Raw genomic sequence first — 144,179 nt, 5'->3', positions numbered from 1 at the left:
GTTATTGATGGATATTAATGGATTTTCTTCCAACGACTCAGAAACAAAATAATAAAAATAATAATTGTTATGATCACCAGGTGGCAGCATGGCTCTTTTTAAAAAATGGAGCATTTTGCCATTGGTTCCAGGTTGTCCGTCCAGAAGTTCCAGCTTTCTTAGTCAACCAAGATCCATATCTGACTTATAGAAATTCCCTTTATAGCATCATGCACTATGGTAAACTCCAGCACATTAGAACACCTACTGAAGCTCCTCACTGAGATGTTAGGGAAGTCCATATTTTAAAGTTCTTCTTAAAATGAAAATATACCCCCAGTGACCCAAGTCAGCTCTAACCACATAGAGCATGACTGCTCTCCCCTCCAGAATTTGGAAACATTTAAAGATAGCTAGCGCTGTTTTCCAACATTTAATACTATCTTTTCCAGGTGGAAAAGTCCCCAGTTTTCTGCTTTTCTCTTTTTATTGCTTTAGTCTTCTTGTTGTATTCATCCTGCTGTCGTTTCCACTTTTTCCAGGCAATCATGTAGCCAGCTGGTGCTTAGAGTATGTGTTTTTGGAATCCCGGCACCAGTGCTTCTTACTTGTATGTGCTTGGGCACCTTACTTAAGCACTCTGTCTTTCGGATTTTTCAACCATGAATTAGGAAAATAATAGAACCTATGACCTCAAAGGTTAGTGGGGAGGATTAAGTAGGACAATTGTGAAAAGTAGATAGCACAAGATGAGGCACATATGAAATGCTCAATTTGTGTTAGCTCGAACTGAACTTCTGTTTTCTAAAAACAATACTCATGGAAATCTAATGAGAATGTCAGTAAATGGCCTAGCATAGCATATGGTGCTCAAGGGCTTCCCCGGTGGCGCTGGTGGTAAAGAGCCCATTAGGAGATGTAAGAGACTCGGGGGGTTCGATTCCTGAGTGGGGAAGACTCCCTGCAGAAGGGCGTGGCAACCCACTCCAGTATTCTCGTCCGAAGAATCCCATGGACAGAGGAGCTTGGCGGGCTACAGTCCATAGCATTGCAAAGAGTCAAACACGACTGAAGCGACTTTGCAAACCAAAAAACAAAAAGAAGCACAACATAGGAGAGCCAGCATGTAAGGGGTGCCTAAGGGCTCTGTGACTCACGACTAATGAAAACACAAATGATGGCAAGAGTGATGGCTTGGTGCTCTGTTTCTCTGTGTTATGAGACCTTGTTTTTGTTTTTTTAAAGATAGTTTTATGTTTAAAGCAAAATAAAGAGGAATGTAGAGAAATTTCTCATAGACTCCCCTACCCCTCTACATGCACAGCCTCTTCTATTATTAACATTTCCCGTCACATTTGTTGCAATTGAGGAAGTGACATTGAACATCATAGTCACCCCAGCTCCATAGTTTATATTATGGTTCACTCTTGGTGGTGTAGTTTCTGTCTACTATAATGTTCCTTCTCCCTAAAGAATGTCCTTAACATTTTTGTAGCATATTCTGCTGGTAATGAATTCTCTCAACTTCTATTTGTCTCATAGAGTCTTTAATTTACCTTGCAAGTAGTCCTGTTTCTGATTAAAAACCTATGTGTGATTTTTTTCCAGGTCTGGCCATAGACAATTACAAAGTCTTTGTTGACCTGAAACAAAAAGACTGACAAATATTTCTCCAGGAAATGTGGGTTTATTCAGGATCAGCAGAGAATTGCAACTCGGAATCTGCAGCAATGGGGATCCACATGTAAGTCCCCACACAGAAGAAGAACATGTTTATAGAGGAGGAAAGGAAATTAGGGGAGGGGGCTGTAGTTAATAAAGAATTCACGGCTTTTCACTGTCTAAGTTCTTGCCAGAAAAGAAGATGAGTCTTCTTCCTATTGGGCTATGCAGTGGTGCTGAGTGTGAGAGCTCCCCTTTCTGGTCTCCCAACTCTATTTAACTGAGGTTTCTGTTTATTAATTTTTTATAACTTTATCTGACTGCCCTCCCCACACCAGCCTAGACTTGGCACACAGCTTGTGCACTGCAGTCTCTGAAAGGAATTGCAGTCAATGACACAGTCCGCCCGGCCACCCGTGCTCTTTTGTATATCAGCGTTCCTGGTTCAGGTGTCTCTGGAGATCTCTTTATTGGGGTCTCGTGGCAGAAGCCTTCCTCGGACACTTCTGCTGAAACCCCTTTGTTGGTAACAGAGGAGGGAACCCATGCTCTCCACACAGTACCCAATACCTTCCCACTCTAGTCTTCCCTGCTCTCCCTGCCCCTGGCCTCCAGGTTCATGAAATTGCAGGAGCTTTCAGATCAGGGCCTCCTTCAACAGTGAGACAAGCCCCACACCTGTACTAACCCACTTAACCCTTACCAGGAGTTACCATTCCATGAGGGAAAATGGATGGAGGAGTCAATGCTTTCTCCTGTTTAGCCTCTTGCTTGTACTATGACAGTAAGTAATTAAAAACTTGTCTGTCATTTTAATTTTGCCTTGTTGCCATTGGCCCCTCCAATACCTGGCTCCTGACACCTTGACTTTGAAAGGTGTTTTTATTATGACTGGAATTCTGGGTGGACAGTATTGAGATTCAGAACTTTAGAGATGTCATACCATTGACTCTCTGCTAGGACATGTATTTCTTATCCTTATTCCTCTGATTTAATGTCTTCATCTTCTCAATGTCTTAAAATTTTTCTTTTTATCATTGATGGTCAGCAGTTCAAAAATAATGAGTTTAGATTTAAGGGTGGAGTTATTTGGTTGGTTATTTGGGAGTTTTGCTATTTATATTGCTCATCATTTATTCTATCTGAGGTTTTTCAAACATGAAACTTTGGTTTGATATCTTTCATTGTTTTTGAAAAATTCTTAGTCATTATGTCTTCAAATATTTCTTCTGCCTTGTTCTCTACTTTCTTCTCCATGTGGGACTCCAGTTAGGTTTACTTTTGTTTGTCATAATGAAAAATCATCTAGTGACTGTTGGATTTATTGTGCCAATAATTTAATTGTTATATATACATTCATGTGTGAAAAGACACTCTAGTTAGTGTGCCTTTCTTATCCTGTCTTCATACGACTTTGTTATCAAGTAAAACTAGCTTCACTGCATAAACTTGGGATGTAGTTCCCTTTTTCTCACATTCAGAGATCTTGGAAGGGATTAGAATTAACTCTTTTTGAAATTGTTGGAGAATTGCCTATATAACTTGCTGTACATGTGTTTCATATAGGAGAAGATAATAACTTTTTTTATTCATTGTTATAGGACTATAGGACTATAGGTTTTTTATTCTTGATAAATTTTAGTAAGTTATATTTTCTCAGAAATAGTCATGAAATTATCAATACAAATTACTTTCTGGTATTCTCTTACTATATTTTAATCTAGACTGAATTGATAGTTATGTGTCTTTTAAAATTCTCTTGTCCAAGGATGATCTTTTGATTTTCTTGATTCTCTCCATTTTACTTTTGTTTTCTAATCAATCATTTTTATTGGTTTCCTTTGTTTTCTTACTAAATCTGCTCTTAGTGCCTTCACATAACTTTATCAGGAATGACTTTATTGTATGTTTCTTATCTTCTTTATTTGGACTCACTTTTATTCTGCAGTCTCCATTTCTAAGATAATAACCCATGAGTATACAATAAAATATGCAAAACCGAAAAGCTTTCTTTTACAAAACCAAAAAGATTTTGATACATGATTTCATAGTCATTAATTTATTGATATTTTAATTTACATGGTTTCTTCTCTTAACTCTGGGTTATTTATACACATGCCTTTAATTTTCAAATATATTAAGCATTAAACTCACCCTTTTTTGTACTAACTTCCAATTGTGTTGTGGTCAATAAACATGCCTATTCTTTGAAATTTGTGAAGATGAGTTTCTTGTTCACTCAGTCATGTCCAACTCTTTGCCACCCCACGGACTGCAGCACACCAGACTTTGCTGTCCTTCACCATCTCCCGGAGTTTGCTCAAACTCATGTCCATTGAGTCAGTGATGCCATCCAACCATCTCATCCTCTTGTCACCCCCTTCTCCTCCTGCCCTCAATCTTTGCCAGCATCAGGGTCTTTTCCAGTGAGTCACCTCTTTGTATCAGGTGGCCAAAGTATTGGAGCTTCAGCTTCAGCATCAGTCCTTCCAGTGAATATTATGGGTTGACTTCCTTTAGGATTGATTGGTTTGATCTCCTTGCTGTCCAAGAACTCTTAAGAGTCATCTCCAGCACCACAGTTTGAAAGCATCAATTCTTTGGTGCTCAGCCTTTTTTACGGTCCAACTCTCACATCCATACATGACTACTGGAAAAAACATAGTATTGACTATATGAACCTTTGTCAGCAAAGTGATGTCTCTGCTTTTTAATACACTGTCTAGGTTTGTCATAGCTTTCCTTCCAAGGAGCAAGCATCTTTAAATTTCATGGCTGAAGTCACCATCTGCAGTGATTTTGGAGCCCAAGAAAATGAAGTCTGTTACTATTTCCATTGTTTCCCCATCTATTTGCCATGAAGTGATAGGACCAGGTGCCATGATCTTAGTTTTTTGAATGCTGAGTTTTAAGCCAGTTTTTTCACTCTCTTTCATTGTCATCAAGAGGCTGTCTAGTTCCTCTTTGCTTTCTGCCATTAGGGTGGTATCATCTGCACATCTGAGGTTATTGATATTTCTCAATAGCTTGTGACCTAGTTACTACAGAATCAATTTTTATAAATGTGTTTTATAGTTTTGGTAAGAATTGTGTTCTTTAATTGCTCATTACAGATGTCTATATATCTATATTTGATCAATATAAGATTACTTGTGTGGCTTTATTCTTCTTGAGTTGTCGATAATTGAAAGATATGTTTAGCCTGTTCTTACTGTATCTTAGTTTCTCTCTGATTCTATTATTTTGTGTGTTATCAACTTTAAAGCTGTTTTATTAGGTACATATATGTTTGTAGGTGATGTATCTTCTAAAAGAATTAGTTTTTTTTTTTTTACTATGTATTTGCTCCCCTATGCCTAAAGATGTGCTTCATCTTAAAACATTCTGATAATATAAGGCAGTCATATCAGTTATCTGGCTTAGGTTAGTTTTCTACTGATACATATTTTTCCATCCTTCCAGTTTTAAGCTTTCTGTGTTCATGTGTGTTTTGTTTGGCTACTGTAAATATCATGACGTTCAAGCTGTTAAAAATCTATTCTGACCATTCATGTCTTACTAAATGTAAGTTTAATACACTGGCCTTTAGTATATTTTTATATTTGATTTGTTTATCATTTAACCATTTTACATTTTAATTGCTATCAGTACCATTGAAAATATCTCCCTCACCTTAAAAATATTTATGTATTTATTTTTAGCTGTGCTGGGTCTTCATTGCTATACACAGGCTCTCTCTCACTGCGGGGAGTGGGGGCTACACTTCATTGCAGTGCTCAGGATTCTCTTTGCAGTGACTTCTGTTGTTGGGGAGTATGGGCTATAGGCAGATGGGCTCAGTAGTTGTGGCAGCACAAGCTTAGTTGCCCTGTGGCACATGGGATCTTCCTGGACCAACGATCAAACCTGTGTCCCCTGCATTGGCAGGCAGATTCTTAACAACTGGATCACCAGGGAAGTCTGTGGATATTCTTAAGTCAGCAAATTTTAAACAACGATTTGACATTCCTCTCTTCCCTTTCCATTCTGTAGATTGGTTTAGTCCCTTATATTAGATGTTACTACCACTGTTATATAAAGAGCTTTCTGTTAGTTATTTGTACATATTCATCAATTTATTGTTTTCATACATCTTACATCCTTGACTGTATAGAGATTCTCCATTTTTGGCTGCAAAGAATATAATCAGTCTGATTTCAGTGTTGACCATCTGGTGATGTCCGTGTGTAGAGTCTTCTCTTGTGTTGTTGGAAGAGGGTGCTTGCTATGACCAGTGCATTTTCTTGGCAAAACTCTATTAGTCTTTGCCCTGCTTTATTCCGCATTCCAAGGCCAAATTTACCTGTTACTCCAGGTGTTTCTTGACTTCCTACTTTTGCATTCCAGTCCCGTATAATGAACGTCGACATTCTAGGAATCAGCGAACTAAAATGGACTGGAATGGGTGCATTTAACTCAGATGACCATTATATCTACTACTGCGGGCAGGAATCCCTCAGAAGAAATTAAGTAGCCATCATGGTCAACAAAAGAGTCTGAAATGCAGTACTTGGATGCAATCTCAAAAACGACAGAATGATCTCTGTTCGTTTCTAAGGCAAACCATCCAATATCACGGTAATCCAAGTCTATGCCCCAACCAGTAACACTGAAGAAGCTGAAGTTGAACAGTTCTATGAAGACCTACAAGACCTTTTAGAACACCCAAAAGTCCTTTTACGTTCCTAATTATAATATTGTAAATATTCTTTCTAAGTTCATCAATTACTTTAGTAGTATGAAAATCAATGGACATTTTCTTTATATGTTGCTTCATCCTTTATTAGGTATTCGATGATTATACTTCCTAAAAGATAATCCATCATCATTGGATTTTGTATGTCATCTCTCACTTGATTTTCATCTGTCATTTTTAGTAACTCTTCAGTTTTATGTAATGCTTCTGATACTTCACATGCTTCCCCCAAATCAGGTTTCATATAACTCTATCCTAGCCTCTCTTTTTCTTCATGGAACCAATACTTAAGTATAATATGTAGCCCCTAATGAAATTTTTTAAATGAAATGCTTTAAATGACATGTTAATAAATCAGAAGCTATATTCTTAGCCTAGATCTCTTTGATAAGGTCCAAACACATCTTAAGAGCATCCTGGAGATCTCCTATCAGGTTAATGAAAGCCACCAGAGATTCAAATTTCCACAACTGAACTCATTTTCCACCAAACTCTGCTTTCATTCCTCAGCTCGGTGTACCCTACCTTTACCCATCTGGCTGAATAATCTGGAATCTTGAGAACTGTTTTACATTTTCTCTCAATTCCAGGGTGATAAATCACTAGATTATCTTCAGTCATCACGATAGAGTGTCTTAACCTTTCCGTTCCCACTGCCACGGACCTGCTTCTGAGATCATAGCATGTTCACCTCACTCACCAGCCTGCTGCCATGCTGGCCACTGAATGCATATGTGTTCTGCACTGCACCCCAGGTAATCTTCTCAAAACTCATGTTTTTCAATGGCTCCTACTACCTAATAGAGATGAAGTTTGGTTTGAATCTCTTGATAATTGACACATTAGTTACCAGCATTTTAAAATTATGTTTTATTTGCCTTCAGATTTGAGTGTCTCAAGACAACCTGGGTGGCCTGGCAACACTGGGCTTACAGTCCTGCATGGCAACATTTGGCTGGACTGACTAGCAGCTGCCCAGATTTCACTGAGTTTGGGTGTCACTTAACAACTGGTCTCTGACTTAAAGGTTAAAACCAAAACTCTTAGACCTAGAACATAAAGTGCTTTGTAATACTGATGCTTCATAACTTTCTATTATTGCTCACACCATTTCACATACTTTCTTTTATCCTCAGCCAAAAAGTCCCAATAATTTTTTGTACAAATATGCCATGGTATTGGATCCATAGATACCTTCAAGCTTGTTTCTTCTGTCTAGAATGCCCTTCCCTCTTGCTTCCATCTAGTGAATTCTCAATTTAAAAAGTTTAAGTCAAGTCATTTTTTTCTAGAGTACCTTCCCACATGTGGCCCATTGCACACACGGACTTTTCTCTGTTCCCCTGCAGTATCTTGTACATATCTATTTTGTGAAACTTAAGGCATAGCCCTGCATCATCGTTGTTAATTTGCACGTCTACCTTCTTTAGATTCTTTCCGTGAGTAGGGAGGGAAAGAAGAGCACAAATGTAGGTCTGTATTTGTCATTCTGTTCCAAGCAGTGTTCGCTCAGTTCTTAACGCTTGGTTAGTGCTCAGTGTTGTCAAATGAATGTGTTTTCATTTATTTGGGAATTATAGGAGTTTAATAGTGAAGATGGGGAGAATATAAAGTGGAAAATAGCGGGAGAAAGGAATAGAATCAAAGGAGAGGAAGTGGGAGGAAGATGGACAAAGCAAGGAGCAAAGCAGGTGATAACAATCGTGGGCCCACCACCTTGCATTCTGTTCACCCAAGTTTTTCTGTAGTGTTTTAAGATCAAAGTAAATTCTGAACCTTCCTTCTTTCTCCTACTTTTGATACAGCTACTACTGTTTCAACACCACAACCAAGATTGCTATCCTGGGGTACTTCCTTTGCATAAAGATGACTGACAAATGGATAGGCATTCTTTGCAGTTCCCAAACAAAATAATAATGCAATCAGAACTGTTTGAGTTTCTAGATAACAAGTAATGTAATAATAATCACAAACACTTATATAGAAACTACTATTATTCTTCTAAATCTCTTTATGTATATACCTGATTTGGTCTTCACATATACCATTTAGAGGTTCATACTATTAATATCATCATTTTAATCTTACAGATGATGAAACTGAGGCCCAGAGAGTTGCCCAGGGATCGCAGCTAATAGCTGCAGTAGCCTGTGGATGAAAGCAAGGCCATCTGGTTCAAGGTCAATGTTTTCAACTACTAAATCACACTGAACATGAGTTGAAAAACCATAACTTAGCAAATCCAAAAATTCAGGAGTTAAATGAAAAAATGAGAATTAGAGATATAATTAAAGAAAAACTGAAGTGTTGGAAGAAATGGAGATAATGACATAGGGGGCATTTACAGACATACTGACAAAGTGTGTGTGGAAGCAGAACTAAGGGGTGATCTGCAGCTACGAGGCAGTCCCCCCCTCCCTTTGCGCCCTTGCCACCACTGTGCCCGCCTCCTCCCCCTTGACTGCCTGCATTCAGAGGCTAGTCTCCTGCCTCCACCAGTTTTAATTACTGCACTCTTCCTGCTCAGAGCGAGATTCATCCCAACCTCTCTTTGAGCTAAACATTGTGCAGAGTCCTCTCAGCTTCTGTTTTCTGGGAGTCCAGTTGTAATTGAATTAACTCATGTTTTGAGAGCCCAGTGTGTGTCATCAATGACTGAGAACTCCTGTCCCCCACCTTCCCATCAGTAGCTGGACAGTCACCATCTGATCATATCTGATGAATATACTGCAATTGAGATCTCTTTGGGTTGTGTTATTATTCACAGTAATGAAACTTTAGTTCACAGGAATTCACAAAAAAGTAACTTTATGTGCTTGTAAGAAATGATAGGCCTGGCTGAAATAATTTCTTCAACTCCTTAATGGTCATCATTTCTTCTTGGTTCAGGGACTGGTCAAGGATCTTTAGTATAAGTGTGCCCTCCCCCCAGAAAAATTCAGTATCCCAAAGCTCCGCACATGAGAGGGATTTGTGAAAAAGGCTACTCTCAGAGGTCATCATATAGGAGTCAACGAACTTATTCTGTCTCCAGACAAAAACAGCAGCACCCCTCTGCTGGAAGCTGTCTCAGGGTCCTGAAGGTGAAGGATTGCAAGTTGCAGGGCTGAGCTTCAAGACTTCGGGAGATAACTCCACAGCCTGCCACTTTCCAGGCAGCCTCTCTAGACCTAAGTGGCTGGATACACCCAGCAAGAAATACAAAGAGAAAAGCAATTCCTCCCACCTCCACAGGAGGAAGAATGAGGAGTGGCTTGAACTTTGGTCCATAGAACAGAAAACCTCCAACACCTACTGCTGCCAAATACAGTGTACTTGGGCCTAGACTCTCAATGGCAGGGACAGCCCTGAAGCACCTTCCAGTGCTGGGCCCAGGAGCTCGCAGATGTCCTCCTGATAAAGCACTAAGCTGCAGTGAGAGAGCTCCGGGAAAAGACCAGGAGCAGCATGGAACGTTTGTACCTTCAGTTTGGAGTTTCAATTTGATACACAGAAGTCTAAGGACACTTAGAGTTATTAGGGTGGGGATAACATGTTTCGTCTGGATCTTCTCCAAGCACAATGAAGAAAACCAGTCCATTCAAACAGACATTCACTTATTGATAAACATTACAGGCCTGATATGGGTATTGCTTAAACAATTTCTATTCAGTGAAACTATTCTCAACCAACACGAAAGGGAAAAAAGCCACCAGCTGTAAGAATCCAGACTTCAGTTGCTGGAAGCAGAGGGCTTTGTTCATCCTACACGCCATGAGAGGAACCAGGGAGGAGAGCAGGGCTAAGTGTAACCCCAACCAAATACTAGCTGGGATTTCTCGTGTGTGGACTCCTAATTTTATATAAAAATGCAAAAAATGTAGAAAAGCCAAAACGGTTTTGAAAAAGAAGTTGGGAAGATTTACGCCACTTGGCTTCAAGGTATTAATATAATTTGAGATGGATCATAGACCTCAGTGGAAAACCATAACCATAAACCCTCTAAAAGGAAATACAGCAGAATAGCTTCATAGCCGTGGGATAGAGAAGGATTTCTTGGACAGAACACAAGAAGCATGAACCATAAAATAATTATTCGGTTAGGTTTTATCAGAATTAGCTGCTGCTGCTGCTAAGTTGCATCAGTCGTGTCTGACTCTGTGCAGCCACATAGATGGCAGCCCACCAGTCTCCTCTGTCCCTGGGATTCTTCAGGCAAGAATACTGGATTGGGTTGCCATTTCCATCTCCAATAGAAGTCTGCTAATCAAACCACCATTCAAAACTTAAAAGACAAGCCACGAGACAAGGCTGAGAGAAAATATTTGCAAAACCTGTAGCAACAAAGAACTTGCATGAGACTATATAAAGAATACCTAGAAATCCACAAAAAGCCCAATATTTAAAAATAACCAAAAAACTTGAACTATTGAACAGGTACTTCAGAAAAGAACAGTAGTTTAATAAACTTATAAAAAAGTGCTCAGTATTTTCAGTCAATGGAGAAATGCAAATTAAAACCACAGTGATATCTCATTTCACAGAAATGATAAAATCAATGGCTAAAAAAATGACTACACCAAATGCTGACAAGGATGTAACTCTGTTGGAACTCTCATACATTGCTGGTAGGAGTATGAAATGTACAGCCACCTTGAAGATATGTCTGGCAGTTGGTTATATAATTAAATTTACATCTTACCCTATGACCAAACAGTTCTACTCAGGCATTTATCCAAGAGAAATTAAAGCACGTTCATAAAAAGATTCAAACAAGAGTGTTAATAGTCCGGTTCGTAATAGCCCCAAATGGGAGCCAAACTAAATGTCCAAAACGGTAAAATGACTAATGTTTCTACAAAAGAAGCAGACTTTATATTTTTTAGACAATTTGTGAGGAATTGACAGGACAAACTTAGGCTTTGCTTGCTGTTGTTTAATTGATAAGTCATGTCCGACTCTTTGTGACCCCATGGACTATAGCCTGCCAGGCTTTTCTGTCCATGGGATCTCCCAGGCAAGAATACTGGAGTTGGTTGCTATCTCCTTTTCCAAGACTTTGTTTATTTAGTGCTTAATTAGTGAAGAATCTAAACAGATTTGGGGCTTGGCTTAGTGAGTTAAAGAGGTAAAAGGGTTTGTTCACACAGCCTTCTTGGCCTGAATTCCTCATCTCTGGTGAAAAGGGTGTCCTTCTACCTCCAGAAACAGGGAGAGCACCTTTCACATGGGAGGTTTATTTCCTGCTCTCAGGGAGACAGAGAGGAGGGTCAAAGTGTCCCTTTTGTGTCAGCTGCTTCTTAAATAACTGTAATTCAAAGTAGTATGCCATTGTGGCATATCTCGGGGCAGCCTGCCCTGGGCCCCAACAGTTTGTACTATCCCTGGAAAGCTGGCAAAGCTTCATTCACATTGATTACCACCCTTCTTTCTATTTCTCCCCTTTCCTCCTCCTTTCCCTTTTCTGTGTGTACCATGTTATACCTCCTTATCCAATAATGTTTACCCTTTAGCATTTTTAGTCCATCCATGGAATTGAAAAACTTTGTCATCCCACATCAGTTTACCAAGTGTGTTAGTTTTCTAGGGCTGCCTTAACGAATTTCCACAAATTTAGCAGCTTAAAACAAGGGAAGATTATTCTCTTACAGTGTAGGGTGCCAGAGGTCTGAAGTTGAGGTGTCAGCAGAGACACACTCCCTCCACAGGCTCTGGGGGACAATGCATTGCCTGGCTCTTCTATCCTTTGGTGGCTCCGAGCATCACTTGTCTTGTGGCCACATCTTCCCAATCTCTGCCTCCGTGGTCACATTGCTTCTCAAAATCCTTAATGACATCATCAAAGAACTTTTCACCAAATAAGTTCACATTCATGGGTTCAGAGTATTAGGCAGTGGACATCCTATTCGGGGAGAGGGGAGTGGACACCATTTAATCCATTACACTAAGAAAGAGTATTAGTCCCTTCTGAAAGCATCAGGCTTCTTGCAACAAAATGGAAAGCTGTACTTTATTTAGCTTAACTTCCCAAAATTCCAAAATAATTCAGTACTAAGTATGGACATAGAAAAAATAATTAAGAGCAATCTACTACCCTGATGTTCAGAGATTCCATAAATTATTCTTTGGCCATTTGCTGTTCAACTTCTAGATCACAAAATATCTTCATTTTTAGAGTAGATATCTACTCTTTGTTATACATGACCCAAGTAATCATTGTGTTCAACAACACAACAACATTCATACTGGATTTTTTTCTAACACAATTCTAAGTGTGTTTTCTGAGGTATAAATCTTAATTAAAAGTATAAGTATAAAAAACTCCAGTAGTGGAAATTCTAAAGCCACTAATAACGATTTAAAATTCCTTAAAATATATTCCTTATATTGTTGTGACATGACTGAGCACATATGCACATTCGGTGTGATAAAGTTAATTCATAAATTGGGACCCAGAAAATGGCCAGTGACCCCATGGTCCAGTCTACATCATCTATCGAAACCTCAGTCACTTACTGGAAATACCCACAAGGAATCCTGACATTCACCAACCACAACCCTCCAACTCAGCTTTAGCTAGCTTACCTGACCCTAATTTTTCAGACTGTTTAGTTGCAGTGATATTATAATTTATAAGAAATATATGTATTTGGTCTTCATCCACAGTTCTGACTCTCAACTCCCCAAGCCCTTGGAATTTCCTGAGCAGTAAGAGCAATACTTATTTGTTATAATATTTGATGTCTTGTTCTCAGTTCCCGAAAACCCTTCAGGGCTATAAAGGTGAAATAGGTGTCTTGTTATTCATAATGAGCCCCTTTTCACCACATCTGGGTTATGTTCATGTGATTTTTGGAAAGCAGCTAATGATGGGGGCTGGATGCCAGGGGAACCAAACCCAGGAATAGAGGGGTGGAGCTTGCAGTCCCACCTCCGTTTCTGGGTATAGGTGAGAGGCTGGAGGCTGAATCACTCACCAATGGTCAGTGAGTTCATTGACCACACCTAATAATGAAGCCTCCATAAAAACCCAAATGGAGGGGATTTGGAGAGCTTCCTGGTTAGGAAAGCCAGAATTTTTTAATGTTCCCGTATACCTATCCCCAGACTGCATGAGGACAGAAACCCTTTGTTTGGAAACTTGCCCTATACATCTCCTCATCTGGTTGTTGATTCAAGTCCTTTAATATCCTTCTTAATAAGTGAGTAATGTAGGGAGTAAATTTCCTGAGGTCTGTGAGCTGTTCTAGAAAATTAATCAAACACAAGGAGGTCAGGGAAACCTCTGATTTATAGCCAGTCAGAAGGACAGGTAACAACCTGGGCTTGCAGTTGGCATCTGAAGTAGAGGGTGGTCTTATGGGACTGAGTTCTTTACCTGTAGAATCTAAGGCTATTCCCAGGTAGATAGTGCCAGAATTGAGTTGAATTATTGGACATCTAGGTGTCTGACAGTTGCTTATTGGTGCAAGGAAACCCCTCTCTCCCCTGCCCCCCGCCTCCCGCATGTGCACACACATGCACCCACACACACACACACACACATACTTTGGGATTGGTTTTGGTGCAGAAGCTTAGTTGATCCATGGCATATGGGATCTTATTTCCATAACCAGGGATTGAACCCATGTCCCCTGCATTGCAAGGCGGATTCTTAACCACTGGACCACCAAGGAAATTCCTCTTTGTTTTTAGGTAACATAAGCATTGAGTATTTACACAGGTCAGGCTCTCTATAAATATTTTAAGTCCAGAGCGTGACATGATCCTTCCAGGGGCCCTGTAGAGATAAACATGATCTCCCCTTTTACTTATAAGGGCAGCGAAGTTCCAAGACAGCTACTTTCAAGAAACATACTGGTGGAGCCAGAGAGGAATTCAGTCTGCTTGACTTGGAAGATTTTGCATGTAAACAATTCACTCTGTAATGGTATCTGTCCAAATTTAAACACATATAATAATTTCTATGATTTTGATAAATCATGTTGGAGACCTGGTAACACAGAAACTTGTTTCTAGCATGTAAATCTTTATGGAAATTGAAGAGTCTTTCATATCCCTGAATTAAATTATTTGTGTAATTTATACAGTGTAAAAGTTGCTTCTTCAACTTTTGGGATTAAGGGTTTCAAAGGAAAATTTTTATTATTACCATCATCATCTCACAATCCATTTTCCATTCTCTCTCTTTAGCAAGAGTTACGTAAAGACCTAATTAAAGTTTAATCTTTCTTAAAGATTTTGAAGATTGTGCTCTTAAAAGTTTAGAAGGCCATTTCTGTGGAGAATTAAAACTTAGAAATTGAAAACTTGGTATTTTATTAATTGTGAATTAGTTAGGAAATAATTTCTGAAAGGAGGAGAGGTATAATTTTTATACTAGTTCTAAGGCCATTGGTGTATTTAGTGCCAATCCTCAGGGGGTCGGTAGGGAAATTTTCTGCTAATCTCATGGTTTTAACTAGTGATTTTTAAAATCCCACCCATTAGGATCACAGGCCTTTGGTGTTTTTACATTATTGGCTACCTGACAGTTACCATTATTGAAAGACTCCTTTGAGTCAGACACTGGCCAAATCCTTTACTTACATTATCTCGTTTGATCCTTCCCACACTCAGAAGGAGCTGTTGTGACCATCAGACAGGTGGAGAAACTGAGATTCATCATACAGATCACATTTATTGAGTACTTGCTGTGTTTTACCTGTCTACCTTGTATCTGTGACCTCACTTAATACTCATAACAATTCTGTGATGTAAATGTAATTTTACATCTATCTTACAGATGAGGAAATTGAGGCTCAAAGAGTTTACGTTACTCGCCCACAACAACAAAACTAGTGAATCACGAAGGCTGTATTCTTCAGGCCCTTGCTCATCTCCTGCTATACTGACTCCCAGAAAGGGAGGGAAAGAGGAAGACAGCCAACGCCTAATGCAAAATGTGAATTTTCCACTCAGAGATGATGGGATGAAATAAGTCATGAGAGCTATCTTCAAAATGTTCAGGCACTGTCGCAAGGAAAATAAATTTATCTCTTCAGGGTGGCCCCGAGGGTCAAGCCGGTGCCCCTGGGCCCCCTCCTCTCTCACTGAAAGGAAGAATTCTTTTTTTTTTGTTTGTTTTGAAAGGAAGAATTCTAACAGGAGTAGTTTCAGCAAGAAAATGATTCCTTTTCCCTGGCGCACGGTTCTCCAATTTTAACCTGCTCTCTGATCACCCACGGAGGTTGTTTTTACAAAGCAGACACTCAAGACCCTCTCCCAGGGACTCTCAGTGAGTGTGAAGCAGGGTCCTGGGGGCTGCGTGTGTAAGCAAATGCTCCTGGGTGACCCTGATGCACGTGGCCTAGGGCCGCACGTGTGTGTGTGTGTGTGGTCAGTCGCTCAGTCATGTCCAATTTTTGCAACCCCGGGACTGTAGCCTGCCAGGCTCCTCTGTCCATGGGGATCCTCCAGGCAACAATTCTGAAGAGGGTCGCTGTGCCCTCTTCCCAGGGATCTTCCCAACCTGGGGTTTGAACCCAGGTCTCCTACAATGCAGGTGGAATCTTTACCATCTTGAGTCACCAGGGAAGCCCAGGGCCACACAGAGAAACACCAAATAGGCAGCAGCTGGCAACTGTATTGTTAATAAGGGAATTCCTTCATTTCAGGGGAGGCTGGATTGGATGCTCCGTATGTTATTTACATCCAGAGTCTCTGAAAGCAGAAATGTAAAATAAACTCTTGAGCTGCTAGAAACATGATAGGATTGACTGGAAACTTCTGTGAGTTGACTGCTCCACGTGGAAAAAAGAGCTGTATTGCCATCTGGTGGACTGCCTAAAAGTCTTCACGTTCAGACAACCTAAAACTGTTGGAGGGTTTTCTCATTTAACTCTGATACCATCCACTTTTTTTTTGTTTGTTTCGATTAAATTTTATTGGAGTATAGTTGCTTTACAATGTTGTGTTAGTTTCTACTGAACAGCAAAGTGAATCAAATATACGTATATATTTGCCCCTGCTTTTTCAGATGTCCTTTCCATTTAGGTCACCACCGAGCATTGAGTAGAACTCCCTGTGCGATGCAGTAGGTTCTCATTAGTTATCTATTTTGTATGTGGTATCGGTAGTGTATATATGTCAATCCAATCTCCCAATTCATCCTACCCCTCTTTCCCCTTGGTGTCCATATATTTGATCTCTACATCTGTGTCTATTTCTCCTTTGCAAATAAGATCATCTATAACATTTTTCTAGATTCCACATATATGGATATATATGATATTTATTTTTCTCTTTCTGAATTATTTCGCTCAGATACCCTCCAGTATACAGACCAGGAATATGACTCAGGAAGGCTGGGCAGCACACACAGCTTCGGGCCCATACCCAGAAGTTTCCCAGTCCACTGCTTCTTATTGGATTCACGTCAGCACCACGAATGCCTCCAGTGGTTAAGACTCTGCACCGTTTCCATCCCTGGTTGGGGAACTAAGAACCTCATGCTGCATGGTCAAAAAATAAAAAAACCCATTAAAAAAAAAGAGCACTTGTGGGCATGTGGAAATGGCAACCCACTCCAGTATCCTTGCCTGGGAAATCCCATGGACAGAGCAGCCTGGTGGGCTACAGTCCCTGGCGTCACAAAGAGTTGGACACGACTGAGTGAACACACCACATGGCATGGGATACGCACACCCATTGGCCGCCTCTGTAGCTGAGGCTACAAAGTGCCAGCCTCAGTTGGGTGAACACAGCCTGATAGCCAACCTCCCTCCCTCATTTAGCTCCCCAATGGCTCAGCAAGTAAAGACTGCTTGCAGTGCAGGAGACACGGGTTCAATCCTGGGTCAGGAAGACCCCCTGGAGAAGGAAATGGCAACCCACTCCAGTATTGTTGCCTAGAAAATCTCACGGACAGAGAAGCCTGGTGGGCTACAGTCCACGGGACCACAAAAAGTCAGACGCAACTTAGCAACTAAACCACCATCACCAAATCACGTATGAATCTCTGGCTAAAGTTTAGTTAGGAAAATGGGAGTTTTCCACATTCAGTATAGTTTTTCACTTTTCAGCCTCTGCCACCCAGGAAGGCATGTTGGAATATAGGTACTGAGCAAACCAATCAGAATCTTATATGTCTATCCCTCCTTGACCATTTTCTCCTAAACCTTCCTTTGTTACTTCTACACTACATTCTATTCCTGGAAAGAATTGTCTGTTCCCACCATCTCCACTTCCTAACCTCCCATCCTTCCTTCACTTACAAAGTACGGTGGTGCATCCTTCTCATAGTCAGTTCATATCACATGACCTTTCAGTCTCCTTGCTTTGCCTCCCCCCTTCCCCTTCCTCTCTTAACCATCCTCCCGGTACTGCATTAGCGCCTCACTCCTCCCAGTCTGCACTCTGCCTGGGTGTTCCTGTCCCCCTGTGTAGCATACCTACCATACACAGATACTCCCCCCCAAACATAATCCCAGCCACAGAAGTTTTCCCAGGTTTCCAGTAGCATCCTGAAAGGGTCCACCTGCATATCACAAGCACCTGAAACTCAACATACTCAACCCAGTACTAAACTCATCATCTGACTTCCAAAATCTGTTCCTCTCCCTGCATTTCTTTGTGTAAACCGCACAACTACTCACCCATGAGCTAGACTCCTGGAAGTCGATTTGATTGTCCTCTTTCCCTTTCTGTTCCAACATTCAACCTGTCCCTAAGGCCATAAATTCTGTGGAATCCTCTTCCTGAGTTTAACAGGTGCTGTTTAAAAAGAAAGACTTCAGACATGCTTATTCTACATTCTACCACTTTATTGGAAATCGTGTACATCAATGAAATCAGATCAAAGTAAAAGCATCATTTTCACAAAATAATATCCTGATAACCTGTGCTATCTTCTTACATAATTTAACCAATCTCCAGATGCTCCTGGTTTTGGCCAAAAAGCTTGAGTAGTACAGAAATCTCTCTATACCTATAAATATAAGTCATAGCATTAAAAATAAACAGTGTTGTTTGAGTTAGTTTCAAATTCCTGGGAACATCTCTTGAAATATAAGTCTATACCTTGAATGGTTGTAGTGTTGGTGGGAGGGAATGAAGGAAGTATGTGTTATGCAGGAGCTGGGGCAGAGGGCCTCACAGGGGATGGGGGCTGAGATCCTGAAAGCTGGCCAGGGAACTCAGCCATTCTGCATTTGCCAACACTGCTTGAGTGTCAAAGCTTTGCAAATCTAATGCAAAATGAAGTTCATCACCCCAGATCCCTTGTCATTGCCAAAAAATGGTGGAGCCCCCTCCAGATTGCACGGGGGCAGAGCTTCTGGTGTCCTAGGAAGATCCACCCATCTCCCTCCCCCTGCCACACTTAATTCCCTCCCAAATTAGAAAACTCGAGGGAGTGGCACCTCAAAGAAAACATTGAGCTACATGCTGTTGGTCTCTTGGAACGAGGACAGGGTGCTTTTGCTTCATTTCACCTGAGGGTCACTGGCAAGGCTGCTCTGCCCCAGGGTCTCCCTCACCACCTTGAAGGCTCTCATCAGTAATAAGGGTCTATGGGTCCTCAAAGCTGATCAACGTCCAACAGTTAACACCTGTGAATCTGCTCACTAACAAGCTTTAACCTCCACCAGGTCATGGGTTCTCACAACCCCATGAGGTAGGACAGCAGGGAGCATGATCCCCGTTTGGAAGATAAGGAACCTGGAACTCATGGAATTAGGTCCCTGGACCGAACTCACACTGCTGGCCAGTGGCAGAATCAAAGCCAGAACTCAGGTCTCCTCACATGTTGAGCTCCAAAGTCCATGCTGCAAAGTTCCCCCTGCTGCTTTTCTGGGAAAGGGGAAGATGCTGGGGGCCAGGACGCTGTCCTCATCCCTCACCCACCCCTCCTGGGAGGTTCTCAGACAGGCCCATTCAGGATGGGATGGGATCGCATGCGATAGATGATGACTGCGGTGGCTGGACACAGCAACAAGGAGGTCATGATGACAATGGTGGCCAGGATGATGAGGACAATGACCCAGATGTCCAGGATGTGCTTGGGGAGCACAACTTCCATGGGGATCTGGCTGGTGGTTTCCATGCTGCTTCACTCTGCAACAAACAGGAAAGAGCAAATCACTGTTCTGTACCTTCTCGCTGCCTCCCTAGTTGGATAGAAACCTGCCCTAGGAGTCAGAAGGTAGGTCACCTACCAGCTGCTGTGTACTTATTGATGTTGCCTGATTAATAATAATAACAGCCTCATTTACTGTGGGCTTCCTATATGCCAGGCCCTAGGCTAAGCACTTTATGTGTATTAACTCACTCAGTCCTTACTTCAACCACCAACCCTCTGAGGTAGGGACTATTATCATCGTGCTTTTTTTATTTCTTGGCCTTTATCTTCAGCTATTTCCACTTTAGAGATGAAGACACTAAAGCCTTAAAAGGTGTAGACGTAGTTAATTTGCCCAAGGAAACAAAGCCAGATGGGTAGGACTCCAGAGCCTCCATGTTGAACTATTAAACTATCATACCACCAGACTGTTCCCTCATCTGTAAGGTGGAAAATTTGTTGTTTTTGGTCCTGCACCCCTTCTCCTCTTCTGGTAACAGAACCTCCTCTTTTCTGGAGAACCTACCTTTTCTGTGTGGTTTAGTTAAGGCACGCACCTGAGCACAGGGAAAGACTGTGACCTAAGCTTGGCCATTACAAATCTCCAAAGCCTCTATTCAGGGATAGGCAAATAACTCGGGCTAGGTCAACCAAAGTCCTCCTGAGACTTTTATGCACAAACTATTGAGAAAGATGATTCTTTCTAGTGGGACTGCTAAATTGAAAGGATGTGAGTCTGGAAAGGATGGGCATGGGGCTGTCTCACCCACATGTGAGAGCATGTCCTAGACATGGAAAGAGAAGTGGAGTCTTGACAGCCTCAGGTGAGCGCCCCAGCCCAGCCAATCTGACAGCATCTGCAAAGGACATCCCAGGTATATACGCGAATAATGCTCTGGTTTTGCTGAAGCCAGTGTCAGTTTCGTTTCCCTCACTTGCAGCTAAACGACGTAAATCAGTTGTCCCCAAACTTTTTGATTCACAGGCTAGAACAATCTATGGTCCCTTCTAGATCTAAAAGATCTATAATTCTGTGATTCAAGGTCCTGGGCAAAACTCCCAATTTCAGTCCTATTTCCTGCTTCTACTTGCATCAGTTACCTTTCCTTTTTAATGCTTTTTCGCTCCATGCCTACTGTGGTTGCGTCAAGTAAGTTTACTGATTACCATACCCAAGGTACAGCCTCCAAGACATGCACACCAGGAAGTTTGTTTCTGCACCTTTTGCTATAGAGACCAACACAACAGAAGTAGCCATATATAGTAGAGTATATCCATATAATGGACTACCGTGCAACAATTTTCATTCATTTATTTAACAAATATATAGTGCTTGCTACACACCATGCATTGTTCCAAGTCGCTAAATGCCATAAACCATGCTAAGTGAAAACCACCTTAGGACAGTTTAAAAAAATGTCGATTCAAGGTCCCATTACAGATGAATTAGACTCCAGAGGGGCCTTGTTCCCCATGTTTCCCAGGTGATTGGAATGTGCAGCTGGGTTTGGGAACCCCTAGACGAGATGATCTCTATGGCTTCTACAGCTCTTCCTAGCCCCATGTTGTGGGAACGGATTCCTCTGTACTCTGTAGTCAATCTGGACAGATGTGGGCAAGTTCTAGGATGGAGGAGAAGCCTCTGGCAAGGCTCTCCAGGCCACTGGATTATTAGGCAGGGGGATTATCAGGCCTTGGAGGAAGAGGCACAGGCTGGCCCTGCCTCAGCCTCAGAAACAAGGTCTAAGGTACTGAAGCATGAGTCACAGGAGAAGCACACTGTTGAAGAGAGACCGGGTGGGGGAAATCATCCATTGTGGTCTCCTGATTACATCAATAGCTAGCTTGCCTTGGGCCAAAAGAACCCCACAAAAGCCCTTTCCCGTAAACCCAGTAACATCAGTCTCTGGAACTCCAGATGCCAGGAACACATAATCTCCCTGGCTGATTTTCATAAGGAAAACCTGTCATTTACAGGAACTTGAGCTCCAAGGCTGATCCACAACCAAAACCCACTGAAGCTAGCATCAGCCTTGTTTCCTAGGTGGCAAAACGGAGGTCCTGAGGTTTTCCCTCAACTTCAAGCCCACCCCCTTCCAGAATAATCACTCAAAGACCTAAATCTGATCAGACCACTGATCCTAACTGAAACAAATCAGAACAAATGGATGAATAAAAGAAACTCTGTAATCTGTATTCTAGACTATACCACTATTATTTTCTCACACATGAAATTGTTTAAAACCCAAACACAAAAACAGATAAAATTGGAGCTGCTCTAGATTGCTGGGGCGGGCCCAGAGAGTGGGTTGGGGGTCCTATCCCATCAGCAGAGCTGAATAAATATCCTTAGAGCAGACATTAAACCCTAGACATTAGGGTGCCCACCCACCCCCTTCATATATACAATTCAAACTAAAAGCAATACTAAACTGTAACACCAAAATGTACATTTTATGATGAAATTGAAGTCATTTTTTTTCTTGTAACTGAAAAAATCTGTGAACATAATTTTTCCCAGCTAGCCTGCTCACTTGGTACAGCAGAACTGTTTAGCTGCTCCTTGGGCTTCTCAAAACACAGACTGAAAGCCACAGGCTGTAATGCTCTCTGAGGACCCTTCTGGAGCCGCTGTTCTGGGGCTCTAAGGCTGGACGTACACGTGGCCAAGTGTCAGAGGGCACCAGGAGCTCCATCTCCCTGTTTCAATTCTCTTAGTCCTCCCACGTGTTCTCTGATGACCTGTTCCCTCCCACGTAACAGAGATTCCAGTCACTTCCACCTCTCCCCACTGTGAAAGAAAAAAAATTTTTCCCCAAAATAGGAACTACACAAACAATATGTTCAGCACTATTAATGGCATGCTAGAAAACTTTACTTGAGAAAAAGCAGAACTCAGCTAAGCTGCTGCTAGCTGACTTCTGTTTGACCTCTGGCATCTGGGTGATTGGCGCCTTGTGAGGATGTAAAACTGTTTCTTGATACATCTAACGAGTAACTATAGATCAACAAGCTCATTGTTTGCTATGTAGATATATTACTTGTGATTTCCGATTAATAGGTCATGTCAGAGGAAATGGCACAAACCATGTCATAAATTTAACCTTATCATTGATTAATGATACAGTGTTTTTATGACCATGGGAGGCAGAACAGCAGGCAGGCCTAAATTCTTGTTAACTCAAACTGGCATACTTTATCTGCTATTTACCTCATTAAGGAAAGATGAACTTTAACATATATTCAACGTTTGTCTGAAAGACTATGTTAAAGTCACCCTGAACGGACAAAGAAGCTACTGCATTGTCAGTCATGGGTGTCTTCCAGGCCCTACACCACCTGCCCTGTGACCTGGAGACACCCTGGCTCCACTTTAGACCACAAACTTAAGCGGTCTAGACAATTCGGTGGAAAAGTTAAGAAACCGAAAAGGACTATTTTGTATCTACTAACAAGACTAAGTGAAAGAGTAAAAAATTGTAGTTCCTTCAAAGGAGGAAAGCATTGTACTTTCTCCAAAGGTAGAATATTCATCCCGTCTATCAAGTAGTAGTCTATTTGGTCCAAACTAGGAAGGAAAGTGCAGGTTCCCTGCTGCCTGATTCTGAAACATCAAGTTTTACTCCTGGGACTGTTTTTCTTAAGCAACTGAAAGTTTGTTTACAAGATAATAATAATCCTTCCAGTCAATTCTATCATCTGGCAAATCTTCTAGTGCCAACTATATATATATACTTATGCATATATATATATAAATTTCATAAATTAAAATTTTCTACAAGTCAGAAGTATTAGAATAACTGAATTCAAAGTGTCTCATCTGTGCTATCTACCTTTCAACTGTGAGACTCCCTTCCCCCACAAGTAACTTTCACCTCTCTGATAGAGCGATGTGGCTTTTGGTTGAGCACTATCAGGACTAGTAACTGTGTCTAGGGCCCCTGGGGCCCACCAGGCTCCTCTGTCCATGTGATTCTCCAGGCAAGACTACTGGAGTGGGGTGCCATTTCCTTCTCTAGGGGATCTTCCCAGGGATCAAACATGGGTCTCCTGCACTGCAGGCAGATTCTTTACTGTCTGAGCCACCAGGGAAGCCCCAAAATCACAGTAATTACACACACAAAAATAGCAGTGGCATAAGAATGAACACACAGATCACTGGAACAGAATAGAGAGCCCAGAAATAATCCCACACATATATAGTCAATTTACTACAAAGGGGGCAAGAATATACAATAAGGAAAGGATAGTCTCTTTTACAAATGGCATTGGGAAAATTAGACAGCCACATGCAAAATAATCAAGACTAGTATCTTACACCATATATAAAAATTAGTTCAAAGTAGATTAAAGAACCGAAACCATAAAACTAGAAGAAAGCATAGACAGTAAACGCCTTGACACTGGTCTTGGCAAGGATTCTTTGGATCTGACTTCAAAGGCAAGAACAACAAAAGTAAAGATAAATTAGTGGGACTACATTAAACTAAAAAGCTTCTGCACAGAAAAGGACACTATCAGCAAAATAAAAAGGCAGCCTATTAAATGGGAGAAGATATTTGCAAAGCATATATCTGACAAGGGGTCAATAATCAAAATATATAAAGAACTCATACAACTCAACAAAGAAAATTGATTAAAAAATAGGCAGCATGGTAACCATAGTCAAGAATATTGTTTTGCATATTTGAAAAGTGATGAGAATAAACCTTAAAAGTTCTCATCACAAAAAATATTTTGTAACTTTGTATGGTTACATATGGTAACTAGAGTTATTGTGGTGATTATTTTATGGCATATACATATTGTGAATCATTTGTGTTGTACACCTGAAATTGATATATCATTATATGCCAATTATACCTCAATTAAAGAAAAAGAAAAAGAGACAGAATCTGTAAAGATCAGGATTTTCACTTCTGGTAATGTCAAGGTAGATAATTTTGACCTGTTTTCTTCCTGAGGACAACTAGAAAAATTAGACCCAAAAAAATCTGCTCAAAGGCACTAAGAAATAGCAAAATAATGAAGAATTACCAGGCTAAGATCTGGGAGAAGACGAATCCAGGGAGGTAAGCCTGGTATATGCAGCAGCATCTCCTTTAGTGAAGGACAGAGACTAACAGTGTTTCTGACAGACTCAGGAGTATAAGACTGCCAAGACAGAGAGAGTAAAACCCTTGCGTTCTGGGTTTGGACTTCAGAGAGCACTCTTAGTACTAAGAGTGAACAAGAAGTATACTAAACCCCAAGACTGCAACCCAGCTTTGAATCATCACAGTCCTTGAAACTGAATTAAGCTTGTTCTAGATTGCTAGTACCTCCAGGTGTCTGGCAGAAGCAAACTCATATCCACTGTAGAGGAGATAACAGCACAATTCAAACTTTTATTCAAATATAATGTCCAGTCATAACTAAAAATAAGTAGCAGCGAAAAAAGACAAAACGACTAGAATGGAAACATCAGAAACAATAGACAATAGAAAAAGACTTACAGGGGCTCCAGATATTGGAGTTGTGAGACACACACATTTTAAGTAACTTTGATTAATATGTTTGAGGAGAAAATAAAACAAGATTGAGAATTTTGACAGAGAACTGAAAACTATAAGAAAAGAACACAACAGATTTTTTTAAAAGAGCCAAATAGAAATTCTAGAACTGAAGAACACAATAATTGAATATAAAAATTCAGTGAATGGGCTTAACAGCAGATGAAGCATAGCTGAAAAAAGAAGTGGTGAATTGGAGGATCAGAGGGAAAAAAATATAATGATGCAGGGAAATAAAAGGATGAAAAATAAACTGGGTGAGGGGTATAGAGGAAACAGTGACACAATACAACCTCCGTGTAATTGGAGTCCCAGAAAGAGAGAAGACAGAATGGGGAAGAAAAAAACATTACAGTAAGAAATGGCAGAATTTTCCAAAGCTGATGAAAGATATGAATTCACAAACTCAAGAAGCACTATAAAGTTCTAGTTAGATCAAGTGAAATCCATAGTTAGGTGCATCATAGTAAATCTGCTGAAAATCAAAGACAAAGAGAAGAAAAGATTATATTCAAGTGAGAACCAATTAGACTGATAGCTAACATCTCACCAGAAACAATGAAATCTAGAAAACAATGATTTCTTTAAAGTGAACAAAAATAACTGAGAATTAAGATGAAATAAAATTTCAGATAAAATAGAAATTTTAAATATTCAATAATAAAAAATAAGGAGAAGAAACAGAATCAAAGTGTTCTTATTTTCTGGGAAAGGGCAAAATAACCAATAACACTGAACTTTGTGAAATTAAGGATGTTTATTGTAATCTCTGCTGCTGCTGCTGCTGCTGCTAAGTCGCTTCAATCATGTCCGACTCTGTGCGACCCCATAGACAGCAGCCACCAGGCTCCCCCATCCCTGGGATTCTCCATGCAAGAACACTGGAGTGGGTTGCCACTTTCTTCTCCAATGCATGAAAGTGAAAAGTGAAAGTGAAGTTGTTCAGTCGTGTCCAACTCTTCGCAACCCCGACTCTTCGCGACCCCGACTCTTCGTGACCCCATGGACTGCAGCCTACCAGGCTCCTCCGTCCATAGGATTTCCAAGCAAGAGTACTGGAGTGGGGTGCCATTGCCTTCTCCATTTAATCTCTAGGGTAGCCATTTAAAAGTAGTAAATGGATACATAATTTCCAGAGAAAACAAGGGAAAGGGGGGGTGGGGGAGGGGAATAGAACATGTGAGACAAACAGAAAGTACATAATAGATTTAAACCAAAACTAACAAAAACTATCAGAGTATATAAAAATATAAATAGCTTTTACAAGAGACACAGGGGTTCAGAAATATTGAAAGTAATTGGAAACAAAAGAAATACCATCTATCATGAATAAGCTAGTAGAGCTGTTTTACCATTGAACAAAGTAAACATTTAAGTAAAAAGTATAACTAGAGATACCAAAAGATTCAATGATTTTTAATTTTTATATACCTAATTTCAGAATTATAAGAAATAGACAAATTTACAATTATGGTGGGGGAGTTCAATACATCTCTCTCACATATTGATGGAACAAAATAATTTTAAGAATCACCTAAGGACAAAGATGACTCCTTAACATTTTTTACATATTTTACTCCTTAACATATTTTTTTACAATATATGATTTCAAAGAGAAAAACTAACTTAAGTTAAATTTAAATTATCTCCTCAATAGCTCAGATGATAAAGAATCTGTCTACAATGCAGGAGACCTGGGTTTGAATCCTGGGTCAGGAAGACCCCCCCTGGAGAAAGGAATGGCAACCAACTCCAATATCCTTGCCTGGAGAATCCCATAGACAGAGGAGCCTGGCAGGCTACAGCCCACGGGGTTGCAAAGAGTTGGACATGACTGAGCGACTAACACAACAACAATGCATAGCTATATATTCATGAAGAGTATTGGAAGAAAATAACTTGGAGGATAATTATATAAGAATAAAGGGAAGCATAATATATTGTGTTCCAAAAGCAAATTCAAAGCAGGGTAGTTTTAGTGTAGGAACAAGTAAGTTTTAGAACTGATTTCATATGCTAAGTCATTTGACCTGACTCAGGAAAGAATATGCTCCAGTTACAACTCCAAACAGGCTATTTCTGTAAAACAATGACAGGAAGCAGAATCCTAAGATGGCTCCCACAATCTGTTCCCTGGAATTACACTGTGATTAGGTTAGGTCACATAACAAGGGTAAGGGATTTTGCAGATGTAGTTAAGGCTCCAGAACTGCTGGCTTTAAAGTAATCAGAAAGATTACCTTGGGTGGGTCTGACTTAATAAGGTGGAAGTCTAAAAGAAGGCTGAAAGCTTCCCTAGGTCAATGATACTTTTCTGCTGGCCCTGAGGTGCAAGAAACAAATCTACCGATAACCTGAAAGAGCTGGTGGGCAGATTCTTCTCTATTGGGTCCCCCAGATGACAGGGCAGCCTGGCTGACATCTTGACTGCATCTCTGTAAGGACCCAGCTAAACTGTATTTGGACTCCTGACTCAAGGAAACTAAGATTGTGTATGTATGTTTTAAGCCACTAAAGTGTGGTAATTTGTGATGGCAGCAATAGAACACGAATACAGCAATATTACATCGTACTGGGTTTGTTCTCTGGAGATGAAACTTCTACACACCAATGATATTCTAGAAATCTACACAGGATTTAGACACTATCTACTTTAGTCTACCTTCCATTTTACAGATGAAGGGCGTGACTTACCCAAGGTCATCAAAGCAATTTAATGGCAGGACTCAGGGGACAACTCAGGCCTCCAGATTTGCAGTGCTCTTTCTCATCTCCATCACTATCCTATTTCAGATGGGAGTCAGGAGAAGGCAGTGGGGCATCAGGTTGGAGTAAGCAGTGATAGAGAATAAACTAATATACAGAATGAGAGCCAGCCAGCCTTCCTTGTTTTTTATTGAAGTATAGTTGATTCACAATGTTGTGTTAATTCCTGCTGTATAGCAAAGTGATTCAAGTTATACCTATATATTCTTTCTCATATTCTTTTCTATTATGTTTTATCATAGGATAGTGAATATAGTTCTCTGTGCTACACAGTAGGACCTTGGTGTTTATCCATTCTATACACAATAGCTTACATCTGCTAACCCCAACCTCCCACTCCGTCCCTCCCCCAACTTCCTCCCCATTGGCAACCACAAGTCTGAGCTCTATGTTTGTGGTCTGTTTGTATTTCACAGGTAGGTTCATTTGCGTCATATTTTAAATTCCACATATAAGTGATATGATATGGTATTTGTCTTTCTCTTTCTGAATTACTTCACTTACTATGATAATCTCTAGTTGCATCTATGTTGCTGCAAATGGCATTATTTCATTCTTTTTTATGGCTGAGTAGTATTCCATTGCATGTATGTACTATGTCTTGGGGCTTCCCTTGTGGCTCAGCTGGTAAAGAATCTGCTTGCAATGAGGGAGACCTGGGTTCAATCCCTGGGTTGGGAAGATCCCCTGGAGAAGGGAAAGGCTATCCACTCCAGTATTCTGGCCTGGAGAATTCCATAGTCCATGGGGTCACAAAGAGTCAGACATGACTGAGCAACTTTCACACTTCACTCACCACATCTTTACCCACTCATCTGTCAATGGACACTGAGGTTGTTTCCATGTCTTAGCTATTGCGAATAGTGCTGCTATGAACACAGGGGTGCATGTATCATTTTGGATTAAAGTTTTGTCCAGATATATGCCCAGGAGTGGGACTGCTAAACATATAGTAATTCTATTTTTAGTTCTCTGAGAAACCTCCATACTGTTTTCCGTGGGCTTCTTGACTATACCTTTTTACTGTGTAAACACCTAGGGGAAACTTTGGGCTCAGAGTCCTCAGCAACTTCCTCAAAGGTGAGGCAGTGAGGTGGGTGGTTTTTCCAGGAACACACAGACACACCCCTAAAAAGCAAAGCAGGGTCCTGTCAGAATCACTCACGGATATAATTCCACCCTTTGTGTTTCATCTCTTTGACTTAAGGTCCAAATGCAAATCAACCCAGTGAAGAAGGTAACGCTAAACCTTGTAACTTATTTACTCCTCACCATGGGTAAGAACATCAGAGAAGACAGGGAGACACCAGAATCCTACTTGTAATAAGAGATTTCACCAAACTGGAGGGGAAAGCCAACATGCATAAAAGTTGAAAACTGGGAGAGGAGTGGACTTTGCCTGGATTCCAGTTCTTCCCCAGCATTGATTTTACCCAGCACAGTTCTCCTCACAGAATGCCTTTCCTCTCCACTCAGTGGTATAGGTACTGAATAAACATTTCTTAAATCAACAAATTCTCAAACTACTGTAATCTGGTAAGGTGACGGAAGTTCTTAGAAGTATAAAGAACACTTGGAAATAGCAGGGAAATATTTCTGAAACACTCAGACTACAGAGTACTGTTAAAAGGCCAGACTAGGAGGCCAGTTGGCTTGGATTTAAATGTGGCTGTTTTAAATCCAAGAGATTTACCACTTTCTAGCTGATCTGCCTTGAATAAGTTACTTAAACTTCTAATGATTCCATTTACTCAGCTGAAAACAAAAATGGGCAAATAGTCTGCCTTATAGGGTTAAGGAGAATTCCATGAGATAATTGCATATAGTACTTAGTAGTATTCTGACAAACAGTAAGCACTCTACAAAATGTTCATCCTTTGATTAATAATCCCTGACCATAGGGACTCTCTGGCCTAAGCAAATATTCACCCGCTTTGGCTAGAGTTTGGTAATATCCCTAACTTGGACTGTACTTCATTTTATCAACAAAGATGATAGATGCTTAAAAGTAAAAGTGTTAGTTGCTCAGTCATGTCTGACTCTTTGCAGTCCCATGGACTGTAGCCTGCCAAGTTCCTCTGTCCATGGAATTTTCCAGGCAAGAATACTGGAGTGGGTTGCCATTCCCTTTTCCAGGGGATCTTCCCGACCCAGTAATCAAACCCGAATCTCCTGCCTTGCAGGCAGATTATTTACCATCTGAGATGCTACAGAAGCTGATAGATGCTTAATCCATATTAAGATGTTTTTTTAATCAACCAGCAGCAGCATTGGTTAATCTGACCTATTTTTCCAGTCCAAGTATGAAACTAGTAGAGTAGCAATTCAGTCTAATTCAATAAACATTCATGGCACTCTGATTAACACTGGAGAGTGGGTATGGAGATAAATACAGCATTTTTCCTTAAGAAGCTCACACTCCTCTGGAGGAAAAGACATTAATTACAATCACAAATTGCAATAAAAGGCAGAGAAGTGGACTGAAGGTAAACACCATATGCCATCTCCAAACAGGAAAAAAAGCAGAAAGAGTATTTGATTTGAATTCTGTTTTTCACCCATAAAAATGTGACTTTGGGCTAGTTACTTAAAATCTCTAAACCTTGGTCTTCTCATCTTCCAAATAAGGACATTAGAAGCATTGCCCTGCAACATCCTATTGTGAGGATAATAGGAGATAATATGTATGGAGTCCTAGAAAATAACAGATGCTCAAAAAAATATTAATTCTCATGCCTTTGTTTTTGTCTATGTAAAATAGAAGACTTCACCCAAAAGGGGAGTTTTTGATATGGACTATGAAGATATGTAGGAGTTCAAAAGAAAGAAACGAGGAGAAAGGCAGGATTAGTAGAAAACCATCATCAACAAAGCCCAGAGCTGATGAGTTACTTGGTATATTGGGAGCATATGTAGTGCTACTGGCTTTGGCAGGAAACCTAACCTTTAAAAGCTCCAGTCTCGCTTGTAAAAACGGGAATAATATTAACTAATAATAGTAACTTCTTCATGGGGATGCCATGGAAGTTGAATGAGCTAATGCGTACAAAGCACTTGCTTGGACAGTGCCTGGTACACAGTAGTGTGTGTGTGCTTAGTCGCTCAGTTGTGTCCGGCTCTTTGCAACCCCGTGTACTGTAGCCCGCCAGGCTCCTCTGTCCATGGGGTTCTCCAGGCAAGAACACTGGAGTGGGTTGCCATGTCCTCCTCCAGGGGATCTTCCCGACCCAGGGATCGAACCCAGGTCTCCCCCATTGTAGGCAGATTCTTTACTGTCTGAGCCACCAGTATGGGCTTCATAAATGTTAAACTGAGCTAGTGACCACAGCTCGTAAAGTCACACAAAGTTCAGTGGCCCCTACCACTTAGTTTAGGCACCATGACTGCTCTGTGTCTGATCAAGAAACTGCAGTGATAGTTTCATAAACAAACAGCCTTTGATGTCTTCCCATCTTTAACTTTCCACCGGAACTGTACACTCTCCACATCTGAACTGCAGCTAACAGTGAACTTTTGAATGACTGCCAATGCCTATCCAACCGGTTTTACCACCAAGGAGTTTTCCAAGGAAGAACACAATAAAAGAAGTGACTTCCTGCTGCTTCAAGCTTAATTATGCCACAGTGGGAGAAAAGGCAGATAGAGGCAGGTGACTTCCTGAAGGTGTGGACTTATTCCACAGCTCTGACTGAGCACCAAGTGCTGGTGTTTCCTTTCCACTAGACACGGAGGCCACAGAGGAGGCCGCTAGAACCAGCTCTGAGTCACTGAAGCTGCAGGAATCTCTTGAAGCATCTTGCAGAATGTGAACAACAAGGTGATGGCTCACAGGCAGTGGACTAGGGGGTTTACCCGCATGGCCTGGTTCACAGCACCTCTTCCTGAGGCTCCACCCTCAGAAAGAGCTGGTGAGATTGTCAGAAAAGAGTGAAGCATTTAGGCCAGACAGAGAGGGCAACTCAAGTACCAAGAAGGGATCCCACTGGCCACCTAGTAGCTGGGCTACCCAGTGACTTATATCCCAAGGGCTGGTCCCATTTCAAGACCTTTTTGTTTGCTGTTCGCTCTTCCTAGAATGCACTGGATCATCTTAGATCTTCCCTTCAACATGCAGCGTCTCAATGACCATGACCTCAACTTTTAAACGTTACGTCTTTGAAAAAGCCTTTCCAGACCCTCTCTATTAAATTACCACCTGCATCCACCAGCCATTCTCTGTCTCATACCTTGTTTTATTTTCTGCACACACTTTTCACAGCCTCAGATTAGCCTGTTTGCTTGTTTGTTTTTATTGGCCATCTTTGCTGACTCAAATGCAAATACAAAGAGAGAAGAAGCAAATACAAAGAGAGAAGTCTCTCCTTCACTGCTGTTCCCTCAGCACCCATCACAGGCCCTAGCACACAGTAAGTGTCCAATGAATATAAGACTGACAAAGAAATGAATATGGACAGGCTGGGGAACATTAGATTTGACTTAACTCCTGGAACTTAGTCGGGGAGATCCAGAAAGGATGCTTACCCCTGTTCAACGACCTTAAAGTCAGAACATTATCTTTTAAATAAAATGACACCCTCTGATTTGATCTCTGTACATTCCCAAAGGATTATGGGGCCTCTTTCTTTCCCAGTTCACCCTCTATGTACTAGACGAACTAGCACTGGCCTTTCTGAGTAATATCCTCTAGACTTCCCTCTTCCCGACTTGCTTGGGCTGATGGTTCAAATTCAAGTTTCAATTCCTTGAGCTCAGGGGCTGGGCATTGCTGTAGGTGTAGGGGTTGGGGGCTTGCTGCCCAGAATATGGAGTTTTCTCTCACTGTTCTTTTAAGAGGACAGGGAGGCTGATAAAAGGGGAGGGGATTCCTCATGCCAAGTCCAGTATGAAATGGCCATCCCAGCCTCATATTTACTCTTGGAAACAGTGTTATAGTTAGCCTCAAGCATTTCCCAACTCAGCAAGGAGTCCGTTTCACCAGGGACCTTTGTTCTAAAGAAAGGGGCCAGAGGAAGGAATGGGCAGGACACACAAGTATCAAAAATGTGAAACAAATCAAACCAGAGGACTTTCTCCAATGACCCCAGGTCTCTGGGGAGAACTCTGTTCTCATTTTACCCCAATTGGCTTCTATTGCCTTCAAAATTCTTAACAGTATAAAGACTTATTCCCTGCCTGAGTTTCTGTCTGCTCTTCTGTGGCTGGAAAAATGGAAAAACACCAAGATATTTAAAAGACTTTAGAAATCAAGCCAGAGCTATTCACGACTGCATGTACCATCTGACCCAGCCAATCACAGAGTCTTAGAAATCAGCAGGGAGCCAGCAGAGGAGAAACCCAGGCCCAAATCCACAGTATCCTGTTTAAGCCTCCACCATCCATCACTGCTGTTTGCCACTAAGTGCCTGCTGCTGCTGGGCTGACAAAGGAGACTCTCCATGAGGTGGACTGGTGGGGGGCTGGGGGGAAGAGGGGTGTCATTGATAGAGCTGCAAGTGCACCACAGTGGTGGAAATCTCCTGCCAAGATGTGTGATCCAGAACAAGCCACTCTCCTAAAGTGGGCCTCGCTGTATATGGTAGACAGAAAGACGACCCCAAAGAGAGGTACACGTCCCGGTCCTCAAAACCTTGAATATGAACAAGGAAGCGTGACTCAGAGGGAGGAGCCAAGAGAACAGGCACAGGGACTTGACAGATGTGACTAAAGTTAAGGACTTTGAGATGGGGAGATTAGCCTCATTATCTAGGTGAACCCAATCTACTCACATGCATCCTTACAAGTGAAAAGGAAGGCAGAAGAGTGGGAGAAATATGATAGGAAAAGGATCTGACTCACTGTTGCTTATTTTGAAGATGGAGAAAGGGGGCTATGAGCCAAGGAATCCAGTGGCCTGAGAAGCAGGGAATGCCCCTCAGCTTGCAGCCAGCAAGAAAACAGTGACCTTGGCCTTACAACCACAGAACTGAATTCTACCAACAACTCAAATAAGCAGGGGACCAAGTCCCCTCAAAGCTCCAGAGAGAAACGCAAGCTGATGATGCCTTGATCTACTCTAAGGAGACCCATACTAGACCTATGATTGCTAGAACTGTATTACAATATATTTGAAGCCACTAAATTTGTAGTGATTTGTTACAGCTAGAAAATGAATGCAGGGTGCAATCCTGAGTATTTTCCTCTTTCAAACTGAGCTTCAGTTTCCCATAGGTCAATAGGAGAGGATGGACAAGGTAACCTCTAAAGGGCCAGCTCTCAAAGGCTGACTCTGCTGCCCCTAGAGCCCTGCCCCAGTCAGGATGGCGCTGGGTTGAAAACCATTCAAGAAAATCTAGAAAAGAGTGAGGGAAAAGATGAATCTTTAAACAGCCCCAAGATGTTCCCTAAGGTGCCACCAGGGCACTCAAAGAGAAAAAAGTCTCCTGTTTTGCCCCCTTGTTACTTCTCTGACCAAGAAGAAGGAAGCGGGAAGTCTGGGAGGGCTAGACAGATGCTTCACAGTCCCTCAGTAGAGGCCAGAGCACCAAGTTAAGAAGGATCTTCCCTCCCTATAGAGGTTTGTTGAAAAGTCCTGAGTATCAGTGTCAGCCTGAGGCAGGGAGTTAGGGGGAGAGATGTGTGTGCCAGACGTGTCATCTTGATCGTAACTGATCTGGGGAGGCCAGCTTTCTTCTCTGTCTTTTTGTCTCCCTCCTCCATGTCTTTTTTCCTATCCTATCCTATGCAGTGGGTCATCAGCAATTCACATGCCCCAATTAGCCTACCAGGATCCAAATCACCAAAATAATGAAGCTGTATGTGCACACAACTAAGCAGTTTGAAGTACACAGTTTAGTCACTGGATCTGTTTTGCTGCTTTCTGATATGCCAAGAAGTCATAATTCTGACCTGTTACCCTTCCTGGTTCCCTAACTCTTAATCTTTACACCAGATGTACATCACTCTCAGTTGAGGTTCACTGTCTATGAGCGAGATGAACTGATACTAGGGGGCCTCGTGATTCACTGGTCAAGAGGCTGCCAAATTCTCAATTAACTCCCCCAGGTCACCCTGTAAGTAATTGACAGAGGCAAGATCTGAACCTAGATCCCCTCAATTGCAATGAGGTTCAGAGCATAGGCCCCAAAGCCAAACTGCCTGGGTTCAAAGTGCAGCTCTGCCACTTACTTCCTGTGTGATATGTGTAAGGTACTCTCTCTGGACCCCAGTTTCCTCATCTATAAAATGGATGCAGTGATGATCCCTACCTCATAGGAAGACTCTTGAGAGTCCCTTGGACTGCAAGGAGATCCAACCAGTCCATTCTGAAGGAGATCAGCCCTGGGATTTCTTTGGGAGGAATGATGCTAAAGCTGAAACTGCAGTACTTTGGCCACCTCGTGCGAAGAGTTGACTCATTGGAAAAGACTCTGATGCTGGGAGGGATTGGGGGCAGGAGGAGAAGGGGACGACAGAGGATGAGATGGCTGGATGGCATTACTGACTCGATGGGCGTGAGTCTGAGTGAACTCTGGGAGTTGGTGATGGACAGGGAGGCCTGGCGTGCTGCGATTCATGGGGTCGCAAAGAGTCGGACACGACTGAGCAACTGAACTGAACTGAACTGAACTGAAAGACTAAATGAGTTAATACATATAAAATGCTTAGAATAATACCTGGCTAATAGCAAGCACTTAGTAAATGTCAGGTAGCTCAGTGGTAAAGAATCTGCTGCCAATGCAGGAGATGCATGTTCGATCCCTGGATCAGGAAGATCCTCTGAGAAGGAAATGGTAACGCATTCCAGTATTCTTGCCTGCGAAATCCCATGGACAGAGGAGCCTGGCGGGCTACACTCCACGGGGTCACAAAAGAGTCAGACACAACTTAGCAACTAAACAACAACAAATATTATTATTGTTACATTATTCAGCTTACCTGGCCAACCAGGCAGAGGTCAGCAGGGTGTGGTAATACTAGTGTTTACTCTTATAAACTGTGAGTGGGAGGACATGTGCCTGTCTTTGATACCACTGCCAATAGCGACAGTGTAAGACAGTCAAGATAAACATCCTCTGTCCTTGGAAATATTTTCTGGGTTTCTATTAAAACATAAAAGAAGAAACAGAAGTGCTCTCATGGAGAAGAAGCAGAAGCACTCTTCTTAAAAGAAGGGTCAGAATATGGCTGGGAAAGCATCTAAGGTTGTACCTACCTCTTATTGTCCCCTTAGTCTGACACCCCAGAGCCCAATATGTGACCCAGCCATACTCAGCCCCCAGAGCATCTGATCGGTTTTCTGTCTCAAACACCTCACCACAGCCCAGTGATTGTCTGGCTGGGCCAGAAACAGGAAATCCCCAGGCCTTTTTTTGCGGCGGAGCCCACCGTGCTGATGCTCTGAGTGGTCAAGTGTTTGGAAGATTTGATAGAGCATGACTTATAACCCCCATGGCATGATTCATAACCCCTAGACGGCTGGAAACTCGAGGTCTCGGCTAGAGCAGAGAAGCATTTCTCCTTGGCTTTTCTTGGGTGTTACTACAGAAGTACATGATGTCCTGAAACCCAGCTGGGCTGTCTCAGATGTGCTCAGAGGATTGCTGGGTGGCCTGAATATAACCCCAAAGCGCATCCCATTTAACCACAGACACCCAACTCTTCCACCTCCACTCCCTTATTTTACGGGGATGGCAAAGGCAAGGTCTAGATATGGAAACGCCTCAAGGTACTCAGAGTGTTTCCTGACTCCCAGGGAAACAGTCCTTCCCACCTCAACCCCTCACCCCCACCCCTACTCAGGCCTTCACAGTCCTGCAGGATTATGGACTGGACTATTTATCCCCTACGGTGGGATCACAGATCCTAGCAGATGATCAGGGAATCTTCCATGATCGAATGACTGAGGGGCTCTCACCGCTGCAGCCTAGAGCTTTGAGGGAATCTGTAGATAAATAGGTGACACAGGACGAGAACGAGTGAGTCAGGAAGAAACAAGTGGACCTGCATGAGTAAGAGCCCAGCCTGCCCACTCAATCCAAAAAGCAGCCTTAACAGTTGCATGAGGTTTTTAAGATTTATATCTCTCTTTCACTCAGTAGGCAGTATTGGGCGTCCTGTGCCAAGTGCTGAAGATGAGAGACAGAGCCTACCCTCAAGGAATTTGTGGAAGGGGGGTGAGCGGTGCGGGAGAACTGGCAGTCGAAACAACCCCTAAATAAAGAGGCAGGAGGGAGTTTAGGAGGAAGGCTTCTTTGTCTCCAAGATACTTTGAACTTTCCCTTTCTCATTTGATCGGAATGCAAAGGGTATTTTCTCCATTTCACAGACAGAGAACTGCTAGTAACAAACCACGGCTGGAACCCACCACCCCTGACTCCCAACTCCGGGCGCCTTCCACGCAGGGCTCTGAGAAAAGTAACACAGAGAGCCTGCTGCTCTGGGGGGTGCAAAGACCCAAACTGCCAGCGCAGCGCCCACAGCGGGTGCGCTAAGGCCGGGAGCCGAGCTCCGCCGCCGCGCCTGGAGAGCAAAGAGAGAGCAGAACCTGCTCAAGGACCGGGCGCGCTTCCCCCTTCCCTCCCGCGACCACAGGCAGGGGCAGGGAAACGCGGAACAGACTTGCCTCCCAGAGGGCTGGAGCTCACCCTTACGAGCTCCGGCCTCCGGGGAGGCCCAAGATCGAGCGCCGATAAAGGTCGCTGGAACTTAAGGGCGGACAAAAGGAGATAAGAAAAAGCAGAAGTGGTGAAGAGGGAGAAATGCGGGGAAAGGAGATAAAAAGAAGGCAGTTGGGAGGGGCACTTGGGTAGAGGCAGCACGAGAGCCGGAGCCGACGAACAGCACCCGATGACCCCACTCACCCGAGATCCGCGCAGCTGCTTTGAAAACCCGCGGCCACCGCCGCTGCTGGATCGTGCCAGGTCTGCGAAAAGTTCCTGGGGCAGAGGCAGCTGGAACGCTTCTCTAGATGTCCTGGGGACGGCGGGCTCCAGCAGCGGGATGCGACCCCTGGCCCTCGGACCTCGGCCGTCAACGTGCCGGGTAGCTCGGAGCCGCGGGCAGGCGGGAGCGCGCAGGAGTGGCCGGCACGCGCAGCTCGGCACCCGGCTCGCCGAGCTCGGGTGGTTGTGGAATGCACGGCCGCCAGGGACCGCCCCGGAACGCCAGGGCCCCGGCAGCGGCAGCCTCTCCCCCACCTCCCCAGGAGGCTGCACAGGAAAGAAGAAACTGAGTCTTGGTTCCCGAGAGTGCAGCTTGTCACGCGCACGCCTTGTGACCTTAGCAATCACTTCTGTTGAGGATCTCCATTCCCTTGTATTGTAAACCAAGAGGGAGTTGACCCAAAATGTGTCCTCCGTGATCCTTTTCAGCTGGAGTCTTGTACGTGGGAAACGTGGAGTTTGGTTTGAGAGGAGGTTTGAATCAAGGAGCAGAACTCAAATCTGTTCCTTTGCAATGTATTGATGCTTTTGAACTGTGGTGTTAGAGAAGACTCTTGAGAGTCCCTTGGACTGCAAGGAGATCCAACCAGTCTATTCTGAAGGATTTCTTTGGAAGGAATGATGCTAAAGCTGAAACTCCAGAACTTTGGCCACCTCATGCGAAGAGTTGACTCATTGGAAAAGACTCTGATGCTGAGAGGGATTGGGGGCAGTAGGAGAAAGGGACGACCAAGGATGAGATGGCTGGATGGCATCACGGACTCGATGGACATGAGTCTGAGTCAACTCCGGGAGATGGTGATGAACAGGGAGGCCTGGCGTGCTGCGACTCATGGGGTCGCAAAGAGTCGGACACGACTGAGCGACTGAACTGAACTGAACTGAACTGAGCGTAGGATCCTTAACAAGAGGCTTCATCTTCCTGACAGCTGCTTTCTCTGTAAAATGGGGGCAGCAACACCTGCCTCCCAGTCCTGGTGTAGGGACAGACTTGGAGGGCCAGCATGAAACTGTTGGTTGTCTGCTGTAACATGCCTCTGCATCTCCTGTTTATTTTGTGCTAACAGTGAAAGGGCCCAATCTAAGGCCCGTTAGATCCCAGTGTCTGAGAGGCCTCCCAGGCCCTACCAGTTCTCCACCCCAGCTTCCACAGGACAATCTCCTACATGCCTCTGTGATCCACCCAGTGAGGGAGGCCCCCTGTCCCATCTTAGCACCTACAATATTTAAATTCAGTAGCCCAGTGTTCTTGGCTTCCCTGGTGCTACTAGGGGTGAAGAACCCACCTGCCAAGGCAGGAGACATAAGAGATGCGAGTTCCATCCCTGGGTCAGGAAGACCCCTTGGAGAAGAGCATGGCAACCCACTCCAGTATTCTTGCCTGGAGGATTCCATGAACAGAGGAGCCTGGCAGGCACAGTGCATAGGGTCACAAAGAGCAGAACACAACTGAAGTGACTTAGCACACACACCTACAGCACACAGTGTCATTCAGTCTTACTATTCTAAAACACAGAGCTCAGACCTTGAGGAGTCTTAGAGCCCAGGTGTGTTTCAGTTTCTTCCTTTGGCCAATAGATACGTACAGTAGGAACCATACTTTCCCAGGACTAAATTTTGTGTGGTGTAGGCACTGGGCTTAACCCCTACTGCTTTCTCTGAGTCAGTGATAGGGTCTCAGAAATGACTTTCAAATCATCCCTACCGGATGCCAGTTTTTTAGAGGGAGAACAATGAGGATGAAGGGGACTGACATGAAAAATGACTTGAAAATTCTAGCAATTGTTACCCAACAGCATGTTTTAATGAAAAGGGATCCTAAAGTACCCAGAGAATTCTGAATTGTTGAATACAAAACTGGTGACAGGGAAAAATTAAAAAGTTAAGGGAGGACAATCTCGACACAAAATGTTCTTTGGCTATCGGAGGGAGAGAGGGGGTTCCTTTGGGTGGACCGCTGGTAACTCCAAGTGTCCTATGTGAACGCTGGCTTCTTTCTTAGGGACTGCAGAGGCCCCAGACAGAGCCAGTTACAGCCAGGCTTAGTCTTTCTTCACATTTGGCAGTGTCTCAGTATCTTTTTTGGAGAAGGACATGGCAACCCACTGCAGTATTCTTGCCTGGAGAATCCTGTGGACAGAGGAGCCTGGTCGGCTGCTGTCCATAGGGTCACACAGAGTCAGACACGACTGAAGTGACTTAGCATGCATAAATGCCTTGGAGAAAGAAATGGCAACCCACTCCAGTGTTCTTGCCTGGAGAATCCCAGGGATAGGGGAGCCTAGTGGGCTGCCATCTATGGGGTCGCACAGAGTCGGACAAAACTGAAGTGACTCAGCAGCAGCAGCAGCAGTCTCTCTTTAGTCATGATTTGCCCTGACACCCAAAAAGCAAGCCAGAAGAGGAAGCTTGAGTATCCTATGGGTGATGTCCTACATTGGGTCTGGTGTCTCAGGTGAGCTGATTTTGCTGAGATGGCTTTGGAAGGGAAGAATAATGGATGCTGTGTTTGGGTAGTAGGAGGGGGAGACGAGCTAATTTCAGCAACAAGCTTTTGTTACAACAAAAATCAGGAAACCACTCACATTTCACTTTCTTCACCCTCCGTTACAAGTACTCCAAAGGGAAAACCATCAGGAGCTCAATTTATTGGGAGATCTTCCCCTCCCCCATAGTAGAGGGAATTTGAATAAAAGAAACTGTAGTCTAATATCATTAGCTTCTATCAAAACACTGTCTAAAGGCTCCTCCACTAGGATGCAAAACATTCAGATACCTTCTCTGTTAATCACATCTGTGCAAGAATTTTCTTCTTCAGTATATTTTCTTCGGTATATTTTTCACTTGCACATGCACAAATTTTGAGAAATAATGTGGTATATTGGATTAGAAATCAGGAAAGCAAAATTCTAAGTGTGTCACTCAGTAGCTAAATAACCATTATTGGCTCAGTTGCCTCACTTGTAAAATAGTAAAGTAAGACATATTCCTCTGGTCTAATTCAATTATTGAGTAAAGTGGGCCTTAGGAAGTATTGCTATGAACAAAGCTGGTGGAGGTGATGGAATTCCAGCTGAGCTATTTCAAATACTAAAAGATGATGCTGTGAAAGTACTGCACTCAATATGCCAGCAAATTTGGAAAATTCAGCAGTGGCCACAGGACTGGAAAAGGTCAGTTTTCATTCTAATCCCAAAGAAAGGATTTAGAAGAAAGGATTTAGAAAAGGCACAGGAACCAGAGATCAAATTGCCAACATCCACTGGATCATAGAAAAAGCAAGAGAATTCCAGAAAAGCATCTACTTCTGTTTCATTGCCCACACTAAAGCCTTTGACTGTGTGAATCACAACAAACTGTGGGAAATTCTTCAAGAGATGGGAATATCAGACCACCTTACCTGCCTCCTGAGAAATCTGTATGCAGGTCAAGAAGCAACAGTTAGAACCAGACATGGAACAACCGACTGGTTCCAAATGGGAAAAGGGGTACATCAGGCTGTATATTGTCACCCTGCTTATTTACTTCCATGCAGAGTACATCATACAAAATGCTGGGCTGGATGAAGCACAAGCTGGAATCAAGATTGCTGGGAAAAATTATTAATAACCTCAGATACGCAGATGACACCACCCTTATGGCAGAAAGTGAAGAGGAACTAAAGAGCCTCTTGATGAAAGTGAAAGAGGAGAGTGAAAAAGCTGGCTTAAAACAGCATTCAGAAAACGAAGATCATGACATCTGGTTCCATCACTTCATGGCAAATAGATGAGTAAACAATGGAAACAGTAACAGACTTTATTTTCTTGGGCTCCAAAATCACTGCAGATGGTGACTGCAGCCGTGAAATTAAAAGACACTGGCTCCTTGGAGGAAAAACTATGACAAACCTAGACAGCATATTAAAAAGCAGGGACATTGCTTTACTGACAAGGGTCCAAATAGTCAAAGCTATGGTTTTTCCAGCAGTCACATATGGATGTAGTTGAACCATAAAGAAAGCTGAGTGCTGAAGAATTGGTGGTTTTGAGTGGTGTTGGAGAAGGCTCTTGACAGTCCCTTGGATAGCAAGGATATCAAACCAGTCAATCCTAAAGGAAATCAGTCCTGAATATTCATTGGAAGGACTGATGCTGAAACTGAAACTCCAACACTTTCTTTGGCCATCCGATGCAAAGAACTGACTCATTGGGAAAGACCCTGATGCTGGGAAAGACTGAAGGCAGGAGGGGTAGGGGATGACAGAGGACGAGATGGTTGGATGGTATCACCAACTCGATGGACATGAGTGTGAGTAAGCTCCGGGAGTTGGTGATGGACAGGGAAGACTGGCGTGCTGCAGTCCATGGGGTCACAAAGAGTTGGACATGAATGAGTGACTGAACAACAGCAGCAAGTATGTATCTTTAGTTTTCCACCTTAATAAATGTAAAAGGGATGTGTGTGGCCAGAGGAGGTTTTGCAATGTTTGTTTTGCTAGTAGCTAAATGTTTGTGTATTTCAAAGTGTATTCAGTTACTTGCCTACAGTTATCTCCATGAGGAAATAGAAGGCAGTTACATTGGTTAAATGTTGTAATTTATATGCTAAGAGAGTAGAACCTAATGTTCTCAGCACACAAAGGGAATGGTAACTGTGTGATGGGATGGAGGTGGTAGCTAATATTATGGTGGTAATAATTTTTACAGTTTATAAATGTATCAAATCAACATGTTATACATCTTATACAATGTTAAGTGCCAATTATATCTCAGTAGTGCTGGAAAAAAAGAGAAATGGGTATGATCTTTTTTTAAAAAAATTGCAGCATAGTTGATTTACGATGTGTTAACTTCAGGTGTACAGCATAATGATTTGTATATTATATATAAATATATAATCCTTTTCAGATTCTTTGCCATTATAGGTTATTACAAGATACTGAATATAAACTCCCTGTGCTATACAACAGAACCTTGATGTTCATCTGTTTTGTATTTAGTATTCTGTTAATCCCAAACTCCTAGTTTATCCCTCCTACCCCTTCCCCTTTGGTAACTGTAAGTTTGTTTTCTGTGTCTGTGAGTTTGTTTCTGTTTTGTGATTAAGTTCATTTGTATCATTTTTTTAGAGTCCACATATCGTGCTATCATATGACATTTGTCTTTCTCTATCTGACATATCACTTAGTGTGATAATCTCTGGGTCCATCCATGTATCTTCAAATGGAATTTTTCATGACTGAATAATATTCTGTTGTAGGGGGCACCTCTTTTTCTCTCCATTCATCTGTCAATGGCCATTTAGGCTGCTTCCATGTGTTTGCTATTGTAAATACTGTGGCTATGAACACTGGGATACATGTATGTTTTCAAATTAGAGTTTTCATCTTTTCTGGACACATGCCTAGCAGTGAGGTTGCTGGATCAAATGTTAGCTCTATTGTTAGTTTTTAAAGGAACCTATGTAGTGACTTCACCAATTTATATACCCTCCAACAGTACGGGAAGGTTCCCTTTTCTCCATACCTTCTCCAGCATTTATTACTTACAGACTTTCTGATGATGGCCATTCTGACCAATGAGAGGTGATACCTTGTGGTAATTTTGATTTGTATTTCCCTAATAATTAGCAATGTTGAGGATCTTTTCATGAGCCTTTTGGCCATCTATGTGTCTTCTTCAGAGAAATGTTTATTTAGGTCTGCAATTTTTGATTGGATTGTTTATTTTTTTGATACTGAGTTGTATGAGCTATTTGTATATTTTGGAAATTAAGCCTTTCTCGGTCACATCATTTGCAAATATCTTCTCCCATTCTGTAGGTTGCCTTTTCATTTTGTTTACAGTTTTCTTTGCTGTACAAAAGCCTTTAAGTTGGATTAGGTCTCATCTGCTTATTTTTGCTTTTATTTCTTTTGTCTTGGGAGACTGACCTAAGAAAACATTGGTACAATTTATGTCAGAGAGTATTTTGTCTTTATTTTCTTCTAGGTGTTTTATGGTATCATGTCTTATATTTAAGTCTTTAAACCATTTTGAGTTTATTTTTGTGTATAATGTGAGGGAATGCTCTAACTTCATTGCTTTACACGTGCCTGTCCAGCTTTTCTAACACCACTTGCTGAAGAGAGTATCTTTTCTCCATTGTATATTGATGCCTCTTTTGTTGAAGAGTAATTGACCATAGGCGTGTGGGTTTATTTCTGGGCTATCTATTCTGTTAGGATCCCATTTTATTCAATATGATGAAAACAAGAAAAATCTTTTTGAGATACACAAAATAAGATATAAGCAAACATATGAACCTATCACTTTTCTAGAAGAAAAGAATCTAGTTGTGGTAATGTCAGTTCTTTTCAAATAAATGTATAAATTTTAAAAAGTTTTAATTTATATGGGCCATTGAGACTATATTAAGAATTGAAGTAGCAAAGAAATATGAATGTGTATGTAAGATTATGAGCATGGTTTTATCAACATAAAAGAGCAATTTGTCTTGAAGTAAAATAAATGACTGACTGTGTCAGAATGTGAAACATTAGTAAGAGACAAAATTTGAATGAGTACACTGTAGAAGTTTGAGGGAAAGAAAACTTTGTTTTCTATGGTTTATAATACCTACAAATAATAAGTCTCAAAAGAAGCAATGAAATACGTTAAAACTTTTGACAAAATTGGTTCTTCTTTACTGGGCTTGTTACTCATAAGACTTGTTAGAAAGCTCTTTGATGCCAACTGTTACATTAATACAAGAGTAGAATTTGATTTTTTTCCTCTATGTTAAAATGACAAACTTGTCTTGGACTATTCAGTTTGTGGGCTTCCCTTCTGGTTCAGCTGGTAAAGAATCCACCTGCAATGTGGGAGACCTGGGTTCAGTCCTTGGGTTGGGAAGATCCCCTGGAGAAGGAAATGGCAATCCACTCCAGTATTCTTGCCTGGAGAATCCCCATAGGCAGAGGAGCCTGGCAGGCTATAGTCCATGGGGTTGCAAGAGTTGGACATGACTTAACAACTAAACCACCACCACCACCACCATTCAGTTTGTTCTCAATGAGAGATAGTAAAAGTTAATTTCTGTGTAATCTGCCCAGATATCAGATATTATATATCTAACCAGAAGAAACTGTCTGTACTTTCTGCTGACTTTGTCATGCCCTTGATTATTTCAAAATGAAACAATAGCAGAAGTTCCTCACTTTTTAAACAGTTGAAGTTCCTTGTAATTATACCCACAGTTATGTTTATTTAGTACCAGTGTTCCCTGGTAGCTCAGCTGATAAAGAATCCACCTGCAATGCAGGAGACCCGGTTTGATCCCTAGATCAGGAAGATCCCCTGGAGGACAGCATAGCAGTCTACTACAGTATTCTTGCCCGGAGAATCCCATGGACAAAGGAGCTTGGTAAGCTATAGTCTATGGGGTCGCAAGAGTCAGACATGACTAAGCATAACTAAGCAAGCAAGCATTGTCACTCTGGTTAATAGGTAGCCAAGCTACAACCATTCATTGTCCCCAGGCATCTGTGCTTCTGTTTTAAGCTATTGATGGTTCTTTGAAGATTCTTTTCAATATTACATTCCCAAGATCTGTTTTGTAGCTTATAAAAATGTAAATATTAATGTGTTTTTACATGTCAAACCATCTTTGTTGTTTTCTATTTTAGATGACTAAAATATCAAAGGCTTGGCCTCTTACCTTATAATCCATGGTTTGTCATTCACAGTCAGGAAGGATAAGTTACTTAGGTGTGTTTGATATGCTCTGTTTTCTTAATTGAATTAATACTGTTGTAGGATACACATTATATATTAAGCCCACAAAATGGGACAAGCTGTCCTATCAAAAAAAGAAGTTCTGTCTTCCCTATGTCCATTTTTTGAAGTAGATTTATCAGTATCCCCACATCCACAGGAAACCCTGACAAAGTCTGCAATCCAATAGGATTTTAGAATAAAATCAGTATTAGTTGTTTTCTCAAATAAATTAACAGAGCCATCAGTCTGATCAAGATCAAGAGGTTTTGGCTTTCCTTGCATGCTTACCTCAAGACTTCTACTGCATGCTTAAGTCTTCAACCAAGGACAGTCCCCAAGTCTTGGTGGGAAAGATGGCACCAGGTGCCACTTCTCCATACTAGCTGGCATTGCAGCCACAAGTAGATACCTATAGACTGAACTACAGCACTGAGGCAGGATTGCTAGGACTCTTGCTAGTCCACAAGTGAAAACCTCATGGAAGTACGCTTCTGGTCCAAGATTTATGAGTCAAGAATAAGTCATATAAGCCTAATAAGTTGATGAGGGGAGCATAATTGTGGACTGTGGTCATTTGTTATAGAATTTTGTCATTGGACCATTTTTAATGTTTTATATTTGTTGTGCCTGTGAGAATAGCCTTTTTGCTCTTTTCCTTTCTTCCTGATCTCTCTAACCCCCAATATGTTAAGCTATGCTTGTACAAACTAAAAGGAAATATTTAAAAATGATCCTTCATTCTCACTGACCCCTTGAAATTCAAAAGTGAATACTTTTAGTGAGCCCCTAGTAATTATTTGCAAAGAATAATGGCCAAGAATCAAAGAATCTGCCCTTAATCTCTATCAGGATGAAACTGAACAAATCTATTACACAAACAAAGCCATTCAAATAATTTTACTTTTGAGAAAATATGATCATGTAACCATTAAGGACCAGGAGTTGTACTTCCTTGTGGAAGCTAGACCATGAATCCTCCCAGGAGACTGGTCTGATAAACCTATTTTATGGCTCACAGAGCTCAGCATTATGCTAGTAAGATAGTAACAAGTTCACTTGCTGGCAGGTCAGGAAGCTTAGCAAATGGTGGGGGTCTTGAGAAAAGACAAAGTCACTTACTTTTAGGGACTGCAAGTAGAATCTGATAGAGGTTAATTTCTTAGCTTTGGATTTCTCAGACTGGAATAGATGAGCAAAGAAGAGCAATTTTTAAATATCATTAAATTATAGAAAATACTACTTGATACAAAAGAAAACAGTAAAGGAGGAATAAAAATAAAAATGTATATGAGATATTTAAAAAATTAAATGGCAGGTGTACATCCAACTATACAAAAAGAGCCACTTTTATAATGGGTCAATCCATCAGGAAGTTATAAACATATATGCACCTAGCAACAAGACCACAGATACCCAAAAGCATGGCCAAGTGGGACTTATCCCAGAAATATGAGGTTGTTTACCATCCAAAAATCAATGTAATATGCCACATCAAGAGAGCCAAGGACAAAATAACATGATCATCTCAATAAATACACATCTGATTCAATTTCTATCAAAAGCCCAACTGTATTTTTCACAGAAATGGACAAGCTTGTAAATTAAATTCATATGAAAATGTGAGGGACCTTAAGTACCAAAAACAATCTTTAAAAATAAGAACAAAGTTGGAGTATTCCCATTTTTCAATTTCAAAACTTACAAGGCTACAGTAATCAAAACGGTGCAGTATTAGAATAATGATAGGCATATAGATCAATGAAATAAAAGTGAAGAGTCAGAAATGAACTTTCACATTTACAATCAACTGATTATAAGGGTGCCAAAACAATTAAGTGGGGAAAGAACTGTCTCTTCAACAAAAGTGCTGAGATAACAGGATATCCTCGTGCCAAAGAGTAAAATTGGATTCCCACCTCACACCACATACAAAAATTAACTCAAAATGGATCAAAGGCATAAATGAAAGAGTTAAATCTGTGAAACTCTAAAAGGAAAATAGAGTAATTCTTCATGACCTTACAATGGAATATTACTCAGCAAAAAAAAAAAAAAATGTACTGGTGCAGACTTCAAGATGAACCTTGAAAATATCATGCTAAATGGAAGATCCCAGTCACAAGGGACCACATATTATGTGATTCCATTCACACAAAACATCAAAAACAAGTGAATCAATAGAGGTGGAAATATTAATGGTTTCCTAGGGCTCAGAGTCGGAGAAGGCAATGGCACCCCACTCCAGTACTCTTGCCTGGAAAATTCCATGGACAGAGGAGCCTGGAGGGCTGCACTCCGTGGGGTCTCTAACAGTTGGACATGACTGAGCGACTTCACTTTCACTTTTCAGTTTCACTCATTGAAGAAGGAAATGGCAACCCACTCCAGTGTTCTTGCCTGGAGAATCCCAGGGACGGGGGGAGCCTGGTGGCAGGCCGTCTGTGGGGTCTCACAGAGTCAGACATGACTGAAGCGACTTAGCAGCAGCAGGGCTCAGAGTAGTTAGGGGGTTGAGGAGCAACACCTAAAGAAGGTGAGATTTCTTTCTGGAATAATGAAAATCTTCTAGAATTGATTGTTATGATAGTTGCACAGCTTTGTGAACATATTAAAAGCCAACGAACTGCACACTTTAAGTGAATGAAGTGTGTGATAATATGAATTATATCTCAGTCAAGTTAAAAATATGTTCGGAATGATAGTGGGTAATGAACATTCAGTGCTAGCTTCTTGTGAAATCTTGAGCAGAAGTCAGTCCTCCAGCTGTGGTAGTTGTTCAGCACCGTGTGTTCCAGATTTGCTGACCACCATATAACAAGGAGTCTTCTATGTCAATGAGTCAGGTCAAATATCCCCAACATATAATGAAACCAGCCATTTTTGTGATCATAAACAATTTTTAAAGTTTGTAGTCATAGAGATGAACTGATGAAGTTACCCAGAACTCAGGAATAAATCAAAAGGATGACCAGATGTCTTGTCAACATCATACAATAGCATGGCCTAACAAGCTGCCTAAAGATCATCTGACTCTCTAGAAATATGTATGTTTGTCTGATTTACTATTTACTGTTAATTAGGGTCCAGAGATTTTATAGTATAAAGTTAGAGGCTAACTTGTAGAATGTTTGATTAGGTATAGTTTGTTGGTTTGGTTAGTTGGTTGTTTGGTTGGTTTGTCCAGTAGAGATGCAAATTACTCCTGTTTGATAGAAAAGATAACCCCCAAAGTTGTGTTTTTACTGCCCCATGGGGCATTAACCAATTTTGCATCTAACAGCAATATTTTGTCAGCATCCTTTGTCATCTTATATTTCCTTTGTTTAAACATCTAAATAAAACTTTGACACATGCTTACTGTATATTTGAATACTTTTAGCATTTTCAAAATTATCCCTGGACAAGCTATTCAGAGAGGATACAGCACTCGGAATAGGGCCTGGTTCTGGCACTTACTAACTACGTGACTTGGGCAAAGCATTCACTGTCTATGAGTCTCAATTTTCTCTTCTACAAACTGTGAATGCCAATGCTTACCTCCAAGTGTTTTAATGAAGATAAACTGGAATAAACTCATGAATGTGAAAGAGCTTATGTCTGGTAACACTGCTTGTTGGTATACATCTGTTGTTCAGTCGTGTCCAACCCGTTGCAAACCCCTGGACTGCAGAACATCAGGCTTGCCTGTCCTTCACTATCTCACAGAGTTAGTGTGAAATACTAACTCTCACACTAACTCTGTGCTCTCATCCTGGTGCCCTCTTTTCCTTTTGCCTTCAATCCTTTCCAGCATCAGGGTCTTTCCAATGAGTTGGCTTTTCACATCAGGTAGCCAAAGTATTGGTGTTTAAGCTTCAGCATCAGTCTTTCCAATGAATATTCAGGGTTGATTGCCTTTAGGATTGACTGGTTTGATTTCCTTGCAGCCCAAGGGATTCTCAAGAGTCTTCTCCAGCACCAGTTAGAAAACATCAATTCTTTGGCGCTCAGCCTTCCTCATGGTCCAACTCTCACATCTGTACATAACTACTAGAAAAACACTAGCTTTGACTATTTGGACCTTTGTTATCAGCCAAGTGATATCTTTGCTTTTTAATATGCTATCTAGGTTTGTCATAGCTTTTCTTCTAAGGAGCAAGTGTCTTTTAAGTTCACAGCTGCCGTCACTGCAATGATTTTGGAACCCAAGAAAATAAAATCTGTCACTGCTTTCACTTTTTCTCCTTCTATTTTTCACGAAGTGATGGGATTGGATGCCATGATCTTAGTTTTTTTGAGTTTTAAGCCAGCTTTTTCACTCCCCTCTTTGACCGTCATCAATAAGCTCTTTAGTTCCTCTTCACTTTCTTTGCTTTTAGAGTGGTATCATTTTCATATCTGCGGCTATTGATATTTCTGTCAGCAATCTTGATTCCAGCTGTGATTCATCCAGTTCAGCATTTTGCATGATGTTAAATAAACAGGGTGACAAGATACAGCTTTGTCACACTCCTTTCACTATGTATACATAGTGAATATAAATTATATATTCATCCACAGGTTTTTTCCTGAGCCCTAAAGTAGATGTTTTTATTGCCCTTTAGAACACTAATCCATTTTGCATCTAATTTTATCAGTCTTATTTCAACATTTTTTGTCATCCTATTGGTTGCCTGATACCATTTACAGTGCTTCCCTTCCTGAATTTTCAATAAACTAGGACACTGAAAATATAAAATCAAAAGGAAAATTAACAATCATCTAATCCAGTTCCCTCTATAAAGATGGGAAAACTAAACTGAGGCTCAAGGAGGGTGAGTGACTTCCCAAGGACACCAGCTGGCAATTGTCAAAGCTGGACAAGAACCCAGGACTATCTTGATTGCATTGTGTCATTCTGGCACTCTACACTATGATTTTGGTCAGAGTATGAATTTAAGGTAAGGTAAGTGAAGTCGCTTACTTGTGTCTGACTCTTTCCAACCCCATGGACTGTAGCCTGCCAGGCTCCTCCATCCATGGGATTTTCCAGGCAAGAGTACTGGAGTAGATTGCCATTTCCCTCTCCAGGGGATCTGGCCAACCCAGGGATCAAACCTGGGTCTCCCGCATTGCAGCCAGATGCTTTACGCTCTGAGCCATGAGTTTATCAAGGCCCTAAGTTCAGAACTGCCTTTGCAATATTTTCCTTTCTATCACCAGCACTTGGTTCAGAATAATGGCCTCTCTGTTGAGTGAATGAACGAAGGATGCTGAGAGGTCTGAAGTTCTGCCTAAAGGCAAAGTCCTATGCTTGAAAACATATATTAGTCAGGGTTATCCAAAGAAACGGAACCAATTGTGTGTTATAAAGAGAGATGGGGGGAAACAGGTTGATTTATTTTAAGGAATTGGCTCATATCATTGTGGAGGCTGAAAACTTCAAAATCTTTAGGGTAGAATAGCAGGCTGGAGGCCCAGAGGAAGAGTTGTTGGCAGAATTTCCACTTCTTCAGAGGTGGACAGGCTTTTTCTTAAGGCCTTCAACTGATTGCAGGAGGCCCACTCACATTATGGATGATAATCTGCTTTACTAAAGTCTACTTATTAAACTAGCAATCTCATCTAAGAAACACCTTCATAGCAACACCAAGAAGTGTTTGACCAAGTATCTAGGTACTATTGCCTAGCTGATGCACAAAATGAGGCGTCACATTTGTGTTTCCTTCTAGCCTTCCAGTCTCAAGGAAACTTTAACTAGGTAATTGTGTATGTACTTTACCAACAAAGGTCTGTCTAGTCAAAGCTATGGTTTTTCCAGTAGTCATGTATGGATGTGAGAGTTGGACTATAAAGAAAGTTGAGTGCTGAAGAACTGATGCTTTTGAACTGTGGTGTTGGAGAAGACTCTTGAGAGTCCCTTGGACTGCAAGGAGATCCAACCAGTCCATCCTAAGGGAGATCAGGCCTGAATACTCATTGGAAGGACTGATGCTGAAGCAGAAACTCCATACTGTGGCCACCTGATATGAAGAACCAACATATTGGAAATGAGAAACTGATGCTGGGAAAGATTGAAGGTAGGAGGAGAAGGAGACGACAGAGGATGAGATGGTTGGATGGCATCACTGACGTGATGGATAGGAGTTTGAGTAAACTCCGGGAGTTGGTGATGAACAGGGAAGCCTGGTGTGCTGCAGCCCATGGGGTTGCAAAGAGTTGGACATGACTGAGCGACAGCTTCTAAAGCAGTCCAAAACATACAGGATTATAAGAAACCAGGATGCAGAGATGGGGGGTTCTTGGAGGCCATGTGGACTCTGAGCAAAGCTCTAAGGTACACTGGGACAGAGAGAGCCATCTTGAGGGCCAGCCTAGACCCAGAATGTCAGCCAAGGAGAGGCAGTTCTTAGTTCACTCTAAAGAAGAATTCTTTTTGAGCTGTCTGAAAATGGAACAGAATGAGTTTCTTGGGGTGTCATAAGCTCCCTACATTGGAGGTATACAAATAGAGGATTCCGTTGGAATGGTGGAAAGTTGGAGAGTCAGAGGGAAGTGAGTGCCCCATGGACACAAAGTAATGGGCATAAAACTGCCACTAAATCATACTATATTCTGGCTTCTTCTGCTGGCTCTGACTAGCTTGCAAAGTGATCTTCAGTGAGTCCCTACCCTTCTCCGGGTCTTTTGACCTCAAAAGGGGGTAAAAAAAGAGACAGAGATAAATTAGGTATTCTTTTAAGACACTTACACTTCCAAAATTCCTTTAAAGCTAAGACTCACAGATTATAAGAGGACCACAGTTTTGAGTTAAAAGCATATGCATGTGGGGTGATCCATCTCATTCCACGTATGGTTGTGGCCTGACTCAGACATAAACTCCCTCTTTACAGGTCCCCAGACAGCTCAGTTCTTTCCAGAGAGTTCAGGCACTCGGCGCCAGGATTCCTCTGATCACTGTGCTCCTCCACTTCCCTTCCCCCTGGAAAAATTCTCAAGGTCTTTGTGCTCTACAGATCCTTGGGCAAAATGCCTTCTTACTCTGGGGAAGCCCCACTTGCTTGCTAACTCTGAAAAGAAATATGCTTTTAGTCTATAAACTGCTGCTGCTGCTAAGTCGCTTCAGTCATGTCCGACTCTGTGCGACCCCATAGACGGTAGCCCACCAGGCTCCCCCATCCCTGGGATTCTCCAGGCAAGAACACTGGAGTGGGTTGCCATTTCCTTCTCCAATGCATGAAAGTGAAAAGTGAAAGTGAAGTCGCTCAGTCACGTCCAACTCTTCGCAACCCCATGGACTGCAGCCTACCAGGCTCCTCCATCCATGGGATTTTCCAGGCAAGAGTACTGGAGTGGGGTGCCATTGCCTTCTCTGAGTCTATAAACTAGATACAGGCATTTTTAAATTGACAACTTTTTTTTTTTAACTGCAGCTGAACAAACTTTCTGAACTAATGATTAGGCAAGAAAGTAAAATGAAATAACTCTCTCCAAATATGTGGAATTTGAGATAAAACAGACTTCTGAGAGTACAGGAATAAAGAAAAGGAAATTAAAGTTTCTGTTTTATAGCTTTCAAGTGGAGTGGCAGTCATGCGGTCTCATTAATGTGGTTATTATTTGAATCAATTCTCATGGCTTAATTCCAGAATGTTCAATTATCACACAGTCATGTAGCTGAAGAGAATGCCTATTACTGGAAGATATCTCAGTCCAGTTGAACTAATTTTTGAAGTAAACTATGAGCTCAAGAAAAATATATGTAATAAAAGCCTTTGCTTTTTTTTTTTTCTCAAAAAATTACTTAGTTAAAAAACATTTCTTTAAGAGCACATAACATGTAGCTAGGATTTTACACGCATCATAACACTTATTCCTTGCAACAATTCTGTTGTGAAAATGTCCGTACCCTCAGTGTTATTAACTTAATCTCCCAAAGAGGATAAGTTCACTTATCTAAAATAACCCAGCCACTAAGTGGCAGAACTGATTCTAAATGCCCTGGACCCAGCTGACTTTTACTGAGTTAAGTTCTCTCTGTGCCTCTGTCTTCTGCTCCATGTACTAGAGTAATTCCTGCCATGGTTATTGCGCAATCAGACCACTAGACGCATGACAGTGATAGAGGAAGTAATTGTGAGACTCAAAAGGAAAAGTAGTTTTGAAAACAAACAGTGCTGCTAAATTTTACACAGTTTTCATAAATGTTGTTGTTCAATCACTCAGTCATGTCTGACTCTTTGAGACCCATGGACTGCAGCATGCCAGGCTCCCCTGTCCTTCACCATCTCCCAAAGTTTGCTCAAACTCATGTCCATTGAGTCGGTGATGCCATCCAACCATCTCATCCTCTGTCATCTCCTTCTCCTCCTGCCTTCAGTCTTTCCCAGCAGTAGGGTCTTTTCCAAGGAGTCAGTTCTTTGCATCAGGTGGCCAAAGTGTTGGAGCTTCAGCTTCAACATCAGTCTTTCCAGTGACTGTGCAGGGTTGATTTCTTTTAGAATTGACTGGTTTGATCTCCTTGCTTGTCTTAAAGACTCTCAAGAGTCTTCTCCAGCACCACAGTTTGAAAGCAGCAGTTCTTCAGTGCTCAGTCTTTTTTACAGTCTGGCTCTCACATCTGTACATGACTATTGGAAAGACTATAGCTTTGACTACATGGATCTTTGTCAGCAAAGTGATTACCTAGTTACTTTAGATATGCATGTAAGTTTTATTTGTCCCTCCAGATTCACCCTTCACAAGCTTCTCCACTCTGTGTTGTATACGGGGAGGGGCGTCTCCACTGCATCCAGCCCACATTACTGGGCCCTGTAGCAGACCCTGTTGATGCCCTGCCCAAAACCTTCAGACTTCACCCTCTTCCGTTCTCTGCAGACTTCCAACTGCTACGGTATCTGCATCTTTGTGTCTGAGGGCTTTCCCCAGAACCACACAAGGCCAATCTGCTGGCCTGGCATTCCATACACACCCAGGAATTAACAGTCATCCCCAGGAACAGCTCTCAACCAAAGACTTTAGAGGTATAAACACCCCCACTCCCTCACCCTTTGGTGGAGTTCTGTAACAGCAGAAATGATGAGACCCTTATGAGGCGTGTATTTATGTTGTTTCCCTGAGTTGCTGTGTGGGACTCAGCTCCAGGCACCCACTCTGATAGTTGATTTAGTATAACACAGTCTTCCTGGCTGCTTTCTCTTCCCTGCATCACTTCCTCCCTTCTCTACTAGTTTTCCCTGAACCTCTCAAATGAATGACTTTTACTTATGCCTTTATTGCATAGTCTTCTAAGGGAAGTCAAACTAACATAGGTTTCCCTGATGTCTTCCTGCTGGATTTCGCTGAGAGAGAAGCACCAGCAGGAACTGAGGTGTTTTGCGTTCTACCTTCCCGGCTGGTATGGCATGTCAATGCCTGGCTGGGTCCTGGACCGACAGGCCCAACTCCTGTCAGGGGGCCTTCTTCACAGAGTCCTCTCTGTCTCAAGGTGCCAACTAGTGCTCCCTCACCTTATTCCATCAGGCATCAGGCTGTAAACAGCCGCCTACCTCTACTAGCCCTGGGGTACTGCAATATTCCTTACCCTCTGCCCTACTCCAACTTTTGCAAGCAGTTGCTTTATTCAGCTTTTCTCAAATTCCAAGTTAAGTCCACAATCTGCTCCAACTGGCACCATGTGTAGTCTAGCAGGTTTGATGACGTCTGAGTTTGACCTCAGGAGTGTTCGTGATGAGGATACATGTGAAGGCACAAGGTGATGAGACAAGGATAGTGGAGGGGACAGAGATGGAACAGTGCAAAAAAAGGTGACAGTGCAAAAAAGACTAACTGTTGTAGTGGGAAAGGAAGCTGGTTATGTTATCTATTCCTGTGTACAAAGTATCTGAAAATTTAGCAGCTTATCAGAAGGAAAAGAAGGCACTAACTTGAAAAGAGATCTACACCCCTGTGTTCATTACAGCATTATTTACAGTAGCCAAAACAAGTATCCAGCCATGAAGGAAAGGATGAAAAAAGTGTGATAGATATGTATGTGTTATTCATGGCAACATGAAGAGTTGTCACGAGTCCGCTGGCACATTCAGTTGTAAAGAAAACAGTTTCTAGACTCTTGAATTCCTACCCTAGACAGCATATTAAAAAGCAGAAACATTACTTTACCAACAAAGGTCCAAATAATCAAAGCTATGGTTTTTCCATTAGTCGTGTATGGATGTGAGAGTTGGACCACAAAGAAAGCTGACTACCAAAGAATTGATGCTTTTGAACTGTGGTGTTGAAGAAAACTTTTGAGAGTCCCTTGGATAGCAAGGAGATCAAACCAGTTAATTCTAAAGGAAATTAGTCATGAATATTCATTGGAAAGACTGATGCTAAAGCTGCTGCTACTGCTAAGTCGCTTCAGTCGTGTCCGACTCTGTGCAACCCCATAGACGGCAGCCCGCCAGGATCCCCCGTCCCTGGGATTCTCCAGGCAAGAATACTGGATTGGGTTGCCATTTCCTTCTCCAATGCATGAAAGTGAAAAGTGAAAGTGAAGTTGCTCAGTCGTGTCCGACTCTTAGTGACCCCATGGACTATAGCCTACCAGGTTCCTCTGTCCATGGGACTTTCCAGACAAGAGTACTGGAGTGGGGTGCCATTGCCTTCTCCGGATGCTAAAGCTGAAGCTCTAATACTTTGGCCACCTGATGCGAAGAACTGACTCATTGGAAAAGACTCTGATGCTAGGAAAGATTGAAGGCAGGAGGAGAAGGGGAGGACAGAAAACAAGATGGTTGGATGGCATCACTGACTCAATGGACATGAGTTAGAGCAAGCTCTGGGAGTTGGTGATGGACAGGGAAGCCTGGTGTGCTGCAGTCCATGGGGTCACAAAGAGTCAGACATGACTGAGTGACTGAATTGAACTGAACTGACTTCTTTAAATGATGTACCTGAGTTTCTGACAGGTAGGTTCTCCTTTCCTATCTCCTCTTTCTCAACAGCCCTTCTCTCATTTTATAGAAGAAACACAGTCCTCTTTCCCCTTTTCCCACCATGTGGCTGACCTTGGTGCATTGCCCCAGGGGGCAGAAACCTTTGAGCACTAAACAACAGGGCCAGCCAAAACAAGGGTGTTGATATGGAAAAATGAATGACTCTAATCTCTGCCTTACAGGACCTTTTACAACACAAGTGGTTGCTAATTCTTTGCTTTCAACAAAATTGCTGAAGTGACTAATGGAATTGTCAGTTAATGAATCATGAAAATTAACTTTTGAGGATTATGATGGAATTTTTGGTACATAACTCAGAGGAAAGCAATTTTTGGTACATAAAGAATGGTGTGACAGTGCTGTGAGAAAAACTTTTCACTTCTTCCTACCTATTCATGTGAACAAAGCTTCTTAGCATTTACATTTTTTAAAGGTGAAAGAGTCAAAATAAAATTGATACTGAACCCCATCTCAAAAAAAAAAAAAAATAGCAGCTTAAAACAACCATTTATTATCTCACAGTTTTGCATGTCAGAAGTCCAGGAGCTGCTTAGATAGGTCGTTCTAACTCAGGGTCTCTCAGGAGATTGCAGTCAGGCTATCAGCTGGGTTTGTAGTCATCTCAATACTTGACTAGAACAGGAGAATCCACTTCCAAGCTCACACACTAGTTAGTCGTTGGCAGGCCTTGGTCCTCACTGGCTCTTGGCAGAGGCTTCAGTTCCTTATCACACAAGCCTCTTCATAGGGCTGCTCACAAAACAGCAGCTTGCTTATCCCAAACAAGTAATCTAAGAGAGCCCTGTACACAGCAAGAGGGCACCCCGCATAGAAATCACAGACTTTCATAATGTAATCTTACAAGTGTCACCGCCACTTGCCGGGGTCCAGCCCCGGTGGATCCAGGGTGATTCGAAGGTGGGACGGCGTCGGCGTCCTTGGAAAAATACATATTTAATCACAGATATATAGAGAGATTAGAAATGGATAGTGTAGTAGGAAGATTAGTGGAGAAAAAGAGGCTGAATAACTTGGATTACGTGGAATAGCCTCCATGCTCCAGATGGGAATTCAGCCAGAAAAACGAGGAGCAAGTATCAGGGGTACTTGATATGGGGGTATCAGTCTTTCTGGAAACTGATCCAATTTCTCTATTTTTCAGGTTTGTTTACATACCTTTTTGTTATACATAGGGATGAATACAGAGTCACGCAGGGGTCAGCAGACCTGACCCTTGTCACAATCAGGTGCTTCATATAAAATTATACAAAGGTCTTATGAGTTTCATCATCTTCTGGCCATGAGGTCTGCTGACACTTTATGGCCCTTTCTGATACCGGTCAGTTAACCAGAAAACTTATTTTTCCAGGGGTGATTTTTTTCTTAAATCAGGCGCCACCCTCCAAAAAAGTTGCATTCCTATAGGGTGAGGGTGTAGTGAGTTACAATCAAGAAAAGAATTTACTTAACCTAAGGTTTAACATGATTAATCTTAAAGGTTAATACTTATTTCTCCTATATGCTAGTTATATTCATTATAAGGGCAGGAATATGGACATTTAGCAGCAAATATTGGCTCAACAAATGTAAACCCTTCACCAATGTTCCCCTTAAGATCTATTTTGTCTTAAGATAGTAATAGAGTTACATTTTTACATAGCATAGTGATTTATAGTGATTTATAACAAAGTACAGTGATCTATAACAAAAAAGAAGATTCATTAACTCAAAAAGTCTAGTACTGCTAACATCAAAAAATTACTGTATTTTCTTTTCTATATTCCAAATACATTGATTAATATATCCCCAGGTGCCTAAGGATATGGAGGCCTGATGGCAATCATTGACTCATCAATGAAAAAAGCCCTACGCTAATATTCCAAACTCTCTGTGCTGTTTATGGTTGAGAGGTTGTCACACACACGAGCTAGTCTGTCAGCAGAGAGGTTTGACCTGAGACATCCTTGTCACACCCAGGGCAGGGAATTAGCAGTAATTATTGGCACGACAAATGAAGAAAAAACCCTTCAGCAATATAATTCCTAATCAACCCACTATACTATACTAATGATCTTCTAACTTCTCAAAAGAGTCTGCATTTAGAAAGTTTTAAAACATCTTGTGCCTCTCACAGTTGGGAGGCTGTCAACAATCACATGCGGCCGGACGAACCTGATCAGGCAGGCCAGAGAACCTTCAGAGTTCGTAAGCTGAAACACTCTTATCATGCCCAGGAATTTTTATTAACTGGAGCTGCAAGTTAACTCCTTCTCTGAGAGAAATGGTTATGGGGGAGAGCTCCCCGTAAAGTACTCTGGTTTTGGGGGTAGATGCTCGGGAACAGGGGGTTTCCTGAGGCTTGATCACGCCTTTGCGTATGCCAAGCTTCCTTCCTCATGACTTTTGCCATGGGCGGAGTTCCTCACGCTGGCTCCCAACAGCCACTTCTGTTGTATGTTATTGGTCGCACAGACCAAATCTGGTACAGTGAGGAAGGGGAATATACAAGGGTATAATACCACTGAAGGACAAGTTGCAGGCTGGCTTCTACAGGTAGTCAAAAGTAACAAAATATCCCATTGAATTTCCCGGGGAGGACAGAAAGATTCTCTGATGTGAAGCAACAGCTCAAAAATCTAAAAGAGCTTCCCAGAAATGAGCTGTAAGAGGCACAAATGAGAGGGTGGGAAAGCCTGGAGATCCCAATCGTCCAAACATAATAAAGGAAAGCAGCTCAGTGTTCACTGAGTAAGCCGGAGATCCGTGTAACTTCAGACAAACTCTTTCTCCCTCTGGAACTATTTTCTCACTTGTAAATGAAGAGACTGGGCTAAACTCTGTGGCCTCAGAACAAATACTTAGGTAGCAATTTATCATGTTCTGTCATGTCGCTTTAACTTTCAACACACTTTACTTGCACGATAAAGGGCAAAACTTGTTTGGAAGAGCTCTTGGCACCATTGCAAATGGGTTGGGTGCTCCCACACCAGCTTCCCATTCTCAGCCTGAGCTGGAGCTCTAAAGATCTGATTCATGAGTTTGGTAATGGGCTGGCTCCTTCTCTGGGCCTCTTGTGTAATATGCTTTCCTGTGTGGCAATCATCATGTTTTGTGACTTGGAACACAGTTAACTAGAGACCAAACAAACTAGCTTCATCCGCTTCCTTTAAACATAAAACTGTCTAATCCTTTCCGTGATGCTTTTTTGTTTTGATCTCCGACACAAGAAAAAGAGAGTCTTGATAATTTCTGAGGAAATAATCTCCCAGCAGCTGAATTTGGCCAAACCATGAAATGGATTTTCCCCCAGCCCAACAAGGACATCTCTGATGAGACTCCAAACTACCCTTCATATGCCAGTCTCTATACACGTCTTTCCAGAGTTTGGCATCAGGAAATACTGTGAAGTCTACTTCAAAATATAGTCAGAATCCCTGGTCCATGACACTGTTGCCTGTTGCTTCGGTCACTGCAGTAATCTCCAGACTGAACCTCCGCTTCTATCCTTGTTCCTCTGAAGTCCATTCCCAAAACAGCATCCAGAGTGACCCTTGTAAAATGTACTTTAGATCATATCACTCTGTTTGAAATGCTCTCTAATGGCTCCCTACATCTTTCAAAGCAAAATCCAATGTCATTAAAATGCCTTCAAGGTCCTACATGAGCTGCACCCCTATACTTCTCCCCCTTTGCTCTCTCCTTCTCAGCTCCACTGCCTCCCTGCTATTCCTCAGTTAGGCCTTAGAAACTTTGCTCAGACTCTGCTTGGAAACCTCTTTCCCCAGATGGCCACCTGGTCCACTCCCCACCTCCTTCAAATCTTTGTTCCTATATTACCTTCTCACAAGCCCAACCCTGACCACCCTATTTAAAATTGTGACCAGGCTCCTTCTCCTCTTTCTTCCTTTACCTTCTTAAAGAAGTTACTTAAAGACCCCCCCCCCACCAAAATTTTTTCTTAATTTAGGGGTTTCAGATAGTTGAAGATTATATTACTGAGTTAGGCTGGAATCTAATTTTCAACTCTCTTTTATTCAATTCAAGCAATACACTGGTGGTCTCCTAGAAGCAAGCTTTAGAGTTGGAAGGTGAACTGTAGAGAGATGGAAGTCCAGCTAAATGTGGAAAGGCTATACAGTTGGAACAGGGATCTGCATTTGAGCCCTAGCTTCACCTCTAACGTCCTTTGGGAATCTGGGGTGGATCTCTTCCCTTCTCTGGGCTTCAGCTCTCCATCTTGAAAATAGGGGGAGAGGATTAATTAATCTCTAAGGTCAGGTCAGGAAGCAACAGTTAGAACTGGACATGGAACAACAGACTGGTTCCAAATAGGAAAAGGAATACGTCGAGGCTGTATATTGTCACCCTGCTTGTTTAACTTATATGCAGAGTACATCATGAGAAACTCTGGGCTGGAAGAAGCACAAGCTGGAATCAAGATTGCCGGGAGAAATATCAGACACCTCAGATATGCAGATGACACCACCCTTATGGCAGAAAGTGAAGAGGAACTAAAAAGCCTCTTGATGAAAGTGAAAGAGGAGAGTGAAAAAGTTGGCTTCAAGCTCAACATTCAGAAAACGAAGATCCTGGCATCTGGTCCCATCACTTCATGGGAAATAGATGGGGAAACAGTGGAAACCACGTGTCAGACTTTATTTTTTTGGGCTCCAAAATCACTGCAGATGGTAAATGCAGCCATGAAATTAAAAGACGCTTACTCCTTGGAAGGAAAGTTATGACCAACCTAGATAGCATATTGAAAAGCAGAGACATTATTTTGCCGACAAAGGTCCATCTAGTCAAGGCTACGGTTTTTCTAACAGTCATGTACGGATGTGAGAGTTGGACTGTGAGGAAAGCTGAGCACTGAAGGATTGATGCTTTTGAACTGTGGTGTTGGAGAAGACTCTTGAGAGTCCCTTGAACTGTAAGGAGATCCAACCAGTCCATTCTGAAGGAGATCAGCCCTGGGTGTTCCTTGGAAGGAATGATGCTAAAGCTGAAACTCCAGTACTTTGGCCACCTCATGCGAAGAGTTAACTCATTGGAAAAGACTCTGATGCTGGGAGGGATTGGGGGCAGGAGGAGAAGGGGATGACAGAGGATGAGATGGCTGGATGGCATCACGGACTCGATGGACGTGAATCTGAGTGAACTCCGGGAGTTGGTGATGGACAGGGAGGCCTGGTGTGCTGCGATTCATGGGGTTGCAAAGAGTTGGACACGACTGAGCGACTGAAATGAACTGAACTGAACTGAAGGTCACTTTTGGCTCTATAGTTCCATGACTTTGCCCTTTTCTCACTGAGAGCTATGACTTCTTGTGTCAGTTGCGAGTTCTCAGGACAAATAAGCGGGAGTAAGGGATCAGTGGTACAGAGCATGCATGGCCATGAACTATCTCTTATGAGCCAGTACCTGAGGGGCCTGAGGTCTGCCTTCAGCACCAGCAGCAACTGGGTAACAGCTGCAGTGTTTAACTTGAAGTCACCTCTGCAAACTTCAGCCAAAAGAGGATTCCATCTCAGCTCCCTGCATCCTCACCAGAGCACAGAGAAAGTGTTCCCTGCTGCCAGAGAGTAGCATTTGGAAATTTGGAAAACTCAGCAGTGGCCACAGGACTGGAAAAGGTCAATTTTCATTCCAATTCCAAAGAGAAGCAATGCCAAAGAATGTTCAAACTACTGCACAATTGCACTCATCTCACACACTAGCAAAGTAATGCTCAACATTCTGTAAGCTAAGCTTCAACAGTATGTGAACCAAGAAATTCCAGATGTTCAAGCTACATTTAGAAAAGGCAGAGGAACCAGAGATCAAATTGCCAACATCCATTGGATCATAGAAAAAGCAAGAGAGTTCCAGAAAAACACCTACTTCTGTTTCAGTGCCTACACTAAAGCCTTTGACTCTGTGGATCACAACAAACTGTGGAACATTCTTAAAGAGACAGGAATACAAGACCACCTTACCTGCCTCCTGAGAAATCTGTATGCAGCTCAAGAAGCAACAGTGAGAACCAGATACAGAAAAATGGACTGGTTCCAAATTGGGAAAGGGGTACATTAAGACTGTATATTGTCACCCTGCTTATTTAACTTCTATGCAGAGTACATCATGTGAAATGCCAGGCTGGATGAAGCACAAGCTGGAATCAAGATTGCTGGGAGAAATATCAATAACCTCAGATATGCAGATGACACCACCCTTATGGCAGAAAGTGAAGAGGAACTAAAGAGCCTCTTGATGAAAGTAAAAGAGGAGAGTGAAAAAGCTGGCTTAAAACTCAGCATTCAAAAAACTAAGATCATGGCATCTGGTTCCATCACTTCATGGTAAATAGATGGGGAAACAGTGGAAACAGTGTCAGACTTTATTTTCTTGGGCTCCAAAATCACTGCAGATATTGACTGCAGCCACAGAATTAAAAGACGCTGCTCCTTGGAAGAAAAGCTATGATATGACAAACCTAGACAGCATACTAAAAAGCAGGAACATTACTTTACTGACAAGGGTCCAAATAGTCAAAGCTATGGTTTTTCCAGCAGTCACGTATGGATGTGAGAGTTGGACTATAAAGAAAGCTTAGTGCTGAAGAATTTATGCTTTTGTGTGGTGCTGGAGAAGACTCTTGAGAGTCCCTTGGACTGCAAAGAGATCAAATCAGTCAATCCTAAAGGAAATCAGTCCTGAATATTCATTGGAAGGACTGATGCTGAAACTGAAACTCCAATACTTTGTCTACCTGATGCAAAGAACTGACTCCTTGGAAATGACCCTGATGCTGGGAAAGACTGAAGGCAGGAGGGGAAGGGGATGACAGAGGATGAGATGGTAGGATGGCATCACCAACTCACTGGACATGAGTTAGAGCAAGATCTTGGAGTTGGTGATGGACAGGGAAGCCTGGAATGCTGCAGTCCATGGGGTCACAAAGAGTCAGACATGACTGAGTGACTGAACTGAACTGAAACAGTTAGTCTACCAAGCAGAGGAAGTCGGGGGAAGGGGATAAGCCTTGGTTAGGCTTGAGGTATTCTTGGGAAATTCCTGTTGAAACCAAGCAGAGAGCATTCTAGAGATGTGAAACTCATGTGTCCCAAATGGGAATGATGCAATCCCAGCAAACTTCCAGGGCAAAAATGAGTAGGCTATCCATTAATGTTCCACTTTCCCTTGCATTTGCTTTCTTCTCTTTTTAGAACAGCAACTGGTTTCCTACTCAACTGTAAATATGAATGAACTGACATAGTGTGCAAGGAACTGCATTTGTGGAATCAGAAAACAGAATACTACTCTACCAGGAGTGAGAAAAGCTGGGGCATGCTCCTTTGACTCTTGGGACTTCATTTTCTCTATTTGAAAACTACAAGGATTGAACTAGGATCTTTCTAGTATATGATAATTCTCAGTTACCCAGTCTACTACCCCAGGAAGCAATAGCACGCATCAGCAAACTCCAACCTGTGGCTGTTGTCTGTTTTGGTAAAAACCTGCCAGCACCACTGATGCAGGCTGGCCCTGTGAGCCTCAGGAATCAAGCTGGGTATCCTCCTGTGACTCACTTTCTCCTTCTGTTCCCAGTGCCTGCCTCCCATGCTAGTGCCTGGGCCTTGCTGCTGCTCAGGGCCCACACTGGTCACTACGCTATGCATTAGGGATTCTGCTACTGGTGACTACTAGTCACAGAGCAGAGGAATCTCAGTCTGCCTCAGTTATGGCCAGGCTTTCCAGGGAGAAGAGCAGAGCACTGGGATCTCAATTTCCTGCATTGTGAGATAAAAATAATGATAGCAGCTGCCTTCTGGAGTTCTGGTGAAAATTAAATGAGACTAGGTAGTTTTGACACAGTGTCCTGCATTCAGTAAGTGCTCAATAAACGTTAACTATTATTACTATTCAGTTCTGTTTCTTCTCAGTCACCAACTCTAGTATCAGACAGATAGTAATACAACACTGGGCTTCCCTTGTGGCTTAGCTGGTAAAGAATCCACCTGCAATGCAGGAGATCTGGGTTCAATCCCTGGATTGGGAAGATCCCCTGGAGAAGGAAAAGGCTACCCATTCCAGTATTCTGGCCTGGAGAATTTCATGGGTATAGTCCATCGGGTTGCAAAGAGGTGGACACTACTGAGCGACTTTCACTGTCAATTCTAGTACAAAGAGAAAAGCAGTGAACTGAAGCAGGTAGCATGGGCTCCAGTCTCTGCCAGCCTAGCTGTAAGTGGTCATTTTACATGTCTAAGCCTTAATGCATGCACTAGAAAAATGTAAATGACACCTAGCAACACTATTCATTGATTTCATTGCTTCATTAACATCCACAATATAGACTTGGTTCTCATGCTAAATATGGAAAGCCAGGAATATGAGATACAGCTCTGCGTGCAAGAGCTCGATCTAAGAAACTACAAAAGAGATAGTATCTGTGAAAGTTTCCTATAGGTCAGTAGTAAGATTGTCGGAAGGAAGTGCTGGTGTGGACTCTCAAGTTTCTAGTTTCCAAGAAACTCTGTCTCAGAAACCCTCCATCTAACTTCTGGAGATTTGTTTGGAAGGTGAGGGCGGGAGAGACAGTTTTAAATAAATGAGCAACCTTCCTGTTAGAAATGAAGGAAAGAACAGTACTGAGTCTGTCTGGATTTGATCTGCGACTCCACATCTAGCAAAACAACGGTCTGAGCTCCGTCCGGGCGGTTGACACTCACAAAAATGCTGGAGGGGGACAAGCTTGGGGAACCGAGATTGGGAGAACAGGCCCCAACTTGGGGGGAGAAAGCTGGTATCTCTGGTGAGCATGCGCATTTTGACTTTCGTCTTGCGCAAAGCCCCACTTGCTCGGAATGCTTACGTCAAAGTCTACGTTGAAAGACGTAAGGAAGGAAGCTAAGGAAACGCCGGCCCTCGGGTCACGTGATGCGACGGGAGCGTCGTTGACTCCTCCCCCACAAGATGGCGTCCTTGCTGCAATCGGAGCGGGTTCTCTATCTAGTCCAGGGAGAAAAGAAGGTTCGGGCCCCGCTGTCGCAGCTTTACTTCTGCCGCTATTGTAGCGATCTGCGGTCGCTGGAATGTGTGTCTCACGAGGTAACGCAGTCGTCCCATGAAGAGTGTGTGTGTTGGGGGATGGGGGAGGCGTTCCCCCTAGTCACCGCGACCAGCGGGGAAGTTCCGTCAGTTGGAGGCGGGTAGTCATTTTCCTAGCATGCTGATTGGCTTTGCCTTCCGTCACTCGGTTTTGTCTGTGATTTAATTTGCTTATAATTTGTCACTTGGAAAGGAGGAGCGGCCTTGGGTGGGGCTGAACGGCCTTTCTGTTCTATAGCGTCTGCTGATTGGACAAACTAGACTTTGGGGGCCCTGGCCATCTACTAGGGGGTTTGGTAATTGGGCGGGTTGTGGGGGGAAAAGATGTCGGGGTGCTTAGTTAAGGCCCCTTGAGTGGCGAGACACGGTCTTCCCAGGATTGATTGAGGTAGTGGGAAAGTCCGCGGTCGTTCTCATCCAAGCGCCTCCTATCCTGGAAGTTCTGCCCCTCCTTGGGCAGAAACCCGGCCTTCTGACTGCCTTGTTCTGTTTCCTAGCCCAGCCCAAGGCCTGCAGCAGAGAAGAGGGTTGGGATGGGGTGAGCTGAGAGAAAAGCGCTTAGAATCGAATCTGTTGTTTAAGAAGCTCAAAGTATTATATTTATGGCCCTTCTCCTGGGGGTACATTTCTATCCTTCACTGATACAAGTGGGCGTTGGAGGTGGGATTGCTCAGAATGTAAAAGACTCCACCCTGGGGGAAAAAAAATCATCAACGAATAACAAAGCCCCCAAACGTCTGCAGCACTTGACACGTGTTCATTCAGTAAGATTTGGGGATTAAAAGACGAGTTAAGACATAAATCCTGCTCTGGAGTTACTTGCAGGCTCCTGAAGGAAAAGCTGATTAGTATTAATAATACATAGTTTATGCTTATTCAGTACTTTCTGTATGCCATGTGCTTTACATAATCTCCTTTAATCATTCTACCTTTTTTAAAAAAAACCACTTTACCGTTAAGGGGTTTCCTGGTGGCTCAGTCCGTAAAGAATCTGCCTGCAATGCAGGAGACGCTAGTTCGATACCTGGATGGGGAAGATCCCCTGGCAGAGGGTATGACAACCGACTTAAGTATTCTTAACCTGGAGAATCCCACGGACAGAGGAGCCTGGTGGGTTACAGCCCAGGGGTCGCAAAGGGTCGGACAGGACTGAAGTGACTGATGACTCTTGTACTTCACAGTTAAAGAAACATGCATAGTGTTTGCAGTATGTCACACAGCCAAAAATTTGAGGAAGGGAGGAAGGACCAGGATTTGAAACCGAGCAGCCTGATTCAGTGGACTTCAGTCAGGATCCCTGGACTGTTAAAAATGCTTATGAGAATATGTCCCATACTATAAGCCATTTTACACATTATTAATTACTATTTTATTGAGAATATTTTTCATACTGTTCAGAATAGTGAGAGAAAGCAGTTAAATAACACAGGGGGAAAAGAAAAATCAATGCTGTATTAAATACAGCATTTGTTTTTCTCTATTAGCACTTTGTACACTTATCCCTTTGGCAGGCCCTTTCTCTCTATGATGCCTCCCTGTCCCAGCTTCACCTCCAGAATTTACTGATTAGATTCTCATTTGGTGATCAGTAGGGAGCTAGTTTTCATAATCTGTAAGGACACCTTCAGCTAGGACATTCAGTCTGTGACTGTATCTTTTATGGACTGGTGTGCACCTGTGGAACAGAAGCCATTAGGGTTTGGGGAAGGATGATGCCAATGAGGGTTGAAGCAGTCCAGAAAGTTCTAATGGGGAGCCTGGAATTGGAGCCGCACTTGAAGGGAGGAGCATAATTCAGAAAGGAACAAAAGGGGATGAATTACATTTTGCCTTTTATGATGAGTGCATTATGCCTTTTATGATGCACTGAGTGCAAATATAAGTTAACAGCACTGTATTTTGTGTTCCTGGTGACTATTTGAGCAGCAACTTTATCTTTCAAAGGTGGTTCTGTTTATAAGCAGATGATAAAAACAGAAACCAGTTTCTGTCATAGTATTTATGTTCAGGTGAATCTGTCTTTCCATCTGCAGATGCCAGAGTTCTAGAATTATCAAATAGGATCTACCTACATTCAAGGAAATAATTATTCAGTCCTTAAAAAAATACAGTGAATTTAATTTTTATACTGTGTTTTCAAGCTAAATACAATAAGACTATCTTGTTAACCTAGTAGTTTAATTTGCCATTTAAAAATCTCCAGTTGGTTGGCTATAGCTGACTTTGTAACTGTTAATATATGCTTTTCTTCAGCGAACATGTAATACATCAGTAAGGAGAGAACTTTTAAAGTCTCTCAACAATTAAAGTGTTATTGCAGTCCCATAAAGCTGGGAGCAGGCAATGGCAACCCACTCCAGTATTCTTGCCTGGCAAATCCCATGGAGGGAGGAGCCTGGTAGGCTGCAGTCCATGGGGTCGCTAGGAGTTGGATACGACTGAGCGACTGAGCGACTTCCCTTTCCCTTTTCACTTTCATGCATTGGAGAAGGAAATGGCAACCCACTCCAGTGTTCTTGCCTGGAGAATCCCAGGGGAGGGGGTGGGGGTGGGGCCTGGTGGGCTGCCGTCTCTGGGGTCGCAGAGAGTCGGTCACAGCTGAAGTGACTTAGCAGCAGCAAAGCTAGACTAGGTAAAAGGATTTTTGATCACAGCTTCATAACTTGGATTGTTAATCTATTTAGATTATCATAGAGTCTTTTTTAACATAAACATATTTTAACATGTCTAATACATAAAACTCTGGTGAAAGGGAATAGGAAAATTCAGAAAAGAAAAATAAAAGGATTTCAAGAAATTCAGAGGTTAAGAAAAAAACAGGTGATTTTTATAAGAATAAACCCTATGCTGGAAACAGTCCAAGTTCTTTGTCAGAACGATGGTCTCTCACCTTCTGCTGCAGAATAATGTATTTTAAATTTCACTATTTGTTATAGGTGTATACACAAGCCAACATGATTTTTTGATTTCTTGTTTCATTCTAGGTGGACTCCCATTATTGTCCCAGTTGTTTAGAAAATATGCCATCGGCTGAAGCCAAACTAAAGAAGAACAGGTAAGACTGGGATCCATTTTTCCTATTTTCCACAGCTATGTTTTAATAGCTGGTAAGAAAACACGTGAAATTAGCTGTTTTTCTTTTCTTAGCATCATTTTTTTTTTTTTGCCAAAGGTGACTCTTCCATTTAAAAAAAAATAAATTGTATTTTATAACAGTTTTGGACTTGAGATTACTGTGAAGATGATACAGAGAATTCCCTTTAATCTTTACCCAGTCTCCCCTATTGTAAATGTCGTATATCAGTATGGTATTATTTGTCTCAATTAATGAATATTATTGGTAGCATTATTATTAAATTTAGATTTCCTCAATTTTTCTCCTAATCTCATTTTTCTGTTCTAGGATCCTATTCAGGATACCCACATTGTATTTAATAGTCATATCTCTTTAGGCTCCTCTTGCTGTGAAATTTTGTTAGCGTTTCCTTGGTTTTGAGGAGTGCTGGTAAGATATTTTGTAGAATGTCCCTTGATTGGAAGTTGTCTGGTGCTTTTGGCGTCATCTGAGAGAATGTGTTATGGGGAAGAGGATCACACAGGTAGAGTGCATCCCTCACCACACCATATCAGGGGTGTGTACCACCAGTGTGACTTTTCACTGTAGATGTTAACCTTGAGTACTTGGCTTGAGCTATTGTTTGTCAGATTTTTCTGATGTAAAGTTACCCTTTTTTTCCCCCCTTTTCCTTTCCCGTATCATACTCTGGGAAGAAAATGTACTAGTACAGCCCACACTTAACTAGTAGCGAGTTATACTTCCCTTCCATAAGAGCTGTCTCCATGAATTACTTGGAATTCTTTTGCATGGAAGATTTTTCTCTTTTCCCTTTTTTATTTATTTAATCATTTACTTAAAACTGTGTGGACTTGTGAATATTTTTGTATACTTTAGGTAATACGCCAATACTACTTTTTTTTTTTTTTTTTAACTCAGGTTGTTCCAGCTTTGGCCATTATAACCCTCTTTTAGTAGATTTCTGTCTCCCTTTGGCGTACCCCCATCATTTTATGGCATTGAGGGGGAGGGAAGCGTTATTCAGTTGCTTGAGAACTTTCCTACTTACTCCAGGCTTACCTCTATTTTCTGTCCCAGAGCCATTCTCCAAGGAGCCCTGGCGCCTTTTACTAGAGATTGGTATTAAAAATCAAGATCTGAGTAGTAGATATGGTCATTGTCACTGGTGCCATTTTGGTTTTTAGCATGGTGTGGAAGTCCTTTGCAACCAGTCACACCTTTATACCTCCAAGGATATAAACCACTGTTTGTCCTTCCTGTCCTGGAGAAACAGCTCCATATAAACCAGCTTTGTATGCCATCCATACCTTTATTTTATCATTTAATCCTCAAAGTATCCCTTTAAGGTAGGTACTATTATTATTCTTACTTGAGAATATTGTCCAGTAGCAAAATATCACAGAAAATTGGAGTTTTGGAACTTTAGAGCAAGTCTATGACTGAAGGTACAATCTTGATCATCTCAGATGGTAAGAAAGTAGAAAACTTTCTACTAGAAACACAAAAAGGCATGGGGGCCCCTGAAAGGGAATGTTGACTGGTTCACTAGGAAAAGTAATGCCTGAAGAGAGCAGAAAGCCCTGAAAATGCCGCACTTCTGAACCATTTCACCTTGGTAGCATTATTTGGTATCTGTTTCAGCTCTCTGGCACAACAAACAAGCAGTTATTTTCCAAACCCAATTTCACAGCTTATCAAATTGTTGCCTCTCAGTTTTCCATTGTTCAGTTGGTCTGTCCTCTCCAAAGTCATAAGCTGTGATGTTTCTTTGTCCCACAGAATCTTTGTGGTCTGTGCAAGCATAAGAAGAGTCTAAAAGTTAACTCCAGACTGTTAACAATGATTCCCTCTGTGAACTAGGCTTAGGTCATGCTGTAGTTATTCAGGAACTTTGGTGATGACTGCATATTTTAAAAAATAATTGGCATGTAATGCTTTTGAAATTTTAAAACAGTTTATAAGAGTCTCTTCAGAGTACTTTTTGGTTTCCTTTTGTTTGAGAGCCACCCTTCCCTTACAGTTCTCTCTTGAACTCCTGACATACAGAGCAATATCTTGAACACAGTAGGTGCTTAGTGAATATTTGTGGGATGAATCAGTGATTGTTTGTTGTGTTCCAGATGTGCCAACTGCTTTGACTGTCCTGGCTGCATGCACACCCTCTCCACTCGGGCAACAAGCATCTCGACACAGCTTCCAGATGACCCAGCCAAGACCACCATGAAGAAAGCCTACTATTTGGCCTGTGGATTTTGTCGCTGGACATCTAGAGATGTGGGCATGGCAGATAAATCTGTGGGTGAGTGAGGTGGACTTTAGCATGAGATTTTGTGAAATCAGCAGAGTTGTAATTGCACACAAATCATGAATTCCGTTACTTGTTGGGAGGTAGGTGAGAAATTCAGAGTATTTTGCCACTAAATCTTCTGTGTTCCCAAATTCTCACATTTATGACCATGATATTTCATTGGAAACTGGGTATTCTTAAGGTTGGTAAAATAGCATTTATATATCTGACATTTTTTTTAGAATCGAAAGATTAATGTTCTTCATAAAAAATAATTGCTGCTGATGGTGAAACACACCATGAACAAACTTAAAAGATTAAAGTGGCCAATCTTATATATAACAAACTACAGATAAATAACCAAAAATTAGGAACCCTTATAAATCAATAGGGAAGCTACCCAAGAGAAAAAAAAAAATGTCAAAGAATAGGAATAGCAGCCCTCAGAAATGGAAATAAAAATGTTCAATAACCAAAATGTGCACAAATCATTGGAATTTGTTTTTTTGCACACAACTTGGTGAGGTGATTTTTTTTTTAAGTCAATAAATTTGCAAAAGGATATGTTTCAGTTTTACTAGTAATCAGGAAAATGCATATTAAAACTTAATCCATTGATTTGGGAAAATTTTAAAAATCTGGTAGTATCACAGAAATATAAGATAAATTGTTTTTTTGTCTGCTACCACCTTAAATAGCGTTTAACATTTATTAAACTTTTAAATTGCTTTTATTCTTTTACCCAAAAGTTCCATGTCTGGGTATCTATCCTGAAGCATTCAAACACATGCTTAAAGAGACATCTATATATGTCATAAGTGATACAGAAAAGTTATGTGTGTTTGGACCTAAAGACAGTCTAAAATGTTAATTGCCTATCCATCATTTTTGGGTTTCAAAGCAGAGGTTGCACTTAATCTTTATTAGGAAACTTCCTTAATTTTTTTCATTTTCTGTATTCCGTGGTTAATAACAGAGAAACACTATTACAGTCAGTTCAGAATCTTGAGTTGCTATTTGTTTTTTATATAAACAGTAGCATTGCTAACTTTCCATTGTCTTTTTTCTTTCTGAAATTTCATTAATTTTCTGAAAATTTTTTAGACTTGTTAAGAATTACCATTTTTAGATTTTCATTAAAAATGTCAACTTACCAACAAGCACCTGTTGTATAGCACATAGAACTCTACTCAGTGTTATGTGCCAGCCTGGATGAGAGGGAGGTTTGGAGGAGAATGGATACATGTGTATATATGGTTGAGTCCCTTCGCTGTTCACCTGAAACTGCCACAACATTGTTAATCGGCTGTACCCCAATACAAAATGTGTAAGGCTGTACCCCAATACAAAATGTTTAAAGTTTGAAAAATAATCAGCTTACTAATACATGAGGAAGCCAATTAAAAAATTATTGTTATATGATATAACCCAAAGAAAGATGGACGTTAGGTAAAAATTTCCTATAGCTTCTTATATAATTTGATAGTAAAAATGGGTGAAGTTCTTTCAGATTCAACTCTGTTCTTAAAACTTAATTCTTGATTTTCTTGAGTTTGCCCTTTGGTGTAGAATATCTGAGCTCTTGGTTGTTTTCCTAATTTCATTCATTATATTGATAAAACATTCTTCAAAAACAAAAAGTTAACAAACAAGTTTCTTAAAGTATTTGCTGGTGGGTAGTTATTTCCTGAAATACGATTTTTTTTTTTTTGAAATATGATTTATATTGGAAAGTTTCTGTACCATCTTTTTAGATTGTCAGTAAATATTTGTGTCTTAGTGTAGCAAGTAAATTGTTTAAATTTGTTTATGAATTTAAGTTAAATGTAAAAAACAACCTCAAAGTGGCACTTAGTTCAGTGAGTTAAGTGTATTTTTTCCATGTTTGTATTTTGTTTCTCTTTATCAGATTAAACAAAACCTAGAAATCCAAATAGATATCTCAGTTTGTTACTCTTTAAGTCTTTTTTTGGTACTTTTTGGACTATAAACCATTAGGATTGGATAATTTATTTTTTAGAATTTAAAGCCTGTGCTTATTTCTAGAAATCTAGCTCCTCTAAGGGTATCTTGACAATGATAATTGAATACTCAGAGCTCTTAAGAAGTACAGATAATTTCATTTCTTCCATGATGTAATTGGTATCTGAGAAGCCCTGAAACCACTTTAGTTACAACTATTTGTTTATTTATAAGTAAGCCCTTGTGTCATCAGTAATGTGCAAAAACTTATAATGAGATCATAATGGCTCTCAAATTTGTGTTCAGAATCAATCAGCAGTTCTAAAAATGCAATTAGATAAAACTTAAGATTTTTCTAAAATGTTACTGAAACATTGTTTTCACATAATTATTTTTCATGTCTGCCTTAAGTAAAACAACTTTAAAAATATAAATATTGTACTAAAGGTTGTTACTGCTGCCATTTCCTGCAAGGAGTTACAGTGTCACGTTCAATAGGAGTTGTTTTTATTTGGGAAAAAAGTTATTTTTATAAAAATAATACACATTCATGAACTTAGCACTCAGCTTAAGAAATTTAAACAGAACCAAAACAGTGTAAGCCCAGTATAGCCTTCCTCCCACTCCATCTGCCTTCTGTTTCCTAGAGAGAGATGGTCATCAGTCTTGAATTCAGGTTTTCATCAGTTCTTTGCATATTTTTGCAGTTGTCCACATAACGTATATAGCCATTAGCAAATGTGTTTCTCAAATTGAAACAAATAGAACCTTGTTTTATGTATCCTGCTACAACTTCTCTCTATCCAGTTTGTTTGTGGTGTGTAGTAGTGATGGTCAGTGATTCATCCCTGGCTTAACCACGGTTTACTTCTTTAGTCTCTTCCAAATGGACATTTAGGTTGTTTTCAATTTTTTGCTTCTGACAACAGTGCTGTTAGAATCCTTCTTACATGTGTGTCCTGTCACAGGAGCAAGGATTTCTCTGCATAATTTAAAGTAAAATTGCTGGTTGTAAGATGTGTACATCATTAGCTCTTCGAAATGCGTTTACCAATTTTCGCTCCCACAAATACATGAGTAAACTATTCACTGCTCCACATCCCTGGCAGCTCTTGGTACTGTTGACTCTTTCAAGTTTTCCCAAACTCATGGTTGTGAAATGGCACCTCCTAGTTTTTTTCCCTTTTTTTTGCATAGCTTTATTGAGATGTAATTTTACATATAATGAAACTCAGCAATTTTAAGCATAGAATTCTTTGATTTTGGACGAACGTGTATTGGCACGTAGCCACGTCCACAGTGATGATATAGAATATTTCTGTCACCCCAAAAAAGTTTTCTCATGCCCCAGTCAGTTCCTTCCCCGAACCTCCTGGCCCTTGACTACAACTAATTTGCTTTCTTTCACTGTAATTGTGCCTTTTCTAGAAGTTTACATAGTTGGAGTGTAAATCTTTTGTGTCTAGCTTCTTTCTCTTAGTACAGTGCTTCTGAGATTCTTTCATGTTTTTGCTGGGGTTTTTTTGAGTTGTATTCTATTGTATGGGTATACCATATTTTGTTTATTCATTCTGTAGTTGATAGACACTGAAATTTTTTCCAGTTTGAGGCTCATATGAATAAAACTGGATATGAACATTTGCCTGCAAATTTTAGTGTAAATATGTATTTTCATTTTTCGTATTTACCTAGGAATTGAATTGCTGAGTCATGGGGTTAAGTGTTTGTTTACCTTGACTGAAAACTGTTTCTCTAAGTGGCTGTACAGTTTCAGGTCCTCACCAGCAAAGGAGGAGAGTTCCATTTCCTCAATAACCATTAGTATTATTGGTCTCTTTCATTCTGGCCATTCTAGTGAGTGTAGTGATACTTCACTGTGGTTTTAAGTTGCATTTTCTTAATATGCTTATTTGCCATCTATGTGTTTTCTTTGATGAAGTGTTCGTACAAATCTTTTGCCTATTTGCCTGTTTTTAAACTGAACTTTTATCTTTATGTTGAGTTGTGAGAGTTCTATATTGTGGATACAAGCCCTTTACTGAATGTCTGTTTCACAGCTATTATCTCCCAGTCTGTAGCTTGCCTTTTTATTTTCTCAAGTGTCTTTTGAAAAACACAAGTTTTTAGTTTGGATGAGGTTCAGTTTATCAATTTTTTTAATATATAATTTGTGCCTTTTGTGTCCTAGTGAAGAAACTTTAGCTTAACCCAAGGTTGTTAAGAGTTTCACTTTTGTTTTCTTCTAGGAATATTATGTTTCAGCTTTTGAGTGTAAGTTTATTACCATTTCACGGTAAATTTTGTAAATGTTGTGAGGTGTAAGGGTTAAGGTTAATTTTTTATAAATTGTGTAAATGGTTACAGTACCATTTGTTGAAAGTATTCATTATGGTTTTACTTTCAGCTTTCTGGAATAATTTTTTCCCTTAAGATTTGTTTGTGCTTTTGTTTCTTATGTTAAGAAACTCTTCTCTAAACCGAGGTCATAGAACATAGAAATTGCACAATATTATAGGTAAGAGCAAATTCTCTGGAGTCAGACTGCCTGCATTTGAATCGCGGCTTTATTGCTTACTATCTCTGTGACTTTGGGCAAGTTATTTAACTCTCTGAGCTTCAATTTCCTCACTTGTAAAATAAGCCTAATAATGAAAGTCCATACCTCAGAGGGTTATTATGAAAATAAAACAAAGTTTGATACATTTCAAATACCTGGCAGAGAAATTATACATGTATTAGTTGTAGAGGTGGTCCTAGTGGTGGTTATTGTTATCACCACCGTTATATTTAAAGAAAGAATTTGATTCTAAGCACTCTGGCCTATGTAATTCCTAGGACTCTTTCTTGAAAATTCTGCGATTTTATGTTTTTAAGTTTAAGTCTGTGGCCTGCAGATGACCTGTTTTTTTGTGAAAATAAAATCAGATTATGTAAGCCTTGTTTAATATTCCTTTATTTTTCAGCTAGTGGTGGTTGGCAGGAGCCTGAAAATCCTCACACGCAACGGGTAAGTAAAGGGTCATCAGAGAGAGGATGACATGAGGAAAGATGAAGAAAAAGACCATTTTATCAGTGAATATGACTTAGGGTTATAAATCCATGATGTGTGTTTTGGTGTCTTTTACATTTAGAAAGTGCTTCTCATGTAAGACATTAAATCATAATGGCAGTTTTTTCCAGCCTGACTTAAGTTAATAGAGAAACCTAAGAGTAATTTTATTTCTGTACTCTTGTGAATTGGAAAAAGGAAATAATATGTTTCTGTTTTCCATATACCCACAAACTAAGTTAAAGGTCCATTTGTTCTCAGAAATATCATATCATCAACATGTAAACATACCAGCATATAAACATCTTAAGTCTTGGAAACATCACTAATTTAGAAGATGCCCTTAGAATCAGTAGCAATCATGATTTAGACATCCTTTAATAGTTCACAGTGAATTGATCTCTGCCGTGTAAATTAGGACTGATTTTGTTGCCTTGGAAGCAGAATATTAGAAAGATGGTGAAATGTGACTGAAATGAAGTTGTACAGTCAAACTGGATTAAATAATAATTAATAATTATTCACTTATGACTCAGCTGAAATTAGAAATACTGAAAATATCCTGGATGGGAGTGTATCCAACTGGACCTTTGCACATATACTGTTGTCAGTGTGAACTAGTACAGTTTTCTTGGTCTCTCAGCAGTATCTACTTGCTGGACTCTGAAGGACAGAAATACTTGTACTTACGCATGAAAATATGTATATTCAGTTACCAAGCAGGTATCAAGCATATGCTCCATTCTGTGTGCCAGGGACCATGCTGAGCAATAGGAATATATGACCTTTCCTCTCACGGAGTTTAAGACTGATGGGGAAACAAAATCAGTTAATCCCCAGATAAAGGAAAAACTCAAAGTAATGTGGAGAGAGAAGCTGTGCATGTGAGCATTTATTATAGAGAATTTGAACTAGATAAGTCTACATCTGAGGGTTGCACTAGGATCTGAGGACAACAGGCAGAGAAGGGAAAGAATTCAGGGTGCAGGAACACCCAAGGCAAAGAGCTTGTAAGTGGAAGGAGCAAGTTGTAGACCAGTGGGCAAGTGTGCCATAGTGGAGAGTTGGCGGTAGCTGAATAGAGAAAAGGATTTGGAGCCAAACTGCGCAGAACCGTGTGGACCAAGTTAAGGCATTTGAGAAGCCTTTAAAGCAGAAGAGCTGACAGGATCAGATAAATGTTTCTAAAAAACAATTACTGTTGACTTGATAGAAGAGTGGGTATCAGGAGACATTTAAGTGCTCTCAGAGGAAATGGTTAAATACCTTTAGGACACCTGTACCATTTAATAAGATGTAACCTTTAAAAAGAATGAGGTAAATCTATTAATATATGTACTGAGTGGAAAATTCACACATAAAGTGAAAAAATTTTAAAAGAGCAAGTTTTTCCCCCTTATATGAAAAATATAAAGACATATTTATTTTGCACATACAAAAATTGCATGTCTATGCATGCATTTTTTTAATGTATGCAGAGTATAATATCATACCTGTGTCTGTGTGTGAGAAAGATTTCTAACCTGTAGTAGTGGATACCTGTGGTGAGGAGAAGGATGAACATGGGCACAAAAGATAAAAGAGAAATTTTACCTTCCATTCTTTATATTTCTATATTGCTTGAACTTTTCACAGTTGTATGGCTTTTATGATTAAAGAATATTTTTGAAATGAAAATATGCATTGGAGTCGAGGAGAAATAGAATATGAAATGTCATATTGTTGGAAATAGATGGTCCCGTGGCCATGCCAGGAAAATAGGAGTGGTTGTGAGGGTAAGTAAGCCGTGAAGTAAAAGAGCAGTGAAGAGAGAACATGGAATTTTCAAGCCTTTTCATTGCTCATTTCTTCTGTTGTTGAACTTGAAAGTTCCATTTCAATTCTGAAAATAGATCATGTAAGGAAGACAGATTCTCTTCAGGGAAGAGAAACTTGCCCACTATAATGTGTCTTTTCTATTCATTATATCTCTAGTCAGTTTAGTTGATGAATTTCCTAAGCTTCTTGTTAGCTGTTTCACATACTTTGATTTCTTACAGATGAACAAACTGATTGAATATTACCAGCAGCTTGCTCAGAAGGAGAAGGTTGAGCGAGATCGCAAGAAACTGGCACGGCGTAGAAACTATATGCCTTTGGCTTTTTCGGTGAGAACTTGGTATAAAGAGGAGTTTCCAATTCACTGATCAAGACCAGTATGGCATAAGAGCAGTGAACATTTCAGAAAGTGGCCATTATCCCTAGATTCCTGAATGATGGCTAGCAAAAAAAGGTCCCTTAGGTGATAGGTGTCTAAGTCCAAAGGATATGCTTTTGCCATATCATTAGGTCTGAGTTGTTTGAGTTTTAAGTACATTTGTGTTTCTTTCTCCATCACTCCCCTCTATCATCTTATTTCCTAAAGAGGCTACTATTAGTTTTGTAGGCACCCACATTTACAGCTTTTGCACATTACAGAAAGGCAGAAGAATATGAACAAATGGTAGATTTTATTCTTGCTATATATGTAGTCCACCCACCTTTGGCATCCTGGTAGTAGTGATTTCCGGACTTTAGTTATCATAATTTTTTGGCACCTTCCAATATTTCTCCAATGTGAAAAATGCTGACTTTTATACTGAGTTTTTTTGTGGTTAAATAAGTAGTAATATATGCAGGTGTAATTTTGATGGAAATTATTGATCAAAGTTATTCTCTACTAGTTTGTAAACTGCCAGTTAGAAATGAGAAATTAGGGTTTGAAGCTTTTGCTGTTGTTCCCCCAAGTTTTATTTGCTCCCAGAATAATTTATTTTTTGTGTGTTTTCTTGGAGCCAAGCAGATTGGCATTTAACAAATAATGTTTCTTGAATGGCAGTGATGTATCAAACTCAGTGCTGAGTTCTTTATTCATATTACTGTGCTTAATCCTCACAAGAGTCCTGTGTAGTAGGTGGTATATTCCCATTTTACACTGAGGGGAATGAGACTTGTAATGGTTAAATAAATTCTTGTACTGCTTCTGCCTGAGAATTAGTTAAGCCATTAAAACCCTAAGAATTGGTAAGAGTCATATAAAAATGTCTTTTAGAACTTAATAAAACATTAGAACTTGCAAAGCATCCACATTTGCCAGAGACTCTTATGACGTCTCCATGAATTTTTTGAACAATCCAGTGTTATAATCAGCATATGTAGTAGTGTATTTAGGGAGGAATTTGAATTAAATGTGTTACTCTTCCAACTTTCCCCTATGACCTGCCTGCTGTATGAGTTTGCTTGTATCTTATCCTGCATTTTTTTGTCTCTGTTGCAACCTGCTGCTATTTTGGTGCCTACAGCAACATACTATTCATGTAGTGGTAAGTTCTTTTATGATTCTTGCTGACCCTAAAGTTAGCAGACGATCTCACTGGTGTTCCAAGAAGACATTCATCGTGTGTCTTAGATACTTCACATAATTTTCTGGTCTAAGCCGTTGCCTAGGTATTTTTAGATTAAAAATCACATTTTGCTCATTTTCACTGTATTAATGTAGTTTCAGTCTCCATGTTTGGTGCTTTTGTTGTCATTTTAAAAATAAGATGATGTGGGGCTACACTTACTGTCTTTAAAAGAAGCACTTATTAAATTAGCTTTTTTTTTTTTGCTTATTTCCCTGAGCTTCTCATGCTGTCCCTCCCCAAATTCTTTATTTGATACAAAACATATATAAAAATAGAATTTCTAAGAGAAATTTCTTAACTCTGTTTAGGACAAATACGGTCTTGGAACCAGGCTTCAGCGACCACGAGCTGGTACAACCATCAGTACCCTTGCTGGACTTTCGTAAGTTTGGACATTAAATGGCTTTGAGGGAAAAAGCTGGTATCAAAATGAATATTGAAGGAATGTGGTTTTAAAGTAACAGTTGCCAGTGGGGAAGAAGATGCTCATACTTAGGAAAAACCTAGCCAGAAAGAATATTCTACAGTAGAGCAGTACTTCAGTTAGCGATCTCGTGGACTTTTAGGAGGACCCTTGAGAAATGATTGCTGTTATCTTTTAGCCTTAAAGAAGGAGAGGACCAGAAGGAGATAAAGATTGAGCCAGCTCAGGCTGTAGATGAAGTGGAACCTCTACCTGAAGACTATTATACAAGACCAGTAAATTTAACAGAGGGTAATTTTATACATGATTCTACTTTGTTTCTGTTTTACATCTAATTCTGTTTTTGTTACTTCTTTGCCTTGTGATTTTTATTTTTTATTTGAGATTTTTAATAGTATAGTTGTTAGTAGTAAAATGAATCATGCAGAAAATAAGATAAAGGTAATCATTTGAAGAAATGCCTGTCAAATTTCTATATTTTTTTGGAAGTCACAAAGGCAGTGTTATTTTGTGTAGTTATCACATATACATCTGATTTTGAGCAAGTCACTTAAACTAAGCGTGGTTTCTGCCTTTCATGCTAGTGACCACCCTTCAGCAGCGCCTCTTACAGCCTGATTTCCAGCCAGTCTGTGCTTCACAGCTCTTTCCTCGTCATAAGCATCTTCTGATCAAACGGTCCCTGCGCTGCCGAGTAAGTATTCCTCTCTGTAGAGTTGTCATTTTGTAAGAAAAAAGCAAAAATAAATGCAGATGGGATCTTGTCAGTATCAAAACCTCTGGAAAATAGTAACTAGAAAATGTTTATAGAGAATGTTCCAGTGTGCAGGCACTGTTTTAAAGCTTTCAAGATAAGCTTAAAGCCCCTAACTCAGTGAGGTAAGTACTGTTGTTAGCCTTATTTTACAAATGTGGAAGCTGGGGTATTTGAAAGTTAAGTTCATACTGCTAACCCCTAAAAGAATACTGAAAGAATATAAAGCTTTTAGGAGAGTAGGGAGGAAACAAAAAGGACTGATTTTTAAAAATCAATTTAAAAGAAAAGCAAGAAAGAAGAAAAAGAAGCAAATGCAGGCTCAGGGAATCCATGAAACATCAGAGTCCCTTCAATTAATAAAAGAAATACTGTAAAAGAAAACAGACCCAAAGAAGGGAAAGGAAGCATTTTAGACCAATACTATCCAACAGAACTTTCTGCGGTGATGGGAATATTCCTTATCTGTACAGTCCAGCATATTAGCCACAAGTCACATGTAGCCTACTGAGCACTTGAAATATGGTAGTGCAGCTGTGGGTCCTGAGTCTTTCTAAGATGAAATTCATTTAAATAATGACATGTGACTAATAGCTGCTATTATCAAATAACACAGCATTATATTAGAAGAGACTTAGGCCTGTCAACCAAACAAATACAGTGTATAGACTTTAATTCCTCATTCAAACAAAGCATAGAAAGAAAGAAGGGAGAGATAGAGGAAGGAAGGGACCAGAGGAAAGAAGAAAATATACCATGCTAATACTAATCAAAAGAAAGCAAGAGTAGCCATATTCATCTCAGACAGCAGACTTCAAAGTAAGGACAGTTAGCAGGGCTAAAGAAGGATATTAAATAATGATAAAGAGGTCGGTTCTCCAAGAAGATATAACCATTCTTAATGTACATTTGCCCGACAATCACGTGTCAAACCATGTGAGGCAAAATCTGATAGACCTATAAGGAGAAATAGATGACTCCACCATCATAGTTGGAGACTTCAACGCCTGTCTCTCAGAAATGGACAGATCCAGCAGGTAAAAAATAAATACTGACCCATCAACCTCCCTGGAGATACACCTCTACAAATACCAAAATATGTAGAGATTAGGATATATCTATCCAATGAGTACTGTAAATCTATAAGAAACAATGTTGTAACACGGGGTGTATTTATAAATGCAAAAAAGCAGGGTGTAGAGCAGGCACATAACTTTTTATGTAAGAAAAGAGGGAATATATATATATATACACACACACACACACATATAAAAAATATTTGTTTATGTTAGATTATATTATAGACTGTTGAAACAGAATAGAGAAAGCAGAAATAGACTTATGCATGTCAGGAAACTTGATTTTACCAAGTAGTGGCCTTTCAAGTCACTGGGGAAAGAATAGCTTGTGAAATCATCTCAAATGATTCTATGAAAAAAAAAAATGGGACCTCTAACTTACATGATACACAGAAGTCAATTTTAGGAACCTTAAAAACTTTAAAGAGTAAATATGAAGAGCAGTATTTCTAGAAGGAAATATGGAGACATTCTTTATGGCTTCTGGTTAAGGGAGTAAGTGATCCAAAAGTAAGATAAACCATAAAAGATAAAATTACATATTTGACACATTAAAATTTGTACCCCCATTACAAGGAAAACCCATAAAGAAATGGAAAGGTAGATCATAGACTAAGAGTAATTTGTAAAGTATATAATTGACAGAGAATTAGTATCCAGAATATATGAAGAAGTGTAACAAATCAGTAAGGAAAAGATAATACCCCATTCTAAAATTGACACGTAGATACTAATGTGCCAGTTATGGCAGAGGGAATTCCAGTTCCCAGTAAAGAGGAGAGATACTCAAACATGTACAGTAATCAGGAATTGTACATTAAAACTGCAATGAGAAACCATTTCATAATCATCAGATTGGCAGAAGTTAGCAATTTGGCAATATCCATCAAAATAACAAATGGACTTTTAGGAAGTTATCCTTCAGATATATATATATATGCATGTGGGAAGTGATTTGCCTACAAGATTACTCATTGCTGTGTTATTTGTAGTAGCAAAATTGTGGAAGCATTTATCAATTTGGGTCTGGTTAAATAAGTTACAGAATTATTAAATAGAACACAGAGATACCTCTGTGTGTGTTGATATATAATTTCCAAGGTAGATTTGGTGGAAAAGGCAGAAGAATATAAAATGTTCTCTTTTGTGTTACTGTGAAAAAGAAAGATGATGTATATGTATACTTTTTATGCTCATCAGCTGTACATGAGAAACTGGGGGCTCTGAGGAGAGGAGCAGTAGGATCAGTAACTGGTATCTTTATCCTGTTCTTTTTTTTCTAGAGTTAAAAAAATTTTTAACTGGATATAGGTGGAGCCTATTCAAGATAGTAAGCAAGTAATTGTTTATTCTAAAGCATGAGATCTGGAATCACAGCACTTGGATTTAAATCCCAGCTCCAAGTCTTACTGGCTCTGTGACGTTTGCACAGATGATTTACCTTTCCCATGCCCCATTTTCATCATCTGTGAAATACAGACAATATTTACAGTACCTATACCTACCTCCTACAGTCGGTGTGGTGTTTAAGTTCACTTAAACCAAGAATGGGTATCTTTTAGACTAGTAGAGAGGAAATTAAAAAGGACTAATAAAAATAACATAAAACAAAGAAGGGACTTCCCTGACAGTCCAGTGGTTAGGACACCATGCTTTCACTGCAGGGGGTATGGGTTCAATCCCTGATTGGGGAAGATCCCGCATGCCACTGCAAGCCACAGCCAAAAAGAAAAGAAAATGGGAAAGAGGAAAACTCAGCAAAATTGTCCACACTTAATTAGAAGTATGTGTTAGGGACTTCACTGGTGGTGTAGTGGTTTTGAGTCCACCTGCCAACGCGGGGGACCACAGGTTCGATCTCTGATCCGGGAAGATCCTTAGTTGTGGAGCAACTAAGCCCTCGAGCTGCAACTACCGAGGCCCATGAACCTAGAACCTGTGCTGCTGCCGCTGCCGCTGCTAAGTCACTTCAGTCATGTCCAACTCTGTGTGACCCCATAGACGGCAGCCCACCAGGCTCCCCCATCCCTGGGATTCTCCAGGCAAGAACACTGGAGTGGGTTGCCATATCCTTCTCCAATGCATGAAAGTGAAAAGTGAAAGTGAAGTCGCTCAGTTGTGTCTGACTCTTAACGACCCCATGGACTGCAGCCTACCAGGCTCCTGCGTCCATGGGATTTTCCAGGCGAGAGTACTGGAGTGGGGTGCCATTGCCTTTTCCGAGAGCCTGTACTCTGCAACAAGAAAACTCACCACAATGAGAAGCCCTCTAACCACAACTAGAGAAAGCCTGTGCATGGCAGTGAAGACCCAGCATAGCCAAAAATAAATTTAAAAATAAAAAAAAATTTTTTTAAGTATTTGTTAGTTATTATTTCAATTTGAAGCACTAAGGGTTATAATATTTGATAGTGTGGTTGCTTATTTCCAAAAGTCCAAAACATCATCTTTCCTTTATTTTGGTTATCAGTTAATATACACTATTTTAAAATATATGTGATCTTGCAGCAAAATAAAATCAAACTGTATTAAATGCTGTACTTTTGAATTTAACAGCTGTGTAGATCAGCAGATTGTATTCTTGTTTTCCTCTGATACATATTATGTATTTTTTTTCTTTTTAGAAATGTGAACATAATCTGAGCAAGCCAGAATTTAATCCAACATCTATTAAATTCAAAATCCAGATGGTTGCTGTGTAAGTATTTGGGATTGGTGTTTCAGGTTACTGTTTTGTTCCCCCCCCCCCCCCCCCCACTATGAAATGTGCTTACTCTTGGCTTAAAAGAGAAGAGAGAAGCTACATCAGAATAATCTTACTATTCTGTTCTTGTTTTGGTTTTGAAATACAGAACAGGAAGTTTAAGGCAAGTCTACAGACACAGAATCCAAGGTGTTTATATCAGGGACATGTAATAGTATGGTCTCTGGCAATGTGGTATGTTGTTGGTTGGAGAGTCATTCATTCCAAATGATAAAGTAGCTAAGTTTGGGAATGATCTCTTTAAAAAATAAATAAAAGTATAGCAGATGGAAGAATATCATGTAACACTATTATTGAACTATGTTCTGATAGTGCTTTGTTGCATGGGATGAAAATAATTCATGTTAACTCACTGGAACTTGTCAGTAGAAGGGAATTTTGTGTATGAAAATCATCTATCAAAAAGAATAATTAGTAAATTATTGTCTTGACTTTAGGGTGAGAGAGCCCTTCTTGAATAAGGCAGGAAGCCCAGAAGCTAGTAAGGAAAATAGCCTGCTTTGAGCTTAGCAGAAAAATAAGAGTTATAAAAAAACAAAATTGACCACAAAGTCCTGAGACAGTCGAGTAAGAAAGAATATTTGCTACTGCATGATAAATAAAACTTGAATATCCCTGGAATGGGTGGGACGGGGAGATGAGGTGGGGCAAAGGATTTGAATATGTAGCTCACAGAATAGAAATTCCTAATGGCTGGTAAATATATGGAAAGATGCTGGGACTTGGTAGGAAAATTTTAAATATTAGTTCGGAGTGCTTGTGGGAATGTGGGTAAACATACTTGTACATATTGTTGGTAGAGTGAATTGCTAGAGTCTTTCTGGAGAGTGACTTGGAATATCAAGACAAAATGACATACAGATTTTAACCTGGTAGTACTATCTCAGGAATCTATAGAAATAAAAGCAATATATAAAGACCGATAATATAAAAAGATACATTTTTAAAAGATGTGTGTTGTAACATTTTAATGGTAAAAGCTGGAAACAGTTTTAATGTCAAACTGATTAACCATTAACAAAGAAATAGTTGATTAGTTGAGATACATGCATGTAGAGTATTATACAACAATTAAAAAGAAATCATTGGCAGTCAAATGGCAGATAAGTGCTGGTCTGGTAACTTAGGAGGAAGGAACTAGGAGGGCCAGATACGGGTTCTGTCACAGAATTTGTCTAAACTGATTTTCCTCATCTCTGAATGGGCATAACACCAGTCCTGCCATCCTCTTGTATTTGTTCAGTTCAGTTCAGTCACTCAGTCATGTCCGACTCTTTGTGACCCCATGAATCGCAGCACACCAGGCCTCCCTGTCCATCACCAACTCCCGGGGTTCACTCAGACTCACGTCCATTGAGTCAGTGATGCCATCCAGCCATCTCATCCTGTCGTCCCCTTCTCCTCCTGCCCCCAATCCCTCCCAGCATTAGAGTCTTTTCCAATGAGTCAGCTCTTCGCATGAGGTGGCCAAAGTACTGGAGCTTCAGCTTTAGCATCATTCCTTCCAAAGAAATCCCAGGGCTGATCTCCTTCAGAATGGACTGGTTGGATCTCCTTGCAGTCCAAGGGACTCTCAAGAGGCTTCTCCAAAGTTCAAAAGCATCAATTCTTCAGCGCTCAGCCTTCTTCACAGTCCAACTCTCACATCCACACAAGACCACAGGAAAAACATAGCCTTGACTAAACTAGTCGGCAAAGTAATGTCTCTGCTTTTGAATATGCTGTCTAGGTTGGTCATAACTTTTCTTCCAAGGAGTAAGCGTCTTAATTTCATAGCTGCATTGTTAAGAAGGATCCAATGAACTATTACGTTTGCAAATGCTTTGTAACTGTAAATCGCCATACAGTATGTTCTGTTTTCCTAACTACTGTTATTTAATGCATGACTGATTAGGGCTACAGAAGTGACATGTGGTTCGAACTCCTTTCCTAATTAAGAATTACACTCCTTGCAGAAATCCCGAATGGCCAAATGTGCTTCATATCAGTTTCTTAAGAGTTCTTTGGGGGAAAAAGTGTATTTTTTTTTCTAGTATCATGGCAGGGTCACCAAGGAATCTTAATACATATGTTCTGGGCAAAAATCAGACCAGCTAAATCCAAATCTTTGATAGTGGGGCCCTTGAATTTTATATCAAATTACTCAGATAATCGTGATGACCATCATAAAAAATACCTAGTCTGAAGTTAAAATACCGTAATGCTAAGATGCCCTCCTACACGCACCCTCTTGAAATGTTTCTGCAATAGATTTTATCTTCAGTTAATATTTGCATGATAACATTTATGCGTGCTTTGTTCCAAGCACTTTTTGTACATACTATTTAATTTATTCTTCACAATAAAAAGGAACTTTCAATGTTCTCATTTTATGATTAAAGAAACCAAGACACAAAGAGCTAAATATCTTGCCCTGCTCTTTACAAAGGAATATCTTAGTATATAAATACTCAGTTGGAATTTGAACCCCAGTGGTTTTGAGTCCAGAACAAGCACACACAAGTACAATATTCTGTTGTCTTATTCAGAGAGGTAGCATACAGGGTGGTTAAGAGCAAGACCCTGCAGCCAGACTGCCTAGGTTTGAATCCTGGCCGCTTCCAGCAGACTGCTTCTCCTAAACCTGGTGTCTTCATCTTTATAATGGGGATAATAGTAATACCTGTTTAATGCAGTTGCAATGAGGATTACATGAATTAATATTTGTAACAAACTTCAAATATTGCCTGGCACATAGTAAATGCTACGTAAAAGTGTTTGGTTAGTATGGGGTATTGTTTTTGTACCCCTGACTGAGCGACTGAACTGAACTGAATGTATTATAAAATCAGTGTTGGGTCTTATCACCAGTTGCCATATAGATTTACAGAAATGAATTAATAAAAATCTCAAAAGACATATCTAATAAATACATAAGGGAGATATCCACCTTGATGCATGGATATATAGAGGTACACGTGAGATTTCAGAAAGAACTCATTACCGGTTTGATTTCACGTCTTAAATTCTTATTGTAGTGATAGGAAGAATCTTTAAAATTTTCTCTGACTTGTTCTAATTAACAAGAAGAAATCATTTCTTCTAAGAGACTGCAATGAACATTAATGCATTTTTTATTCACTTACAGCAATTATATCCCAGAAGTGAGAATCATGTCAATTCCCAACCTTCGCTACATGAAGGTTAGTACCATGTATATTAATGGGAGGAGAAAGAGTTAATTGATCGAAGAGGTGTGCTTAGTGTATGTGGTGGCTGTGCATATTTGACACGGGATTCAATGAGCAAGAGATAGAAAAGAAGAAAGTTTGAAATAATAAGGGGACTGAGATTTTAAGTGTCCTTAAGCTGGGATTCTTGATTATAGCATCTTTGAATATATGCAGAAGGAGCAGGGTGCACATTACATGGTGGTAGAATCATGGCTGGTAAAAACGGAGATGTTAGACCCCACAGGCAGTTTCAGGTCTCCTCCTGTGTGTGTGTGTGTACACTGTGTGTGTGTGTGTGATTCTCTAACATCTGTGTGTGTGTGTGTGTGTGTGTGTGTGAGAGAGAGAGATTCTCCACCATCTGTGTGTGTGTATTGTCATAGATTTCTTTGTTACCTCAGCCCCTCTATTCTTTGAGTCTTTGACTCCCACACATGCCTCCCAACAAATTACAGAATGTTCTACAGCAATAAAGACACTTTTATAGTCCCTATTCATTTCAAAGATTTTTTTTTTTTTGCTAAAGAGCATACCAAAAAAGTTCAAGATATCTTAAAAGTCTTCTATAGTCTTGATATGCCCCCCTTTTTTCTTTTTTTGGCTATATTAATACATTGGCTGGCCTGTGGCTCCTATAGTTTATTTATGAGGGCTTCCTTCTTTTAAGTCCTAGTAACATCCTGGGTAGAGTAAGAGTTACAAACTTTAAACAGTCACTTAGATAATGTATATTTCTCAGAATTTCTGGATCGAGTAACTGGCCCTTTATATGGAATCTGATCCATTTCCTCAGTGAAATAGCAACTCTAGAGAGGATATAGTCTAGTGTATAAGTAATGTAGGAGTTGATGAGCATTTAAGAGTGCAGCGATGCAGAGGTACAGGTGGGGTGCTCAAGAATGATGGTGAAGGCGGGGGCGCACAGGCTGATGATTTTGTGATATAATCATGAGAGAAGGTGGACCTAGGTGGCAGCAGTGTAGCATGTCTGAAAGATACCTTTCCTTTTCCCCAGGAGAGCCAGGTCCTCCTGACTCTCACGAATCCAGTGGAGAACCTCACCCACGTGACTCTTTTGGAGTGCGAGGAGGGGGACCCTGATAATATCAACAGCACTGCTAAGGTAGGAGTGTTTTGCTTCATTCTGAGTGACCCTGACTTTCCTGAAGTGGGCTCATTTGACCTGCTTTAAAGGATTCCACACTCTGGTTTTCACATCTAATCTTCAGGTTCTCTTGATTTCACCTCTAGAGTTTTCTGCTTTATCCGCAGGCACACTGCCACCGCCCTTTTTGGGGGTTTCATCATTTCTCACATGGACTAGGACAGCAACTTTCAACTCCGTGTTCTCAGTTCACCCCCACTTCCACTCCAGCCCATCTCTGTCTTGCCGTTAGGATGATCTTTCTAAGATTTAGCTTTGATCATGGCAAGCAGCTTGTTTGGTGTCCCTCTGACATTGGAATAAACTAAATTCCTTGCCATAGCTTAAGAGCTCCTTAATATCCTCATCTCTTTTCTTCCATTACGATCTTCCCTAAAACGACTAAATCTAGCATTCTCTAGATCATGCACATTAATGGTTGAGATCCAAGCAGATCCAGTGGGTCATAAACTCTGATGTTCCTGGAGAATTACATATGCTACTCATTTTACCTAGAATTCTTCCTTCCCATCCCACTCTTCTGACAGACATGCCCATAGCTCTCTTTCTGCTTGAGGCATACTGATTCTTCAAGATGCAAAGGAAATGACATTTCCTTTTAAAAGCTGATGTGCCTCAGCTAGAGGCCCTCTGCTTACATAGAGTATGCATGTGTGCGTGCATGCTAAGTCACCTCAGTCATGTCCAACTCTTTGCAACCCTGTGGACCACAGTCTGCCAGGCTCCTCTGTCCATGGGATTCTCCAGGCAATAGTAATGGAGTGGGTTGTCATGCCCTCCTCCAGGGGATCTTCCCGACCCAGGGATTGAACCCGCATCTCTTATGTCTCCAGCATTGGCAGGTGCGTTCTTTACCACTAGCACCACCTGGAAAGCCCTACATAGACTATCAGTTCAGTTCAGTCACTCAGCCGTGTCCGACTCTTCGCGACCCCATGCATCGCAGCACGCCAGGCCTCCCTGTCCATTACCAACTCCTGGAGTTCACTCATACTCACGTCCATCGAGTTGGTGAGAGTATACGTGGCACTAAATATTAAAATAGGCGATTCTGACTCTCAGTATTACTTGAATGAATGAACTGAGAACTTTCTACATTTTATTTCATGATTCGTCTACTACTTGAAATTTTAGAACAAGAACTTTTCTCTGTAATAGGCCATTTTATTGTCTCATAATTCAGCATGATGTTCATAACAAATCAGCAGAAAGGATGCCTATATCTTTAATTAGCTGTTATTCGAGTTATGCTTATTAGTAGAGAATTTATCTCTTTATTTTTCCTTCTGCTTTTTAATGATTTCATTTCCCAGCATCACTTCTAAAGAGAGATGACACTCATCTGTCCTTGCTCCTTTTTAAAATATCACTAATGAGCTGTCTATCCAGTGTCTCTATCCAGATAGAAATAAGTGTCTGATAAATATAGCCAGCTTATGAATTTGCTGCTTTTCTCTCTCTTTTAGCTCCCCAGCCACATTTATTTCCATAATTAGAAATGTTATTAACATTGTTATCTGTTAACCTCTAACAGAGCAAAGTTGAAGCCTAGTTACAACCAAAGGCTAAGTCTGAAGAAAACTGTTTTTCATGTCCATAAACATAGCCAATATTCCCATTTCAGAAAATATGTTGGAACCACTGTTTCTCCTTTCAGTTCAGTTTAGTCGCTCAGTCGTGTCCAACTCTTTGCAACCCCATGGACTGCAGGACTCCAGGCTTTCCTGTCCATCACTAATTCACGGGGCTTGCTCAAACTCATGTCCAGCGAGTTGGTGATGCCATCCTACCATCTCATCCTCTGTTGTCCCCTTCTCCTCCCAGGTTCAATCTTTCCCAGCATCAGGGTCGTTTCCAAGGAGTCAGTTCTTTGCATTAGGTGGCCAAAGTATTGGAATTTCAGCTTCCACATCAATCCTATCAATAGAATATTCAGGACTGATTTCCTTTAGGATGTACTGGTTTGATCTCCTTGCAGTCCAAGACTCGGAAGAGTCTTCTCCAACACTGCAGTTCAAAAGCATCAATTCTTCAGCCCTCAGCCTTCTTTATAGTCCAACTCTCACATCCATACATGTCTGCTGGAAAAAACATAGCTTTGACTAGACAGACTTTTGTCAGCAAAGTAATGTCTCTGATTTTTAACATTCTGTCTAGGTTTGTCATAGCTTTTCTTCCAAGGAGCTAGCATCTTTTTATTTCATGGCTGCAGTCACCATCTTCAGTGATTTGGGAGCCCCTCCAAAAGAAAATGTCACTATTTCCACTTTCCCCATCCATTTGTCATGAAGTGATGGGACCAGATGCCATGATCTTCGTTTTTTGTATGTTGAGTTTTAAGCCAGCTTTTTCACTGTCCTCTTTCATTCTCATCAAGAGGCTCTTTAGTTCTTTTTCGCTTTCTGCCATAAAAGTGGTGTCATCTGCGTATCTGAGGTTATTGATATTTCTCCTGGCAGTCTTGATTCCAGCTTGTGCTTCATCCAGCCTGGGATTTCACATGATGTACTCTGCATATAAGTTAAATCAGGGTGACAGTATACAGCCTTGACTGATAAACTCCTTTCCCAATTTGGAACCAGTCGGTTGTTCCATGTCTGGTTCTAACTGTTGCTTCTTGACCTGCATGCAGATTTCTCAGGAGGCAGGTAAGCTGGTCTGGTATTCCCATCTCTTGAAGAATTTTCTACAGTTTGTGGTGATCCACACAGTCAAAGGCTTTGGCATAGTCAATAAAGCAGAAATAGGTGTTTTTCTGGAACTTTCTTGCTCTTTCTATAATCCAACAGATGTTGAGAGTTTGATCTCTGGTTCCTCTGCCTATTCTAAATCCAGCTTGAACATCTGGAAGATCACAGTTCACGTACTGTTGAAGCCTGGCTTGGAGAATTTTGAGCATTACTTTGCTAGCGTGTGAGATAAGTGCAATTGTGCAGTAGTTTGGACATTCTTTGGGATTGGAATGAAAACTGACCTTTTCCAGTCCTGTGGCCACTGCTGAGTTTTCCAAATTTGTGGCATATTAAGGGCAGCACTTTAACAGCATCATCTTTTAGGATGTGAAATAGCTCAGCTGGAATTCCATCACCTCCAGTAGCTTTGTAGTGATGCTTCCTAAGGCCCACTTGACTTCACATTCCAGGATGTCTGCCTCTAGGTGAGTGATCACACCATCGTGGTTATCTGGGTCATTAAGATCTTTTTTGTATAGTTCTTCTGTGTATTCTTGCCACCTCTTCTTAATCTCTTCTGCTTCTGTCAGGTCCATACCATTTCTGTCCTTTATTGTACTCATCTTTACATGAAATGTTACCTTGGTATCTGTGATTTTCTCAAAGATGTCTGTAGTCTTTCCCATTCTATTGTTTTTCCTCTATTTCTTTCCATTGATCACTGAGGAAGGCTTTCTAATCTCTCCTAGCTATTCTTTGGAACTCTGCATTCATATGGGTATATCTTCCCTTTTCTCTCCTTTAGCTTATCTTCTTTTCTCAGCTATCTGTAACGCATCCTCAGACAACCATTTTGCCTTTTTGCATTTCTTTTTCTTGGGGATTGTCTTGATCACTGCCTCCTGTACAACGTCATGAACCTCCGTCCATAGTTCTTCAGGCACTCTGTCTGTCAGACCTAATTCCTTGAATCTGTTACTTCTACTGTATAATCAAAAGGGATTTGATTTAGGTCATACCTGAATGGTCTAGAGGTTTTCCCTACTTTCATCAACTTCTGTCTGAATTTTGCAGTAGGGAGTTCATGATCTGAGCCACAGTCAGCTCCCGGTCTTGTTTTTGCTGACTGTATAGACCTTCTCCATCTTCGGGTGCAAAGACTATAATCAGTTTGATGTTAGTATTGACCATCTGGGGATGTCCATGTGTAGAGTCTTCTCTTGCGTTGTCGGAAGTTTTAAGTTTCCCCTTTATATGTTTTTCTCCTTTATATGTTTTATGTTTCTCCTTTGTTTTATGTTATATTTTTCTTCTTATGTTTTATGTGTTTCTCCTTTTTGTTTTTCTTTTTTTTATACCACAGAGTATAGAGAACAATATACAAACACCCATGTTCCACCAGCCCCGAAAGAAAGAAAACATTGAAGGCACAGTTGAAGCCCCCGTGTCCTCCCACTTGAATTACCCATGGCAACCCCAGTGAACTAAGCACTCTCTTGACTTTTTCATTCCCTTAAATTTCTTTGTTCTTAATCTTTTATCATAAATGTCTGTATTCCCAAACAATATGTTTTGAAACTTTTTGTAAGTGAAGTAACGTTGTATGTTTCCTGAGACTTGCTGCTCCCTTCAGCATGTCTGGGTCAGGGCAGTACTGTGCTGTATTCTGTTGGATGAATGTGCAGTGCACTGACCACTTCTGAGCCAGCCTCTGTGTGCTGCTCTCCAGGTGGTGGTGCCCCCCAAAGAGCTCGTCTTAGCTGGCAAGGATGCAGCAGCAGAGTATGACGAGCTGGCAGAGCCCCAGGACTTTCAGGACGACCCTGAGTAAGTGATCTTCCTGGGACTTGCCCCCACCCCCCCACCCACACACCACAGCTGGCTGGCTTGCAGGAGGCCCCCTGATAGATCTCAGTTTTCTTACTTTCCTGGTAGCTCAGACGGTTAAGCGTCTGTCTACACTGTGGGAGACCCGGGTTCGATCCTTGGGTCGGGAAGATCCCCTGGAGAAGGAAATGGCAATCCACTCCAGTATTATTGCCTGGAAAATGCCATGGACAGAGGAGCCTGGTAGGCTACAGCCCATGGGGTCGCAAAGAGTCGGACATGACTGAGTGACTTTACCTTACCTTACCTGAATTTAAGTAATTTTTTCTTCCTATTTATTATTATTAACTGATATATATGAAGATATATTAGTGAAGTGAAAGTGAAAGTTGCTCAGTCGTGTCCGACTCTTTGCAACCCCATGGACTATAGAGTCCATGGAATTCTCCAGGCCAGAATACTGGAGTGGGTAGCCTTTCCCTTCTCCAGGGGATCTTCCCAACCCAGGGATCAAACCCAGGTCTTCCACATTGCAGGCAGATTCTTTACCCGCTGAGCCACAAGAGAAGCCCATTATTATATGATATATTAAATCATATATATGAAGAAGAAAATAAAATCTCACTACCAGAGATAAACACCAGTAACATTTCCATAATTAGGATCATACTGTAAGCACAGTTTTTTTAACCTGTGTTTCCCGTGGTAAAAAATTTTCAGGTGTGTATTTGTTAATGGTTGTGTACAGGGTACAGTACTCTGTCCCCAGAGGTTTATCATTGGATTTATCGACTTCCCTGCCACCTTTCCCTCTTTGAGTGATTAGTGATTAATAGATTTTACTCTCTCATACCAGCCTTTCTCTCTCTCTCCAGCCTTTCCCAGGTGAGGAATACTTTGGTTAGCTTTCAGTCTAAAAAACAGAAATCACATCTGTTATTTGAACAGAGAAAATTTAATATGAAGACTTGTTAACTGGGTAAAAGTTAAAAAGAAATCTGAAATATTCCAGAGATGGCAATTCAGTGAAGCAGTTACCATGCCTAGGGCTAAGAGGATAAAGAGAAATGGTTAAAAGAATTTAGAAGCTTGAAGGAAGGAGGAGTCCCGTGGAGCTGCAGCTCAGACCTCTGGGAAGTGGGGGACGGAGGGGACACTGCCTGACTAGTGCTGACATGGCAGGCTGGCAGAGGAGGGGTGGCATGCTGAAGCTGGGTATGCAGTTGGAATATGCACCTGGATATGCCACTTCCTGAGTGAAGACGCATTGCTGGAGTGCTGCCCGCTGGAGCTGCACGGAGATAGGAGGCTCACCCGGAGAAGCAGCGCCTTCTTCCCACAGGCTGCTGGTCTCTGTTAGAGCCCCTGAAGGGAGCCTGACAGGGAGCCAGCCTAAAAAGCAGGAGTGTGGTTAGCAGAATCCTGTGTCACAAAGCAAGATACAGAAAGTGGGCTGAGGGAATTCCCTGGCCGTCCAGTGGTTAGGGCTCCACACCTCCACTCCAGAGGGCCCAGGTTCCATCCCTGTTCAGGGAACTAAGATCCCACAAGGTGTGTGGTGTGGCCAAGAAAATAAGAAAACAAAGAGTGTGCTTTGAGCTGAAAGCAGTAGCATTTAGTACACTAGAATAGGGCATATTTAAGGCTTTTGAACAAAATGATTAAAAGCTTCCTCACCAAGATACGGAGAGAACAAATATAATAACATGGGACAAACGAGAAAAACCAAGTGATTGCAAAGGTGAGGTTAGTACAGTGATTGCAACACTTGGGTTAACTTCAGAAAGCACCAGGTTGGGTGTTTTAATTTTTTTTTTTTTTAATTCCGTATAGAGTACCAGTCCCCACAGCTACTCTTTAGCAGGTCTAGGTAGGCACCAAGAATCTGAATTTTTTTTTTAAAGCTTCCCAGGCATCAGTGGTTGCCTGGGAAATTAAGGCTAGAAAGAATTTTTTTTTAAACTATTTTTAATTGAATTTTTAAAATGAATCTAATATGAAAGATTTACTTGGTTCAAGATGGTTCTGCTAGTATAATGCTTTTTTATATTTCACATTATTGTGCTTTTTAGGACTTCCAGATATCTGGAAATTAATAGTACATAATAGTGGATAATATGAAAGTGTTTAGTTTCAGTAACTTCTCTTAGAGTAGTTGAGTATCATTTGGATAGTAGATCACGTTCTGTTTATTTCATTGTTTTTTTTCTTTTGAAGCTAAACTGTTTAAACACAAACTTCAAGTGCGTATCAGAAAACTGAGATGGAAACTTGGACTAGAGATTTTTTTTCTATTCTAAAAATTCCTAATTCACAGAGGCTGTTTACAAGACACACTGATTTATGATATTCCAGAAATTGTTTAAAGCTCTGGGTTAGCATCAGTCTGTATCCTGTAGAAATGTTTATAAACACATGTTTATAAAAGTTAATATGAAGATATGTTTGTAACAGGAAATCAGTGTAAACAAATTATGGTTGCTATGCACCCATTAAGTAAAATGGAGGAGATCTGTATATACCAATATGGACAGGTGTTTGTGATAAACAGTGGGAAAAAAACTTGTTACAGAATAGTGTGTCCCTTTTCTATTGGTTAAAAAAGCATAAAAGTGTAAGTGCATGGAAAAATACGTAGTAGGTTAAGAGCCAAGCTGTTGACAGTTTTTCTCTGTGTACTGAAGAAGAAAATAAGAAAGATTTACTTATGTACTTTTTCCTGTCCTAAGTTTTATGACTGTATTTTACTTTTGTAATACGGAGATCGGCATTTTGCTGAAGAAACTTTTCATTGTTGACAAATGGGATTCTGGTCATATCTTGTTGTCAGAGATTTCCTGTGGGCCATAAAATAACTGTGAGTTTAACTGGCTTGGCTGACCGGTGACCTGCCTAATGCTGTGCTTATTTCCTTCCATAGCATTATAGCCTTCAGAAAGGCCAACAAAGTGGGTATTTTCATCAAAGTGACCCCACAACGTGAGGAGGGAGAAGTGACCGTTTGCTTTAAGATGAAGCATGATTTTAAAAACCTGGCCACTCCCATCCGCCCCATTGAAGAAACTGACCAGGGCACAGAAGTCATCTGGCTCACCCAGCATGTGGAACTCAGCTTGGGCCCGCTTCTTCCTTAAAATGTTCCATTGGTGGGCAGATCCCCAAGGACAGTATCACCACGAACCTGCGTTAAAATGTGGAAGCCGCTGCTTCGTTAGACCTTGTTTATAATGATGTACCATGCACTACTGAGTCCTGTTGCTAGGAGGGTGGGCGCATAGGCAAGGCGTTAGGAACACAGCGACTGCTGTACCTCTGGCTCTCTCCTCTGTTCACACCCGTAAGTCTGTGTCTCCCTCACTGAACCCTGCACGTTGACTCACAACAGCATAGTTCCATCCCAAGAGAGGATGTGGCTGTTCCTTGGAGTGGCATTCAATTGACCACTTGAGAAACTGTCCATACTGTCTCCCGACCTGATCTCATAAAGGATCAGTCTCACAGATGAAAACGTAAAATAACTGAAAGTTAGACCTGCTATTGATGACCTGGCACTGGTCTCAGTGTTGCACCAAATGCTTTTTGCATTCCACTGGATATAGTCTAGCACTCTAAATATATATCCGTTCCCTTCCTCCTGGCTTCCATCCATTTGACAGGAAAATAGAATTGTCACGTTGTCTTTAGTTTTGCAATGATTGGAAAGACCTGTGAAATAGTTAAGGCACCTTCATTTGACTTCTTTAAGTGAATGTAGAATACTTACGTATTAGTTGCTTTAAAAGTTTTTTTCCCAGCAGAATATGGAACTTTTTTCTCCTAGGGAAAATTTGAGAAGGAAGCAATTGCATGTCATGTCACTGGGTGGCAAATTCTGTTCATTTTAACTGTTGCCACAATATCCAGGGATTGATGCTGCCATGGGGAGGCATGCTTTATATGTCTTACTTCATACCCCTTCTCCTCTCTGCCTCTTTAACTCAGTAAGTTGTTGAGTATTTGGAACCTGGAAAGAGCCCAAAGAAAACTTGGTGGGCAAGTTCACTTCTGGAATGCAGAAAATATCTTAAAGGTTAGATTTTTATCATGATCTGAACTAATGTTCTTTCCAGTGATTGAAGAGGAAAGTAACATTTGTAATCTCTTGAATCCAAAACTGGATATTAAGAAAAAACCTTCCTCCTTCCTGAGTTTATGACTTTTATCGTACAGTTTGTCAAATAAGCCCATTTTGATCATAAACCATAAAATAGTTCAACAAGCAGCCCAGAATACTTGCCTAACAACACACCTGCTGTTTTCACTTGGCATCCTGGAGTTGGCTTGCCAGCCTTAGTTTCTGTGATGTTCTCTAAAATGAGACTTGACAAGCAGACCACCAGCTGCACCATATTTCCGTAAATGTATTGTTAGCAAGTGGCCAACAGACTTTCGGGGGAAAGAGAAATTTCCTGTTTATACCCTGGTTTTGTTTCTAAGTTCAAGCCTTTAGTTAAAAAAAAAATGTACATAGCAATTTAAAATATAGGACACAGTAACTTTTCGGCTCCCCTTGTAAGGTAGAGATATTTAGGAAACCTTTGAAAGACACTAAATAGTACTCTTAAGATCAATATTATGAAACAATATTCCACAGAGTAATATATATGCTGCAGTGTAAGAAAAAAAGAACTTATATCTCTAATATTATGATAGTAATAAGGCTTAGTCTCTGAAAAGTTGGGGCAGTGTGTTGTATAATGACAAATTTGCAAACCGTAGAAATAGTTTAAGTTTTTGTGACCGTACAAAGTGTCAAATTAATTTCTATTTCACTACCCACTACAGCCTGCCCTGACGCCAGTGCTGCATATTTGCCAGTGGAGGAGATGAGCCTCAAGGTAGAGAATAACGTCCTGTGTTTACATGTTTGCACAGACTACACACTGTTATGCATTTATGGCATATAGCTGGTGTTTGTTCCCAGAAATAACAATGTTGAAGTAACGGGTCTCATCACCCCCATGTGACACAGAAACACAAAAACACTTTTGATCATAGAATTGTTCCTCAGAAGCCAAATTAGCTTGCAGAATAACAGCTCTTGATTTACTGTTTCCTCAAGACAGTTTTCAGTACAGGCTGGTAATTCTGCGTGTTAGTAGAAATGGTTCAATATCTGCAGTTGGTGAATTTGGACTTTAATTTGTTCATTTTTTATGTTAGATCAGGTGCAAGGTTTTTAAAGTATGGTGAGTGTGTACTACTGCAAGCAAATTAGATGTCATTAGCACTAGAGACTGCAGTTTGGGGAACTTAATCTGAATTTGTGATTTGATTGGCCCACTAGAGTTTTCTTTTGTTCTTACTGTTTATAGACTTAATGAGCTAAATGTCAGGCATATTTGTAAAGAAATATGCTTTTTGGTCCATTTTGGGAATGAGAGGCACTCCTTGGTCTTTATGAATGACGGGTTACTATTTTGCCTTATTGCTTAACTTCATGTAGTGAAATAAAGCAAACAAAGCTTGAGTGTGTCTTGTTTGGTTTCATGATGGCTGACTGGAGTAGCATGCCAGTGCTTGGGAGGGTGGAGTCCGCAGTTAGCACAAGAGTCAGTGGGGCATGCTCCCTTCTCATTTCTTAAAATGAACTAAGTAAGGTAAAACCTCAACTTAGTTCACTGTAACATTGTATAGATAGATGTTGCTTAAGCTCCCTTTCTCAGAACTGTTGTGTAAATGTTACATTGTTAGGACTCTACCAACTTTTCTCCTGGATCATTGCATGCAAAGATAACTTTTAAATGTACAAGCAGCCACTCATCCACTTTCATTTGTACTCAGCTTTTCCCTCTTATTGTAGTGAATTGTTCATGTTCCTCTTGTCTAAAGCCAGTGCCACCACTTACTGCGCTCAGTCTCACCTTCTTACCTATTCAGGGAATGCACTTCAGCAGTTTCTCCACCCCCCCTTCTCTTGCATCATTTCCATTGGCATGCTGTGATGTATCTTTAAAAAAATTGACTAACACCGCTTTTCAACCACCACTTCATTTTTCTATTCCCTTTTCAGCAAAGCTGCCAGGTTTACCTTCCGCTTCCTCCTCCCATTTTCATCTGAGCCTATTCCACTTAGGCTGCCACCACCACCACATCACCAAAACAGTCCTTGTGAAGGTCCCCAGCAGTCCAGACCGCTAAATACAGCGGTCAGTTCTCCGGTCTTACCTCTTTAGCACTTGGGTAGCATCTACCAGTGGATGCCTCCCTGCCTGAAAGAATTAGTTCTCTTGGTTTCTGGAACACAGCTCTCCCGGTTTTCCTTGTGCCCTTCTGGCAGCTTTGCTTCTGTGCCCTTCGCTAGTTCTGTCCCATCTTCCTAACCTTGGAGCATATACTCACTGTGAGTGACCTCATCCATTTTCCAAGCCATTCCCAAGTTTACATACCAGCCCTGGTCCACAGTCCAGAACCACAGTCTGGATGTTCTGTCGCCGCATCTGCCTCTCCAGCAGATTTATCCCTAACTAGATGTCTTCCAGTAGGTGGCTCAGTGGTAAAGAATCTGCCTGCGATGCAGGAGACACCGATTCAATCCCTGGGTGGGGAAGATCCCCTGGAGGAGGAAATGGCAACCCACGCCAGTATTCTTGCCAGGAAAATCCCATGGACAGAGGAGACTGGCAAGCTACCATCCTTGGGGTCACAAAGAGTCAGACATGACTGAAGCGAATGAGCAGGTGGCAGTTGTATACCTTCAGTTGCTCACAGGATCGCACGTCACCAGTGCTCCTCTTACGTGCCACATCCGGAAAGTCAGCAACAACCCCTTTCAGTTCTGTCTTCAAACTGTGACCACTCCACAGCCTCTGCAGTGTTACTGTCCTGGGCTAAGTCAGAGTCATCTACATGGACCCCTAGATGATTAATCCAGTAAGGTCTAAATTGATCTTGAAGCCATCCTGGTCCCTGTCCCACTCTTTAGTCAGTTCTCAGCATAGCAGCCAGAATCATTTTGCTGCTTAAAATCCTTAGGCTTCTTAGCTTGCTCAAGAGCAAAACAAAGTCCTTAGAATAACTTAGGAGGACCTATAGGAACTGAACCCCACTGCCTCCCCCTGTTTCCCTGAATTCATCAAGTACCTCCCTGTGTTCAGTGCATCCCAGCCACAGGGGTCTCCTGTTCCTGAGTCACCCCAGGAGGCACCCTCTAAGGGTCTTTGCACTGGCTGTTCCCTCTGCCTGGAGAACTCTTCTCCTAGACTTCTGTACGACCCAAACCCCTGCCAGTCAGATCTGTGTTTGATTGCTTCTTCCTTGGGCTTTCCATATTCTCTGTAGGTAATCATGTAAACTGCCCTCCGCTAATAGACATATCCCCCTTCTTTGCTGCTTTTTTTCCCCAATAGCACTAATCACCATCCAGCACTATGTACTTTATTGATTCTTTGCACTAGAACATAAGCTCCATAGTGTTTCTTTTTTTTAACTGATAGATCTGCAGAGCACAGAGCAATGCCTGGCAAGTAGCTGGCAACTAGTATTTGTTAAATAATACTGTCTGCCTTTTTCTTGTTTATATAGCTGCCGGGGTCCAGCCCCGGTGGATCCAGGGTAATTCGAAGTGGGCACAGCGTGGCGAGAGAGATATATAGATTTAGAGAGAGAGAAGGAAAGAGTTTGCAGTTAAGAGAATAGAGGAGAGAAAGGCTGAATAACTTGGTTTACTCAGAGAGGCACCCGCTTGAATAGCAGAGGGTGTCCCGCCTTGGGCTCCCTCTCGTGTGGGTCTTAGAAGCCAGGGCAAGTAAGTAGACATGGTGAGCCTCCACGCCCCAGATGGGAATTCAGCCAGAAAATAGAGTAAAGAAGACACGGGGGAAACCAATCTTTCCAGTGACTAGCGCATCCTTTATCGTCCAGAAAAGCCTTTTATACTTTTGGTTGTACATAGAGATCAATGGATAATACAAAATTATGCAGCATCAGCAGCCCTGACTCTTATCGAGATCAGGCTTTCTCTCTGCATACCTAGGTGTATACACAAATCTTAGGTGATTTACATCATCTGGCCAGAAGGCCAATTAACATTTTACGGCCCTTTTCTGATAAGGGTCTGTCAACCAGAGAACTTACTTGTCTTAATAGTGTTGTTCTTCCCAAAGTCTGGTGCCACTCTCAGAAAGCACTAAATAAAGTTACACTCTTACGTAGCAAGGACACAACAATTTATTTATTTATTTATTTTTTAATTTTAAAATCTTTAATTCTTACATGTGTTCCCAAACATGAACCCCCCTCCCACCTCCCTCCCCATAACATCTCTGTGGGTCATCCCCATGCACCAGCCCCAAGCATGCTGTATCCTGCGTCAGACATAGACTGGCGAGGACACAACAATTTATAACGAAAGAAGAGTACAGTGATTTATAACAAAGAGAAAATTCATTAACTCAAAAGTCTAGTGTTGCTAACATCAAAACTACTATGTTCCTTTTTCTATATCCCAATTACATTGATTAATATCCTCCCAGGTGCCTAAAAGATAAAGAATATGGAGGCCTGGCAGCAGTCATTGACTCGACAGTGAAACCCATCACCAATATAATTTTTAGCTTTTTAGAAAAGGCTCTATATCTTTAAGATGCTTTAAGCCTTGTGCCTCTCGTGGTTGGGGGCCTGTAAACAATCATAAGTTGTAAAAGTCTCCAACTGTCAGGCAAGTTAAAGAGCCGTCAGAGGGATTTGAGCTGAAACATTCTTTTCATATGCAGGAGACTAATTGGAGCTCTCAGTTCAGTTCAGTCGCTCAGTCGTGTCTGACTCCTTGTGACCCCATGAATCGCAGCACGCCAGGCCTCCCTGTCCATCACCAACTCCCGGAGTTCACTCAGACTCGCATCCATCGAGTCAGTGATGCCATCCAGCCATCTCATCCTCGGTCGTCCCCTTCTTCTCCTGCCCCCAATCCCTCCCAGCATCAAAGTCTTTTCCAATGAGTCAACTCTTCGCATCAGGTGTCCAAAGTACTGGAGCTTCAGCTTTAGTGTCATTCCTTCCAAAGAGCACCCGGGACTGATCTCCTTCAGAATGGACTGGTTGGATCTCCTTGCAGTCCAAGGGACTCTCAAGAGTCTTCTCCAACACCACACTTCAAAAGCATCAATTCTTCGGCGCTCAGCCTTCGTCACAGTCCAACTCTCACATCCATACATGACCACTGGAAAAACCATAGCCTTGACTAGACGGACCTTAGTCGGCAAAGTAATGTCTCTGCTGTTGAATATGCTCTCTAGGTTGGTCATAACTCTTCTTCCAAGGAGTAAGCGTCTTTTAATTTCATCTGCAGTGATTTTGGAGCCCCAAAAAATAAAGTCTGACACTGTTTCCACTGTTTCCCCATCTATTTCCCATGGAGTGATGGGACCGGATGCCATGATCTTCATTTTCTGAATGTTGAGCTTTAAGCCAACTTTTTCACTCTCCACTTTCACTTTCATCAAGAGGCTTTTTAGTTCCTCTTCACTTTCTGCCGTAAGGGGGTGGTGTCATCTGCATATCTGAGGTTATTGGTATTTCTCCCGGCAATCTTGATTCCAGCTTGTGTTTCTTCCAGTCCAGCATTTCTCATGATGTACTCTGCATATAAGTTAAATAAGCAGGGTGACAATATACAGCCTTGACGTACTCCTTTTCCTATTTGGAACCAGTTTGGACAATTGAACAATTGGAGCTCTAAGTTAACTTCTTCCAGAGAAAGGTGGTGGGGGACAGCCCCTGTTAATGTCAGAAGAGTGGAAAGCACAGTACAATAAGGCAGGTAGACTCTGGTTTTGGGGGGTAGATGTTCAGAAAAATCCAGGGGGAACCCCTGAAGCCAGATCACGTCTTTGCGTATGTCAGGCTTCCTTCCTCATGACCTTTGCCACTGGCGGGATTCCTCACACTGGCTCCTGGCATATATCTGTTGACCTTTTATCTTTAAAATATATATATAATACATATCATATATATATATATATAAAATATGTATCATATGGTTTTTTTTGTCATAAGCCAAATATCTTAACTTGCTTTGACCTCTCTTGTGCTGGTGTCATCTCTGCCTAGGATACTTTTTCCTCTCTGTGCCTTCTCCAGAATTAATTTCCTACTCTCACCTCTGTCTTCATCCTGTTTAGATGTGGTCCTAATCTTTAGTACCTAACCTTCCCAGGGCATTTACTGCTTCCTTATACTGGGTTTTGTATGTGTATCACTGCTTTGCTGTATTGCACACCCCTACAGAGCCAAATCCAGGCCCTTTTGTAATGTTTTTTCTACTGGATTAGCCAAAAAGTTTGTTAGGGTTTTCCCATAAGTTGTTAAGGAAAAACTCTAACGAACTTTTGGACCAACCCAGTATATTCCAGTCAAAGGGTAGTCTGGAGTAAATTAAAAAACTCAAGAGCTAAGTCACTTGCTCAGTTGCAATATTGTTGATCCTTGAATAGTGCACAGTGCAGGGGTTAAGGACACTGACACTGGGGTAAAAACCTGTGTGTAAGTTTATAGTTGGCCTCTGTATCCAAGGTTCTGTATTCACGGATTTACCCAAGTTGCAGACGGTGTAGTACTGTTTAGTATGTGTTTATTGGACAGGGCCAGGGAGTGTGTATGAGTGGACCCATGCAGTCCAGACCTGTTGTTCAAGGGCCAGCCTTTACTTATCCCCGTTTTCTAGTGGTCAGGGACATCTGTAATGAAATTCATTTCACAATATAAACTGCCTACACAAGACAGTGAAGCAAAAGTAACATTAAACAACATGGACTCAAACAGTCAAAAAGTTGTTTCATTTTCATGCCTTGCTCCCCTTCCACCCATCTTTCTGTTATATCAAAGGTAAAGTATCAGTTCTTTTATGTAACACTTATATATATATATATATAAACACACACATGTATTTATTCATGGCTGTGCTGAGTCTTGATTGGTGCTCCAGGGCTTTCTCTAGTTTTGGAGAGTGGGGGCTACTCTTTGTTGAGGTCCCTAGAGCGCACAGATTTCAGGAGTTGTGGCACACAGCTCCACAGCATGTGGAATCTTCCCGTTCAAGGGATGGAACCCATGTTCTCTACATTGGCTTGCAGATTCTTATCCACTGCGCCCCCTGGGAAGTCCTATGTAACACTTTCTTTAAAAAAAAAAAAAAAAAAAAAGGGCTTCTGGCTCAGCCTTTGCCAGACAACAGTAGCTTACTGAAAAGTACTGTTTCATTTTCACTGTATTTGTTCTTAAGGCTATGTCTACACATGTGATAGGATTTAACATTACCGAAGTGATTTTAAAAGTGTTCCTCTTAGAATATATTAAGTAAAAGGAGACTCAGAAGTTCCACTTACGCCTGTGATGTAGATATCTGGAAAAAGTATCACCCTGACTCAAACAGAAAACTGGATAGATGACAAAATCATGCATTTTATTGGGTCTGTCAGATGGCCGATGTGGCACGGCAGTCAACTAGCCTGAATTTCAAGGATGGACAAACCCCTCCAAGGAGAGACAGGACGTAGACTTGCTCACCTGTAGCAGAGCAGGGAGAAGTGTTAACCACCATATATGCAGATAAGAGAAAATCGACTAAAATATTAAAGAATTGCTAAAGGCCAAACTGAAGCTAACATGACAGTATAAAACCCCTGGGAGCCTGAGATATAGAGGGACCATGCATGCATGGACCAGCTCTTTCCAAAAACCACCCCATGTTCGTGAGAAAGACTTGGGAGGAGTAGGGGTGCTGGACCTCTGTAGAGCCCCCCTGGGTTTGGAGGCATGCAAAGGAAGGAGGCATAGGAAAGTCATGAAACCTTGCTTTTCCCTGCCTAGGTCCTTCCCTCAGTAAGAGCAAAAAGGCCTAAGCCACTGGGGAGAGGGGGGAGCAGAAAACCCTGTCTACATAGGGCACAGGTAAAGACTCATTGCTGCTGGGCCAAGGTAAGAAAAAACCTCTGCTCTTGACAGGGACAGGATTCAATCCTGAGCCCCAGGATTTTATATCAGTACCATTAAAGGCCTCCTGCAAATGCAAGATGGGCAGGAAACTCCCCCTCAAGACCAACCACAGATAGAAGTCGGGGTTTGGCTGCCACAGAAAGGAGGGACAAGAATGCTGAAAAGAGACTCATTCCCAAGGTCTGGGCACAAAGGACTTACTAAAGACTGAGGCTGAATTAGAACAAAGAACCCTGACTTCTCTCTACCAACCCAGCAAGCAGTTGCTGGGGGCATGGACAAAGGGCACAGAGACCTGTCGTTATGGTGCAGGTATGCACAACAGCTGAAAGCTAAGGATGAAGTATGAACACTTGAGAAAAATTCTACAGTCCCAACCAAAAGACAAAATAACATTAGTGATATGAAATCTGTGGTACACTAAAGGCAAGCATAGCAACAACAAAGTGCAAACCTAGCCCAGTTCCTATCTAGATTGACCAAACCTGGCAATGGCCTGGCAGAAAAAGAGACTTGCTTATTTCCAGACATTAATACTATTGAATTCAGTCTCTACTGATATATAAGTAACAACTGGCATTCAATAAAAATTTTGAGATACACAAAGAAGCAAGAAAAAAAACCAACCCATTTGTGATAGACAAAACAATAAGACTATATTCACATATGACCTAGATATTGGAACTATTGGTCAGGGACTTAACTGATTAACATGTTGATGATCTAGTTGAAAATTGGGATAATAGAGCAGATTTCAGCAAACAGAAACTATAAGAAAGGGACAAACAAATGAAAACCACAAGATCAGAGGTGAGGAATATCTTCTCTGGGCTCATCAGAACACCTTATAATACCTGAGGAAATAATCAAGAAACTTGGAAACAGGTCAACAGAAATTATCCAAACTGAAACTCCCAAAAAGAAAACAGTACTCAAGGTCTATGAATAATAATATATAGTAGTTGCTCAGTTGTGCCTGACTGTTTGTGAGCCCATGGACTGTAGCCCACCAGGCTCCTCTATTCATGAAATTATCTGGCAAGAATACTGGAGGGGGTTATCATTCCCTTCTCCAGGGGATCTCTCCAATCCAGGGATTGAACCTGGGTCCTCTGCATTACAGGCAGATTCTTTACTGTCTGAGCTACCAGGGAAGCCCTCAAGGTCTATGGGATGATATAATATATAGTCTAATATGTCATTGGAGTCCCAGACGGAGAAAAAACTGAGCAGAATATTTAAAGAAATAACTGTTAATTTTAAAAATACAAAGAAGGACAACAAATCACAAATGTGTGAAGCTCAGATAAACCCAAGCACTTTCCTATACAGGAAAAAATAGACCATATGATCAAGCAATCCCAATCCACATGCAAAATGAAAACCTATGTCTGTACAACAACCTGTATGTGAATGTTTATAATGCCTTTATTTGTATTCACTGAAATCTGGATAACTCAAATGTTCATTAATTGGCAAATGTGTGTGTGTGTTAACCCCAAATACATCCATACAGTGAAATTCTTGGCAATAAAAAGGTACAAATTACTGGTATATGTAACAATATGGATGAATTTCAAATACAGTATGCCAAGTTCACTTCAGTTAGTCATGGACAACTCTTTGCGACCCATGAACCACAGCATGCCAGGCCTCCCTGTCCGTCACCAACTCCCGGAGTTCACCCAAACCCATGTCCATTGAGTCGGTGATGCCATCCAACCATCTCATCCTCTGTCATTCCCTTCTCCTGCCCTCAATCTTTCCCAGCATCAGGGTTTTTTCAAATGAGTCAGCTCTTCGCATCAGGTCGCCAAAGGATAGGAGTTTCAGCTTCAACATCAGTCCTTCCAGTGAACACCCAGGACTGATCTCCTTTAGGATGGACTGGTTGGATCTCCTTGCAGTCCAGGGAACTCTCAAGAGTCTTCTCCAACACCACAGTTCAAAAGCATCAATTCTTCTGCGCTCAGCTTGCTTTATTGTCCAACTCTACATCCATACATGACTACTGGAAAAACCATAGCCTTGACTAGACAGACCTTTGTTGACAAAGTAATGTCTCTGCTTTTTAATATGCTGTCTAGGTTGGTCATAAATTTCCTTCCAAGGAGTAAGCGTCTTTTAATTTCATGGCTGCAATCACCATCTGCAAGAGAAGTCAAACCCAAAATAATAGTTGTTCCAAAAATGATTTAACAATACACATGTTGATCCATAAGGCTTTTCATTTAAGAAGTTGGAAAAAAGTACTATTGTCTTTGGATTTGTGGCTTCACCATTTTTTAGCTACACGACCAGAAGCAAGTTAATCTCTCTAAACCTCGGTTTCCTTCTATAAACGAGGTACAGTCACACTTGCCTAGAGGGCAGTGGTTGCCAGAAAAGTACAGGACATCCTCCTAAATTTCACTTTCAGAAAAACGAGTCATTACTTAGTGTAAGCATGTTTGGAACAAATTTATACTAAAATAACTCGTTGTTTATCTGAAATTCAAATTTTACTAGACGTTCTGTGTTTTTGCTACATCTGGCAACCCTATAGCGGGCTTACTGTGGGAATTAAATGAGATAGTCACCGCAAGACGTTCCCCTCACTTTTTGGCATAATAAGCGCTCATTGGGGTCGACGCTGTTTTAATTCCAGGCCCTCGTTCATTTTAGTCCCTTTATTCTTTCACTCAATTTTTAAATAAACCAGTTGAACTTGTGACTCTTCATTCCTGGCTGTCACCACTGGAAGGAAGTAACTAGAGGCCAATTGTAAAGAAATTCCAAGCGAGCGATGCCATTACACAAGGTGCCGCCCTCAAGGGCGCGCAAGACGCGTAAATAAGACGTCGACGTGCCGAGAGGCAGCCGCGGGGCCTGACGGGATTGTGGCGGTCCTCTCCCAACTCGGAAGCTGCGGCTGCCTCCAGACGCTCTCAAGATGGCGACCTCTCTAGGTTCCAACACCTACAACAGGCAGAATTGGGAGGATGCGGTGAGTGAGCCTGCCGGAGGAGAACAGAAAGAGGCAGCGAAGTCAGGCCTCCAGCGGGCGGGCAGGGACGTGGCTGCGGTGCGGCCGAGGGAATTCCAAGAAGAAGCCAGCACCGCGGCCTAACTCAGCTACGGCTGAAGGCTGGAGGGCGGCCCTCCTGAGGGCTTGGATGGAGGGGGTTTAGCCAGGGTCTGGGACCAGCTCCCTTTCTTTGCCTACTGCCTCCACTCTTTTCGAGCGGGTCTTTACTCCCGCCGCCTCCCGGAAGTGCATACAGCGCCCACTCCCGCGACCCGGCCCGTGCTGGACCACGGGTTCCCCCTGTTCCCCAGCCTCGCTCCTCGCCCCCTCCCCCGCGCCGCACGACAGTGGCTGAGACGACAAGGCCTTTGGAGCTTGGCGTTCAACCAGCTTTCCCATTTTCACCAGGACTTCCCTATTCTGTGCCAGACGTGTCTTGGAGAAAACCCATATATCCGAATGGTGAGTGGTTGAGTGTAAAACGGGACCTACTGTATGTATTCTGTCAATGTTTTGGTACTCGCACACTGTCGGTCATGTATTTCTCTTAGCCACGGAGAAGTAATGATGCTTCTTTACTAACCCGAAGTGTAGGAAGAATTTGCAAAGGACTGTCATGTTCTCTCACTTTGGAACTCGGCGACAGTCTGTGATCTAGGAGTCATTATAATAGTTAATCGGAGAAGGCAATGGCACCCCGCTCCAGTACTCTTGCCTGGAGAATCCCATGGATGGAGGAGCCTGGTGGGCTGCAGTCCATGGGGTCGCTAAGAGTCAGATACGACTGAGCGACTTCACTTTCACTTTTCACGTTCATGCATTGGAGAAGGAAATGGCAACCCACTCCAGTATTCTTGCCTGGAGACCTCCAGGGACAGGGGAGCCTGGTGGGCTGCCGTCTGTGGGGTCACACAGAGTCCGACATGACTGATGCGACTTGGCGGCAGCAGCAGCAGCAGGTCTGTTAACCAGAGGCAAAGAAAGTTTATTTCTTTTCAATACAGCAAGTAAGGTGTGGAGCTGGCATCTAAGTTCAGATATTCTGACTCTAGGGACCTCAACAAATTAGAAGGAGAACCAGGACTGAACTCAAGTACCTTTTGGCCTCCACACCTTATAATGTGTTTAGTGTAAGGTACTTTCTCTCCTTATAAATAAGAGTAAAATTATCAGCAGTTTATATTTAATAATTGGGGCTGTGTTGTGATCAATCTCAGAGATATTGATTTACTATATACAGAGGACCATCACAGGATGAGTCTATAGTAGTTACCTCTGACTAAACTTTGGAAAATGGACCGGCCCTGGCTGCATCCTCTGTGCTTTAGGGACTGTGGAAACCATTAGGAAATTGTTCTTGGGAGAAAACTTAGGAGCCAGAGGTGAATCTTAAGAATTGTGGTTGTGGAAAGGTACATACTTCATGTTAGATCCATAAAATTCTTAAGAGGTCATAGTTTGTATGTGATTAGATTATATCCCAGCCCCTTCCTTGCCCTCCTCCCCAAAAAGGGTAGGGTCCCATTTCCCTATCCTACCCCTTAATATGCCAGGGATTTCCAGATACTTTTCTTAGATCCTATGTGGAAAAGACTCTGATGCTGGGAGGGATTGGGGGCAGGAGGAAAAGAGGACGACAGAGGATGAGATGGCTGGATGGCATCACCGACTCGATGGACGTGAGTTTGAGTGAACTCGGGGAATTGGTGATGGACAGGGAGGCCTGGCGTGCTGCAATTCATGGGGTCGCAAAGAGTTGGACACGACTGAGCGACTGAACTGAACTGAACTCAACTGATGTAGAGAAGGAGCAGGCATCAGCTTTTTTCCCCTGTGTCTGTAACTCCTCTATTTTTTCTATTTCAGACCAAAGAAAAGTATGGGAAAGAATGCAAAGTAAGTGTGTTAAAGAGTAATGATTTAGTTTTATTTTCCTTTTTTCTTCAACTCCCTGAGGTTTGAAGTTCTTTATAAAAGTGAGTGTGACACTGTGCATTCAAGTATCATTTATGTACTCTTTGGCTGTTAACTACTTAGGGTAGGGGTAAGAAAATGAACCATTTAATGCAAGGATTCTTAACTTGATGTCTGTGGTTGGTCTTTGAACCCCCTGGGATTGCATATACCAAATGTTCTGTGATTATGCCTATGAACATTTTTAAGCTGAGGGGGAAGGTCATAGATATAAGATTTTTAAAGAAGCATAGGACACTCCCTACTCACCTCATAAAAGATTAAGAATTACATTGTTAATGCTGGTGACCTCTAGAGTGGGAGGACTTTGATTTTTGAGTATTTAAACTACTGAAGAAGACTGTTGTGAAGGATTGAAACATCAGATCCTGTTTAGCATAGATGATTGCTAAGATCTCCTCTAAACCCTAGATTTGGGGATCCCTTCTTTGAATCCCCTGCTGTTACTAAATCTCCTGGATTAATTGTCCAGATCTGGACCGTTAACACTCTGTGGCTTTATCTTGTGTTCCAGATCTGTGCCAGGCCATTCACAGTGTTTCGCTGGTGCCCTGGGGTCCGCATGCGTTTCAAGAAGACTGAAGTGTGCCAGACCTGCAGTAAATTGAAGAATGTCTGTCAGACCTGCCTCTTAGACCTAGAATATGGTATGTTTGACTTGTCCCATAGTTCTGAAAGTGTGCCAGTGCTCTAAACAGCAGAGCAGTCTTCCTGTCTCCCTCTTCTCACCCTGTCTCTGGTTCTGACCCACTTTGAAATGTCTGTGGTGCTCTGCTTTTCCCAAGTAGGAAAGAACCATACTAGGTTATTCTAGAGTTCTGAACAACAATAGTGATTTTAAGAAAGGTCGATAATTAATCAACCCAACTATACTAAATACTGTATTATACAGAAGGGAGGTTTAAGGCCTTCGGTATACCTTTGTAGCCAAGGTAAGTTAGAAGCATTGTTGCTGTGACAGGTAATTTCTTTGCCTTGGACTCCTGTCTAGATCCAGAACATTTTTTCCACAATCCCTACCAAAGTTCAGGCTAATTTGCTTTGGGTTTTTGTATCAACTGTGTTGTTAGGACTGATACACTGTATTGCTACTGTTTCAGAGTAACTGCTTTTGGGAGTGACTTTTTAACTGCAGGTGACTTTCTGTTTTTCAGAAAAACATCCTTTCAGCAAGTTTCTACTATACAATAAAATGAAAAAGGAAAATTTAAGTTTATTTATATTAAGTTCAGAAAATTAACTTTGCTAATCAGAATCCTCATCACATACTGTTTAATATTATTTGTATGTTTGTTAAGGGAGTGTTCTAGTTCTGCAGTACAGTGATCCTTACATGACTATGACTATTCAGAGGATCTGTGGGACAGGGCTAAAAATAATACACTTTTTACATTTGTTTTAAATCATGATATAGTAAAAGCTAGATGCATTATTAATTGCAGGTCAAATCTGACTACAGTAAGAGCTTGTCCATCTAAAATAAAATATTTAAACATTCATTTCATGGAAACTTAGGAATTTGGATAATTTCTTAGAAAGCTCTGTAGTAGTATTAGCTTGACAGTGCTACAGATTCTAAATTAAAATAAAGCTTCTATTACCAAATAAAGTGGAGAAAGGAAGAATGATGTTCTATTATTCTGTCCACATACTCAGTTTGGATATGATTTTAAATGTTATCTTGAGTTTTTTCTTCCTTTCCTTTGTTCTAGGTTTGCCCATCCAGGTTCGTGATGCAGGATTGTCTTTTAAGGATGACATGCCAAAGTCCGACGTCAACAAAGAGTACTACACACAGAATATGGAGAGAGAGGTGTGTTGCCACTTGCTTGATAATAGTTTTATATTTGATGAAAGAATCCTACGGGATTGACATAGTCTGGGTAATTTACCTTCGGAATGTGTCATTCCTCTGTAGATTTCCAACTCTGATGGAACGCGGCCAGTTGGCATGTTGGGGAAAGCCACATCCACCAGTGACATGCTGCTCAAACTGGCCCGGACCACACCCTACTACAAAAGGAATCGACCGCACATTTGCTCCTTCTGGGTGAAAGGAGAATGTAAGAGAGGAGAGGAGTGTCCATACAGGCAAGAGCTGAAGTGCTTTTTCAGTGTTTGCTTTCAGATGACTCGTTATCTGTGAAAGGAGAGATGCTAGACTAAATTATTTATGCTTCAAAATGTTAAAGTTTATACAGCTAGTGTCATGTATCTTATATCTTAGGAGCAGAGATTGAGTGAATTGTTGTTTTTACTTATAATGGAACTTTTACCTATAACCAAGCCTTGGGAGACTAAATTGCTCTGCTGTAAAATAGCAGTGTTGACCTCAGGTTCCTACCTACACTGTCAGTCTTGGCTTTCACGGTGTGACTGGCTTGGATCTCAGTGTATAGTTGAAATCAGATTAAAGCCAGACTTCTAAAATGTGAGTATGTTTGAGTCAAGACTGCCAGGCATCTGGATTAGGAGTTTTTACCTTGGAGTTGGTAAACCCCACCCCTGACAAAAAATTAGCTCTCCCTATTTCTGGGGTTGGGTCCATAGATTAATCAGACTCTGGATTGGAATGCAAGACCTCAGATACATTAAGAACTGTTGCCCTAGAGAGGGGTAACCATGTTGTGGTTACCTTTGGTTTTGAAGTGAATTGTGCGAGAAGCATTTCTTTCACATTTATTTGTTTGTTGCTTGCTCTGGGTCTTTGTTGCTGTGTGTGAACTTTACTTGGAGTGAGTGGGAGCTACTCTTTGTTACGGTGCACAGGCTTCTCGTTGTGGTGGCTTCTTGTTGCAGAGCACAGGCTCTAGGTATTTGGGCTGCAGTAGTTGCGGCACACAGGCCCATTCACTGTGGCTCAAGGGCCCTAGAGCATGTGAGCTCCAGTAGTTGTGGTGCACCAGCTTAGTTGCTACACGGCATGTGAAGTCTTGCCCGACCGGGGATTGAACCTGTGTCCCCTACATTGGCAGGCAGACTCCCATCCACTGTACCACCAGAGAAGGCCAAAAAGCATTTGTTTATAAGGAAACCTCCATCCTATGGCCATTTAAGTGACTTTTAGGAGGCTAGCATGTCCTTGTGTGATACAGTAAGTTCCTTGATATTGTTCCTTGATATTAGCTCTGTTTTAATAATTATGTTTTGGTATGGCCGTGGTATCTGGTTCAAAAAACATTTCAGGAGTCTTTATATAGCTGCTGTTGTTTGGTACCTGTAAAATTTTTTCCTTTGTTTCATCTTTATGCATTGTTCTTTCTTGAACCATAGACATGAAAAACCAACAGATCCGGATGACCCCCTTGCTGATCAGAACATTAAAGACCGATATTATGGAATCAATGACCCTGTGGCAGATAAACTCTTGAAGCGGGCTTCAACAATGCCACGTCTAGACCCACCAGAGGACAAGACTATCACCACACTGTATGTTGGTGGTCTGGGGGATACCATTACTGAGACCGATCTAAGGTTTGTGAATATAATTTTGAGTTATCTGTACTTTCACCTGCCCTGGAATAATATTTTTTGGCAAAAACTTGAGAAAACATGATAATTCTGTACCAAGTACATTTTTTTTTAGTTGCTGTATAGTATGCTGACTGGAATTTTTATAAAGTTCTTTATGATGACAGATAATAGTCTTCAACAGTGCTTATTCCATGCTTGCTTAGGGTAATAATTACATGAGATTCTATTTGACCTAATAACCGTTAGAATTTCTAAAGATGGCACACAACCAGGAATGATTAATTACATAGGAGAAAGATTTGCAGTTATTAAAAAAAAAAATAGATGGTTTAACTTGTTGATTTTTTTTAAAGAGGTTGGTACTTGGTAGTTTTGTGTTATTCTTATATTTTGCTTGGTTACATAAGACATCTGGGCAGATAGTGGTGGAAATTACTTCTTGCAAAGAGTGTGGAGAAGAAACTCTTCCAGGTGTAGAACCTGCCCTTGTTAGCCTATCTACATTAAACCTAAGTAAGCTAGACAGTTCCCCAGGGATGGCAGACTTTCTTCCACCTCCTCTTTCTCTTCTTCTTCTTTGCAACCTTAAAACATTTTTTGTTTAAACATTCTTGGCTCATCAGCCCTGGGCACAATACTTTGCTAACCTCTTATCTAGGATTTAACATCCTTAGGGAACCTACTGGAGCCCCCTTTCCTCCATAGGAAAAACCCTGAGATGTTTGATAGCCTTTACTCATTTTTTTTCTTTCCCTTCCTCAGTACACAGTGCCCACAGTAGGGGCAACCACAGTAGGCATAGGGGAGACCACCTACAGGCCACTTGCCTCATGGTGAATCAGTGAAAGAGTTAATACTCCATATTCAACCTCCTGGGAATGTCTGTGTTGTCAGCTCTCATTTTTCTCTACCTGTATCCCTTCAGGAATCACTTCTACCAGTTTGGAGAGATCCGGACCATCACTGTTGTGCAAAGACAGCAGTGTGCTTTCATCCAGTTTGCTACAAGACAGGCTGCAGAAGTGGCTGCCGAGAAGTCTTTTAATAAGTTGATTGTCAATGGCCGCAGGCTCAACGTGAAATGGGGAAGGTGAGCATGAGACTGTATTAAAATAGCATCGGGACTTCCCTGGCCGGCCAGTGGTTAAGACTCTGTGCTTTCACTGCAGGTGGTGTGGGTTCAATCCCTGGTCAGGGAACTAAGATCCCATATGCTGCATGCCACACCAAAAAAGAAAAAGCATTATTGAGATTTTCAAGAAACATTTTCATTATCTGGGGGCTAGTAAGCTTTTGGTGAACAGCCTTAAATCAGTAGGACATTTAAAAAGAATTTTTCATTGTGTCTGATGCTCGTTCCTGTGGATATCAGGAAGATATTACTTTGGAAATTTATTCAAGGTTTTCATGTAGTAATCTGATGCTTAGAAGGTTCATGTGTTTTGTGACCAGATATTATAGGCCAAGGATAATACTAGGGCATGCGAGTTTACACATGAATTAAATAGACCTGGATTCTGTCCTTAAAGGCCAGTTGTTTAGTAAAGAAGAACAGCTAATTTAAGCCTGAAAGTGTTTATTGCATAAGAGAGAGACAGGTAAAATGCTCTGAACGTTCAAAAGTGGAACAAGTTTTTGGCTTGGAACCAGGGAGACCTCTCAGAGCAGCAGCAGGCTTCATAGAGTGCTTCCTGAACACTAGGCTCAACAGTGTTGCTGCCTCCTGCGTCCCCTAAAGCTATTCTAGCAAATTTTGAAACCAAGTCTTTCTGTCTTCAAAATCTTTGCTCCTATCCACTGTGCCCTGTGGCATTTATGAGGAAAAAGTGAGTGCTAAAGAGGAGGCAGGAATGAAGGAGCTCTGTTGGACCAGGAAAGGTGAGAAACAGAGGTGCGAGAGAAGGTGGAACCAAGTGCTGATAGCGTGGCTGTCTGTGTCTCCCAGGTCCCAGGCAGCCAGAGGGAAAGAAAAGGAGAAGGACGGAACCACAGACTCCGGAATCAAGCTCGAGCCCGTTCCAGGGCTCCCGGGAGGTGAGTGCAGATTCTGCCTACCCAGTAGCTCGCCACCTTCAGATACTCATACTGCCCAGACCATCCTGGAATGTTGGAAGAGACCAGCCTCTGCTCCCAGCAGCTGTATTCTCCAGCAGGACCCCTCAGGATTTCAGGGGAGTGGAAACACTGCTGCACTGTGGTCTTCTGCTCTAACTAGCTGTCTTCTCTTCTCTAGCTCTTCCTCCTCCTCCTGCCGCAGAAGAAGAAGCCTCCGCCAACTACTTCAACCTGCCCCCGAGTGGTCCTCCGGCCGTGGTGAACATTGCCCTGCCACCCCCACCTGGTATTGCCCCGCCCCCACCCCCAGGTAACTTCTTAGGAAGTAGGGAAATGGGTTAGGCTTAACTCAGGGAACTCCTCCTGAATTCTGTCCAGACCCTGTACCGTCATGTCTAACGTATCTAAGCCTTCGGGTCTGCTCCATAGAAGTCTGCAAGTAAACCTGATTGTTGTCATTCCGAATATTTTCATTTTTTACTGGCTTGCTAAGAAGGAAGTCACCAGTTTTCTAAAGATCTAAGTATATGTATCATCAGAATGGGAGTTACTGTGATTACAATGATCTATTATCAGTTTAAGACTTCCCAGGTAGCACTAGTGGTAAAGAACCCGCCTGCCAATGCAAGAGACATGAAAAGGATCCCTGGGTCAGGAAAATCCCCTAGAGGAGGAAATGGCAACCCACTCCAGTATTGTTGCCTGGGAAATCCCATGGACAGAAGAGGCTGGCAGGGTACAGTCCATAGCATAACAAAGAGTTGGACAAACTTAAGTTTAAACTTGAAGTTAAGTTGTAAAGCAACTTAACATCATCAGTTTGTTCTATATCCTAACTGATGCCCTAGAACATCATTGCTTAAAGGGTAGGCTGTGTGTCATCTGCTTGCAGCAAGATAAGGATTTTGCACCAGAATGTAAATTCATTAAGGAAGTCTTTTTTTTTTTCCTTAATCTTTGTATTTATTTATTTGGCTGCACCAGGTCTTAGTTGCCACATGCAGAATCTTAGGTTTTTGTTGCAGTATGAGGGATCTTTACTTGTGGCTTGCAGGATCTTTAGCTGTGGCATGGAACTCTTAGTTGTGGCATGCGGGATCTAGTTCCCTGACCAAAGATGGAACCTGGGCCCCCTGCATTGGGAGTGTGGAGTCTTAGCCACTAAACCACCAGGGAAGCTCCTAAGGAAGTCATGTTAACAAAAAAATTGCTAGATGAACTAAACAGTGTGCTTAATTGTATAATGAAGTTACAGTTTGACTCCAGCTCTGTATCTTGTTCGTGACAAGTAGTAAACAGTTCAGGGATCCGCACTGTGTACAGCACTGTCAGTGCCAGCGTGAACTGTGTAAGTAAATCACAAGTAACTGGTTCGCCTGGGCAGAGTTCCCATACTCGCTGGAGTAAGTCCTGGTTTCTGAACAACCTTCATTCTAGTATACAGCATTGAGATTAACGATGACAGGGTCTTGCCTGATGTCTCCCTCACCTCCCAAATTCTGATCAAATCCTATCTGGTAGGATTGGCATGTTTGAGAGAGAGCGAAGACTCAGGTGACATACTAGCAATACCTTGAGACCTATGGAGTTGTTTTTAGCCGTCCTGAGGGGAAAGGTTTCTAAAACCAAAGAAGTCATGCAGGTAGACATTCCTGAGTGAGTCTTGTGAGCCAGCATTTTCTGAAGCACCATGTCAGTTTGATTTATGTGTAGCTGGTTTGGACCTTAGAAAGATTCATAGTCTGAAAGGTTGTCAAGAGAATAGCACACCTAACAGATTTGTTCTCTCTCATCTGTAGGTTTTGGGCCACACATGTTCCACCCCATGGGACCACCCCCTCCTTTCATGAGGGCTCCAGGACCAATCCACTATCCTTCTCAGGACCCTCAGAGGATGGGAGCACATGCTGGGAAACACAGCAGCCCCTAGCACTCATCACCACTCTGGGGCTCTACAGAAGAGAGGGCGCTTAAAAATCCTAGTAAATGAATCCCGGAATAAATATATTTTTCCTTCCTTTGTAGTTCCCATGGTAGTGGAATGTATTCAGATGTGGGCAGTTGGAGAACAACAGCCATGATTTCCTCTATGTGTTCTCAAAGGATTGATGGACCTGAAATAGGCTGCCATTAACACATCTGGTTACTGCTATAACATTACTAATAAAACTTAATGCCTCTTCCCCTCATCTGTGTGGGGAACAAGCAACTGGGTGAATTGGAATGTCCAGCAGAGTTACCATCCCAACCATATGTTCATTTTGTATCTTCTTTTGGCGGGTGGGGGGTGGGAAGTGACCTGCAGTAAGAAAAACAAGCAAACAATTTTTGACCATTTTTATGTCCATTGGATATTTTCCTTTTTATCATCTAAAAAAGATTACTAGTACTAATCATTGTAGTGGCAAGAGTGTGATTTAATGCTTCTAAAGTCACACTCTTGAAAGACAAGTAGAAACAGCACCCAGCACAACCCAGATTTTATCTCTCCTGATTTATTACTAAAGGAATCTGGCTGATAGTTTTATTTCTTCATGCTACCAAAAAGACAAAAATTACTTTTCATTCCTGTCAGTCAGATGGAGACACAGATTTCATGGAGCTGTGTATCATTGAAGAAACCTGGTATTTGAGATGAAATTATTTTAAAGAACTTCTGTAAAACACTTCAACAAACTGTGAAAGGAAAAGAATTAAGAGTGTGTTTAAATGGAAGACTTGTGGCCTACGGCTGGAATGTCGATCTTCAGCATTCACCTTTGTGTGACTTCAGCGTCTCATTTTAATTCCCTGCTCTGGGCCGGGGATTCTGTTTGGTCTTAGAATATTTGGAAATAATTGAATTGTAGATGGCAAAAAAAGAAAAATTGATGTTGTGTTGTATTTTTGTTTTAAAAAATTAAAACAGGTCAATTTTCCAAATGTTGTCATAGGTTTATTTCTGTTTTCTTTATCCTTGGTAGCTGAAGTTGAGGTCAGTGGGAGTTAGAAACAAGTTATATATAAAGATATGTTTTTGCTTTAGATATGTTTTTGTTTTGATTCTGATCTTTATCTAGTCTAAAAGACCCAGGCCCTTTTAGTACTTATGTCAAAGATTACTTGTGGGGTTGAAATAAGATAAAACACAGAGGGCACTCAACACAGCCTGCCATGTGGTTGTGGATACATGCTAGCTTTAAAATGTCATCTTAGTATTATGTAAGTCGTTTTAAAAGGAATCAGGAAAAATTGATCTACAAGCCCATTTTTCTGGAAGCCAGTTCCCATGTCACTTTTATCTCAAAAGTATCTCCTTATAGAATGAATATACCTCTTTTTACCCCGTTTTAGCTCAAGAGTTTTTGTTGTTTTCCTCTAGAGAACTTTATCTTGCCTTTTTTTTAAAGATTTAAAATTAATCTAGAAGCACTTAGACAATTTAATTCTAGTAGTATCAGATGTGAAGCAATGTAGGGATACTTCCAAATATTCTGACACCCTTCTGTTAGGGTTTTTTGTGATGGTGGAGGGAAGGTTACTGTTGAGCATGTAAGAGATTTTTAGCCAATCTGGTAATGTGAAGCAGTGTTTCTTATCTCCGAATTCAACTATATCTGTATATGTATATATACATATGTAATCTTGACTATCCAATTGTGTATTCCTGCCTTTTTGAGAACATTCTAAATGTTTGTTTACTAGATGGCTGTGGATAAGTGTTTTTTAAAAAGTATAAGCAAACAAAGTATAAAGGAAGTACTTGATTAGCCTTAAGTAAATTAGAATTATGAGCAATTAGATTTTGGCAAAAACTCAGAGGTGCTTACCAAACTCCGTTTCTTTTTCCTCTAGGGAACGTAGCCAGGGGTTCACTTGGCAAAAAAGTAAACTGCCATTCCTAGACCTCGGCTGTAGAAACGTCTCACCCACTCAGAGCTATGAACTCTTTCCCATTTGCTGGCTGAATGCACAGGAGGAGGATCTCTGGAAGACGGCAGTCACACAATGGGAGGAGGCTGGGTTCCTCTATCACTGCTAAAAGGAGAGCATTGTAAGAGGAATTTTTGTTACAGTAAGCCATTGAGTCCTGAGGATCTATCTGTAACAGCAGCTAGTGTTCTTCTCATAAAAGATATCAGGTCTGATCACAAAAAAATAAACTCATTTTTTATTTACACTGAGTAATGGAGATTTTTACTTTTTTCAAAATTGAAGCATAGTTGATTTACAGTGTGTTAATTTCTAATGTACAGCAAAGTGACTCAGTTACATACATGTATACTACTCCACTCCAGTACTCTTGCCTGGAAAATCCCATGGACGCAGGAGCCTGGTAGGCTGCAGTCCATGGGGTCGCTAAAGGGTCAGACATGACTGAGTGACTTCACTTTCACTTTTCACTTTCATGCATTGGAGAAGGAAATGGCACCCCACTCCAGTGTTCTTGCCTGGAGAATCCCAGGGACGGGGGAGCCTGGTGGGCTGCCATCTCTGGGGTCGCACAGAGTTGGACACGACTGAAGTGACTAAGCAGCAGCAGCAGCATACATACTTTTTAATGTTCTTTTCCATTATGGTTTATCCCAGGATGTTGACTATATTTCCCTGTCCTATACAGTAGGACCTTGTTGTTATCCAGTCTGTATGTGATAGTTTATGTCTACCAACTCCAGACTCCCAGTCTATCCCTCTCCCTCCATTTGGTAACCACAAGTCTGTTCTTTATGTCTGTGAGTCTGTTTCATAGATAGGTTGATTTGTGCCATATTTTAGATTCCACATGTAAGTGATACGTGATATTTGTCTTTCTGACTTCCTTCACTTGGTATAATAACCTCTAGTGGCATTCATGTTGCTACAAACGGCATTGTTCATTCTGTCTTGTGGGTGAATAGTAGTCCATATATGTACCACATCTTATCCATTTATCTGTTGCTATCATTTAGGTTGTTTCCATGTCTTGGCTGCTATTAACATTGGGGTGCATGTGTATTTTTGAATTATAGTTTTGTTCAGATATGTGCTCAGGAGTTGCTGGATCAAATGGTAATTCTGGTTTTCTGAGGAACCTCCATACTGTTTCCAATAGTGGCTGCACCAACTTACGTGCCCACTGACAGTATGAGAAAGTTCTCTTTTCTCCACACCCTCCCCAGCATTTGTTATTTGCAGACTTTTTAGTGATGGCCGTTGTGCCGGATGTGAGGTGGTACCCCATGGCAGTTTTGATGTGCACTTCTCTAATAATTAGTGATATTGAGCATCTTTTTATGTGCCTATCGGCCATCTGTATGTCCTCTTTGGAGAAAGGTCTATTTAGGTGTTCTACCCATTTTTCAGTTGGATTTGTTTGTTGTCGAGTTGTATGGACTCAACATTGTTTTGGAAATTGAGCCCTTATCAGCCCCATCATTTGCAAATATTTTCCCCTATTCTGTAGGTTGTCTTTTCATTTTGTTTGTTTTTATAGTTTCCTTTGCTATGCGAAAGCTTGTAAGTTATTAAGCCATTTTGAGCTTATTTTTGTGCATTGTGTGAGAAGGTATTCTAACTTCATTGATTTACATTCAGCTGTCCAATTTTCCCAGCACCACTTGTTGAAGAGACCTTTTTCCCATTTTATATCTTGCCTCCTTTGTTGAAGGTTAATTGTTCGTAGGTGTATGGGTTTATTTCTGGGTTCTCTATTCTGTTGTGTTGATCTGTGTGTCTCTTTTTCTACCAATACCACAGTTTTGATTACTGTAGCTTTGTAGTATTGTCTGAATTCTGGGAGGGTTTTACCTCCTGCTTTGTTCTTTTTCCTCAGGATTGCCTAGACAATTCTGAGTCTTTTGTGTTTCCATATAAGTTTTAGGATTATTTGTTCTAGTTCTGTGATAAATGTCATGGGTAAGTTGATACAGATCACATTACTGTAGATCATTATGGGTAGTGTGGCCATTTCAACAATATTCTAATCCAAGACCGTGGGATGTCTTTCCATTTGTTTGAATCTTCTTTAATGGGTTTTATTAACATTTTATTTGTTGTTGTTGCTCAGTCACTAAGTCGTATCCCACTTTTGTGACCCCACAGACTGCAGCAAGCAAGGCTCCCCGGTTCTTCACTATCTCACAGAATTTGCCCAAATTCATGTCCATTGAGTCAGTGATCCTATCTAACCATCTCATCCTCTGCAGCCCCCTTTTCCTTTTGCCTTCAGTCTTTCCCAGCTTCAGGGTCTTTTCCACTGAGTTGGCTCTTTGCATCAGGTGGTCAAAGTATTGGAGCTTTGGCATCAGTCCTTCCAATGAATATTCAGGGTTGATTTCCTTAGGATTGACTGGTTTGATCTCCTTGCAGACCACAGGACTCTCAAGAGTCTTCTTCCAATTCAAAAGCAAGTCCTCAGCATATAACTCTTTTGCCTCCTTGGTCAGATTTATTCCCAAGTATTTTATTTGGTGTGATTTTTAAAGGTATTCTTTTTATATTCCCTTTCTGATATTTCATTGTAAGTGTAAAGAAATGCAACTGATTTCTATATGTTAATCTTGTATCCTGCCACCTTGCTACAGCCATGTCACCTGAATGCCTCAGATCTCGTCTTATCTTGGAAGCTAAGGAGGGTAAGACCTGGTTAGTACTTGGGTGAGAGTAATGGTGATTTAAACAGATTCTGGAGCCAGATTACCTGAGTTCAAATCCTCACTTCAGCACTCCCAGCTCGCATACTACTTGACCTCTGTCTAGTTGTCATAATGCCTTACCTCCTAACCATTCTCACTGCCTGTAGTATTTTGAGCTCCTCCCCTCTTGGAGAAGGCTCAGAAGGTATAGCCTCATGACAGCTGGACAAAGGCAGTAATGGCCCATGGGGCAAAGAGTGAATGTTGGAAAGCCAAATCAAAGGTACATGGGGACCTGAAGTAAATGGAGGTGAAATCAGAGGAGTCTAGGGTTACCCTTCTTCCCTCACCACTAACCCGTCAAGTGTCTGGTTTAGTAAACTGGGTGGAAAGATGCCTTCTCCCGAATAGAGAATGCAGTGGCAATTTCTCAGTCTTTCCTTGTTTTTCATGATCTTGATAGATTTAAAGAGGACTAACTGGTCAGGTATTTTGTAGAATGTCTCTCAGTTTTCATTTGTTCAGACTGGGCTTATGAATTTGGGGGAAATATCACAAGGTGGGGGTGCCCTTCTCATCCGTTTACATCAGGAAGTTGAATATCACTGATGATGTTAACCTTGATCACTTGGTTAAAGTGGTGTCTTTGTAAAGTTACTATTTTTCTTTCCTATGCCTTTTGGAAGCAAGTCAGTAAGTCCGGTCTGTAATGAGTAGGAGGGGAAATAAGTTCCACCTCCTGGAAGGGGTGGTACCTACATGCATTATTTATATGTATTATTTGTAAGTCTTTTGTGGGGAAGGAAGATCTGTCCTTTCCCCTCATGTATTTGTTTATTCAGTCACTTAATTATATCACTGAATTCATGAATATTTACTTTATTCTTTCAGTTATAATCTCCTATGGGTTGCCTTCACTCTCTTAACTGTTTTTTGATGCACAATAGTTTTAATTTTGTGTATTCACTTTTTAAAGTGTTTCATAGGTAGTTGAAAATAATGAGTATTGTCTAATTTGATGAGGCAGAATTCTACACTTTCATTTTATTGTTCAAAATTTTTATATCCATATCCATTATTTGTCTGCTAAGCAGTTAGCAATTGAAAGAAATGTGTTAAACCTTCCACTGTGATTATGGGTTTAGTGTATTATATAAGGGTATTTATCACAATAATCCTTTTTGTTTTGCCAGAAGTCTCCTTTGTCTGATGTTAATACGGCTAGAGCACATTTCTTTGGGATAATATTTAACTGGCTTATCCTTTTCCATTTATTTTATTTTTGTGTCATATTTTCAGGAGTGCTGCTTTGTGAACAGCATAGAGCTAGAATTACTTTTTATCCAATTTGTGAGTTTCTGTCTTTAAACTGGTGAGTCTTATCCGTGTGCATTTATTGTGATAACTGATATATTTAAATGTATTTATACCACTTTATGTGCCTTTGCTCTCTTTTTAACTCTCCCTGCTGTCTATTGAATTGATTTCTCTGCTCATCATTGCTCCTTACATTCTATGCTTTCTCTATGGATTTTGCCCCCAAAATGTTCTTTTGTAGTTATCTTGGAGATTAATGAATACTCTCTTCCTATTTATTTGTCTGAGAGTTAACTTTTTTTTTTCCGCTGTGGCACACAGCTTGCAGGATCTTAGTTCCCCACCAGGGATCGAACCCTCACCCCTGCAGTGGAAGCACAGAGTCCTAACCACTGAACCACCAGGGAAGTCTCAGCTCTTGCTTCTTGAAGATGTTTTTCCATTATTGCTGTCGGGTGACCTTTTTTGTCTGGAGCCTCCAAAGTATCTTTGTGACTTCGGGGTTCTGTGAGTGTTCACTGCCATGGTTCCTAAGTGTGGCTTTAGTTTATCCTTCTCATAACAGGGTGAAGATTATGTGAGTTTATGTCTCTGATCAAGTCCAAAGAATCCCAAGTCATTCAAAACTCCTTCTGGAACTGTTAGTAACGCTGGACAATCAATCTACCCATTAACTTTTTAATTTATTTTATCATTTATTTATTTTGGCCACACCTCACAGTTGTGGGGTCTTAGTCCCCTGACCAGGGAGGGAACCTGGGCCCTCAGCAGTGACAGCGCTGAGTCCTAACACTGGACCGTCAGGGAATTCCCGTGTCCACTAACTTTTTTAAAAGGAGGGATCGTTTTGGTAAAATGTAACTCATGTACCAAAAAGGTGCGTAAACAACAGATGCACAACTAAATTAAATATTTTAAGTGGATATCTGTATAGCAATCACGTATATCTGGAAATAGAAACTGTCCAGCTTTCCCCAGAAGGGGCGTTATGTCTCTTCACAATCACAAACCTTTCTTTCCTTCAAAGTCCTGATTGCATATTAAACACCTCCTTGCATCAGTAAGCGTGTTTTGTGCGCCTGCCTGCCTTTGCTCACAATTTTGTTCCTAGGACGCCTCCGTGTCGTGTGTCGCTGTGGTTCATTTGAGGCCACTGCTGCCGCGCCCGCTGTCCGTTGTCCCAGCGTTTGGGTTATTCTCAGCCCATCATTTCCATATCACTGTATGATTTCATTCATGTAAAGAACAAAAGCAGGCAAAAGTACAAGAATTTATAGGAAGGGCATACTAGGCTCCCAAACTACATGAAAGGTTTATGGCCTGCTTTTTCAGGATCCAAATTGTACTTGTTGAATAAAGAGGCAAAATACAGAACAACAAATACTGTTTGATCCCATTAAAAGAAAGACATGTCTCTGTACTTACGTATCTATATACGTGTACATCTTTATTCAATTAAGTCTAGAATCCTAGGGGGACCAAACAATTAGCAGTGGTTACCTCTGGTGTATGTATGGGAATGGGGCAGAATGCAGAAAGGAGGGAAGGGCTCCGTATGTGTATGGGAGCAGCTCTATGGACCGATACCTTCACATTTTACTACTTCATTTATTTATTTACTTTTACAATAAGCATTCCTTTTCTTTTTTTTTTTAACACCATCAGTAAGAGTCACCTCAGAAAAAAGAAGGAATGAGGATTTACTCTGGGGTGCAGCAAGCTTCTTTTCCATACCCGCTGGCTAACATTACCCTCAGAGCACAGCAGAGCCAACCCAAGACAGTCCATATCCTCTCTTCCTTGTTTCGGACACTTTCACGGTTGGTTTTTAGTTCATAGAAACACAGCTTTAAATGGAAGCCCCCACATTCAAGACAGCACATCAATTGCAAGTAAATCTAAATCAGCTGTTGGCCCCTTAAGGCTGGGTGGGGCACAGCGAAACTCCTCTGGAGCAAAAGGAAGATGCAGCCATTTTCTTTCTATTTCTGGAAATCAGCTAGATTTCCAGCATGCACACCTGGGAATCGGCTAGAGTTGTGGCCTTCTCCTCTCCCCAGGAGAGGGAGTCAGGGAGGAGGCAGAAGGAGGCAGTGGGGAAGGAGTAAGTCATGTCCAAAGGGATCCCTATGGTCATCGGAGGCTCTCCTTCAGGTTTCAGCCTAACTGACCCCCAGTGACAATTCCATGAGCCTACTTCTCAGGGTGCATTCACTGCAGGAACATCTTATCCAGCCAAGAGCAGTAGTTGCCTAAAATCTGACTGCTTATTACCTGTGTGTCCGTCACTATGCTCACAAAACCCCTTGCAGGGTCTTGAACTCTTGTCCTCATCTCACAAGTGGAGAAACAGAGGCCCATGGTGAGAAATGACTTGCTCGTTCCCACGGCTAGCGGTGGCACTAGAACCCACCCCATCCAGTCTGACCCCCACTGCACTCTTAAGCTCTAAAAGCATGACACCAGGACTAGGTGATTCCAGACTCACTGGGCACTGACTTGGCCACCAGTGGAGTGATAAGAAATACTCACTGGAATTGGACAGGTCCCCACTTTGGCTTTGTCCCCAGACGAGTCACTTCCCCTTTTTAGGCCTGGATAGCCACATCTGTAAGGCGAGCCCACACCTTTGTCTCAAGGTTATACTGAAAATCAGAAATTGGCGATGTAGAACACCTGCTACCAGCGCGAGCACCGAGGCACCCAATAAAAAGCAGCCGCCATCAGCAGCACCACCCACACCTGCAGGGAGGCGCTCCCTTCCCATCTTTCCAAGGAGCCTGCGTAGGGGCCGAACTACGCCTGGTGGGCACTAGAACGAGATCTAGCCCGGGGTCTGCTCCAAATGGTGAGTGGAAGCGGGTGGCAGGGAGTCGTCCTTGGAAACACCCCACTCTGCACCTGCCCTGGAGGGTGCTGAGGGGTGCTCCTTCCTTTGACCCCATGGCTGCTTCCCTAGTCCAGCCCTCGTTCCTTGAAGGGTTCCCAGCATCTGGCCTTGCTCCTCTCCAGTCTGTGCCCCACACAGCAACCAGCGAGACCCCTCACTCCCCAGCTTAAGAACTTCCCCATCTCCTTAGTGCAGCCCACCCCACTCTGCCCCGCTGAGGACTCACCGCCTTCTCTGACACTGCCATCCCCCTTCTTCACACTTGCACGCGTGACAATTCTGCACCCTTGCACTCACCACCCACTTGCCAGAAATGCCTTCATCTCCACAACCTCCTTGTCACACCCTGTCCCTTCAGTCCTCCAAGGCCCTGCTCAAATTCTCTGGGACACCTCCCAGAATCCCCACCCCACACCCAGGGTTAGAGACCCCCTTCTGCTTCCCATGGTTCCTCAGTTGTCAGCGTGCTTTAGGGAGCATGAAGGTGATCTACCGCTTTACAAATCTGTCTTCCCTACTGTCTTTTCCTCCCTCTTTCTAGGCTAGGGCCTGGGCTTATTCCCCACCTTCTCCCTATGGCTGGCACAGCAGCTAACACACAGTTGGTGCTTAGTAAATGTTAGCAGCGTGAATAGATAAAGACCATCTGTGTCTCAGTAAAAGGAAAAACTAATTATCAGAGTGCTTCACAGGTAAATAGGCAGCTAGTGGGCTCCCTGTCACTGGGGGAGACAGCTAGAGTACAGGAGCAGAAGTGGAGGCTGGAGGTGAAGTCATTGGAGGCTTGGATTCCTAAAGACACAAACCAGGGCCAAGTTTTCTTAGAATCAGCTTGGAGTGCGAGTTACTAATAGAGATCCTATGCTCAGGGGATTCTGATGCTACAGGTTTGGGCAGGTCAGAAACCTGTAGGAAAATACCCCCAGGTGATTTTGAAGCTTGCCACATTGGGAACTGCTGAACTCTGTGACTTTGAGGCCATTTGCAGTAAGGTTTTGTGTGCAATGGCCCTTTATAAACTGTGAAGTGCTGGCCACAAATCTTGGCTCCAGGTGTTATTTGAACTCTGAGATGAGGGAAGTGAAGGTGCTGGAGCTACAGCTCCTCAGACTCTGGGAGGTTGCGGACCCAGCCCTGGGCCACTCTGTTGAAGCTGGGCCTGAGGCGAAGGAGTTCCAAGCCACTGATGAGCTCCGGAACGAAGTGGGTGCCTGCCCTCGGAAGGGTTTCTCCCACCAGGGTTCCTCCAAAGGGCACCGGGGTCCTGGGGAGAGAAGAGCGGCAGGAGAGGCGGGCTGGGAGCGGGGTGGCAGAACAGACATGGGGGTCACTGCGTGTGGCCCCCTCCCCACCTCTCTGGGCCTCCGTTTCTCTGTCACTCAGCAAAGATTTTGTACTATCTTTAACAGGTTTCTCCAGCTTTCCCCAGCTTTCCCCAGTCCCAAATCCACCCCTAGTCAGGATGGCTCGTTGTTTGGAAATATTAATAAGAATGATGTTTTCAGAGTGAAAATTGGCCTGTCCTGGCAAAACTCTCAGCTCCCCTTAAACAAAGTTCAGAAGCGGGAAGACTTGGAATCTGGTTTTTCCTCCCTCTTGACATCTCCCCTTACAAAAATATATCACAAACTGGAGAGAGAAAGGAGAGTTAGAAAGAACATTCAGAATCAGAGAGTACAGATTACAACCAAGACATTTCTCACCCACAATACTGACAAGAATAAATGATTTGGTAATGGGCCAAAGTTAGTGAATGGTGGAAAGGTTCTCACTCATATACTGCTGGCTGGAGGGTAAACTGGTGCTGCTACCTTGCAGGGCAATTTGGCAGGATCCTTTAAACCTGAGAATGTGCAAATTCTGTCAACCAGCAGCTCTACCTGTAAGTATATGGCTTAGGAAGTACATGCACACATGCACAAGGAAGCAGGTATGAGCAGTGGTTAGTGACCAACCAGAGACAAGCCATATGCCCACTGGCAGAACAGTGGATAAGACCAATATATTCATGGCAGAGTGCTATATAACAGCTTAAAAGGAATGAACAGAGCTATAGATATTAAGAGATTTCAAAAGCATTATGTTGAGTGAAAAAAGCAGGTTATAGGATGAGATTCAAAATATCAAAAATCACACATACACATGCAAACCAAACAACGCTACTTCCCCATAGATATGTAGCTGCTTGTAGAGAGCGCTCTGAGAACACACACCAACCCGACAACAGCGTTACTTCTGGGAAGAGACCTGGGATTGGAGGATAGGGAACAAAGGGGCCCTTCTTTCATTTGTAGTTGCCTAGGGTTGTGTGTGAGAAGGCAATGGCACCCCGCTCCAGTACTCTTGCCTGGAAAATCCCATGGACGGAGGAGCCTGGTAGGCTGCAGTCCATGGGGTGGCTAACAGTCAGACACGACTGAGCAACTTCCCTTTCACTTTTCACTTTCATGCATTGGAGAAGGAAATGGCAACCCACTCCAGTGTTCTTGATGGGAGAATCCCAGGGATGGGGGAGCATGGTGGGTTGCCGTCTATGGGGTCGCACAGAGTCGGACATGACTGAAGCGACTTAGCAGCAGCAGCAGCAGCAGCAGGATTGTGTGTTGTGTGTGTGTGTGTGTGTTTTTTAAGATAATACAAATACATGATTTTCAAACTATTTTTTACTTTTAAGAGAACAAATAGCATTACTCATGTAGTGTTTTCCCTGCAGCTTGGGACCATTCCTGAGCCAGGAGCCAGGTTCCAGCGTTTCTGCCTGGACCACCCCAGTGGTGGTGGCAACAGCCGGGCCCCACAGGAGCAGGCCAGGCTGCTTCCAAGTTGCGCAGAGCTCACAGTCAGGCCATGGATGCTGAGCACAGCGTGACTGCCAACACTGCTGTTCCTTCCCTCTCTACCTCAGTTGCCTCTTCTGTGCCAGGAAGGGTCTGGGCTTGAGGCTGCTTAAGAATCCCCCTTCTTTAGGTGGGAACATGCTTCAGCCTGTCATAGCGTGAGATCAGTGGGGCCACAGCCTGCCCTGGCCAGCCCGGAAGCTGCCTGCTAGCAGTGATGTCTGCTGAGGGTTTTAAATAGCTAGACAGGCAGGGCTGGAGGGCCCCGGGAGAAGAGGCAGCCCAGTCCTTCCTGGCAAGAAACCCCCACTCCCCTGCCAATGGCTCGTGGTTCACACGATGCCTGTTGGACCCTGTTCTTCCCATCATGGTCCTCCCATGCTCTCAGCTATTTGAGGGCAGTCACATCCCTCCAGAGCACTCTCTTCTCAAGGCCCATCACCCCGGCTCCTTCAACCCTTCCTTAGGGGGCCTGGTCTCCAGGCCAAGCCAGGCAGATAGTCTCCACATGTGGTCTGAGCAGGTGCCAGAAGAGCTGGGCTGTGGCCTCCTCTCTGTGGACCCTCCACTTTCTCGCTGAATGCAGCCCAAGCCAGCAGAGAATTTCTCATAAATAGCAGCAGACTAAGGAAGCCAATTGCAGTTGAAATGCATCCCCCAGCCCCATGCCTTCCTCCAGTGCTAGGCTCCAGTCCTGCCTGCTGTGATTTGTTTTCGGGCCCCTAGAGTGGAACATTAAATTTATCCCTTTCAAGTTCTCCCCTGAAAATAATAATAACCTGTAAATAGTAATAATAGAGGCTACCATTTTTTGAGAGATTCTCACTTGCCAGAAACTTTGCCTCTGGCCTCTCATGCAATCCCCACAACCATTTTATGAAGTAGGTATTAATAGTATAAGAGTCTCCTTTTACAAGTGGGAATTGGAGACCCAGAGAGGTTAAGCCATTTGCCCAAGGTCACACAGCCAGGGGTAGAGACTGCATTAAGCCCTTGATGAAGCCCACGCTCTAAACACTTATCTGTTGTTCTCACCTCTGGTGTCCAACATTTCACTGCCACTTCCCACAGTGGCGCAACCTCAAGGTCACTTTCTAGGCCTCTTCCAGACCACTGATGAAAGGGAAAGGCTGAACTGGCCCAGGACTGGTGAGATCTGGGGCCCCCACCCAGGGAAGGACTCACACTTCCACATCCATCAAGGAGGTGGCACACAGCAGTGATAAAGAACAAGAAACTGGAATCTGGAGTCCGACAAACCCAGATGTGGAGCCCAGCCCTGCCATTGCTTTCTTGCCGTGTGACTTTGGACAGATTGTTGATAATCCTCTTCTCCAGCAGAATGGGAAAAATTGTAGCACCTGCCACACCCTGTTGTGAAGCAGGATCCAACAAGATGTGTGCCACACACACCTATTCATTCCCTGTGCATTTACTGAGCACCTACTATGTGCTTGGGGGCAAGAGTTCTATTGTTTTTTAGCAGGAATTCAATAAATGTATACAAGGCACTGGGGTAGAGCCTGGCACGTAGAAAGTGCTCAGGAAATGCAGCTGCTGCTGCGGTTGTGGCTGGCTCCAGGGCATCCTCCTTCTAGGTCTCTCCCTGAGCAGCCCCGCCTTGTCTTACTTGTTGAAATTTCGATACTCCGCCAGGCTGGGGGTGTGACTTCCGCCCTCGCCCAGGTAGTCCCGGTAGCTGATGAACTCCTGCCACGGGCAGCGGTAGCCCTTGGGGATGGCTGTGTGGTTGAACTTCTCGGGTGGGATGCCCTTCAGTGGCTCAGCATAACCTAGGGGTGGAGTATGACACGTGGCAGGCAGGCAAGTGGGCTGCCTGGGTTCCCTTCTCCTTTGGCCCCCACACCCATCCCATGGACACTGTTTGGGGATGGGAAGGAAGGACCTAGGAAAGGGAAGTCGAGGGAGAGGGTGGAATGTAATGCCAAAGTCGCTCCAGCAAAGAGCGACTTTGCTTCCTCATCCCTGGAAACAGGGAGAATGGAGCAGGGGAAGTGCAAGTTGGGGCAGAGACTCGAGTCTTGGCTCATCTCTGGCGCGCTCTGTGGCTGACACAGCGGCAGCTCTCTGGGCTTGTGCTGTGTCTGCAGAGAGGGGTCTGCGTGTGTAAGGAGATGGACTAGATACTCTCTGGGTGCTCTTCCTGCCCCATCAGGGAACACACCCATGTTCTGGTCCTCCAGCCCTGGCCCTGGGACATGGGGAGGCCACTTACCTGGTGCCAGGGCGCTGGGGTTGTGGCGCTGTGGCCGGGAGGCCATGGACTCAGCATCCCCAGGGCCCCCATGCGAGGCGGGATAGATGTGGAGCTCAGAGCGGTAGTTCTGCCCCTCATGGCTGTTGGCAACCTGGGCACAGGAGTGAAAGCTCAGAGAATCTGAGCTGCCTGGCCCCTTTCCCCGGGCTTTCCCTCCTCGTGGGAGGAGGGGTCTCTGTCCACACTCACCGTCCCAGGTTCTGCTGTTCCAGTCACCTTCTCCTTTGCACTTCCTGCCACAACCTGTGGGGTTGGGGGGCGGGTGGCAAGTAAACCACAGGTAGGCTCACCAGGGTTCTGCCTCCACTAAAATAGGCAGGGGGTGGGGAGGGGCATAATCCTAGAGCTCTCCTCCCAAGGAAGTTGGGGGGATGAGTTCATAACGTAGAGCGCTAGACCCTGGAACAGAGAAGTGCTCTTATATATGTTAGCGGCTATTGTTGTATTGCCCCTGGACTTTTGTTAACCTCCCTGAGCCTCAGTTTCCTTCTCTGTAAAGTGGACGTGATGATAATACTGTCACTCTCTGATCATTAAATGAGATGACACACGCAAACTGCTTAGCTCACACTGTCATAAACACATAGCAAAGTAGATGTTTTGTCATTTTATTATTCTGCCACATGGTGCCCTCTCGTCATCTCCTGTTTCATCCAGAAATTGAGTGGAGCAGGATGGCAGGCCCTGAGTTCATCAGAAGTACTTGAGATTGCCTGCCGCCTCTCTGAAGTCCACGGGCAGGTCATTCTTGTTTCCTTTCTTTGCTGTTGTTTAGTCACTAAGTCATGTCTTGACTCTCTTGCAAGCCATGGACTGTAGCCCACCAGGTTCCTCTGTCCATGCAGTTTCCCAGGCAAGAATACTGGAGTGGGATGCCATTTCCCTCTCCAAGGGATCTTCCTGACCCAGAGATTGAACCGTCACCTACGTGGGCAGGCGGGCTCTTTTCCACTGAGCCACCAGGGAAGCCCCATTCTTTAGGTGACTTTACCTTCTTCCAGTGGGAAGAAGAGAGAGCTGTTCTGTATTTTCCATCTTAGATCAAGCTCAAGTCTAATCTAAATCCTGCTTGCTGCACATTCAGCCCAGAGCACCTGACTGTCCTTCGGCACTTTCCATAGGAGCCAGGGTCCCTTCACTGCATGGCTCACCCTGTCCAACCCACTTTGTGTTTCGTGTCTGGGGAGAAATGCCTGAAGAGCTCGCTCTTTTCTAAGATCACAGAGCAGGGCAGGCGTCAGTCTGATGGCGACGCCACAGTCATCCCCTCATTGGACTTGAGGGGCCCCTGTAGGAGCCAGACGTTCTCACTTGGCTCATTGTTTGGCTCTAGGCTGATGACTGGGCCTCAGTTTCCCTGTGAGCACAGTGGGAGCTTACTCACAGCACGAGGGCTGGCTGCAAACTCAAAGGTGAATTTCTGCACGCGCCGCTGTCTCTTCTGGAAGAGGAGGGACCCTCTGTTGTTGCGCAGCGATAGCTCCTCCATCATCAAATCCTGGGGCACGCTCAGTTTCTTGCCCAGGTCCAGCAAAGGAACTGCGGGAGAGGACAGAGAGAGCTCTTACTACCAAAACTTCAGGGTACTCCGGCTGCTGACTCAAAGGGGACTTCTTCACAGCACCGTCCATTATGTACAAGAATGTCAGTTTCTCCCTGTGCTTGCTGACCCTGGGTGTCATTCTGTGGATTCTTTGCCCAGCCAGTGGGCTGAGATGACTCCTCTGAGTGTGATTACCTGTGTTTGATGCTGAAATCAAGCATCATTTCAGATACTCTTTGGCCAGGTGTATTTAGTCCCCGAATCTCCTGTGCAGCTCTGTGCCCATAGTGGTGGAGGTGATGAGAAATGATCAGATTCTAGATATCTTCTGAAGGAAGGCCCTTGGGGTGGGATGTGAGAGACAGACAGAGGAATGGAGGTGATGGCAGGGTTTCTGGCCTGAGCCGCTGGGAGTATGCAGCGGCCCGCTCTCTGAGATGGGAAGGCTGGAGGAGGAGGAGGTGTGGGGAAGACCAAGCATTCAGGTCTAGACATGTCTTCTTTTCATTTTAAAATAGCCTTTTATCATCATGTACTGTGTGTGCATGCTAAGTTGCTCAGTAGTGTCCAACTCTTTGCAACTGTATGGACTGTAGCCTGCTAGGCTCCTCTGTCCATGGGATTCTCCAGGCAAGGATACTAGAGTGGGTTGCCACGCCCTCCTCCAGGGGATCTTCCCAACCCAGGGATCGAATTTGCATCTCTTACGTCTCCTGCACTGGCAGGTGGGTTCTTTACCATTAGCGCCACCAAAACAGCATATGTGTACATTGAAGAGAGTTAGAAAATACAGACATGAGAGAAAAAGGAAAGAAGAACACTGTTTTCTACCATCCAGAGATTACCACTCCTAACCCGTGAGTGTATATGCCTTTACTGTCTTCGTGAAGTGAAGGTCACTCAGTCGTGTCCGACTCTGCGACCCCATGGACTATACAGTCCAGAGTATAGTCCTAGCAGGACTGTAGCCTGCTAGGTTCCTCTGTCCATGGGACTCTCCAGGCCAGAATACTGGAGTGGGGAGCCTTTTCCTTCTCCAGGGCATCTTCCCAACCCAGGGATCGAACCCAAGTCTCCTGCATTGCAGGTGGATCTTTACCAACTGAGCCATAAGGGAAGCCCCCCTATCTTCTTAATTGACCATATAATCTTGTGACTTTTTAACCAAAATGAAATCATAGCATAGCTTTTTTGTAACTTGCTTTTATTCAAAGCTCTCTTCCTTTCCAAGTGCATGAATTTTTGTTTTATATCAATGCAATGCCTAACCCATATTCAAACTCCCCTAATGGTCTCCAAAACTGAGAATAAGGTTTGAAGAGTCTTGTAGGCATCCCAGTGGAGATGCTGAGGAGGGAGCTGAGGGATATATGAGTCTAACGTTTGTGGGAGAAAACTGACTTGGATGTAAAAACTGGGACATTGGGAGTATACACATGGTATTTGCTATCGTTGTTTTTTAGTGAGAAGTTTTCTGTTGATTTCTTTCCTCATAGTTAGGACCAGTCATTACAGCCATGTAGAAGGATTTCGGGGCTGATGACTGTCAGTAGTTTGGGGGCCTATCCATATCCTTTGTGCTTTCCCCACAAGCAAAATGCACATTTCACACTGGCCCAACGAAGGGAGACTTTCGGAAGACAGAAGTGTCAAAGGTGATGAGGACGCTGGCAGGAGAGGGATACGTATGGTCAGCACAGGCAGAGGTGTTTGTCATCTCTGAAATCAGATCCAAGTGGATTCATGTTCCAGCTCTCTAAATGACATTCTGAGCCTGGAGGCTGGTTGAGATCACCAAGGTTATGAGGATGATAAGAGATCTACACACTGAGCCCTGGAGCCTCCAACATTTAGATCAAGGAGATGAAAAACAGCCTGGGCCTGGGGAGAAGCAGGAGGAATCTAAAGACTGTGGTGTCCTGGGACCAAAGGATGAGAGCATTTCAGGGACAATGAACTGATCAACAGAGTCAAATGCTGCTGACGTGTCGAGTCAGAGGAGGCCTGAAAATTGACCATTATATTTAGTAACACGGGGTTATTATTGGTAATCCCCACAAAAGCAGTCCCTGTGGTGTACTTGGGTGTGAAAGCCTTATTGGAAAAGGTTCAAGAGAAAAGGGACTGAGGAACAGTTTAACCATACTGCGAGGAAGCAATGAGCCAAATCTACGATGTGGGGCTTGTACAGAGCATCTGGCCCAGTTTCTTCAAAGGAGTGAATGACATGGAAAAAAAAGGAGGGGGTGACGATGATTTAGATTAAAGGAGATTTAAGAGACATAGCTACCAAATAAAAACAAGGGCCCTTGAAGGTGCTGCGCTAAGTGAAATAAGTCAGATAAAGACAAATGCCATATGATTTCACTCACAGGCAGAATATAAAAACAAACATAAACAAAAGCCAACATGAATGACCAAACCAAACATCAACAAACATGCAGATACAGAGAACACAGTAGTGGTTACTAGAAGGGAATGGGGCCAAGAGGGAGGGCGAGATGAATAGAGAGGTCAACTGTGGTGAAGGGTAGAAACTATACTTTTGGTGGTGAGCATGCTATAGTGTATGGGCATCCCTGGTGACTTAGATGGTAAAGAATCTGCCTGCAGTACGGGAGACCAGAGTTTGATTCGCGGGTTGGGGTGATCCCTTGGAGATGGGAATGGCTACCAACTTCAGTATTCTCGCCTAGAGAATTCTGTGGACAGAGGAGCCTGGTGGGCTACAGCCCACAGGGTCTCAAATAGTTGGACAGGACTAACACTTTCACTTTTCATGCTCTAATGTGTGCAGAAGTAGAAATATAATGTTGTACACATGCAACTAGATAATGTTAGAATCCAAAGTGGCTCTTATTTAGATACCCGTGAACAAACTAGAAAATTGGAGAAAGTTGACTACAGGACTGGTTATTAGATAGTATTAAATCAGTATTTCTCATTTTGTTCAGTGTGTTAATACCTTTACCTGTAAGGAAATGTGCTTTTTATTACTTTTGATGCATTGTGAAGTGTTTGGTGGGGGGGGGGCGGGGGGGGGTGTTGCGTGGAATGACATGTTTCTTGGGATTTGTTCTGGACTCCAGGAGTAAAAGGGGGACCTTGGGGGTTTGAACTCTCTCCTTTGGTGTGTGTAAGTTGGTTAAATAAAATGTTAAAGAGAGAGAGAGGAGGGAAGTAAAGACAGCAGCTTTGAGGAGCTGTGCTCTGAAGAACCATGGCTGGAGGCAGCTATGGAAACAAGAGGGATTTGTTTGTTTGCTTGCTTGTTTTTAAAGAGGAGAATTACTGAAGGAATGTCCTAGAGCAGGGGAGAGCGCAGGGAGGGTGTCCGGCGCCCAGCAAGAAGCGCTGGCTTCGGACAGGTGCACGGAGAGGTCATCTAGCACGCTAGGAGGGAAAACCGAGAACACGGGGGCAGACAAGCGGACAGATGTGGAGGCGGGAGCCTGCAGAAGTCTCTCTTGGCTCCTTTCCTCAGTGAAATAAGAAGCAAGGTCACTAGCTGAGAATGGAAGTGGGGGAGGAGGTACTTCAGGTTTGAGTAGAGCGGTTGCTGAAACTGTCCCAGAGAAGAGCAGAGAGAGTGACTGGGGCAGGGAGACGGATGCGGTCGCCAGTCAGCACTGAGGGCCGTGCAAGAGCGGTGCTTCATCCCACTCAGCGGAATCCAAAATGGCCTTTTAAAAAAAGGAAGCTGATGGTTTTTTCATTCTTTCAGCAAATGTAGAGAAAGAAACTTCTATATATTAGAATCAGAAAGAAATCCACTATAGATTGAGGGTGGGAGGGAAGCAAATTTCTGAAGAATTTGTATGCTAAGATCCCACTCATATGTTTAAAAAAATAAGTATATGCTTATGCACGTATTGAATCTGCAAGGAGACATGCCAAATATGAGCAGTGACTATTTATGGGATATACAAAGGAGGAGGGCTGGAGATTGTTCGCACTGTTTTTTTGTTTTTTTTTTCAAATGAGACAATGCATTCTGTCTTAAACAAATGAAAGACCATTTATACCTAAATATGTGATAAAGGTCCCCTGGCATATATTCTCAAGTGCTGTTCAGATGAACTGAGCTCAATATTTAAAGACAAAAAAAAGAAAAAGCTATAGATGAAACCTATTTTGACTAAGCAATTCTAATTCTAGGCATTCATCCTTGGGGAGAAAAGTTGAATAAATACTTCCAAGGATATACGTACGAGGATGTTTGCTGCAGTGAGGTGGCAGATTATGAAAACGGGGAATCAGTCTTATGGGGGATGCTGCCTGGACACCCTTTATCAGTGACTAACAGCTCACAACGGCCACCTCTGCAGAGAACTGCCCCGGTGAGTAGAGGCTGCAACAGCCGCCCTGCTAAAGCTGAGATGATTTCTATAGGGCAATTAATTTATGCTCTGGAACCCACTTCCTTACTTAGTAATTTCCTCTGCCCAGTCCTGTTTTTGTCACTTCCCTTCTCCTAGGAGTGCAATCTCAACAAGTCACTTGTTCAGGAATCCTCAGGCTCTACCCCTAAACTTAGTCAAGCCTTCATGGCCTCCTTGTCGGGGGAGGGTGTATAAATATATATAATATCTTATATGCTGGGGGAGTGAGGGGAGGGGAGGGGTGAGATAAATTATACTAAGATGGGAAGAAGTCTGTGGTATGCTGCTAAGTGAAAAAAATTTAAGATGTGGTATGTAGCTGAGTGAAAAAAATTTAAGATGTGTGCTGCAAAGTGAAAAAAAATTTAAGATGATGAACACAGTGTATAGTATTCAGCCCACGTGTATATGGGCTTATATAAATGTTTATATATGAACAGAAGAAGGATTTACACAAATCTGTTAACAATGGTTATCTCCAGATGGTTTCATTATGAGGAACTTTCGCTTTCAAAGTCATTCATATCTGTTTTGTCTGAATATTTTATAAAATGAATGTTTTATTTATGTAACCATGTGGTAAAGGAGCAGTTTCGGAGACAAAAAGATCTGGGGTCAAATCTGTTCTGCACCTACTGAGGATGTGATTTCCTGGCTTTCCTGAGTCTCTGTTTTTTCATCTAAAAAGTGGGTATAATTGTATCTAATTTACAGAGTTGTTGTGAGGGTTATATATTTAACAAAAAGTTCAAATGCTCTTAGAACTGTATCTGAGACATAGTAAGTGCACAAGAATGGTATTTTATTATTATTTTACAAAGGCTGTCTTTTGGTGATGAGCTCATGCGATTTTTTTACCTTTCTACTTTTCTTTAGTTTCAAAATTGTCCTTAATTAATACTCTAGCAATAATCAACAACAACAACAACAAAAAACTTATTTCCAGTCTGGCATAAATGATGCGTGTCAACACTGGGGGGTCTATAACTAATTAGACAAGAGAAAAGAAAATGCATAGCCTGGTTCTTCTATTTAGAGTGTCGACATCTCACAAAGCTTACATATTTCAGCATGAAAATCATGGAATGAAAAAAAATGAAACCAACAAAAGGAGACAAGAACACACAAAATGGATTAAAAGTATGCCTCACAGATAAAGCTGTCCACATGATGAAACACTTCTTAGAACACCGAAGGAGGCAAAACTGCAGCAAAGTCCTTAGGCAGGGATTTATGGTTCACTGCTCTCCTGCATGGGAACCATCCGGGGTACTTGTTTAAGTGGCTAATGCTTGGCCTCCGCCCTAGGTCCCCTGGATCAGAACTCCTGGGTAGGGATATTGGGATGAGCCTCCTGACAGCCTTACCCACTGCCATGCCCCTCTGCTTTGCCACCAGGTTTCTCTATAGTCCTTCTTTTAGATAAATAACCTGCTTCCATCTGTACCTCCCATACCTGGCCCCAGGTCAGTGGGTGCTGAGCTGGGCAACCTGGATTCTGATTGGCCCCCTGACTCCCTCAGTAACTGTGCGCTCCCTCAGTAATCTGTACTTTTAAGCAACAGCGCCATGTCACTATGATTCACAGAAAAGTGTGAGACTTCTGACTTAGCTGAGTTTGTTTTTAAAATACATAAAATGCTCTAAATAGGCCAAATAAAGACTCCAAAATTTTGCCAAGAGTTCTGGAAGAGGTCTTATAAAGTTGATAAATATGTATTTTAGATGATTTATCCATTGGCTGAATCAGCTTTTACGTGAAATGGTTTGACTCAGATTGGGCAGCCTGCTCTTGCCCCGCTGCCCCACTCTCCCCTGACCCCTTGTCTCGTGCTGTGGCTGCTCAGTGGGACCCCCAGTTAAAACACAGGCAATTATGTGGGAAGCTTGGGCCATTGGTAGGGTTCGATCTGGGACCCTCAGAGCTCAATCTGGGGCTGAGGGAATGGCTCAGGTGGGGCCAGGGCCCAGTCTATGGCACTCAACCTCAGCTCTCGTGTGCCCCGAAATCAGGGCCAGGCCCCTCCCAATGCTTCGGGAAACTTCCCAGCCCAGGCGGCAGATTCCACAGGCTGGCCTGGAACTCACACCTGTTTGCCCAGGCCTGGGGCCAGCAGGCTGAGTGGCTATAGCCTGGGACCAAGAAAGGATGGGATCTGAGGAATGCCCAGGGGCTGGGTCAGCCTTACCTGGTTCAGTGAGGTCCCCCGTGGTAGTCATCACTGGTCCCTTCTGCTCCTTGGGGATCATCCTGTGGAGGAGACACCCCTATAGATGCGTCCAGCTGCCTCCGTTCCTCCCAGCCCTTGGTCCCCAGCCTCAGCCCCACATAGCCATAGCTCTCCCCAGTCTCAAGCAAGGGCTGTCCAACTGGGAAAGAGGAGGCTGAGGTCCATGGAGGGCAAGGGACATGCTCAAGGTCATGCAGATCTGCTTCCAGTTTGCTAAGGAAGCACAGGCTCATCGAGAGTAGTTTCTGGGACGTTAGAAGGGGAGGTGGGGGTGTCTGACTGTTGTCCACTGACTCAGGTGAGCTCTACTCAGAGGCTTAAGGAGGTTGAAGGTTGAAGTCTGGGGGAGAGGAGCATGGCTGGTTAGGCTGGGGCTGCACTGGGGTCTGCAAGGTGTGCCCCTCATGTCCCCAGTATTCAGCTCTGAAGCTTGAGGGCACAGGCTGGTGCAAGGAAGCTGAAAGAGCCATCAGCCCCTTCGTAGCCCACATCCTTCGGCTCACTTCCATGGTGCTCTGTTTCTCTCCGTCCTCCACCAGTCCCCCATTTGCATCTATGGTGTGTCCCAGGAATCTTGGAGGTGATTTAAAATAAAATGAGGTCCAAAGCCACAGAGAAGCCCTGCAGGCCCCAAGTCTAGGGTCCCTATCTTGCCCTCAGGAGAGAAGGCAGAGCCCTTGAGCCCCCCGACAGCCTTACCCACTTCTATGCCCCTCTGCTTTGCTGCCAGGTTTTTCTATATTCCTTCTTTTAGAAAAACAATCTGCCTCCATCCATGATCTCCCCTCCCATACCCATACCCGGCCCCAGGTCGCTGGGTGCTGCGCTTGGCAACCTGGATTCTAGTCGGTCCCTCTGACCCCCTCGGTAAGTGTGAGCGAGCGGCGCTCCAGCTCCGAGTCTCTCTGCCACCTAGAGCTGCATGCAAACAGGAGCACACGTGCACGCGTTGGGGTGAGGCCCATGAGCTTGTGAAGCATGCTCAGCTATGACCACTTAGGATTCCACCGTTCCTAGATCTGTTTCTTGACAAATACTCTCCTTACAGAAATTTACAGACATCGGGAAGGACCCCTCATTTTACAGACAGGGACCCTGTTCCCTCTGTTGCTGAAAGATCTTGATGTCTGAGCAGAGTCATAACCTACCCTCCAGTTGGAATCCTAGCCACCCCTCCCCATTTAACCCAGAGCTTAGGATCTCTCCCTTCCCAATTCAGGATCCAGGCTTCCACAAGGCCCCACACTCCCAGCCCTTCTGCAGGGTCCTTGCTCTGCTGTGGGGGGAAGGGGCTCTGGAATTACTCCTCTCCACCGCCCACTCCCCACAGCCCTCAAGCTCCCCTTGGATCCTGGTACCTGAGAGATGGAAGCACAGTGGGCAGGAGGGGGTGTCAGACCCTCAGATTAACACCTCTGTCGGGAAGCTGAGAGTCGAGTGGTCAGTGTCTGTGCAGGCAGTCGGCGAGCTGGGTGTGCCTTGCAGCCAGCTCCGGCCTCAGCTGACGAGAGTCGCCCCTGCCTTGTGGTGGCTCACAGCCTTATTTCGGGCTGCAATAGGATCCAGGGACAGATGCTAAAAGCACCAGGCCCCAGAGAGGACAGGTGCCCCGGCAGCAAGCCCTCGCACACAGAAGGCCTTGCACGCACATGTTCAACACACACACATGCACACACCAAGTCACCTGGAAATGCTGGGAGTGATCACCGTCTCCTGAGCTTGCTAACGGTATCCTCAGTGCCTGGAGTGGGGCCTGCTAGGAACTGGGTGGATATTTGTTGAATGAGCGATGGAATAGGTGGGTAGGTGAATGAATGAATTATCCCCCAATTTCTTTGCTTGACTTGTTCTTTCCTTTCCTTCTTTCCTGCCTTCCTTTCTTCCTTCTGCTTCCTTCTTCCCTTCTTCTCTCTCTCTCTCTACCTTCTCACATTCTCTGAGCTTCTCTCTATGGACTGAAAATAAATAAGGCAGGGCTCTGTCCTCAAGGAGCTCAGCCAGGCCCGTGTCAGCCCCGTAAACAGCTTCTGCAGCGCATCATGGGAAATGCTCTAGGAAGGCCCCAGGGGAGGGTGCCACCCGCTCAGCCTGGGGGTGGGGAAGTCCTCCCAGAGGAGGAGACATTTGAGCTGGGCCTCGAGGCATCAGTGGGAGTTCACAGGGCAGAGAGGGGCACGGGTAATTGCAGGCCGAGGCTGCGTCACGTATAAGGATATTAGGGGCCAGCTAGGACTGGGGGCTGGGGTGGTGCTGAGAGATGAGGCCAGACAGGTGGGCAGGGGCTGGATCACAGCAGGCTTTTCAAAAGCAAAGTTTTGTAAAGGGCTGTTGGAGTTTAAAGCAATGGAATGGAGTAGTCAGATGGCATTTTCCAAAGATATATCTGGCTGCCCTGTGGAAAGTGGGTTGGTGGGAGCGAGACTGGAGGCAGGAGGATTTCACTGTGGTCAAGTGAGAGCCAGGGGGCGGCTGGACCGGGTCGATGACAAAGGGCATGGAGAAGAGGAGAGAGGCTTGAGGGGTTTGGGGAATTACCAGGTTGTGGTGAGAGACTGACTGCAGGAGATGAGGAAAGAGCCACTCCCATTTCTGGCTTGAGTTGTTCAAGGAAAACAATGGTGGTGGGGGGCAGATACTTTGGCATGAAATTGGTTTGGAATGAAATTGGTCTGAGGTGTCTGGGCACCAGGATCACCAGTAGGCAGGGGGACACTGCTCAGGAGAGGCATCTGCTGAAGATAAAGATTGTGTCAGAGGTACATTAACCACTGCCAGGGAAAGGTGGGACAGGCAGGGATGTGCTGGGTCCAGGGAAGTGATCTCCTATACCTGTGTGCCAGATAGATTGTCCAAGGGCATCTCTCTTAAGAAGCCTGGACTCTGCTGTGGATCACCTGAACTTCGCTTCCTGACCCTCAGAGTCCTTTGCTCTGTCTCTGCTAGAGGAAGGTAAGGGATGTTCTAGGGCAGGCTTGGCCTCACCTGTGAGTAGAGCCATGATCCGCTTCTCTGGGCAAAGGACACCCCCATCAGAAGAGGATCAGTGCTAATGGTGTGGGTCCTGAGCTCTCTAGGGTTGCCTGGACTCTGATGTTACCTCTTGTAGGAGCTCCTCCTCCTGCCTGAAGCCCGTCATCAGGAAGCAGCCCTAGAGTGCTGGGCCCTGATGCAGCCTGATGCAGTGACAGTGTCTTGTGGTCAGGGCCCAGGCAATACCACCTTGAGACATCCCCTCACCCCATTCATTCATTATACAGATAGGGATGCTGGGGCTTGGAGAAGGAGTGGGTTTACCCAGGGTCACCCAGCTAGTAGGTGATAAGACCAGAACTTCAACCCAGGGACTTCGCCTGTGGCCCAGAGTGTTATCTATGTTCCCCATCTCTCCTCAGGGTTGCTACTTTCCAAGCGCCCACCCCTTGGGTATCAAACATTCTCATCCACCCCACAGCCCATGGGCTGTTCCGTGGTTGGGGAAAGAGAAGAGCTTTAGACATAGCTGAAAATGACACAAGGGACAGAAGAATGCAAGAAGCATTTATTGAGGGCCAGAGCTGAATTCTACAGGAGGCAAAAGGCAGGACCAGGCAATTTCTAGTGGATTAGAGAAGAGGACTAGGGGAGAAGGCGGTGACAGGGAGAGAACAGCCAGACAGAACTGCAGCTTCCCGAGGCTGCCTCCTGCTGACTCTTTGTGGGAAATGCAGGTAGAAGTGGCTTTTTCTGTGTCATTGCATTAACCATAGGTAACCTGACGGTGTCTTTTCTCTGAAAAAGGCCCTTAGCTCCAGCCTCCCATGCTACAAGGGTCCCTGAAGCAGGAGGGGACTTCAGTAATGTGATCACTCATCACTGACAAGCTGGAGCACCCTCTCAACTTCCTACCACCAGAGCCTATGTTCCCAATCTTTTGGCCTGAGGAATCCTCTGGGATCAGTCCTTTATTCCAAAGCACCTCACCCTGATTCTCTCTCCCATCCTGACCCCAGATTGCCCTAGCCTCACTAAGGGGTTCCAGGTCTAATATCAACCTGAGGGGTGGGGTAAGTCTACCCCTAACCCCCCAAATCACCCTCTGTCCCTCACCTTTAGCAACATCCTGGTATCCTTTCACTTACATATATACCTCTGATCCTTAGCCAGTTCCAACCCCCACCCCCACCCCCACCCTTAGGATCCTGAAACTGATGTTTTAAACCTCTAGAGGGCACCACCAGCCAGCTCTGGAAACTATAGGACTGAGGCACATTCCTCCCTGTGTCCCTTCTGGGCCTCCCAACCAGAGTCACTGCAGCTTAAGGGACAGGCTAGGGCCTGCAGCCAGGCTCCCCAGTGTTACTGGGCACCAGACACTGGCTAGCCCAGAGTGTGATAGGGAAGAGATGAGGCAGAACAGTGCCTACTCATCTGCGCACAATACAGACGCTGAGCCGGACACTGAAGAGTGGGGTTAATTCCTAAGGAACCAGAA

General features: G+C 42.4%; 3 protein-coding genes across 8 annotated transcripts; 2 read left to right on the top strand and 1 right to left on the bottom strand.

The window, feature by feature from the left end:
• Nucleotides 1-65,323: 65,323 nt before the first annotated feature.
• DCTN4 (dynactin subunit 4) lies at nt 65,324-98,657 on the top strand. The gene is made up of 13 exons (XM_052642508.1): nt 65,324-65,458; nt 68,443-68,513; nt 70,655-70,833; nt 75,747-75,790; nt 77,872-77,979; nt 79,566-79,639; nt 79,860-79,972; nt 80,266-80,375; nt 84,139-84,212; nt 87,406-87,460; nt 88,506-88,613; nt 93,057-93,154; nt 96,075-98,657. Exons 1-13 carry the CDS (start codon nt 65,324-65,326, stop codon nt 96,286-96,288), a joined length of 1,383 nt encoding a protein of 460 aa, XP_052498468.1. The 3' UTR covers nt 96,289-98,657.
• Nucleotides 98,658-108,004: 9,347 nt separating this feature from the next.
• RBM22 (RNA binding motif protein 22) lies at nt 108,005-119,760 on the top strand. 4 transcript variants are annotated; one of them, XR_008199693.1, is made up of 12 exons: nt 108,005-108,113; nt 108,543-108,596; nt 110,001-110,030; nt 110,623-110,755; nt 111,821-111,921; nt 112,027-112,199; nt 113,382-113,582; nt 114,508-114,672; nt 115,528-115,616; nt 115,816-115,923; nt 117,437-117,619; nt 119,472-119,760. XR_008199693.1 is itself a non-coding variant. In XM_052643156.1 (11 exons), the coding sequence occupies exons 1-11, from the start codon at nt 108,060-108,062 to the stop codon at nt 117,565-117,567; spliced, it is 1,263 nt and encodes a 420-aa protein (XP_052499116.1). In that variant the 5' UTR covers nt 108,005-108,059; the 3' UTR covers nt 117,568-118,987. The 4 variants fall into 4 exon arrangements, 1 of the variants encoding a protein (XP_052499116.1); XR_008199692.1 differs by having other exon boundaries at nt 115,816-115,947; XR_008199694.1 differs by lacking the exon at nt 110,001-110,030 and having other exon boundaries at nt 115,816-115,947.
• Nucleotides 119,761-124,968: 5,208 nt separating this feature from the next.
• MYOZ3 (myozenin 3) lies at nt 124,969-141,710 on the bottom strand. Of its 3 annotated transcripts, XM_052643054.1 has the most exons (8): nt 141,393-141,710; nt 141,067-141,258; nt 139,667-139,728; nt 132,937-133,091; nt 131,742-131,795; nt 131,511-131,643; nt 130,905-131,067; nt 124,969-127,701 (listed from the first exon to the last, which is right to left on the bottom strand). In XM_052643054.1, the coding sequence occupies exons 3-8, from the start codon at nt 139,725-139,727 to the stop codon at nt 127,533-127,535; spliced, it is 735 nt and encodes a 244-aa protein (XP_052499014.1). In that variant the 5' UTR covers nt 139,728; nt 141,067-141,258; nt 141,393-141,710; the 3' UTR covers nt 124,969-127,532. The 3 variants fall into 3 exon arrangements, with proteins under 3 accessions (XP_052499014.1, XP_052499013.1, XP_052499015.1); XM_052643053.1 differs by lacking the exon at nt 141,067-141,258; XM_052643055.1 differs by lacking the exons at nt 141,067-141,258; nt 141,393-141,710 and having other exon boundaries at nt 139,667-139,745.
• Nucleotides 141,711-144,179: the final 2,469 nt, after the last annotated feature.

The sequence above is a fragment of the Budorcas taxicolor genome, chromosome 7 (assembly GCF_023091745.1).
Source record: "Budorcas taxicolor isolate Tak-1 chromosome 7, Takin1.1, whole genome shotgun sequence".
Classification (NCBI taxonomy): Eukaryota; Metazoa; Chordata; class Mammalia; order Artiodactyla; family Bovidae; genus Budorcas; species Budorcas taxicolor.
The sequence above is the reverse complement of the archived record's forward strand: the minus strand, read 5'-3'. Positions and strand labels throughout refer to the sequence as shown.

Coding starts and splice junctions, on each gene's coding strand:
- DCTN4 (XM_052642508.1), top strand. CDS start 65,324: ATGGCGTCCTTGCTGCAATCGGAGCGGGTTCTCTATCTAGTCCAGGGA. Junction 75,791..77,871: donor AAAATCCTCACACGCAACGG/GTAAGTAAAGGG, acceptor GATTTCTTACAG/ATGAACAAACTGATTGAATA. Junction 80,376..84,138: donor AACGGTCCCTGCGCTGCCGA/GTAAGTATTCCT, acceptor TTTTCTTTTTAG/AAATGTGAACATAATCTGAG.
- RBM22 (XM_052643156.1), top strand. CDS start 108,060: ATGGCGACCTCTCTAGGTTCCAACACCTACAACAGGCAGAATTGGGAG. Junction 108,597..110,000: donor AAAACCCATATATCCGAATG/GTGAGTGGTTGA, acceptor TTTCTATTTCAG/ACCAAAGAAAAGTATGGGAA. Junction 115,617..115,815: donor CGTTCCAGGGCTCCCGGGAG/GTGAGTGCAGAT, acceptor TCTCTTCTCTAG/CTCTTCCTCCTCCTCCTGCC.
- MYOZ3 (XM_052643054.1), bottom strand. CDS start 139,727: ATGATCCCCAAGGAGCAGAAGGGACCAGTGATGACTACCACGGGGGAC. Junction 131,796..132,936: donor TTGCAGCCAGCCCTCGTGCT/GTGAGTAAGCTC, acceptor CCAACCCCACAG/GTTGTGGCAGGAAGTGCAAA. Junction 127,702..130,904: donor GAGTATCGAAATTTCAACAA/GTAAGACAAGGC, acceptor TTCTCTCCCCAG/GACCCCGGTGCCCTTTGGAG.